We start from the raw sequence: 144179 nt of genomic DNA, 5'->3' as shown, positions 1-144179 counted from the left end.
CTGTCTCTACCCCGCTCATCTCCTTCGCACTCCGTGTCGTTTACTACCGCATTATTTTCTGAAGGCTTGGTCAAATCAATCTTAAATTCAAGGTATTTTAGATTTACTTCGTGAGCTCTTTGTTTACTTTGTTCGTTTTCGGCATCCTGTATCTTTCTTTTTTAGCTCTCTGCGCTTCGTGGTCAGCTTTTTTGCTTTCATTCTCGGATAAATTTTTCCACTTCTTCCCATGATTCTATTCCATTCACCATCAAGCGCAGCGCACTTTTGAATCCGTTCAACAAGGTGAGATTTTCGCTGACTTTCCCCAACCTTAATTCTCATTTCTTCAGGAAGTAATAACTCAGGCTCCTTCAATTTGCTGAAAACCATGGTTTGTTCGCAAAAGAACACAATCTGACTATACTGTGACACGAGGAAGCTTTCAGCAGGAGCCTGCACACACAGAAACTAACTTTCCATGTTATAAAACACTAGGTAAAACCTCGCAAATTCTCAAATAAAACCAAGGTTGGTTTCACCGCAGGAATCAGAAGACAGCGAAGGTAAGTATCGTAATGAAGAAAAACGGGAATAAATGTATTTCGATCTTAAGTTTAGGGTGATGACTCGATCAGGGTCTCGAGCAGTTCTGGTTAACACGAGGGCCAAGACGACCTTGAGTTACCTTCTGCGCAAGCCGAGGATATCGGCTGAAAGGAAAACAGGGGGCTTCGTTTCTGCCCCGCCCTTCCTGGTCTCTCGTGTCGAAGGAGTCATCTCAAGAAAGAGCTTTTGGCCAACCCGCGCCATGGCCAATCTGTGCTTGTTCGGCTCAGCTTTTGCTTCTCTTCTTTACTAGTGATGTCAATGGCCTCCTAACTTCGTATATCGCTTTGATGTCCTGGCCAGCTCAGGACATGGCCGGGGCCGTAGGGTGACGTTAGCTTCTACGTTATATTGGAAAGGCAGGCTTTACAAACCCCTTCTGGAAAATGCCAAGGAACATTATTGACATTTTCGGCAAACGACGAAGGCTGGAGAAGACGCAGAAACGACAGGGCCGCGCTTAGGATCGTTAGCTGGGTAGTCTCATTAGGGTGAGCCGTAACTTAGGTAAATATTATATAAATTCTGTAATGATGTAAGAAAAAAAAAAGAAAGAAGCATACCATAGTGGTGAATTCGACGAGTTAGTCTTCGGATAGACATAAATGACAGTGCGACGGCCGGTCCTTTCTCCGTAAGTTCATAATTCGCGCTGTGAAAATGAGGAGCGAATATCAGGTCCCCCATTAACCGCTCTTATTCTTTTGGTAGCATTTGGAAAAACCAAATAGATCTTTTTAAGATAATGGAATTGAGGGCACTGAAAACACGAAATACTTGTTTAGCTGAACCTCCCACATACTTCATGTGGATGTCCTCTGTGGCCAAACTGAATAGCTTCCTCTTATCTCGCAGAATACAGCCTTATTAGGCGTGTATCAAACTGACGAATGACAAGGCCAGAAGGGGACACACACGAGCGCTGACATTTACGTACATTTACTCCCTCAAGCACGCAAACGGCAAGCTACAAATTGAACACGTAAAAGCACAGAAATAAAGAGAGACAGCAATCGCATAAGAGCAGTCGTCAATCAATCACGGCGGCTTTTTTTTTTCTCCTATACGTAAACAACCAAAAATTGCTGCGCATTCCATGTCAATTTCAGGCACGCCATGATCAGACATGTGTCATCCAGGATATATTTTGCCACTAACCCAAATATTATTCTACTTATATTGTAAATTGAGAAGCTAAGCACGACTGCATTGTCAAAGCATGGCATGCACCCACACTCTCGGCAACGTTTGCCCAAGAAACGGAAATGGCCATTGTAATGTTGCGTTAGTAGCTATGTTTCCTGCGTAAACGATAAAATGCCTGCAATTCAAAGCACAAGAAACGTCCGACGCCTTCTTTCTACTTTGGTAACACACTTGCAAGCACCATGTAGGAGCTCCGTAATAGAAACCTCCAACTCGACGTCGGCTTTTTTTTCATATCCTTCTGATGTTATGGGAAATGGTGCGCAGGTTTCTTGCAGCTATCATTATTTTGCTGACCTGCCCATGCCCCTTCATGCCGTACTGCCACGATTCACAGGGTCCAGGAGCACTGTACCACCGAGGTGAGAAGAAGTGAAAAATAGCAAGCCCCGCGCATGCGTTCATCCTGGTCCAAAAGGCTGCTTTCCACCGCGCTGCCGAAAAAAAAAGTCAGTTTCGCCCGAAAGGCGAAGCATTGATTGTGAAATAAAATTGTTAGCCAGCTATACGAACTAACAATAGTAGTTTTATCGGCTCTGTAACCTGATGTACACATTTGCTTACTGAATAAATTAAGAACAACAGTTTACGCAACCACGAATACATCTCAGTCGGTGACCGCGGATGCACTCATTGTCAGGGCGATGGCATGATGAAGAGCTGCAGTAACAGCGAGCAAATTGCCCTTCATGCTGCCTGCAGCTTCAAGGAGCACTAGAATCGGGAGGCCATTGCGCACATTAAGTCGTCAAACTCACCGCGAATTTCATTCTTTCCTTCCCTCCTCTCTCTCCCTGTCATCTTTGTTTTCTCCTTTCCCATTCCCGCGGTATAGGGTAGCCAACCGGATGTCATTCTGGTTAACCTCCCTGCCTTCTACTTTTCTCTTTCCTTCCCTTCTTAAGCCGTCTACTCTCTGCACTATCTGGTGGCTAGTGTTCGAGCGCACCGCAATAGCAGAATACCTCCAAGGTAGCGCGCGCACAGCCGCGGTTCGAGTAGAAGGGGAGACGCACGCTGACGTGCAACCTCGTCGCCTGCAGTGCTCATATCGTTCTAATTGCAATAAGTATATCGTAGGGCCTTGGTAACGACGCAAATGACGGCACTTTTCCTTATTTCGGAGTGTGTGGAACGGAAACAAAGCACCAGCCTGTTGCTCTGAGACTCAAACGCCTACCAAATATGCCGCGGGGAGAATGCATCTTTAAATAAACAAAATTTATGAAGCCGTTAGCGGGAACTTCACGAGTCAACTCTGCAGGCACGACGCATTCAGAAAACACCGCTATAGTTTTCGAAATAACGAAAGAAAGTTACGGGTGGCAGTACTTCAAACAATTAAAACTAACCAACGACTCTAAAATTCGCAACAAATTGAGAACTTCACTTATAAGATTGTACGCTTGACTCCGAACACGTCTGCTGCGGGGCTATGCCTTCCGATATACACCTGTTAGTCTCCGTGTCAGGTGCGCGGCCTTACATTTCCCGGACCGATAAAAGTGTGGGTGCAGACTTCTCCGACTGCACGTTATTAAAGTTTCCCTAATAGAAATTTGGCAGTCAGTTTATGTATAGCAGCCAATACAAGCTTGATCTTATAAAATAAAACTCTTCACGACGTCTTATTTCTTATACAAACGCATATATATATATATATATATATATATATATATATATATATATATATATATATATATATATATATATATATATATATATATATTGGCATCTCGTAGTCTATCTAGAGTGTCATCGATTCATGGAAGTGGGTACACATCCCGCTTTGTGACGGCGTTCAGCTTTATATATATAGCTATATAAAGGTGCGCGGCGGGCTCCGAACCAACCCTGCGAACAGTTCCTGTTTTACGCCCCGCATTAGGTGGCGTAGTTTCTTGTCCTCGCTCATGTTCAGATCCGCTCGGCGGAATAGGCGGGACATGTCGTCTATATATATATAGCTATATATATATATATATATATATATATATATATATATATATATATATACGGTGGAGAACGTTTTTGGTATTTAATTAGAATGTTAAACAGCTTTCGTTCTTTCTCTATCTCTCTGTGAAAACACGTGCGGATAAAGCATGGCTGCTTACGGGACGCATGTGACGGTAATAAAAAACTGCGATTATTGTCGCATGGATTGTTGGTTATTGTGACATTTGAATACTCACGTAGACTCCGAAATACAAAATAAAAGAGAGCTAAGCCTGAAGAACGAGCTAATGGTCATTTTCAAAACTTCCCCTTGCTCGAAGAAAAGCAATCTTTATAAAAATGATTGTCATGTCATTATTCAACGTCAACCAACTGCATTGAAAGCCCATTAGGGAATTGTTGAAACAATATTGAGGAAGTTGTGTAAAGTGTTGATAATTGGCCCGTGACATTGTGTCGAAACATCATTGGGGCCTTTTAATTTGAATGTTCGATGGTGCATTGTTGAAATTATCGCGTATTTCAATGTTTAAAGCCCCTCGAAACATTGTTGAAGATGTGATGAGTCTTAAAATTGAGATTATTAATGTATTATCCAAATATTTTGTTTGTCAATATTGAAAGCGCTTTGGGGCATTGTTGCAGATGCGTTGAGTCACAACATTCAAAGTACTTTGAAGCATCGTTGCAGAGGTGTTGAGTGTCAATATTGAAAGCACATTGAAATATTGTTAGATCTGTGTTGAACGTCAACACTCAAATTATGTGAAAGCCCTTTATGCCCCCATGTACTTAGCAGTGCTTAAAACTGCACTTTTCTAAAAATACTGCCGATCTATGTTTGATGCCATGTTGATACGGTTGCTGTGAGAGCATGGGGTCAAACTTAAATACAGGCGCTTCTGTATTGCAGGCTTCAGTCTCCCTGGGCTCTAAAGTATGCTCCGAGATGCCGGTAATAAACTATATTGTAAACCGGCTAGCAGTACTGCTATGCCAGTTTTTCATCTGCCATAGTGATGGACTTCCACCAAATTAAGAGTGCTGTACTGATGCAGAAAAAACCGTTCTTTCTAGGAAAAGTATTTACTTATAACCAAACAACTACCTAAATGCACAACCATTTGTAGTTTGAGAACATCAGAAACTTCTTTAAAACTATTGTAAAGTGCAAACTTCCTTCAGCTGGACACGATACCAAAATTAAACACTGACAGATGTAGTCTGTGTGGTCCTCAAGTAAAAACATTATCCAAAATAAATAAATCGGAAAAATAAATACTTAAATATATAAATGCGCAAGCAGACTGACATGAGAGTAAATAAAAACACTCAAAAAAGGTATTTGCAATCTTTATTAAGCAGCCAGTGGTACTGTAACGATAGTACGATTCGCTTCAGCCCCGAGCAGTCACTGAGACACACATATGCAGGCTGGTTATCTTTAAGTTTTATGGAATCTTAAAGACTGGCTGTTGTAGCAAACATAATTGTGGCTACAGAGTGCCAGACATTACTTGCGTGAGAAATCAGCGCATATTCATCTAATTACCAAAAACTCACTTTCTAATTCATTTTTTACCAATTGTAGCCGTTATATTCACAAGGCTTATGCAATTAGAATGAATTTCCAGAATAACACCAGTGACGAGACACATGCCATTAAACTGGCTGTAAGAATGCATTGCTTTTCCACTTACTTTTTTTCAACAAAAGGCAGTGTTATGCATTGAAGCACAAAAGTAACAGAGATGCCCATGCACTTTGTCTCATATTTGTGCAAAAATATCAAAAATAGTGTCACCCTTGAAATAAACTTCAAGTGAATACGTCTTTCAAACTCATTGGCTACAATTTGTAAACTGCAATATATGCCGTAATGTTATAAGTGAATTAGTAAATTTATGAGAATAAGTTGAACGTGTTTCCATTTGTTGTGCTAGTATTGTCCAGTTCTGAATAATGCAGCTCACAAACTAGAATTATGCTACCTGGCACAGGCAACTTAAAACAAATTCTGCAAAACTCAAAAAGGATTACTCTGTACAATCCTTATTTGTTATTCATTGGCGCGTGCCAATTTCAGTAAACATAACATACTTTTGAAACAACGCTATCGCAATAAGTGATGCCATGGAAGCAGTTTATTATGCTGAATTGCTTTTTGCGCGATCCTGTTATGTTTTCTGCCATGATAACGTTCCTGCGAAGGTCATTTCATATCAAGCAAATTATTCATATTGACTACTTCCTATTTTTTTATGAAAAAGAAACTGCTATTAGTGACATGCTGGAAGTCTAAAAAAATTAATCCTCGTTTGAGTTTCATTTTAATCTTGTTCAATGCCAGAAAAAAATTACAAGAAAATCCGAAAAGAAACATAAAAGTTACATCACTGCCATGACCGGAGAGCTTTTGTTGCACTTTAAATTTAAGCCAGCTTATACTTATTACTTCTTAGTCGCGTATTTTGCGTAGTAAAATAAACCATTTTTGCAACGTTAAGTAAAATGCAGTTTTTACTGAGCAGAACTGCTCTGACAAGTGCACAGATGCTTGCAGGTGTGTCATTCCATGCCGAATCGACCGGCATTTTTTCGCCACCGCAGATATAGCTGAAAGCATTGCCAAATGTTGACTGGAGTGAAAACTCCTTCCCCACCTTTATTTAGTTTTGGCAAAAATTTTGTAGCATTTGATGACAGTTTATTTTTCCTGGTCAGCTGAGCTCGAGGACGTCAGTCAACGCTTTTCAAAGGCTCATTGTATGGATCGAGGCCTTCAAATGGTCCACTAAATATAGTACAAAAGGGACGGGAAAGCCCATTCATCCTTTGATACAGTGAGGTTGGCAACTCGTCCCTGTTGTTTTTTTAATCGAAACAACCAAAGAAAAATGCCACACAACTCATGTTCCTTCTGCTTAAAGGCTGCTGTCTGGCATCACATGGATCTCCTTTAAGAGAGGACCAACTTTAATTCATTGTGATCTGTTAAAATTGACAAAACCACTGTTTGGCATAACATAACCTGAAGAGCCGTTTTGATTGCGGGAATTTGGGGAACGTGTTGCTCCTCGAGCTGAGCAGTAAGTCCACTTTAACATGTCCTCTATGCCTAAAGATTTTAGCATGCTTCACTGTCAACTATTCATTGGAATGACAACCAAGGAGCACTGCTAATGCGCAAATGCAGTTCGTCTCATCTGGTGAAGCCGTCAAATCTTTTGGCAGTGAAGGCAGCTTTTAAATTTGAGAAGCATTTCCGTTTTGTGGCATTAGGCACTTAAGATCATATGAACAGTCACTCTAAATGGTAGACTATTGCAGCACACAAGTGCACACACAAGGTGCCTGAAATTTATTTGTTATGCCACTGGCAAGTTGGGAACTTGAAAAACAAAATGTGAAAGTAACAACGCAACAGGATAGGAAGCATAGTACTCTCCCATAACAGTTCTGACCCTGGCGGGGTCAAGAGCCTCTTTTGCCCCTAGGTGCCCCTCTCGTTTCCGAAGAGTAAATGGCCTATGCGCTCCTCCTCTTTGAACACACCTTGAAGCAATGCGCTTGCAAACTTTCATGGTCCATCATGGCAGGCCATGGTAAGCTGTGCTAGGATAACCTTCTCAATGCGCACTCCTCCAACCTATGTGATCCTGCATGTTTAAGTAAATGTTAGCAAAGCAGTTTTAAGCTTTTGTACCTCATTTACGCAACAGCCCAACTGCAAATAAACCACAACAGTGCTTGTTAAAGATCTAGAATGCTAAAGTTACTTGACTTCTTACTAGCTTGTAAGAAGTCACGTGTTTACATGCCACGTGTTTCAGAAAAATAAGAATTTATCCAGCACAACCAAGTAAATAAGTAAGCCAAAGTTTGCGAACCATCCAGAGGGTGTCTACCAAGTTGACAATTCCAAATTCCCTGAGTTTTCGCGGTTTTCCTTGAGTGCATTTGCAAAGTTCCCTGACTGATGCAGAACTATCTTTTATGTCAAGACGCGCTCAAACCATAACGCCTGATGATGCTGTCACTCTCTAGTAAGCATATAAAAAACATTCAAGAAGACGACGTAATTCAATTTGAATACTAAGGAGTAGTGTTTATGTTATTCAAAAAGAGAATGCAAGGGAGGGATTAGTAAAATGCACAGCAAATAAAATGTCTGAAAAAATTTGCACATCGAGTGGCACATTCTGAAATACGAATAAAAAGGGAGATGCATACAAAAGCAAATATTTTCGAATATCAGATATTTCTATCAACTGATAGCAAGCTCAGTGGTATGAGGCCCGAACTTTGTCACAACTGAGATTCTCTTCTGTTACTTGAGGAATCATTAACACGACTCAGTCACAGCTAATTTTCCCTGATAGAAGCACAAATTCCCTAAGTCTCCGGATAATTTCCAGACAATTCGTATTCCCTGAGAATTCCCGGTTTTCCCGTTTGGTAGACACCCTAAGAGGAGCACTAAATTAACCTAATTAAGGTCTGGGGTTATACGTGATAGAACAACCTGATTTTGAGGCATACCATAGTGGGGAACTCCTGTTTAAATTTGTTCACCTGGGGTTGCAGGGTACACGGGGAGTTTGATCCTGTGGCTGCCTGTCGGCGCTGTGCCAACACCGCTCAAGCAACCACGGCGTGAAAGCACTAAAAAATAGTAATTTCAGATGTATCTGTAAATGAACTTTCTACGATTCAAGAGATTCCCTCGTACTGAGACAAGAGGCTGAGTAAATTGTAGAAGGTGCAAGAGGAGATATTGGTGGCAATGCTGCCTTGAAGTTGCCGCACCAGCTTGCTCTGACATCATGCATTTTGATGGTGTCTGCTCAGGTGAAGCAATTCTTTTTACAAGTAAAGGTTTTCTTCACTGTATTGCAAAAAAGCCAAAACGCAAATTAAGAATCGTCAGGAACATTTACTGAAACAAAACGACTGAAATTTGTAGAAATACATGAAATCCACGATGTCACAATGAGGTGTCAGCATGAAGATTTTTGGGCGATACTCAGAAAATTGAACTTTAAACCTCATTTGCTCTAATAATCAACCAACTACGAAGAAATTAACAGTAGTTGATATTTAAAGCGATGCTTTTTTAATTGATTTAGGGTGTAATTGGTGTGCCCTTAACACAAAACAAGAAATGAACTTGGCTACGTCATAGGATAACATGCATCACTGTTTCTAGTTAAGGTAGGATTGTCCGCATAGCAGAGGGCATGCACTGGCTGCTGAAGTGCGCTCTGCCACCTCCCCTCAACCTCCCAATTTCCAACTGTTTTACGAGCAGTTATGAGATTCCTGCATCTTAAAGAGACAATGCCAAGAAGATTCATACCGCGCTGGCTGCAGTACGGGATTACCGGCACTGCTCACTGTCCAGCTCGGCGTCAATCTTTTTGGAATGTGGCCCTTGAAAAGCAGAAAGCCCGGATCACTGCTCGTTCTTCAACTAACTTTCTCAATGGTTGCTGCTGTTTTGTTTTGATGCCCCTAGCACTGCACTGCTGTATGACATAGGTCACAATACATTTGTTCTGGTAAAACTAGAAAGACTAGCACTCATGTAGACCACTAACGTGCACGCCAAGTTTCTGAACGGCCCTCTCATATCAGGCTTATACCCTGAAAAAGGCACATTCTATATTTAATATGTTCACAAGTGACACTGAAATTCACTCCCAATCCCGGTCCAGTTGCGCAGTCTTTCAACCGATTGCTTAAAGGCACCATGTCTGCTACTGAAAGCACTGTGCACCACTTGACCACTGGAGGAAATGCTTGCAGTTGCATCAGCTATGTTTTTGTTTTTCTGTTTCCTGCAATACATTTTCAGGGCATCACTGCATTTGATCATGGTGACGCTACCGAATGAATGGCCAAAGAATTCACCTCTCACATCCCGGCTGAGGTGTCTACCAGGTCATTTTGAATATTAAAAAAGAAGTCGGTATAAAAACGTGAAGCCATGCTCTACCAAAAACAACAATCAAAAAGAGCTACGTGGACCATTAGGACGGGTGGGCGGATATAAATGGACGCACATAAATGACTGATTGAAAACACTAAGGTGTGGCTGGTCTTGCAAATGGCGGTATGCGATGCTCAAATAACCTATCACTAATTCCTATCCTTATCTCAAAAATTAATTTGGTTCATCTACTTAGCTACTGTGGCCACATCGTAAAGGCAGTTCCTTCATATAAAACCACAGCGTTGCATTTTTTTTTACTCCCCGCCTACCTTATGCTACTGAAGTTTTACTTACTGCTCCACCGACAAAGCATTGTTCCAAACTTGTGGCAAAGCGTCATTTAGTTCACACGGATGCGCTGCTCTTTCAATCTGTTCTCATTATGGAGCTCGAATTCAAACCAGAAGGTCACTGAACTTGCACTGCGCGGAAGGCTGCGGCATGACTCGACCTTTTCGTTCCCTGAAGTTTGTCCTCTCCCCGTTGTTTTCCCAGGCTCTTCAAACAACGATGTACTAAGAGCAATGCCCTTTTCCCGTATATTTCAATTTCTTCGAGTTGCTTTACTTCTGTCCACTTTTCAGCAACACTTGGAGCGCACACATAGAACACAGTATAGGACACAACCATTTTATATATAAGCAGCAGTCAAGTTACTCGAAAGCATCGTTTCTGGAACCAAGGAGACACAATTTCGAAGATGGGAAGAGCCTACATCCTAATTGTTTTCCTGGCGTGTTGCATATCTGCATCCTTGTAAGTACACTTATCAAAACGTCCACATTGTTAGAATGTTGTTTCAGTCTTTCAGCAGTCATTGAACGTTATTTGTTTAGTTTTGCTATTAAATGCTTTAAAGGCAATAAGCCTGTCCTGCCGGTGAAAGTGACATCTAATAAGTTCCCTTTCCCATATACCCTGGCATTCTGTACCTTTAGGTTAACGCCATGCGACTCTACTATATCGCTGGTATTGGAACTACAATTCAATGCCGAGGTCAGGCAGCGGCTGCTTAGGTAGCACATTGGTCCCTACGATTACACATATCTACCCGCGATTGCGATTTGAGAAAATGTCGAAGGCGGGACGGAAATCGACAAAATAACAGATATGCCCAGTAACGCTCGGTCGCTATTTGGCAAAATTCTTTTTCGTAAAAGAGGTTCGCAATTAGTCATCACCGCAGCGACAATCGCAATATTGTACCCATAGCCGATTACAGAGGGATGCTTTCATGGTGTAAGCAATAACGAAAAACCAAACAACTTGTACAAATTGGGAACTTACATGTTTAGAAGAATGAATTTGCAAATGCATTATAGGAGCTAAAAGGTTCGCCATTCCAAATGCCAAATCTTCGCTGCATCAACCCTTAAAAAACACAACTGAAAATATTAAGCAACCCTGACGTACCGAAGTAAGACCACATTTCATGCCTTTACGCCACTACAAATTACCGTCTTTTTAGAACAAAGCATTAGAGTTGAAGTGTTTTATAAGGAGTGCTCCGCAAAGTAACCTCTTAAGCTTTCAACGTCTTTCATTTTCATGTGATTCTGAGTTCACGTACATCAATTTTGAAAATATGTCGGTGGTCTTTACTTGCATTTTGTAAGAATGATGTCTTGGGACCAGGAAATATGATCCAAAAGTTTAAAATGCGAAAGCATTACGTGGTCCATTACGTATACGTAGTCGGCGGCGTGACCGATCGATGGTACCAAAAGTGGCCGACAGTACAGAGTAAAAACACGTGTAGATTGTAGAAGAGATTGTAGAAGAGACGCTAGTGGGTTCAGCGCTACTGGCTCTAAACGCTAGTGGGTCGAGCGTTCCTGCTCAGCAACGGCTCGCGTGCTTGGAAGCTGTGACTGCCCTGCCCGTCGACGTTGCGCTGCTCCCGAGCTCTGCCAAATAAACACCTTTAGAATTGGTGGAGTGTGCGGGGTAACCTCAGACGATCACCCTGGAACTCCGGTCCCGTACCCTACCATCTACCATGCCCCAAGACGCCTCCCAGCAAACGCCTCCTCCTGCACCCACTGCGTGTGCCGGGGTGCCTCGTCATCGCTACCCTCCTATCTACACTGGAGCGGACGACACTGACGTGGACGAATGGCTCACGGCGTACGACAGGGTAGGCGACCATAACAAGTGGGATGAATCAGCCAAATTGAGCCATGTTCTGTTCTACCTCGCTGGAGTGGCCAGCCTGTGGTATAACAACCATCAAGTAGAGTTCCAGACATGGTCGGAATTTAAGACTTCCCTCGCCGATGTATTTGGTCGCCCTGCTGTTCGCAAGCTGCGTGCCGAGCAACGTTTGCGAGAACGAGCTCAACAGCCAGGCGAAACATTCCCCAGTTATATCGAAAATGTCCTGGATCTATGCAGGAAAGTCGATTCGACCATGGCGGAGTCTGATCGAATCCGAAACATACTGAAGGGCATAGAAGACGACGCCTTTAACATGTTGCTGGCCAAAAGTCCACGCTCTGTGGTTGAAATTGTCACACTGTGCCAGAGCTATGAAGAACTCCGCGGGAAGCGGTCACTGACCCGTCGATCTCTAACGCGTGACGAACACCTCGCTGGTTTGGCTGCCATTTCCACCCAGGCAGCGTTGCTCGCAGAAATGAAGGCGTTCGTCCGCGAGGAAGTTGCCCGGCAACTCTCTTTGATTGATTTTGCACAGCCGCAGTCGGTACACGCGCCTACGCCAAGTTTTGCGCCTCCGCTTCGCCGCGTCATAGCGCAAGAACTGCACGAGGTTTTGCCTGAGCACCACCAGCGTGTTCCTGCGGCTGCGCCTCACAGCTACGCCGAAGTCATGGCCAAGCGCCAACAGATCCCGACTGCTGTGCCACTCAGCTACGCGGAAGTCGTCACCCAGCCTCAACAACTCCCTCAACGGGGACCTCTCACGTACGCCGAAGTCCTCGCTATGCCCCGACAACAGCCTGCTATGCAGTCACTTCACCAGGCGCCACGTCCAACGCGTCCTTCCACATGGATGGGACCTGCCGCAACGACTGAGTGGCGTACAGCGGACAATCGACCGATATGTTTTGCGTTCGGCTATGTAGGCCACGTCGCACGCTACTGTAGTCGCGTGCAGTCACCTAGCGCTACACCTTATGGGCCAAGTTCTATGGTGGGTTCTCCGCGCCCTTATTACGACGACGAACCTCGGGCTGCGTCACCACCATTCCGCCGGTCCGCCAACATCCGCCGCTCAACTTCTCCACGCCGACGCTCCCCATCACCGATGCGGCCTCGTCCCGAAGCTCGGGATGAGGAAAACTAATAGTCGCAGTCCATGAGGCAAGGGCTGCGACGCCGTCGAAACGCGGAAGTCCTCTACGTAGCCCGACCAATGTGATAGACGTGTTAGTTGACGGTGTGCGCACATATGCCCTCGTGGATACCTGAGCCGCTGTATCAGTTATGGACGCAAAGCTTTGTCGCTTCCTTCGAAAGGCTACGACGCCCATTGCTGGATTCGCCCTCCGCACAGCAGGCGCACAGCGTATTCACCCGATTGCGGCGTGCACCGCTCGTGTTCTCATCGAGGACGTTGTATCGAGGACGTCATAAATGCTCCCGGAGGCGTCAAATTTCTCAGGGTAGATCCTGTCAACAAATTAAATAATTATCTATTGAAAATACAATATTTTAAACTTTTATGTTTGGGGTAGGAATCGAAGCCGCACATCCGGGGAGTGTGACAAGCACGCTTCTCCGACGCCACGGCGCCACTGCTCTCGCTGACTAAACGTGTTCCTAGAGCGTACGTCATCGCACACGTCACGTCGCAGCCATCTGGTTGGCTACGAGTGTGGCTTAGTGCATGCGTCAATGGCCACGTGATGGCGCCGCGCTAATGGAGAGCAGGTGGCGCCGTTACGTGCTCTTTTTTCGAGCGTATGAAATGGGCTCGCTGCCTCCCGCGCGTTACTTGCTCTTTGCACTTTATCGGTGCTATGTCAGCTGCGATGGAATCTCGACGCCACGTCAAGAGTGTGTAAAATGCTGACTCAGAAGGGTTTGGGTGCGAGCTAGTTGGTACGTATCATTCATATTTAAAACAGCGCCAAAAAACACGGACAAGGAGGACACAGGACGAGCGCACCGGTCTGTGGCCAATATATACGCATACACACACGCCGAATCAGCACAAAAGAATTTACTGCATGTCGAAAACATTAATTGAATACGCTTCACCAAAGGTGCCCTGACGCGTTCCCATTCCCAAACGTGAGAAGTCTCAGGTGTCTCTTCCGAATTTTTATCTTCTCATTCATACTCAAATATTCCTTCTATTTCAGGAAAGCGATGCAGGTGGTTGCTTTTCGTTTTTTCTTGTGCATTTCTCAACATAAAAGATAAAACACTTTAGCGTTTCAAATATTCCATCGATAAAATCTTAACTGGCCATAACCCGCTAAGCAGGAGCGAAGATTGCGTGAATTTTTTTACCTGCATGCCAGAAACTAACCTCAAGTACGCCATAACATAAGTTGGAGCTCACCAATATTATTAAAGAAATCCACATTACTGCGCTAAGAATCGGTGGCCCAGGTACAGGCTATCTTTGTAAAATCATTTCTCCATCAAGGCTCCTTAGAACATGACTCGCCGAAACCTCGAAAACAAAAAATAGACTAAAGAATTTCCGCCACTTCCGTTCTAACCACGAAATAAACGGATTTCAAGCCGTATTTCTACCTCTGCTTCACCACCACTTTGCATTTGTGGTGAAAAGAATAGAAGCCTGTCTGATAGGCTTACTTTTCAAGTTCACAAAATCAAAATATGGCACCGGAAAACATAAGGTTATTAATTTCCAATTTGAAACAGGCCCCAAAGCATGTGAAGGCCAACCAACTAAGGAACATTTTGTTTCTGCTCCCTTCTCGCACCAATTCGCCAACGCTAGAGAGCGTGTTCGATTGGTTCCACGTACAGAATAGGTACCTGGACCATGATTACATTACAGTGGTCTACTCTCACGATAACCTGGCCTGTCACCTGACTCGGCAGAATGAGCGGTCGGATGCAAGTAATTTGTAGCAAAGCAAGCTTGCTTGTAGTACAAGAAAATTATCCGGACCCCTTTCCTAGTCACTGGTGCTGGTTAAAGCCACGAGAGCATCTGTGCCTCGGCGAAGAAATGGTCAAGCATGTTCAGCCTGGGTCGATCATGAAGTCAGTACAATGTCACAGAGCTTCTACGTAGCATTAGCCACAGTGAGTAAAGAATGGGTATCTATGAGCCGATCCCGATTGCTGTGTAGTGTGAAAAAGCGGCTGAACTTGCTCGCGCTCGTGATACAAGAATGTGGGAAACTGGCCTGTGACGCGTGCGCATGCGTTTATTGCTGTTTAGGCTATTTCCATTACCGCCTTCGAATACCACGCTGGCCTGAGGTAATTTCATGCTTCGGGAAAAGCACCAGAGGTCAGCATGACTGCAAATTTTCGCCAGAAGACACGTGATATTAGTAGAAATGTCTGTAACTGGACTATAGTAACGCTAAAATATAACTAAACCGTCAAGCGCTATTCAAAAAACAAACATACCAAATTATGTAGGTGACGAATGAATTTTAAGATCATTCACCGCGGAGAAAAATACTGTCAAAAGACATGCGCACCCCAGAAATAATTCAAAGTCGCAAAAAAAGAAACAGAACGAGAAGAAGAAAGCTCTACCACATGAAAAAGAATACGAATTCCTTTTTTGGCTTACTACGCCTTATCACATATATTAGAAGAAATCAGGCACTTACGTGTGTTTTCGGCACTACCATGGTCCTAACGTCAGCCTTCCTTTAATAAGCCGGAGCTGTTAGCCTCTAGTTGCTCGGCAATTTTCGCGGCGACTCTTCACAGAGAGAAAGCACCTACGGTGATTAAAAAAAGAACACGTTCAGTGATTGAAGCGAGAAGTGCATATAAACTCTGGTATCACGCATAGAAAATACAGCACAGCATTCGTTTCTAAAGGAAGGCTCTTTCCCAGAAGAGTCAAAACTTGCAACTAGTGTTCTGATACCCAAACAGGGGAAGGCCATAGGGCTTGAAAATGTCCGACCCATTTCCCTGACATCGTGTTTGGGGATAGTCGCTGAGCGTGTCATCCTAAATAGGCTAACGCGTTATGTTGAGGGAAATGGGGTCTTCCCACACTCGATGATCCCGGCCTCTCGACTCAGGATGCTATGATCAGGAGTAAGTACCAGCTCCTTCACCGGCGGACAAGAGATACTAAGGCACTAATTGGACTGGATGTGGAAAAAGCTTTTGATAAAATCCGACATTATTTTATTCTACGGCTATCGGACTCGAATATGGGGCAGCAGCTTTTCCATTTTGTCAAGGCTTTCCTTATGGATAGAAGGAGATGTCTCAGGTTTGGGGAGATAAAGCCCGAAGTCTTTAAATTGGGTTGCTCTGGTACTCCGCACTGATGCGTACTCTCGCCTATGTTATTGAATCAGGCGATGTCGAAGTTGATTAATACACTGGACACTGTCCAGGATATTGGCTACTCTATCTACGTGGATGACGTTACTATATGGAGTGTCAGTGGTAGTGATGGAGAGCTTGAGGCTGCGCCGCCGAAGGTGGTAAGGCTTACAGAGGAGTATATTTGGCTCTCATGGGGCTCAAGTGCTCCACTAAAAAGTCGGAGTTATTGATCTTCAAATCTAAGAAGCTAGGTCGTAGGGTTGGGTACCGGATGTTCAGCCTTCCATTAGAATCCATACTAGGGAAGGGTCGCTGATACCCAAAGTTGAAGCTACCAGGGTCCTGGGTTTTCTGCTTGAAGCGAATGGATCGAACATCAGAACCATTCAGCATATCACCAAGAAGACGGAGGAGGCCATAAGACTTATAAGAAGGATCTCTAATAGGCATAGAGGTTTAGGAGAAGAAGGTGCGATGCACTTAGTTAACGCATTTATTATGTGTCATTTCGCGTACGTGGCAGCTATGCTAAATTAGAATAGGGGGGGGGAGAAAAATAAGAAGCATTAATCAGAAAAGCCGGCAAGGCTGCGCTTGGTCTGCATGTGACTACCTCAAGCGATATGTTCCAAAAGAACTCCTTCTTGGGCTCGTTGGTGCTTAGATTTCCTAGGTATACCTTGTGGCGCAATACATTTCTTGAAAAGAGACAGAAAAACACAGTGAAGCGCCAAACTACCAACTGTTTAATGACAGCCTGAAAAAACCTATACAAGAAAAGATAACTTCCGCTCATGCGCAGGGAGCCAAATTCTGACTGAACAACGTGGTCATGATAACATACTTTGGATAAAGCACATTTCTGCCGAATATAATAGGATAGATGTATCGCTGACACAATCAGACACTTTGTTTTTAATATAAATGTTTCCAACAACTCCCTTGCAGTTTGATTCCTACTTTTGCCAAGAATCAACACTTGTTCTAAGCATGGCGTACCACGACAAGCTTTAAAGCGCGCAGGAAGATGCGCCTTGTCACACTTACTGATACTATTAGCATGCTCCCTCAGTCTGTCATTAATACAACGTCCCATTTGTCCGACGTATGACTTGCCGGTATCTAGGGGTATCTCGTAGACCACCCCTTCAACACAGTCCCTGAAATATTTGGCGTGCTGCTTCTGGCACCGCCGCGGCCCCTGGCGTGTGATCCGGGGGCACAATTGAGCTAACTTGTTGGGAGCCGAAAAGACAACCGGAATGCCATATTTGGTACGTACCTTCTTGAGGTACCTACCAAATATGGTAGGTACCTCAAGACACTGTGCACATAAGGTACTGCTTCTGGTTTTACTTGTTCCCTTTCCTTCGACTGCGTTTTCCCACTCGCAGCGGTAGTTTTTAGCTTCTGCACGAAGGACTCGACCATGGCATTTAATACAGACTGAGGGTAGCCTGCTTTTAAAAGTCTCTGAAGTTGATTGAAAAAACTCGCCCGTAGCACATGCACACTTGACTTGCGCAGAGCCGATTCCAGGCAAAGTAAGGCGATTCCACGCTTTACAGTCTTAGAGTGCGCTGAGTCATATACTAACAATTTTTTTTACCTCGAGGGAGGTACGCACAGCAAACGTGATCCCACATAAGTGTTAGATTAAGGTCTAAAAACTGCAACGAACTGTCCTTCGGAAGCTCATTAGTAAAAGTAAGTCCTTTTGCGTTTGCTCTAAAAACGTCTAAAAACTGCTCAACCATTTCATGGCATGGAAGAGGCATTTATTGTCGATAGCCACTAAAAATCATCAACTTATCTAAAAACTTTAAGAACATTATGATGAGATTAAGTAAAAACGCATTGTAGTGCGTGGTCAAAGTAGGATAAAAAGATGTCACATAATATGGGTGCTACACGTGAACCAATGCAGATGCCCTCTTTCCGCAAAATTATGCCATGTTCAAAAGTTACAAAGGTGCGGTTGAGATAAGCTTCTAAGAGGGAAACGAAATTCGAAGCCGGAATCTCCATTTTAGACACAAAATTAGCTTTGCCTCTTTCATCAATACACTGTTTAACGGCTTTTAGAAGCTGAGGATGCGGAACCGAATAAAAAAGGTCATTTACATTAAGGGAGAACACATAGCCTATTCCTTGGCTGCCACGGAAATATTCAAAAATCTTCATCCGAGTTTCTAGGCAAGAAAAGGTCATTGAGTTGAAGAAGCTGCAGGGATTTTAGCAAAAAACTACTAACGTGATATTGCCACGTGTCCCGTTCACTAATAATCGTTCGAAACGGGACATCAACCTTATGGGTCTTGGCACTGAAGAAAGCTGTAAGAGAACCTTTAACTCTTTTTGATCTCTTTAGCTAACCTTTCACAGCCAATTTCTTCAAAGAACGAAGTCATGGTTTTCTTAAATTTCGATAAGCTGACTTTTACAGGCTTAAAATTCTTTTTGGTTGTCTCTGATGCTTTTTCGTTAAAGGCTTGCCTAGGAAGAGCTAACAAAAGCTCCTCCCTTATCGGACTTCATTAGACAGAGTTCATTGTCTTTGAAAAACGACACCACACGTTGCAACATTCGCACCGGCCGACCAGCTCCGGCCTTGGGGGCAGCTCTCTGTGGGTTGTCTACACCATCTAGCAGGCAACGCTCGCAAGCAACAAAATGTTGCATGCCACCTACCGCAGTTGCAGTTGTGGTCTTCGACAGCTTCGCCGGACATGCAATTTCGCAGAGCCGGTATTACTAGTTAGTTTTCTTTTTCAAACCTTAATTCACTGGGCACAATTTTGGACATGGTAGTGGCTATAGAGCAACGGGCATTTTGCACCTTCATAGATCTATTCTGACCCAATGTTATGAGTTGCTAGTGCAATGGGCAGCATGGCTATCTGTAAAAATCATGCATTCACATTAGGGCTTTGGGAACTCAATATACGGTCAGTGCCATTGATATGGGTTTAAAGTATAGTTGTTCCACGACGCACGATGGTCACAGAGCTTACATCATCGAAGCTTCTCAAATTTTCCATGATCTGTAGCTTATGCCAAACTGAGAGCGTTTGTGGTCAAATCTCTGCCTGGCGTTGTGCATGCATGCGTTCTAAATTAGGGTAGCGTGCCCATGAAGGTGTTAATGGTGCTGCCTGAATAATGAGAGTGTGATATAATGGCGTCCTCTTAAACATACAGGATGTGCCAACTATCGTACACCAACATTTAAATATATGCAAATCCACGTAGGTTGACAGAGCCAAGGTAATGTTTGTTTGCCCTCGCTTGGAAATGATCAGAGTATATTTAGCGTTCCACCTAATTACAGAATTATTGTTAATTAATAAACACCTTCTCAGCTATTATAATTAGACTAAAAGTGTCAATGACAAAAGTGTAAAGCAACATGAAAGAACTTCCGATACAGCTTTCTGTTGCTCAATACGTGATAGATAGGTGTTTTTCCGAGCATGAAAGAAGTCCACGAATACACGCCTAATTCCCGGCAACTGGTAGCGCGAAGGACTTTGCGTGTATTCGCTGGCTTCTTTTACGCTCAGAAAAACACTTATATGTAGCATGTATTGAGCAACACAAAGCTGCATCAACAGTTTTTCATGTTGCTCGAGAATTTTCCCACCCGCTGCAATGGCTTAACAGCGTTTGTGTTGGGCTCCGAAGCACAAGGCCGCGGCATCAAACCTCGGCCGCGGTGGTCGCATTTCTATGGGAGCGAAATGCAAGAACGCCTGTGTCCCCAGCGTTGCGGGCACGTTAAAGATCCCCCAGTGGATAAAATTATTCCAGAGTCCCCCACTTCGGCGTGCCTCATAATCAAATCGTGGTTTTCGTACCTACAACGCCGGAATTCTATTCAGTTCAATGCAACAATTTTGTCATTGACACTTTTCATCTAATTATAATATTTGAGAGGTTCATTATTTATTAAGACTAATGATGTAATTAGGTGGAATGCCAGAAATACTCTGATATCCCTATATTTAAATGTTCGTGTATTATAGTTGGAAAACCCTGTAGATATACAAAACGAAGTAACGGCTGTGTTTTAAATCACACTACGACAGTGAAAGCTGTGAGAATGTTCTTGCGTTAGCTTACATTCAGAGATTTTTGAAAAAAATTTCATAGCGCTCACGTTTCAGTTACTTTTACCGATGTTTTCTTTGTATTCTCTTAGCCCCTACCCTCTCTAATGTACTGTGTAGCTTGAGGGTAAAATAAATGAAATGAAATGCATTTTCCCTTTTTTGGACGTATGAGGCATTACCCATACACAAAAAAGTTATCAAAATTATGAAACTTTTTTTCGCATAAGTGCAAGCTGCTTGCACCAAGCAGAAAATAGGATGACCTAAGACAAACACGAACACAACTACCTGTTGTCGCGCAGTCCACTTCCCAGGAGCAGGACGTCCCAGACAGTGGGCCCAAATGCGAACTACCGAGATTCGCAACTAGCGTCGTCTATCACCATTCCCGCATGAAGTGACAAAAATTTGAAGTGGAACTTAACGGAAACTGTACAATATATCTGCAGCATTATATGCCGGCAGGCGCGGTGCGGAATGCGTTATCCGTGCTAATTATGTGTGGGGAACTTATGCTGATGTAGTATGTGTTAATTCTTTATGTATGAGGGAGGGGTGCGAATATAGAGCTGCACAAATTTACATTCAGTGTCATGCCGACCACCATACACTCCTACACTTTTCAAGTTCCCTTTCAGGGGGTCCCACTTAATTCTTAACTGAATACTGGTAAGCGCAATTCCAATACGCGACAGCAGATAGCACAGAAGCCCAATGCAAGCGCTAATTCGCAACTAAATTTTAGTCTGAAGACTTGGCCTACTTAAAGGAACACTAAAGGTTACTATGAAGTCAAGTTAAAGTGATAAAGCCATGCTCTAGAACGTCTAAAGCGTCAATATAATCGCCAACAAAGCTTTAGTAACCGAGAAATTGAGGTAAATGCATGACACGATTTGAGACTCCCCAGCGACATTCCGGTACTAGCCCGATGACGAAGGCACTCCTCACCATAATTTATGTCACTAGTACTCAACTACTCATATTAAAAAGATCATTGCATTAGGTTATAAGACGGAATCGAACTTCTGTTCGATTCTAAGCAAAAATAACATTTTGACGTTACCCTTCAGTAGTACGGGTGGTCGAAAGGTTTCGTTTTCGCTGGACTCTGCGCCGCGTGCGCTTAGGAGTTTCTGTTATTTCGTTACCGCGTCGTGTGCTCTGGTTCTGCTGGCTCGGGAAACTTGCATTTGAAATAAACAGCAAGAACCCCACATCCATGTGATGTCGTGGGATGCGCGAATGGTCCGCGAAACTTGGCCAAGGGCAGTTGCAGTGGCGAATCCAACATTACTTATCACTGTGTGCCAACGAGTGAACCTCTCCGTTCGAAGTGGTTAAGTGCCATACCTCCGGCACAGCGCGTTGGCAAAGAGCCGAAAAATCGCATAGTGTGCTCGCTGCACTTCAGAATTACGAGTTCAATGGCGGCTAACTAAAGTCGTGTGGAGAGCCTTTCATAGCAATGTTCTCCCGTATCACTGTTCCGTCGGTCTTGCTTGCATTCACCGAAGAGCAATAACAACTGCAGGTCGAAGACGGCGCGGTGAGCGCGGCATTTGGTTTTCACGAAGGAAAAGCTACAAATGTGCGAATATGTACAGCCATGACATACAGTTGCCGTCGCAGTAGTACGCAAAACGCCGGCAGCGCGAGCCCTCAGCAGCAGGTCACGTTTATAAGAACTAAAGCACTATTAGCCTGGCCGGCCCATACCATATGGTGCAAATCTACTTTCTGCCCGCAGAATTTACACTCGGCCGAAAAGGATTGTAGCTCAATAGCATGTAGCTTGATTGCGTTATTAAATGACATGGTTTGTAATCTTCGTAAATCACATTCTTCTTATTTATCTAATCCCTCAGTCGGGCCCGGGTATTTTCGTCGTGATAAACTAAAGTGCTGTAATACATCTGCATCACTTATTAATGGCACTGGGAAGTCCGAGTCTTCATGGAGGGAGGAAAGACCCCAGGGGAGAAAACCTCGAGCGGCAGTGTGTGCACACTCATTTCCCTCTACACCCTCGTGACCTGGCACCCAAATCAGCTGTTTCCGCGGAGCGAAGACACCAGATTTTTTGAGGATCCTGCAGGCTAACGGTGCAATGCGGCCCCGCGTGTAATTTCTGTATGCAGTTTGTCAGTCTGTAATGGTGTATTCGCAACTAGGATACGAAGCAGCCATGGCGATCGCCACCTCTTCCAATTTTGCAATTTGCCCGTGCCGAACAGAAAGTCCATTGACCGTCTGCCCTTGATGCACCACCGATATTGCGGAGACTCTTTCCACCGGACCTGCAGCATTGACGAAGAAGGCTTCCTCTAATTTAGAATAGATCTGGTCCATCTTTTTGGCTCTTGGCCTCCTGCTTGCTTGATGATATTCAGGGTGCATGTTTTTAGGAAGGGGCGGTGTCGCGAACTTGCCCCTCCACTCTTTCGGAATGTCCTGTCTTGTTGCCATATAGAAAGGACAGCTGATATTCAGGTCCTCCAGTACCTTGCGTCCCGTTTTCGTTCCTGCCAATCTGGCATATTGACTTAATAGGTGGGCCTCAATTATCTCATCTGTTGTATTGTGCGCCCCCAACTGCAACAAGGGCTCTGTAGATATTTCGACCGACAGTCCCAGTGCCTTCTTATATGCTGTTCTGAGCATGACATCGAAATGCTTTCAATCGCACCTCCTCATCCGAAGGTACGGAGCCACGTACACAATTCTGCTGAGTATAAAGGCTTTGACCAAACGAAGAGTGTCGTCCTCCATTATCCCTCTCGTCTTATTGGTGATACGTGTGATCATTCACATTACTTGTTCGTATGATGTACGGAGTTGAGTAATCATTGGTGCGTTGAAACCCTTGTTATTAACCAGTAGTTCCAGGATAGGCACTGTGTCCACTTCAGGGATCGCAACGTCGTACACCCTAATTTTCACCGCGGCTTCATCTTCTCGTCTGCGCATGATTAGATTTGTACCATATGGTATGCGCTTGCCAGGCTAATAGTGCTTTAGAATCTATGAAACAGCTGACGTGGGAAGGATGGGAGGCAGCCCTGCCCTGCTCAACCGTCAAGGACCAGCGAGCCCTCGTGGAAAGAGCTAGGGCGGTGGTCTTAGCCAACGGAATTCCGGAAAAAGAATCCGACCACCCTTCCCCTAATTCCCCTTCCCTTTTCCTTTAAATAAAACGGTTTCATCATCATCATCATCGTCAGTGCTAAAGTCGAGCCCAGCACCGCGAGCCAATGATGTCGTTGTCAGGGTTGTCCAATGCAACGAGCGCCAAAGTTGGCGTCATGAAATAAAGAACAAGCTTATCGTCGCGCGCTTTCCCTTCCGCTAGCCACCATATAATTCCGCTTTAGCGCTGCTGTCGGCTCTGTCGTGGCTCTGTTTCTGGCCGCGCGTTTGCGTTTTGCGCAGAAAAGCCGTAGCGCCATCTGCGGGCGCCGTTTTACTCACCGGCGCCGCAACGTTACTATGAGACCATGACGTCACCACTCCTCGATCGGAGGGCGGGCGATTTGGACTGCGCTAGAGGTACGCGGACGTTTCAGAACGCATTTTCTCTTAAAATAAGTCTTTTCTTCACATGAAACAAGCGTTTCGAGGTTTCTGGGGTGGTATTTCGACAGTCCACGTTGACTTAAAGGGAAGCTGAAACACTTTTCGAAAAAAATGAGTTCTCTGCGGCGTTCTACAGTTTTGAGTCCCCTGAACACGAATATCTGGTTCAAAAAGGGCGGAAACAAACGCAAGCGGCTGTTTTTTCAAGAAAACGCGCACCAGCGCCTCAGGGCATCGCGCGAACGCCGCTGTTGCCCATGATTTGTCGGGGCCGCTGCGACATCGTTGGCGGTAGTCGCCGGTCTTCGCCGCCGCATGTCTCCGTTTCAGAGCGTAGCACCATTTTTTTCTCTCTGGTAGCACGCGGTTCTGCTGTTCTCGCTTCATAGCTGAGTTGTAAGATGGAACGTTCTCGCTGTCTCCGACAGCTTGTATTTTCCCCGTACATGTTTGAACCCACAGCCGATACGGAAAACGATGGCAGCAACGGCGGCAACGACGATGTTGAGTGTGCCAACAGCGAGAGCGATGTGTGCACCTTCTCGCGCGCTGGAAATCTTAGCTGGTACGTATGTTTTTTTTTTTTTTTATGTAGCTGCACGTTGCAATGACGGGAGAAAAAATGCGCTAAAGTGTCACTGGGAACATGCTGCTGGAAGAGAGCCGAAGCACTAACTTCTCATTAGATTCTAAACACGGGTGCAATTCCGCGATGTCAAGCACCTTGCCGCTGCTTGTCTAAAGTTTCGTGTTTTTTTCAGCGTTGATACACGATCGCGAACACAAGTGCCGCATTTCAAAGCGCGCACATGCAGTGCTGTGAGGTACAGTCATGGAAGTTGCTTATCATACACATCCAGAGATGACCAGAGGTATTATATGTGCAATATTCATACTATGGTTCGACGACTTTGCGAGTGTGGCTCGATCAAGAATCGGTATGCGTGCTCCATGCTAGTGTTGACATAAAGATATTAGGCAGTTTTAGCACCACCGTGTGGTAAACACGACAACTGAACCGTACGTCGAATGTCACTAGGCAAGCCTACACTCCATTTGATACCTCAGGTGCAACGCTGTGGAAGCTACGCTCGAAGTCCGGTCACCAAAATTTATTACTGCGCGCGTTTCCGTCTATGCTTCGCAGCGTGCCAGCGGTGTTTGCTCGCGCGAGCATGCACGTGAAGCTGCCACGACGGGCTGCAATTAAAAAATACCGAAAAGGAAATTTTTTAAAGAACGTGTTAGCAGCCGTATAAGTATAAATCTACGGAACGAAGTTTTTACACGCCGAGTTCAACTGCTCTAATGCGAGCGTGAAAATATTACCGTAACGCCTCATGTCGTGCGATTTGAACACGAATGCTGAGCAGCTAAATCTGGGGGCACCGTGAGGTAGGACGAATAACAAATATCACTGAATACGCAAGCGTACCCCCGGCCAGTTATTTCACCGTATCAGAACAGCGCCGAACACACAGCTGTAGTACAGTGTTCCGTGACAAAGCGGAGAGGCAAAACAGGGTGAAAACGGCAAGCACTTTGCACGTAGGTGCATCTTCCCGGCTGTGCCTCCACCTCGCTTCGTCGTAGACCGTTTGTTCGACACTAAGGTGATCATCTGGTAAAAAATTGCCCGTGTGCACATTAAAACCCTTACCTCACGCTTTCTCCTCTTGGCGAAGGCCGCTTTTGGAGGTGGCGAGGTGTTTCTCTTGTAGGAGAATATAGACGGAACAACGCCGGGCTTCAGTCGCGCCGATTTAACTGGAATACCGATTGCCAGCATCGTTGTCAAGCTCCGATGATAGTCACTGTCGCGGAAATGGCCCGAGCACAGCACAGTTGATTTCGTCGGCACAAACTTATCTCTCATCACCGCACCTACCCACTGCGCTGCAAGCTTCGTTTCCTTCGGGAATTTGTGAAACACCCCATCGTCTCGCCCACCTGTGTTCGCGCAGCCGAATGCTGCACAGAACGAGGGTATGTTGGGCGCCCTTGGCTGTAGGCACTCACGCAACACGGAAGGAAAGAACAGTTTACGAAAATAGCAAAACAAACGTGAGCGGCGGCGGCGGCGGCGGCGGCAGATCTCTCGTAGCGCCGTTCAGTAAAGCGCAGGACGGAAAGAGGCATGCCAGCACATGTCAGCACGCCGGTCCGCAGCTCGGTTGGCTGGTTGGCTCGGTCTCCGCCCATGACGTCGCTCTCGCCGGTTCTCTCCTCTGGCAACAACCTCAACCGGCGCTCCTGGAAGCGATGGGGGCGTGTCCGCGCAGGTGATTTAGAAAGCGATTTCCGCCCCTTATATTAACAAAACGGAAAAAAAATTTCGGAACCGTAAATTATTAGGTCTGTTCTTCCCCATCCCAGCCATTCATGGAAATTGAAAACCGTTTCAGCTTCCCTTTAATATTAACCTCTAGTGTCCCTTTAAGTACACAGCAGACCAGGATTGTGCACGCGCACTGCAAATCAAGCCAAGTAATGCATCAAATCAAGATGCGAATAGATTGCAGCACCATTTCTAAAAACTGCTTTGCTTTTTTTTTGCTACGCTAAACAACCAACGTATCGATAATACAGGCACTTCTTTTTCTTTCCTACATGATATGCCTCCACTAACAAGTACCACTCATTACCAGTCCCGTCTTTGAGTGGCGCTTAGCAGTATTCAGTTTTTAAGCGTGAAACACCTAGCGCAGCAACAAATTTCCCCTTAATTCCCCTTAATTTGTTTGTGCGATGCCCTACGCGGCATAACCACCGCTTTAATAGACGGTTTTAGTTTAGCGTCAGCGCAACATTGGGCTTAAGGGAAATAGCGTTAATGTTCTACAAACGTACTTTGCAGAAATCGAGTTTTGGTATAGCGTGATTGCGCATATTACGTGATGGACGCTATTCCATACATAGTCGACTTAAGTGATTCTATTTGTTCGCCAAGCTTTGTGTTTGCGACAGAAACGTGTGAGAGGCAGCGCAGTAGACGCTGGCTGCGCCTTCTCTTTGTACTTTCCATGTCTGCCAAACCCCGCCGAAATCTGTACAAGCTGTGCGCCATAAAACTTGGATTGCGGCTAGTTCCTACACAGTATACTTATAGTCAACTAATTCAGCGCAAGCACCCAGAACTTATCTTGTGTCTTCTTATTTTGCCAGTGCTTGCCTCTGTCTCTTCTTTGCAGGTTGTCGAGGGTGTTTGCACTAAATTTGTTCACCACTACACCATAGCCTCAAAACTCTCTTCAATCTCAGAGGCAATATGCTGCCGCGCCTATCTCTTGACACCCCCCCCCCCCCAGTAGGTAGCGCTTTCATCTCGGAGGTTTCTCTCGTTAGGCTTTTACGCGTTGGAGACATGACGCGATCTCGAATGCTCCACAAGGTTATCCGTAATACTCTGTCGTCAAAGCAGCCTCAAGCGAAGCAAAGTCCATTTTGCACAATCATCTGCTACGAACAACGCGAATTATGCAAAAGCCGCGCCAAGTTTTCTTTGAAGCGAGCGTCCACGACCGTTAACATGTTTTACGTAAAATACGTAAACCACGCAAAGACGGTGACGTTAAATGTAAGAAATAGCGTGCGCACGCTAAACGCTGCGGGTCATTTAGCATTCTGCGCTTGCGCATTTCGATCCCAGTATTCGGCTAAGCCCGCTATTACGCTAAACACGCTAAACCAACACTGTCTAATGCCGTCTTGGGAAGCTGAGGCGGATGACAACCTGTGCTTGCGCAATTGATGCATCAGTGGCAGATCCTGTCGTTTTCAGTGCACTTCAGTCGCCGTCTGTTGACGCTGATCGCGTGGATACAAGAGCGTCCCATACTGCTTGCTATCCACCTCATTGTATAGGTTTAGATAGCTCCGGCCTACATGTAATGCCCCCTTTCTAAGTATGGCGTACGGAGAACGGCAAAAGATGGACAAGCTCACAGAATATATTGCGCGGGCGCACCTCTTTTTATCGGCGGGAAGATGTGTCGTAATTTCCACTGTACTCCTGATGGCAGCGTTCAACCTTTCGAGGAATGGACTTCAACTAGGAATTATCGCCCTGTATTGGGAAATATATTGGGTTTTGTAATGTAATGTATTGTATTGGGTTTTTCTGGATTCACATACAATTTTTTCACCCGCACTCAAATAATGCTGCACATTAATAATCGAGGTTACTGCCTGCACCGCAGCACGTGATCTGTGTCGCTGCAGCTGATGTCATCATTTATGAGCGAGAAAAAACCGGCAAATTTGGCCCATCTAAGCAAACTCAGCGCAAATTCAACCTGAGCAAGTGTGCCCCAGAAGGTAGTGCGGATTTGCGAGCTGTCACCTCGCACACGCGACAGCGGGCGCCTAAAATTCAGACTGAAGGGCAAATAAAGCTTAGCTGCCTCTCTGCCCCTTGGTTTACTTCATCAGATAAAATTGGCATTTGCTATTTCTGCGCCTCTATCACGTGATTACACTACGCCAATTGAAGCCGTAGATATCGTGAAGCCATCATCAGGCAACTTCCCAGGCTTCTTCATCACCATAGGTCATATCACCACCAGTACTACCGCCGAAAGATGCAAGGCCTAAGGCACAAAGTGGGCTTTGCCATTTCTCTCGACGCCAACCATCCAAGCGATCAGCGGCCCTGCTGCCAATATTGGTGGGAGCCAACCTATTCATATTGCACGGCGTGTGCTGACCCGCAAAGTAGTGCGCGTAAGAGCACCTCTGTGCTGTGTAATCAATTAAAATTCACAGCATGATACTTGCTTAATACATTTTAACGCGACAGCGTTAAGGAGCTCGTGTCGCACAAAAGCTGGTGTCGTCGGCGTCGGCGGCGTTGGCCGTGAGCGATAAATCCCAGAGGCACTTCATGAATAAAAAACAACTTGCAAGATGGGCTGGGTGGGAATCGAACCAGGGTCTCCGGAGTGGTAGACGGAGACGTTACCACTCAGCCGCGAGTTCGATGCTTCAAAGCGGTACAAATGCGCCTCTAGTGAACGCGGTGTTGCCTTAGAAACGAGCTGTTTCTAATGCTCAGGCGTGCGTCGCTTGCTCAGGCGCACATTTTTCCTATATCGATATCGCAAAAACAGACATGTCAACAGAAGGCATGTCAACAATTAATTTCACTACTTCAGCACTATATTTAATATATACAAATATCGGCAACATGTACACAACGTAGCGAAATAAGCACTTTATTATTTTTCATAATCAAACATTACATAAATATAATTACTTGTTCATTTGGTATTCTTTATGTTTCATATATTTTTATTTTTTTAATTAGGTCGTAGTTTCCTTTTTGCAAAAATTGTTGCATAATAAGATATAGAAAAATCAAGCATATTGACAACGCTATAACAAATCATTAAATATATCACCACTTAGTAAACTCCATCTGATAATGCATCTAAAGCGGACAAAATTGATTGTTTATGCGCCGCTCTGAAATCTGTCGAATCTGTGCGTATAACTGTTGCAAAACATTCGTAAATATTGTGACAATATGACGTTAAGCTTACATTCATGTAACAACTTTGTCCACTTTAGATGCTTAACAACGGAGTTTCCAGAACTGCATGATCTTCATTTGTTGCTGAGAGACGGATTTGTCAATTTCGTGCCTAGAGTGCTTTTCTTCTTGTTTCCATGGTGTCAGAACTTTGCAAGAAATTGTCAGCTTTCAAAAAGATTGTTGACAGCGTCCCTAGCATTTAGCGTTCGCTGTCAAATGCAGCAAATTTCATTCAAATCCGTTCGGCGGTTGCCTCAAAAATCAAATTTCTGTATTAGACGCATCTTATGCTGCCTATGGGAGGTCTCACCGAGCTACAGCTTTCTCTGCAATCAAAAGTATGCCAGTGACGCAACTGTGGTTCGAGCCCATTTTGGTGGGGCAGAATATTTACTACGCAGTGCGACGCACTAAGCACGGCGCCATTGCGCAATCTTCGCGCTTCGCAATTTGTGGAAAGCATTGTGTCCGGCACAGACAGTGATACTTGTGGAGTCTGTGCATATATTTCGGAAGTCACGAGCAACACAACAGGAATGAACAATTATGGGAAAAAACTGCGTTGAAAAAGGAGCTATGTTCTTCTCAAGATGGTAGTGATTTTCCAGGGAACAACAAAAATAGTGTGCGCGCTTTTATCTAGATATTGCGGCTGTCGCAATGAATGAGTTGGGCGCTTCCAAATGTGATAAAACCTGCAGATATCGTTTGTTTAGATATTATTTTGCAGTGGAGGATATACACTGATTGGAAGAATTGAAAGGAACTAGAGGAACTCTCGTTGATTTTTGAGTATGTGACATGTTGCTAGTTGAAAATGCACTGAATACTGTACTGGTGTCCGTCACCTCTTTCTTCACTTAATTTTCAATCAAATAATATAGTAATATTTGTCCTTTCATTCCAGGGCGCTCCCGCAGGGAATGGGCAATCTCTCAGCTAGATGGAATGACGAAAATCACTGGTGTCCAAGTGGAACAGTCAGTGATTTTTTTTTCCTCCGGCTGTCAAGCACGGCTGTTGCTCTTCTCCTACAGCTTCTTTTTTTACCAGTTGCTCACAGCTTCTTTTTACCCACTAGAGCATGCTATAAAACCACGCTGACGCAGTTGTAGAGAACGATGCAAAGATTTTGACGACATCGTGCACTGGTGGCAATTTCCATTAACACATAACAGACAGCAAAGTGATAGCACTGTGTCTGCAAGCTTACACGTCGCAAACGCTTTATTTTCAGCGGTAATATTTCTTGCATTTTTTTATTGTGTTATGTCCAGCAAAGTGGCACTGACGATTATCCTTAACACCAACATGGATCCAGTATTATTTATTAATTTTGTCTGCATCCATGCCACACATTTGCCTAACCAATTGTCACGTTTTTGGGATCGTTATATTATGTGGTTAATTATGCGCCACTAACTGATGCGCACCTGCATAAAACTATTTCCTACAGAAGCTTTTCCCCTCGAAAGAAGTGTGACTTTGTTACGCAGTTTATTTGTCAAATTATTATTTCTATATTTCACGCTTTGTCCTAATATTCCTAAAGCTGCGGCCAATATTATGTTAAATATTTGCACCACGACCCAATTAGAACTGCAACTTCAGCAGGCACTTCAGAGGCGCCTAAAAGAATTCGAGCAGTAGACATGTTGAGGTACTCCAGTATAGGATTGTGAGCTGCCGTTGCGCTTTCGAACTCGCAACCTCTAATCCAACATTTTTTAATCAAAAACACACACCCCTCTTTACTTTTCTTCGTCGCTTTTTTATGCAATAAATGTTACACACGTGACAAAAGCTTGTAGCGTCCTCGAATCATGGTCAGATAATTTTGAAATGAAGCACTAAATATCAAGAAAATACCAAAGCAGAATGAATCAGCGATCACACAAATATTTCGCATAAAGGTTGCGGAAAGAATGAGTAGAGGCGGTTATGAATCCAGGAAATTCACGTGGAAGCGACGAACTCTACCCACTGGGCCACATAGGAAACACGTTGCAGTCACGCAAACTAGTGACATATATATATATATATATATATATATATATATATATATATATATATATATATATATATATATATATATATATATATATACGTATAATTTCTCAGAAACCTTCCTGTTGTGCTATTACAGCTCTGACACTGTGCAAACCCAGCAAATATTTTGCTAATGCTGAAGTCGCTCGTAAATGGTCAGAACGGAAACTTAGATTTGCTTTGAGTCACGGCAGCGGAATTACTCAAAACCAACCTGAGACCTATCATTGACATCACGGCATTGCAGTGCTAGATCAGAGTGCGAACGTTTATGTCGCTATTAGAAATGTATATATACCCTTTGAAATAAAAGATAGCCTGGGACTCAAAATGACTTGCAGATAACATTGCTATTTCTTATAATTTTTACGTTACCTTTATATTTATAAACCTTTCAATCAACCTTCTCAAGTTCAATAAAAAACATACGTGTGGCATCATCGAAAAATTTCTTTTTTTTCTCGAAACTCTCCTTTACAAACAATGTACACAGTTGTTAGTATAGGAAGATCCTTCTCATGGGGTACTCAAGGGGCGCTCAGCACCCGCTCAACCCCAATACGAGTGGTAATCTTTTTTCTACAGTTTTGTGATGGTCTCACCCATACCTCTAATAGTGGACGGTATCAGCTTAATGGTGGCTAAAGAAGGTCAAATAAGGGTGTAAAGGCAAAAGAAGCGCTTTTAAAACGGGTTAAGGGTAACTTTTACTAGCCTCTAGAAAAAATATTGAACCTTTCGAGGTGTATCAGGTCACGAAGCAATAAAATTAATCTCTCTAGTTTGTGTTTTGTTTTTTGAAAACTATCAGCTTGTTTCCTTACTGTCAATATCGATATGTCAAGCTGATGCTTATGATGCCTGTTCATGACCTGAAAGTACAGGGCGGGCAGGTTTAAGGAGAGACAGGCAAGATGGATAACTACTGACGAATAACTACCATTGTTTGGATACACGATTAGCTCCGGAAGGTGCAGTTTCTTCATACAAAGCTTGCATAACAACATTTCGATGTCACCACTGTGGTGCTTGGCATTTGGTAAGATTATTTTCTCCTGCGGCAGCCATTGCAACACCACTCGCCGCGGCTGTCCCACACAAATCGCGCCACGCAGGCACTTGCTACATGTGTTTCATGTGATGCAGGCTTGACGCGGCCTTTTATAACTCAAACTCGTTTTATTCACGAGAAACTTGCTGCTTATGCAGCTTGAAAGTAATTTCAGTTAAATGTTTCCCAAGAACCATCAATTGCGCTCTCTTCCAAGAAGCCTATTTCGGGGGGGGAGGGGGGGGGGGGGGGGGGGGCTGGTGTCATGACCGTTCGCATAGAGTGGCTGCACCTGCAGACGCTGGTAGGCAAAAGTTGCCATGGTTTCGTAATGCCCACTAACATCTAATAAACAAGAAAAGCAATAATATAATAGCGTAACTTTTTTTTACCTTTGGCATACAACTCGCCTTTGTCTCTTACAGTGTCAGAGAGACAGCGACTGCGGCGACTTGTGTGGGTGTGCTACGGAGACCAACACAGGCAGAAAATTCTGCGTATATCTACCAAGCGGAAAATAATGTATTACAACAAAACAAGCCTGCCACATTTGTGAAGCCGATCCTGTGGAGTGCTGAAATTGCGCATGCTAATATAATAAGCCGCTATTGCTAAGGCTCGACACAACTCGTCTTCTGCCGAGCAACAGTCAAGAAAGTTTTAACGAAAATTGGGGCTTTTAATGTGGATAACTCCTACGTTCGGCTTAAATAAAATGTGTGCACATTCGTGGTGCTTCCTGTTTTATAGTGACATTCTGTGTATTGACCAATACACCTCTGTTGCGAAATCATTTCTACGAATATAACGGGTGTTTCTCCGAAGGCTTTAGGTAATATAGTAATATGATGCGTGGCATGAAGCCCAATTCCAATCCTCGAACTGTATTAGTCAAAGAGGCAGATAATATTTCAACCAGAAATTGAAATGGATAGCACAACAATGAACAAGCACGTACAAATTAATTACGAACTGGTTACATTGCTGCGCACACTGCAATATACAAATCGTAGCCTGGGAGGCAGCAAGGCGGATTCAATCGGAAGCTAGTCTCAGGATGACATCAATTCTATATGTTAATTCCTTAACAATGGGAAGAAATACATTGGTGGTCCAGTTACTATCGTGCTTTAATGCATAAAGCGTTGTTTTTTTTTTTTTTTTTAAGACGGGAGTGTTTAAGGGCATGGTCGATCAGCGGATGTGACATCGGGTGGAACGGGTAAAAGATGCTCTCCCATCACCGGGATGGTGCCGCCATCTAGTAGCGGTAAAGCCAAGTACTATACCATCACACTAATGAGCGGCGACTCTGAGCGCTTCAGTAGTAGCAGCGCAGCGGAGGCTCCAACGCGGTGTAGCCAAGGGTAGGCAGTGTAGGCCTTGTGCTGTGCATACGACGCAGTTTCCGCACATCGTTCGGCTTTCGCGCCCGATCAGCCTGTGACGACTTCCTTGAACATGCAAATGAAGATCCTATACGCCACCTACTTCATCGCATGCGGTGGCACGAACTATGAAAACTGCGGCTCTAAGCTTCGCAGACACGCAATCACGTAGACAGGCGAATCTCGCTTTGGTCCGACGAGAGACACGCCAGCGTGAAGGAGAACGCCTTCGCGCGTTCGCGTCGCACGCTGAGAACTGAGCCGCTCGCATTCCTGACGCTGAGTGCGTCGCAACAAAACTGGCTTGCCCTAGACACTACGGAGCTGTACCGAAATGCTCGTACCTTCACCGTAGTGACTCGTTAACAAAACGCCGCTCGCCAACAGGACGCCGCGCGCGAAGCGAACCTGCAACACAGTCGCTGACTCGATAATCGTTCGCCTTTCGCAGCAGCGGGCCGTGAGTTCACGAAGCAAACATGCAACGGCTTCTGTGAAGACATGTTTCACTTGCGTGTTCGTCATATGTAAGAGGCATGCGGTGCAGAAAGGAAGAAGAGGACGATGTGCACGTATCGGTCCGAACGGCACGAGCCCTCGATGCACGTGTTTTGTGCTGTAGTCGAGGGAGAAGTGGCGCCGAGCTAGGACTATTGAAGTGGCTCTGGGCCCGGAAGGCTGTAGCTTCAGCGTCGCTCTGGTGAGGGGAGCCATGGAGGTTCGGTCAAGTCGGTCACGCTGCCGGTCCAGGGTGTGGCCGTCGACTTCGGCGACGTTTCAGCGAGGCTCCTTGGACCTGCTGTGGCCTCTCAGGGCAGTGCAGGGCCCTGCAAGAAGGATCCACCTCCAGAGGCAGACCAGCATGTACGATAGCCCTCGGGGCATCTCGTCGCCACTCGAACAAGAAGCGGCGGAATCCGTAGTTAGGCCTTATTGGTGGTGCCAAGGTGCCCCGTCACCGAAGGAGTTGGGGACACCGGCGTCAGAGACGGACGAGTTGACTGGCCAACACCAAGGCAGCAACGTGTGCGGAGTCCGCGAGAACGCTGACTATGATGAAGATCCGACACGCTTCGAACTCGGAAGATACGTGCGACGACGAAAGATAGTCAGAACGGTCCATTTTAGTAGCGCCACAGTCATAGGCTAGAGCGGCCTAATTTTCGCGGAGCAAATGCCAAGGACTAAGTTACGTAATAAAAACGGGTCATTTATCGGAAGCTGCCTGAGACCTTACAGAAGGTAGGACCCGAGGCACTTCTGCCAAGATCCAACTTCCGAAACAATGACTCTGAAGGGGTGGCCCATCTTGTCAGTTTAAACATGGAAAAGGGCGGAAAGGCACAATTCCTTGGAGCGCTTAATCGCCTTCCATTCTCACTAATCGGGTGGATACGATAGTGACCCATACTGCTTGCTACCTCTCTTTTTGTATAGGTTGAGATAGCTACGGCTTACATGTAACGCCCCCTTCCTATGTTTGGCGTATTGAGAACGGTGAAAGGTGGACAGGCTCACAGAATGTCCACCGCCTGCGCACCTATTGTTATCGAGGACAATGGGTCGCAATGGTCACTGTACTCCGGATGGCAGCGGTCAACCGCTCACAGAATGAATTACACTAGGCATTATGGCCCTGTATTGGCAAAGCTGTTTTCTGGCTTCACATGGAATGTTTTGACCAACGCGCATGTAATGCTGCGCATTGAAAATCGAGAATAGTGTCTGCAGCGCAGCAGATGATCTGTGACGCTGCAGCTAGCATCATCATTAATGAGGGAAAAAACCTGGCACATTTGGTCCATCTAAGCTGTCTCAGCGCAAATTCAACCACCGGAATAGTGTGATGCTATGGTGCAGATTTCCGAGCTATCATCTCGCACACGCGACAGGGAATGCCTGAAATTGAGACTGAAGCGGAAATAAAGTTTGACCTGCCTCTCCGGGCGTTGTTTTACTTCATCAGCTAGAATCTGCATTTGCTATTTCTGTGCCTCTATCTACTGATTGCGTTACGGCAACGGAAGCCGTAGATATCATGAAGTCTTCATCAGGCAACTTCCCAAGCCTCTTCATCACCCCAGGTCCTATCACAACCTGTACTACCGCCACACAATGCAGGGCCTGAGGCAGAAAGTGGGCTGCGCCGTTTCACTCGACAACAACCATCCAAGCGATACGTCGCCCTGCCGCCAATACTCGTGGGAGCGAACCTATTTATATAACACCCGTAAAATAGTGCCTATAAGGGCACTCCTGCGCTGTGTAATCAATAAAAATTCCCAATATGATACTTGCCTGATACATTTTCCCTATATGGAAATCTCAAGACAGAGACATGTTAATAGAAGGGCACCCGATTGTATTAATTTCACTACCTCGAGGCTATAATTAATAGATACAAATGTTGGACACCCGCGCAGGCTAGCGAAACAAGCACTTCCTTATTATGGATGTTATGAGCGTCCTCTCTGGAACGGGATGGTGGGTTGCGCCACCAAGCTCTTGCTATTATACTGTCTAATGTCCTAGGTAAGTTAAACAATTAAAAAATTGAAAAAATAAACACTATGAACTCCCACACACAAATTTTCTTATCCCCTATTGCTAACTTGGCTTTCGTACGTCTCCATTTTTTGTCGTTTCCCTACTTTTCGTCCACCAATCTTCCTATCGCCTCTTACTAATGCCTATTGCGGATATGTTTACTTTTCCACTGCTCTCGCTGAACCCAAGGGATTCAAGGAGGCCAGTGGTGCCTAAATCGATCGCTGGGTAGACGTCTTCACATTCTAATAAAGCATACTCCATAGTTTCTCTAGCTTTACCGCAGCAAGCACATGCTTCTTGGTCCTTCTTGTATCTCGCTTTATGGGTGCGTCTTCTAAGGCATCCCGATCTCGCTTCGAAAAGTACTGAGCTTCCCTTTGAGTTATCATAAACTGTTCCTTTCCTCATTTCGTTGTTTCCTCTTACGTGTTTACTCATGGCAGGTTTCCTTTCCATTGCCGCCACCTATGAGATCACTTCAGCCTCTCTGACTTTCCACTTGACCGTCTTTGTTGCTGTGTTGCCCACCCTATAGGCCACATACTTGCTAGTAAGCTTCCTAGTTCTTTTCCTCCACTGTGAATCAATGTTTTTCCTGCACAGATACCTGAACCCTCTCCCACCCCATTTACTTTCTTCCATATTCCTCAGGCGTTTTTCATACACAATTTTACTGCGAGCTTCCCTCACTTCAAAACTAGTCCAGCCCATATCACCCTGCACAGCTTTATTCGTAGTCCTCCCGTGAGCGCCCAATGCGAGGCGACCCACTGACGTTTGGTTCCCATCGAGTCGTGATTGTACCCTTGATTTAAAGCAAACATCCGCATTTCCAAAAGTAAGTCCTGGAACCGTTACACCTTTCCACATACCTCGGAGGACCTCGTACCTACTGTATCCTCATAGCGCTCGGTTTTTCATTATTGCTGTATTTCTCTTCTCGTTTATTGTCATTGGTCGTTCCTGTGTTTTCGTGTATCTATTGCCCTCGTTTATCCATATACCAAGGTATTTATATTCTGTTGCCCGAGGTATTTCCTGGCCCTGTATTTCCACTGACTGTTCACTGTTTTCATTGAATGCCATAACACCTTATTTTCTAACACTATATTTCAAACCTAAATTGTTGCCTTCCTATCCACAGATACTAGCCAGACGTTGAAAATCACTTTGCTTGTTAGCTAGCAACACAATGTCATTCGCACATAATAAACCTGGGAGCTGCTGATGTACTACTGTACCCGCATTTTGTATGAGAGATTAAACCCGATATTACTTCCTTCCAGCGCCCTCTCCATCCTCACCATGTACATCATAAACAGCAGCGGAGATAAAGGGCACACCAGCCTCCGTTCCTTGCTGAAATGAACTTTCTCGTCGCTTCGCATCCCTTCCCATTCAACGCAAACGGTATTTTCTAGGTAAATCTCTCTCAAAATCTGTAGACAATCGTCACCTGAGCCTTTTCCTTTCAGAATATCCAGCAAAATGTTGCGGTCTACGTTGTCATAGGCTCCTGTAATGTCTGAAAAGGCCACGTATAACGGTCTGCTTTCTACTTTTTATATTTCAATACTCTCTTCACAGGCATGGTGCCGCCATCTAGTAGCGATGAAGCGACGTACTGTATCAGGGCACTAACGAGCGCCGACGGTGGGCGCTTCGCAGCGGAAGCTCCAAGTGACTCTAGAAGCTCCTAGAGTCACTGCAAAAAATTTCAGAGTACCGCATTCGTTTTCCCGCGCCGCCGACGCGTTCATTGGCGCAACCGTACCACGTGACTTTGGGGTGCCCTATACCTTCCAAGCGCCGGGTGGGCCGGTTGAGTTAAGCGCAGGCAGCGCAGGTGCCATACGTTTCTTTCTTTTTTTTTTTCGTTCCGATTGTCGCTCTCGCGTTTGACTGCAAGGAAATCATGCCTGGCTGCTGTGCCTTCGGATGCAGCAACCGAACCGAGTGTGGAAAGACTTTTTACTCGATTCCGACAGGGAAAACTGACCGAGAGCTTCGTTCTGCGTGGTTACACAGAATGGGCCGGGAGAACAAGCCTACAAAAAACACCCGCGTGTGCGAGGTATAAGTACACCTTACTTGTGCTTTTCGGCACTGTTTTAGAAGATATTTAAGCAAAATGCACGCGGTGTTAGTGATGCTACGAAAATAGGAGTTCATTGCAGGGATCGTTCGCGTCTTGCACGCTTGATGCGCGTACACGTGTACGCGTTTGTTGCTCAACACACGCGGTTATTCCGTGCTCGTTGCCCGCGAAGGCACACTTTTCGCGCGAGAATTCCGCGTCCTAACGTGCACCAGGTACTCGCATGATTTCTCCGCGCACATGAGCGCGCTCTCGCCTCGAGTCACTCGACCCATATGGCACTTGTTTTTCGCAGATCGTGACGATCGCAGCAAATAAAAACATGGTCAATACGAGGCCCATGATACTTCCTTTTTTTCCACTTGTCCTTTGCCCATTTATACATACGCATATCGAGCTTGAAACCAATGGCCAGGTGATATTCACAACACTCGCTTCAAATTTTGAGCTTGTAAGCCGAGCACATGCTATGAACTGGAGTCAGCATACATATTATGTTTTGTGTTGAAATGCTACGGTGCATACCCAAATAATGTTGTGCTTGATGCATAACAAGAAATACAAAACAACAGAACACACAGTAGCTTTAGTTTCACTCTGTCACTATGCATGTTACATAAACCGCTCTAAAAGCACAAGAATTTTATACATCGCTTATGCAATTTAGAAAAAAAAAAGTGCGTGTCACCAGCGGGCGTTCCTGCTTTTTTTTTTTTTTGCACAGGCAGCAAATCTTCGCGGTCTAAGAAAACAGTCATAAATAAGTTGAGAAGAGTAGCCGCTCATGAACGCACTAGACAGCCGCATTCATAAATCGCTATATAGCAAACTCTCGCTCATTATCAGTGTACTGAAGTACATAGACGTTGCTCTAATCACGCAAATGTCTCATATTGGCCTTCCACAAGATTTATTGCGCAAAATAGTCATCGAAGTTGGTTTTTACGCCTGCTGTACACAGATTGTCTTACCATCAAGGCCAAACGCCGGTGCGCACACGGCAGTCGCAAAGTTTCGTGCGTATACGGCGGACGAAGTCGCCCGGGAGAGTCGAGAACGCGCAGTAGCCGATTAGAAAGTAAATGTATCCGATTTAGCTTGGGAAAATATACAATGAATGTACGTGCCTGTGACACTGTCAGGTGTTTCGTCCTGCTTGGAAACATTCAATAGAAGCCGACGGCGGTCCACGATGTTCATGCCCAAAAGCACAAGCTTGCCTCATTGCGGCTCGAAGTGACGAAATCTTTCCTTCGTAGATCGCTCCGCGGAAGGAAAAAAAAAAACGCGTGCATAAGCTCCCCATAGCATAGCTAAGCTGCTGCCCACAATCGTAGCACAGTTCCAGCAGTAAACACGATCGGCGTGCAAAACAACCACTGGCTGCATTACTTCGCACAAAATAACTTTTATTTTCGTTCTTAGCAACCATCTCTCCGGGCACAAAGTATTTGTAGTTCAGTAAATACTCAACCCGATGTGTCACCGAATATCAAGCTCATCCAACACGGCAGCCTTCCCGCGACGCAGTCGGCTTGGAAGGTATATGGCGGTGGCCGCTCAATGTTGCCAGTCAAATTCCGATCTTTTTCCAGTGAATTTTTTCCAGTGACTCTAGAGGCTCCAACCTGGTGCAACCTAGTGAAGGCAGTGCAGGCCTTCTGCTGAGCTTACGACTTAGTTTCCGCATATAATGCTTTGTCTTTCGCGTCTGATGAGCCTGTGGTGTCTCATCGTCTTCGAAGTGGAGCTTCAACATGCATCAGCAGTGCAGCTTCAACAAGCATCAACAGTGCTTAACGCTGCCCACTCCTTCACATGAGATGGCACGAACTTGGAAAACTGCGGCTCTGAGCTGAGCAGAAAGGCAATGACGTAGACGGGCGAATCTCGCTTTGGTACGGCGAGAGACACGCCAGAGTGAAGCAGAACGCCTTCGCGCGTTCCCGGTGCATGCTGCGAACTGAGCCACTCGCATTCCTGAAGCACTGCGCGTCGCAACTAAACTGGCTGCCCTAGACACTACGGAGCCGCACCAAAATATTTGTACCTTCGCCGAAACGGCTCGTTAGCAGAACGTCCCTCGCCAAGAGAACTTGCAATGCGGTCGCCGACCCGCAAATCGTTCGCGATTTGCTGCAGTGGACCGGACCGTGGTTTCACGAAGCAAACATGCAAACAGATTCTGTGAAGACACGTTTCACTTTCGTGTTCTACCAATCGCTATGGAATAGGGATGAACCATATTTATTTAAGTACGTGGAACAGCGTCGCATTTTTATGGTAAACTTGAAGGCAGGCAACATATTGAATATGATGTCATCCATAAAATCATGTGCGGGAATATTCTCTGCAGGTTCACCGGTTACAATTTCCTAATTGTAAGATCTTCCTTAAAGTAATAATAAACCTAATTACTGAATATTTGTTAATATCTTCATTAAGCATTTGGATTCGTCACGCAAATATTGCCCAGCTGAAGGACGAGAATTGCGCGATATCTGCCGCAGATGTATAAATTCTGAAGCACGATCTTCGTCATAAGCCTACCCACTCACGCCCACAGAACCACTGCTTATTTGGCATGATACGTGCACCCATTTGATAAAGTTTATAAAGCCTTCTTCCATTTCTGACATTCGTTGAAGGCAGAAAAGCTAGCGAAGCACCAGCTCCGGCTTCAAGTTCAGCCGAGGACAAGAGCGTCCTAATGCTCGTGGTTCGCAATAAGACGTACCCAGGATTGTGATGCGTATTCATCATCTATGCTGATGACAGAGCTACAGAGTGCTTCGCTAATAAAAGAGGGTGTCCTTCTCGCTGTGATGCTGTGGTGCGGCAAGAAATAGTGATGTGAACTGAGTTGCGCTTCGTCAGGATCGTTTTCTGGATATCTTCGACTGAGCGCTCTAGAAGGTTTTCACGCCAGTTGGGCCGCCTCGCCAAGCCCACGTCCTAGGTATGGCTTTAATGCGTAACATGTTTTTGGCTCGAAAAATAGAAGAGCTACTTCACAACATGCTGCGATACTGACTTGACAATCTTTGGTGTGTGGTTGGGGAAACACTCAGGAGCCGATGTGTGGGAGGCCAGGGCTATGAAGCACGCCGTAATGGAGGGCTACGGATTCAAATATCCGATGATCCTGAGGATCTCTGACCAGCCCTTAAATCTCGACAAGCGGGCGTTTTTGTTTTTGGGCTCCATCAGGAAAAAAGCCGCTGTAACAGGCATTGAACTCACGTCCTTAGGCTCATTAACACAGCGTCTTATCCAATGAGTCACCACGGCGGGTGATTCGGTAAACACATCCACGCGCGTTGAAGGTAACGAAAAAAAACCGGGGCATCACTACCCCACACGCGACAGGAACAAGCAGACCGAAACAGACGCAGAGATAGTTCTCATTACAAGTGCTATCGCGTTTTAAAACCGAGGCTTTATCCAGCGAGAACACGCCGGTCGTGCACTTAAGCTTCTCGGTACCAAGCAGTAGGCTAAGGACCACCTCGGCGTCACTATGGCGGCAGCTCTTTCTTGTCCGCAGCGCACTCGCGCGGCCGGAGCACGAAAGGTACAAGCGCAGCTGAATGTCACACTAGCTGAACGGTCACTTTATGATCACTGAGTGTACGACAGCGATAAAGCCAAAGCTATGTTCCTTCTCGCTCTCTTTTATTACCGTAACCAATAAGTGTGCGCGATCGCCATTTATGGCAGCCCGCGATAGCGGAACGCAGCTGCTCCGCGGACGGCCGCTGCGGCCTGGGAACTTTGGCCAATACTGTACATAACGTCCATGGGTGGTGATGGATACGGCCAGTAAACCTAAGCGAGCGAAGTGAAGCGTTGTTCCCGACGACAAAACGTGCCGAAATGACAACAAATGCAAGCTGTTGACACAGAGGAAATGCAAACAGCGGGGTAACTAGGAATGACAGGGCTTTTCATGCACCGGGCGGGAAGCAGGGACTGGACGCGCCACTCTGGTGCAGTCAGGTGTGGTACAGGGGGAAATATTCGAGATCACGATACCGTACTGCCAAACAATACCACTAGGCGGACGGCACGTGCCCTCAGCGAAGGCAATGTCCTGTCAGATCACGGAAGGTGCAGGGACGTAGACGATCTGACAAGCATATCTTGAGCCTGAGTGCCATCGAGAACCTGGCAGTGTACGAATATGGTCTAGTGTCGAGGCTCACAGGAGACGAATTCTCGTCAGGATCAAATCCAGCCTGCTCTATTCCAACTGCTGCTCAAGAGACTTCGCCTTTAATTGTCCAAGAACGACCCTACAAGGAACGTGCCTTTATAGACGGAGTCGCGCCACTGCACAGTATATAGAGAAGTTGGACAGTGGCGTTAATTCCTTGAATGAGAGCTTGTCAGGTGAAAGGCAGGAGAAGTGGTGACGAAAGACGATGCAGGAAGATGGCTTTTAACAAAAATTGGCTTGGGTTGGTGAACGGACGTGACAGTGCAGTAACTGTGGACAAAGATGCTGAATGTTTTCTAGATGAAAAGACGAGATTAGGTCCGGTGCACCGTGGCCTCTCACGCAGCTCCTTGGTGGCGCTAGAGATCTCTCATCATGGTCTCCAGAGTGTGACGACGCCTTCGCAACCTTGCGCCGTCTTCTCACGACGCCAACCATTCTTCGCCATTTTGACCCACAAGCGCCAACCAAAATTCATACCGATGCAAGCGGTGTAGGCCTTGGCGCTGTGTTGGCACAGCGTCAACGTGGCCACCCAGAATACGCCGTCGCATACGCGAGTCGCATGTTAACCAAGTCGGAGACCAATTACATCGTTACAGAAAAGGAGTGTTTGGCCATTGTGTGGGCGCTTGGCAAGATTCTCCCATATTTATACGGCCGATCTTCTGACGTAGTGACTGACCACCACGCACTATGTTGGCTGTCGACGCACAAAGATCCATGCCCGCTGGGCATTGCGAATCCAAGAATACGATATCCGCGAGGTGTACCATTCCGGGCGAAAGCACTCCGATGCTGACGCGCTATCCCGATCACCGCTTCCCCCGAAGGCCAGTCACGACTCCACCTGCGAGTACACATTATCCTCTCTGGACGTTGACACTATCGCTGCTGCACATCGTAGTGATCCCTGGACTGCATCTCTGCTCGACCTTCGCTCGGATACGTCGAAAGTTCCAGCGTCACGTACGCTTCGGCGCCAAGTGCCTCAGTTTGCGATTCGCGACCAGCTACTATATCGACGCAACTATGCCCCAGAGGGATGCACCTGGTTACTCGTCATTCCGAGAATCTTGCGATCAGAGCTCTGCTCCTTGTTCCACGTCTACCCTCAGTGTGGCCATGCGGGAGTCTTCAAGACCTACGAAAGACTTCGACACCGCTATTACGGGCGGGGAATGTATAATTTCGTTCGAAAGTTCGTCCGCTCTTGTCATGAGTGCCAACGCCGGAAAGCGCCACCACACAACTCCGCCGGTAAACTCCAGCCTTTACAATGCCCATCCCCACCCCTTTGATCACGTGGGCATAGATCTCAACGGGCCACTTCCGTTGACTCCGGCCGGCAACAGGTGGATAATCGTTGCGGTAGACCACTTAACCCGTTATTCGGAGACTGCTGCTCTACCAAATGCTACAGCGCAGAAGGTCGCCAATTTCCTACTTCGCCGTTCTCTCCTTCGTCATGGAGGTCCACGCGAACTTTTAAGCGATAGAGGCCGCGCCTGCTTATCTGAAGTCATCGAACAACTGCTTGCTGAATGGGCTATTGTTCATCGTAAATGCACTGCTTATCACCGACAGACTAACGGTACCACGGAACACTTTAATCAAACTCTTGGTGACATGCTCGCCATGTATATCTCACCTGATGACTCTAATTGGGACCTTGTTCTTCCGTTTGTCACCTACGCCTGCAACACCGCGACCCAGGACACTACCGGATTCTCGCCCTTTTACCTTCTTTACGGCCGTCATCCTTCGCACACCATCGACACCATTCTGCTCTACCGGCCGGACCCATCCGAATGCCTGCCGATCTCGGAAGCCGCCAGACAAGCAGAGGAATGTCGCCAGCTTGCCCGCCGATTCACCTCGGACGACCAGAACCGCCAAAAAGCCATTCACGATGCCCAGAACTCGACTCCCACTTTTCTCCCGGGTGCTCTCGTCTGGTTCTTAGTGTCACACCGCACGCCTGGGCTCGCTTCAAAACTCCTTCCGAAGTACGACGATCCATACCGCGTTCTCGAGAGAACACCACCCGTTAATTACCTGGTTGAGCCGCTAACGCCGCCGTTCGACATGCGACGTCGTAACCGCGAAGTCGTCACGTTCAGCGTCTCAAGCCGTATCACGATTCTACCGCCTTTCCAGAAAACTAAGTCTCCGGGATGGCTCCTTTATTTCCGCGGGGCAATTGTAAGGAAGATGGCGAACGTGTGCGCAGTCAGCAGCATCGGCAGCATCAAGGGCGCAGCGGAGGCTCAAGCTCGGGGTCTGTGCTCGGTGCATCGTAGAACCGGCGTCGCTACGAACCCCAATAAATCGCCTTTATAATATATATATATATATATATATATAAACGACAGAAGTCTTTTTTTGTATTTCATTAAAAGCTTAAACAGCTTTCGTTCTCTGTCTATCTCACTGAAAACAAATTGTGGCAAAAGCGTGGCTGCTTACGGGAAACCTGTGCTCCTAATAAAAAACTTTGAGTTTATTGTCAGCTTATTCTGACAGTTGAAGACGCAGAAATACAGATCGAAAGCAAACTAAGCCTGAAGAACGAGGTAATGGTCATCTTCACAACTTTCTCTTGCTGCGAGAAAAGCAATGTCCAAGATCCTCGTCTTACCTCATATACAGGTGGCCGCTTCTACACAATGTGCACAGTGACATTTTGTATGAAGAAGTTATGAACATTCCAATTCAATTGAAGAAAATCGAAGACGCACGTCAAAGTTCATTGCCATGTCAATTGAAGAAAATCGAAGAGGTACGTCAAAGTTCATTGCCATGACCTAGGGTTTCTGCACTTGACGAAGAGGTGAGTTCTCGCGGGAAAGGTACACATGAAAGCGGAAGGAACATGAAGGTCATGCAGTTAAACTCGGTTGTTTACGCAGTGGAACCACGGCTGCTTCAAGTTAATGGATATTTTAAGCGCGCTGTCGATCGTGCAGAAGCGTATTAAAGACTGAATTGTAGAACATAATAAAATCGTTGAAAACTGAACGTGTGACACTTTTGAGCCTCTCGTAAGTAAAATAGCTTCTCATGTTTACCGACGACCATTCAATTACAAAAACAAACGACATTTTGCTAACTGTACATTCCAAGACCGTACGCGTGAACCCTGAGCTTTAACCAAACCGTGCTGCGCCAATCAATCTACCTCTGCAGAAGTCCTTACATTTACATATACGATGAAATATAAATATTTCCGTGTTCGTCTTTCGCCGAACCAGGAAGGAAGATATTATCTCGTATTGTTTATTGCAAAATATGATATTCTCAAGCATTTATTTACACTTGTCATATTATGGTGTGTTAATATTGGCAAAATAAGTCGCATTTTTTTACAGTTACAAAAAAATAAAAATAAATCATTGCCCAGGCAGCACAGGAGTCTCGCACCGAACATAGCTCAAATCTGGTTTCAAGTGGTGCCAGCCCTCGCCCAACGCTGGTATTTGAGCAAAGAGCAATTCAATTCGACGCGGGCCCAGAGTTGGAGTCAACATTGGACAAAAATTGCGCCAGCCCGCTAACAATGTATCAGTAAATATGGACAGGCGCAGGGTGCTAGCGCTAACATAATCACTGCCAACTATGGGTGAGTGCCCACTGTATGACGAGCGCTGAAATACGCTGGCAATAGAGCACGCACCCCTTATAACCGCGAACCTTCTCCTAGTGACATTTTCGATAGCAATTGTCCCCATAGTGTCTACATAAATGAGTCGCTCAAAATGCGTGATAAAAATATATTAAACGAAAAGTGAGAGTTCTACATTGATGAAAATAACAGGAGAATAATACTGAATGACATTTCATAACAGCTTATTTGCAAATAAATACGGTCCATACGAGCACATTGTAATAAGCTATTTGGGGTACGCTGAGTTATTTCCAAAATATTTATTTACAAGAACGCCGCTAGGACCCTGAGGACAGCAGTCACCCTTTACAAGGGCTCCTGCTTTATTCGAATATAAATGTGAAAAAGGCCATTAAACCCAACACCAAAAACCTCATCAAAACCAGCAAGTAAAACGGTCCACGAGGACATGAAGGGGCATCGAGGCATCAGGACATCTGTGAGTGAATTTTTACCGTTCTCTGTCAAGGAAACTACCTTGATACCACAGACGCATCGCTAGGCCTAACGACGAAAAGACTCTATGCCACCGTGGCAAGAAGGGGAGGACACCAACACCTCTGCTTTTTTGGAGGTTTTGGTCCTCCTTAGCTCAGCCGAATCTCCGGCATGTGTGATGGCCGAGTCCCTCGAAGGCGCAGTTGCGTCTGTCCAGACACCACAGCAAGATAAGAAAAACTGCAACTATGAAACATTTCTTGTTGACCATTCGCAAGTTAGTCAACAAGAAACATAAATGTATGCCGCTAATGACGGCAGAACAATGAATATCCGCAGACGTGGCAACAGTGGAAAGAAAGGGCAAGAAGGGAAAGCCGACTAGAAAAGTAAGAAGCCCTAAGACCATAATACAATCCTCCGAGCAAACTGGCTCAGCAAGGGTTACAACGGCATATCACAGGAATCCCACCTACCCGCCCCTCCCTATCGAAGATGCCAACATCATATACCAAACGCAAGCCAGCCTACAGCGGCCCAAGTGGATTCAACTTGCAATCACATACGCTATTAGAAAAGCTGGCGCCCTTAACCAACGTGACTTTTTTGATAACGTGCGCGGTTAAGTCCAAGGGCCGTATTCTGAAAGCATCACTTTCAGCGATGCTATCGTTTCGCGATCGTCAAGTTCAATTAATCAATCGATTGTTTACCCGTGACGTCAGCATACACTGCGAACAGGCATTCTCGAACGCTTCATAACACATGATAGAGCTCACCGTGAGAGTGCAGAGCGGCTTGGGAGTGTTGTTTTCGAATGTAATGGCCACAGCAAGGGTTCTGAGCACTGACTACGGTTGACCACGACCGCTTTAGGTAAAATGAATTGAAAAATTGAGTCTGAAAGGGGCATTTTATTGGTGAAATTGTGCTACAACTCACGTTGTTACGAAACACATTTATGATAAGAAAGTGACCCACTGTTTATGCGTCTGTGTGTCAGCCATTCTGCATCGCTAGAGCGGCGTCGTCTGACTTATCTCTACTACGCGTCACCGCCAGCCGGTCACCACCAACTCCACCAGCAACGCGTTATTCATGGTACCTAGGCAGTGGTCGCTACTCAAATCTACCAATGTGTTCCGTCACGTCGCCTTTTCAGTATTATTGGTAAAGGTTAGGTCTGCGCTTGTGTCGCTGTTTAGCGCCATGCTTACTCTTGTTGGAGTGCCGGGGTTTCTGGCGAGTGTGAGGCCTAATTCTTGCGAGTCGTTCCATAAGACCCATCCTTTTGGTCTGCTATAGAGGTATCCTCACGTGGTGTGTGGAGCATTTAAGTCTCCTGCTATAACTACCAGATTTTCTCCAGCTAGTTTGAGTGTTTCCTGGAATAGGTTCTTGAATTTGTGTTTATGTAGCCTGGGGTTTCTATAAATGTTGAGAATACAGGAGCTGCGTCCTGTCTTCTTTTGCTGCATGAATCCCATAGAATATTGTCGATGTGCGCTATGCCTGTGTTGTGTTGCGCGCACGGTATGTTTCCTTTTACCAACGTTGTTAATGCTCTGGTCTCCCCTTCGGCATAACTACAATATCTGTATCTTGTAAGCTTTCCGATCCCACGTGTCACCTGCAGAATTATGCCGTCTAGTGTATCCTTGTTTTTGAAATACTGCTCCAAAAGTGACTTTTTCCTTTCATAACTTCTGCAGTTCTATTGCCGTGTCCGAATCTTTTTTTAGCGCGCTTCATTTCGGGTGTGACCATGGGAAACAGACGGGAGGTTGGAGGCAGGCTGATCCTCTATAATTATGTAGTTGAGGAATGGATAAGAATCGTGGCGCTTCCGATGAACCAGAGGGGAGTTCATTAACTGGTGACTGGTTTGCCTCTCGGATCTCTAATCTACTCATAATTGCCTTAGCCATTTGGGTCATCATGTCGTCCGGATTTTCATTTGCCTTTTGTATCTCTACTAGGCCGGCTCTTTTGGATATGGGCTAATGCTTTATCTACCGCCCTGTTATCTTGTTTATCACCTCTGGCTTGGAAGTTGCGTTTTTAAGTAATGAAATTAAGGAATTCCATTCCTTAACCACTACCTTGGTGACTTGCCAAAATCACTTCCGTCATTTGTACAAGATACGCCCCACCTGCTAAGAATTATAGAGGACATTAATACTAAAGGCACACTACCCCACAACACAATTCTCGCAATACTAGACGTCACGGCGCTGTACACCAACATTCCCATCCCTGATGGCTTATCTTCGATAAAACTAACGCTGTCTAAACACAATGCACAACACTCTACTGAAGTCTACTTGTCTATCCTTCAATTAGTTCTAACACATAACTACTTCGAATTTGAGGAGAGCTACTACCTACAGATACATGGTACAATCATGGGTACGCCTTTCGCACCAACCTACCCGAACATATTTATGGGGATTCTAGAAACAGATTTCCTATCGCGCTGCACTCCCAAGCCCCACACATACCGACGATACATAGACGACATACTCATAATCTGAGGACATGGTGATGACAGTCTAGATAAATATGTAGCATTTCTAAACTCTGTTCACCCAACAATAAAATTCACATCAGAATCCTCTACTGAGCGCATAAACTTTCTGGACACAACAATGTACATCGACAATGGTGAACTAAAGACAACGCTGTATAGGAAACCTTTCGACAAACAACAGTACCTACAATATACCAGCCACCTTCCCAGACGTTGCAAACACGGCACCTTTAAAGGCCAAGCCACACGACTACGACGCATTCGCGTTCAAAACCAAGACTACATAGATAGACTCGATCACCTTAAAGAAACCCTATCAAACGGCCTACATCGCTGCAACCAAACTTGATCGAGCCGAGGTCCTCAAGCCCCGCCCCAGGATCACAAGAACAACAACGCCTCTTCTTACTACTAAATTCTCAAACGCACTCGCAAACGTGAATAACATTCTTAGTAAATACTACCCAATTCTCACCAGCAACCAGAAACTTAAGAAGATTTTTCCCGACCCTCCCAGAGTAGCCTACAGACGCAACACTAATTTTAAAGATGTTCTGGGACGAAGACGAAGTGATTCTCGTAGAGACCACTATTCGTTCGCGCTGCAGTATTTTCGGCTTTTTCCCGTGTTTTACTGGGAGACGCCGCTCTGATTGCCACGGCAATGGAAGTGGAGTCGGCAGAATGCCGACGCGACGGGACTGCTTCGGCAGGTACCGGCCCGAGGAAGACAAATTGCCCACCGAGTCAAGCTGACAACGAGGACACTGTGTTGTACTGCTGCTCAAGCGATGACGCCTCAGATGACGAAGGCTTCGAAAGAGTGGTACACCGGAAGGCCAAGAGAAGAAACATCAGCGGACGGTCTTTGTCAAGTAAGTCTACCGTCATTCCACACCGAAGGCCATCGGCGCACACAATCGTTTTTGTGCCGGACACACCTGCCGACAACCTCAACCCCCTTAATCGACAAGCGATTTCCGTTTCTCTGGAGGCTCTTCTCCCAGGAGAAATCAAAGATATCAGAATTAACACTCGAAAGAACGTCCTGGCTATTGACGTCCACAACCGAAGCGCAATCAATGCTTTGATGGCAGTAAAGCTCCTGGGCAATATCAATGTCCACTACCTCATTCCGCAAGACAACGAAACCACGGCTGGTGTTGTTTATGACATTGACACATCCATTAACGACAGCGACCTGCCAATTTTAATCAAACCTGCGACAGATGGTGTTGCCTTACTGAAAGCTCGGCGCCTTGCCAAGTCGACCTGAGTAAGGCTCGTGTTTAAAGGTGACTGCCTTCCATCACATGTAAAAGTCGGCCACTTTCGTCATGTGGTACAACCTTTCGTACCCAAACCACTACAGTGCAGAAGGTGTCAAAGAATTGGACATGTGAGTGCTGTCTGCCGAAATACAACGATATGCCCACGATGTTCCGAACAACACGACACTGACACTTGCCGTGCAACAGAGCTCAAGTGCCCAAATTGTCAAAGATCGCACGCTGCATCCTCAAAAGGCTGTACACGCCTAAAGAAAGAGCAGAAAATCTTGAGAAAAATGGCCAGAGATGGATTGTCACACAGGGATGCTTCTGAAGCGATAAGCCGATGTCGTTCCCGGAAACGAAAGTCTATGAAATCCTCTTCCGGTTCAAGGGAAATGTCCCGTCCGGCAACACCACCTCCTGTTCCATCTGTCTCCAGTAAGAGCACGAATGTCAACGAAAGAAGTCGCCATGCTTCATCAAGTGAGGCGTGGCCGGCACTGCCGAGGACATGCCACGCGCCAGAGCCACAGAAAATGACTCGCCATTTAAAGTCAAATGTCACTACAGTTGCCCAAATGCAAGATAACGACTCACAAGTGATTGCCATGCTCAAATCGCTCACGAATGTCATGCGTCTACTACTGACGAATATGGACGCTCCGGCTGCTCGTAGCGCACTGCAAGTATTGGACACGCTGAATCCAATACTTGAAAGCATCGCATAGCACCATGACCCGCCCCTCGCTGCCCTTCCACAAGGAAGTCAAGAAAGCATCTTTACTGCAGTGGAATGCCCGTGGTCTCAAATCAAGAATTTCAGATTTTAGACATTTTGTCTTCGAAAACTGTTTTCCCATCCTCGTAATTTGCGAACCGAACGTGCAGAATGTTATACACATTTCTGGCTATGAGGCATTCGTGTCCCCTACCTGTGGTGATGTAAGCAAGGTAATTGTATATATTAGATGTGATCTGATTTGCGTGTTGCACCCAGTTCCGCCTCACGACGACAACCAGTACGTTTGTTTAATCGTGGAAACAAATAAGCTCACGTTCACACTCGTCGCTGTGTACATTGCCCCTTCAAGTGGCTTCGACTCTAAACGACTGCACGACGTGCTATCAGCGACACCCGGCCCTACGATTCTCACAGGAGATTTTAATGCTCGCCATCCACTTTGGGGGAGCTTGAAGATGGACTCCAGGGGAAGGCGAATAGCATCCTTTGCTACACAGCACAACCTTTACTGCCTCAACGATGGTAGTCCGACATATTTACGCGGGCCTACGTACAGCAGCTACCTGGACTTGACCCTGGTTTCTCGGCGTCTTGAAAGAAACGTGCAATGGTTTACAGACATCGAATCACGTGGAAGCGACCATATTCCGACGTACCTGAAGATCAAGGGACTATCGAAATGCTCCTCCATGACGCTCCGGCGAATTGACTGGTCGGCGCTTCGATCGCACATGGAGTGAGTATGTCAGCAAGGGAACTATTCAAGTCTGGAACACGAAATTCAAAAAGCCATGCAAGAGGCTATGCGTAGTTTCCAGCCTTTCCCGAAATATGAAGAATTTCAAGCAGAACTGCAGCGACTACGAGCAATTCGCCGGCGGGCTGAAAGAAGATACAGGAGAACTAAATCCATCCGTGATCTCCGAGAGGCAAGGCTAATGCAAAAGAAGATTCAACGTCGGATCGATGCACTACAATCTCAAAGATGGAAACGTTTATGTGAGTCGTTGGATCCACGTTAGCGATTATCTCAGATATGGAGAACCGTGCGTGGGCTTCGCGTATCACCACAACAGCGTGTTCCTTTCAAATCCCTCGCTTTGCACCAAGGTCGCAGTGAAATTGACATTGCTGAAGAATTTTGCTCAAGACTTTCCAGCTTGCAGTTCCAACGCGAAATTACACCATGTGCTGCTCCTGGGCCACGGGATTCCCGCATGGATGTAATTTTTTCGCTGGAGGAGCTTGAAGCGGCACTGGCGACTTGCAGGCGCTCTTCGTCACCTGCCCCGGACGGGGTTACCTATGCGGCGCTCGCCAATCTTGGGCAGAAAGCACGACTCATGCTACTAAACCATTACAACGAGTATTGGCGCAACGGTTTGGTTCCACGTGAATGGAAATGCAGCCGCTTGGTTCCACTTCTCAAGCCTGGTAAATCACCGTTAAACTTGTCATCGTACCGCCCCATCGCTCTGGCCAGCTCCATAGGGAAAATAATGGAACGAATGACTTGGACGCGCCTAGAATGGTACTTGGAAAATTACAACGTGTACCCAGGTGCTATGTCTGGCTTCCGGCGTGGGCGCTCATCCATAGATAATGTCATCTATTTGGTTGCGTTTGTTCAGCATCAAAAACGCCGGAAACGACTCACTGCTGCATTATTCCTAGACATAAAAGGCGCCTATGATAATGTAGCACATTATGCCATTACAAATGCTCTGACTGAAGCCGGAATTGGTGGCCGCACTTTTCAGTGGCTGTGCAGTTATTTGACTGACAGGCATTTCTTCGTGATGACCGAGGATGGCGCCACGACTCAACACCAAACGTGCCGTGGAGTACCCCAAGGCGGAGTGTTGAGCCCGACGCTATTCAACATAGTGCTCGTTGGCCTAGTCCGATGCTTGCCCAACACAGTTCAGGTATCAATATATGCCGATGATATCTGCATTTGGGCGTCTGCCGTAACACGACTGCAGGTACGAGCACGGCTACAAAAGGCAGCTACGCTAACATCTCTGTACTTGCGAAAACAGAACTTAGAGCTGTCTTCAGAGAAATGCTGCCTTGTTACATTCACTCGGATGGAAATGAAGCGTTACAGTGTAAAGGTCAATGGGCATGCAGCAGCAAACGCACGGAAACAACGCTTTTTAGAGGTAATTATTGACCGCGACCTATCAGGAAGCCCGCATGTTTCATGCCTGAAGAAGAGATTATTGACAATAATACATCACCTCAAATTTCTTGGCGGAAAGTCATGGGGCACTTCGGTGCGGTCAATGCTGCAGCTTTATAACGCCTTGGTCCTCGGTTTCGCAAGATACAGCCTCCCTGTGCTTGGGAACATCTGCAAAACAAACCTGTGTGTACTCCAGGGACTACGAGCTCAAGCCCCAAGGACGTGTCTCGGTCTTCCGAGGTGTGCGTCTACAGCGGCAACGATTGTTATAGCTCGAGATCATCCAATATCAACGTACTTGGCAACCGACGCTCTCAGGGCGCATATTCGGCACGTTGCCCGATTACCGTCTCACCATCTTGCCGCTCTACCCGCAGAAAGGCCACACACAACTTTCAGTCGTATAATTGATGCCAATCGTACCTCATTGCCATCGAACTACATGCCTGCAGCAAGACCATCCTCACCTTTATGGTGCCTGCACAGACCTGACATTCGCCTCACCATCCCAGGAATCATGAAGAAAGCCGACATGTCGTCGTCTTCCCTTAAGCAGGCCACATTAGAACTATTACATGAGGTGCACAGTGGCCGCATACACGTTTACATCGATGGTTCAGTCACATCTGAAAGCGCAGCTGCCGCTGTGGTGATACCGAGGATCTGTCAAGATACAGCTAAGGACGTCACATGTATCATCAACGACCGCTGCTGAACTGGTAGCCCTGCGTGCGGCGCTTCATTTCATTAAGGAGGAACCATCCCACGCATGGTCAATCTTCTGTGATTACGAGGCAGCCCTACAGAGTGTACTCACAGCACTGCGCCATGGATCACATGAGCAGCTTGTCGCAGAGATCAGAGAAGGCCACCATCGACTAGTTGACGAAGGACACGATATAATATATCAGTGGTTGCCTAGTCACTGTGGCATACATGGCAATGATCGAGCAGACGCAGCTGCCCGATCTGCCCATGACGGCGTCAACTGCGTTGCCATTCCTCTTTCGAGAGCCGACGCGGCGAAAAAACTTTCTGCACTTGCGCGTGACCTGACATTAGTCCAATGGAATTCTTCCGATTTCACAAGTGCACGCCTCCATACCCTGGACCCTAATTTACAGCTCCATATTCCACCCGAGCTTCCACGACGTGACTGCACCCTTCTTGTCCGTCTATGGCTTGGAGTAGCATTTTCAAATGCCTACTCTTTCCTTATCGGAATGGCCAACAGCCCACTGTGTGACTTCTGCGGGTGCAACGAAACGATGGAGCATCTTCTTTGTCAGTGCTCTCGTTTTAACCCACAAAGAACTGTCCTCTCAGCCACCTTAGACTAACTGGACAAGCGCCCAATGACAGAAAACAAGATACTTGGTACCTGGCCTACGCGAACATCAGCGCGACCCGCTGTGAAGGCGCTGCTGCGATATTTGAAAGACGCGGGACTTTCTGACAAATTGTGACAGTACACTGTGTGGCATAGGACTGTACGGTGACACTGTGTAAGAGTAGGAATGCCTTTGTGGGCAGCGTGACAGTGCCCACAGAAATAGTTCGTGTGTACGTGCGTGTGTGTGCTTTGGTTTTTTTTCCTTTCTTTTTTATCCTTCTTTCTTTCTCACCTATTGCATCCCCTTTCCCCTCCCCCAGTACAGGATAGCCAACCGGAGATAATCTCTGGTTAACCTCCCTGTCTTTCCTTTGCCTTACTCTCTCTCTCTCTTAACGATGTTCTTGTGCACGCCAAACTACAGACAAACAGGAAGTTGGGAACCAATCCCTGTGGCCGCCCCAGGTGCTCTACATGCAAACATATTCAATCTACTACTACAGTAAAAAGCACAGCGTCGAATTACGCACACAAGGTAACTTCGGCTTTCACCTGCACATCAAGCAAGCTAGTCTACTGTCTAGAATGCGCCGCTTGTAGCAAACAATACATAGGTGAGACTGGACAACAAATCAATACAAGACTCAACGGACACCACGCGGACACAAAACACAATTTACCCAAAGCAGTAGCCAGCCACCTTAATGAACATGGTCATATATTTGACAAAGCAAGGCTCTATATACTACAAACTAATTTCCGTTCCCCTCGCGAAAGGAAGTATACGGAATCATATCTAATACACAAGTTTAATGGCCTACACCCAACAGGAATTAATTTGGCACGCGGCAACTTAGAATCTTTAAAAGCGGTAACTTAAATCTGAAATTCTCATATCATCAACCAAGACATAAAACACATTAGGCCACCAGCTAACCTTAATTCTTAACCTCACCTACTCTTCCATTTCGAAAAATTTTTTCCTGCCTACTATTCAATTTAATGTACTCTTTTAGGTTTTTACGTCTATATCAACTGTACGACCCCCTTCTGCCATGTACACTTGCCTCCGCCCGCTTCTACGCGCGTCACCCTCCTGTTTGTTATTCAGGCTTCGGTCCCCCCTCCCCTTCTCTTTTCCCTTCCTTTTTTTGTTCTATTTTTTGAAACCCCCTCATCAAAACATTCCGAAGTCAATATGCCCTTTTCGGCGCCTCAACCCAGAGTATCGCCATTTCTGGATGCCGCCGTAACGACACCTACGTTGAGCGACTGTGATAATGCCCCTTAAAAGACCATGCCGCTGCCTTTCAGTCACCCCATACACTGCACCGCAGACTCCTCGTCGCCATCTTAACTATTTCAATATTACACGAGGTATTGCTGCTATGCTACTGAAGTCTCTCTTTCAACTCATGTGTTTTTTTTCTGTGTGTGTGCGTGTGGCTTTTTTTTTTGTCTTTTGTGTTACTCGCGCACTGACCGCCTGACTGCCCCTTCTAATGCCACAAAAACATGCCGCCAACGACTCCCACTGAATGCTTCGTAACCTCTCGCATCCCCAACACGCTCCCTAGCCCCCGTTTGTTTTTCGCTTTCTTGTTCTTTTTCACTACCCCCTTTTTTTCTGTCTTGGTGCCGGCCTGGCTTCCCCCCCCTTTTCTTTCCTTTTTTCCTTTTTTTCTGCTCTTGTTTCTTTTCTCTTCTCCCCGCGTGCCCACTTTCACGCTCTTGTCCCCTCGTCTTGGGAACGAAGCTCACGGACGTCGGACGACAGCGCTTGTTTCCTCTGGTAGTCTCTCTCTTTATAACCTGCCGCCATAGACAACACCCGCGCGTGACGTCACTGCACTAACCCTTTAAAACTAAAACGCCGAGGATGACGAGGCCGCCTTTCATGAAGATAGGTCCTCCTATCGAAACGTTGGCCAGCCTTTCTGAGGCACCTTATCCCTGTTTACGAACTTTATACCACACGTGTAGAAAAGAATTCCGATGATAGTGTAATGAAGGGCCTACCCACGGCGGAAGTGACGCAGGCGGTAAGCACTCCCCATACGTGGGCGGATCCCGAAAGTAGTACTGTACCAGGCCGACTCGCGGCGAAAGTGAAGCAGGCGTTAAACACTCCCCATACGTGAGCCAATCCCAAAGATACTGCAACGTCGGGCTGGCCCGCGGTATAGGTAAAGCAAACGTTAAGCACTACCCATACGTGGGCCGATCTTGAATATTGTGAAAGGCCGGGCCAACCCACGGCGGAGGGCCGTTAGCCATTAAGGGATCAACATACCACAGCTTAGTTGGTCATGCATCCTTCTTCACAGAGGAGTAAAAGGGCACAGAATTCTTTTTTGGCATCTCGAATGTTGCGAAGGGTAAGATTGTTGCGGCCAGATGTGTCTTCGAGTTCGTTGGCGCGAGAGCTTTGGATTCCGTTTTCTTCTTTTAGGGCCCGGACATTGTTCTAAATACTAGGCAGATTTATGCCCAGTGCCTCAAAATACAGTTGTTCTTCCAGACTGTCTTCAGTTTGTTCAATACTGTGAATTTTGTTTCCATACTTTTTGCCTATTCTTGACAGCTTCAACATAGGTGGCTTGTTTGGCTAAAGCTTTCGAGGTCTGAATTAAGCGGCTGTGCATAACCTTAATAAAGGGAGACATCATCTTCAATTGTTCTGCAGGGTCCTCAGTTGATGTTTCAATATCCCAAAGTAAATCCTCCCTTGCCAGAATCCCTAAGAAGATCAACAATAAGGCACAGAACGAAGTCAAGCATTCACAATAAATGCACACAGGGCCCTTCGGCACGGGTACAACATAAGAAGCGGTCTTTACTTTTTGTAGCGTACAAGAAAATTTTAGTACATACCTGCACAGGACAAAAAAAGGCGTTAAGGGCCATGCGAACGTGCTGCTAGAGTGCCCACCCAAGCTGAAGTTCACAAGGAAGGTGGTTAAATCTGCCTTGATGGACAATGCAGCCTTCCATGCTGTTGGCGCATGGCAAAGAATCCTTGTTGATGACACCACGGCAGGAAAATGCGGGTCGACAGCGGTAAACACAAATCTTGCATCAGGAAAATGCGAGCAAACACATCCCAAGTCGGTGTATGTGTCCGTCGGTAACGCAAACAGGAGTACGATCGCAGCCGACACCGGACAGAAGTAGAAGTTGCGGGCCATGTCGAAAGTGCTGCTAGAGCACGTACTCAAGGGCTCAACCCCACTCAACATTGTTTGCGAGTTTCTGCATGCCGATTGTGACTCGGTGAAGATGATGGCACCTTCCTTGCACGATGACATAGCTAAGGAGATTGCAGACTCTTCTGCATGTCTATGGCATGTGTTGTAATATTAGAGCAGGTGTTTTCCTTAAAAGTTGAGTCCAAGACACTGATGGAGTGGGCTCGTCTTGCCAGTAATGTTGCTGGTATTTGGGGTCTGGGTTTACGACATGCACCTTGGTTAGGGTCCGGACTCTTGCTAGGTGCCAGTCTTTGAGATAAGTATACATTGCATTTTTTGCGGTCTGGGGCCACAGTGGTGTATCCGAGACAGTCTTCCGGGATTCTGTGCTTGGTGTCTTTTGGTTCTAAGCCTTCTCTATATTCCATCTTCTCGAGGGTTGTACAACCTGTTTCGGTCAGCCTTAGGCGTTCCAAATGGTCGACACTGTGTGCCTCGGCAAGCTCCTCCGAAGTGTTGTGAAGACTCATGTGGAGGACACATTGTGCCGAGGGGTATTTGAATATACAGGTAGCGATTCTCACAGCTTGGCGGATCTGAACATTTCTTCATTCTGCCTTTTTTGAGATCCAAATATGTTGTCCCGTATATTATGCCGCTTATGACGAAGGTCTGGATAATGAAGGAGGCAATATCTTGCTATGTCATGCCGTGTCTTCTGCTGGCCACAGGGCGTACCAGTTGCGCCACTTGGATCACGGTAGCCTAAGTTTCGGCGGTGTTGCAGGCCCTCGGCCGTCTTTCGGGATGTATATGACAAACATGCTGAAGGGGTGAACTCGAGGGACCGGTACATTGTCAAAACAGATTTCCGGATTCGGAATTTCATCTCTTGGGGGTCTTTCTCATGTCCCGCTCTTAAGTACCCGGAGTACACATTTCGTTAGCGCGCTGACGAAACCGCACTTTGTTAGGGTAGTGTTGGAGTAGTCTACGGCTTCCTGGAGGGCGTCTTGTTGCGGTCCTGGGGAGTCGCTTCGAATCCAATTTGATATATTGTGGACATAGAAGGCGCGTCGTACGCCCTAGATTTCATCGAGAGCCTTCCAGACTTATCGCGTACCGATATTAAACCGATAGAACTGAACCTTTGAAAGTGCCTATTTCGCTATTGAAAAAATTTGGCCGTCTTGAGATTTACCGGGTCGATGGCGGCCATACAGCCCTCCAAGAATATTTGGAAGTCATAAATTCAGCCCCGCAATTAGTGTCTCAGTTTGCGGGGAACAGCGGCGCGTTGGACATTGTCAAATGACTCCTTGTCATTCATTCCCGGTTGGCGCTCTTCATGTGTCGGCCAACATGGCGTATGAGGTCCTATTTAGGCTGTAGGAGGATATGTTGAGTGAACAGCTGTTGTCGCAAGCCGTGGAGCATATTTCCGATCTGCCCTTGATCTTACAACAGGCTTGTGAGGTTATGAAAGACTATGCGCTGGGAGGACTTCCCTCCATATGAAGTGAGGTATATAGGGTGCACGTTCCCAAGTCCTCGAGATTTGCTGCGCTTGAGAGTAATAATATCTCACTGTGTTTCCACGATTCTGGTGTATACCTTGTCTCTTACCTGGGAAAACCGGGGGAAGGCGGGATGTCGAAATTCAAGACGATGAGCAAAACGAGAACAAGATCTCTTGTTCTCTTTTTGAAGAAGGCTTCCGCTTTCACCTTGTTCTTTGTTTCACCATTTTTCTCACTCTCTCTTAGCTGTTTATATGCCTAAGAATGCACGTCGTCATCTGTTGGACAAGCTAGCATATAATTTTGTTTATTCGGCCCTTTCCCGGATTGGTGTTCCGGGTGAGCTTTACCAGGTCCACCTGTTGTTCTACCTCCGCGAAAGGCCGGTCTAGAGCCTCGTTTGGGATTCGCTTGGTGTGAGAGGTTAGCTTGGTTTAGATTTGACGAACTTCTGTTCATGAATTTCTTCTTTATATTGTTCAGTATTTCTTGTTTCATCCATTGTAGGCAAGAATTATTTATGCAGGTTATTACGTAAATTTAATTTCGACTCTGTTTTTAAAGACAGGTTTGAGAACGATCCATGTCTTACGTATGCCGATAGTACCTTGGAGGCGAAGTCAGAGTGGCCTGGAATTTTACCTTCCCGGGCGTTTTGTGCCGTCTACGGCCTCTTTGGGTTTGTTACTTGCGTCGCAAAATTATTCAATGATATTTTGGACGTCGTAAGCGGTTTTATTTCGTTACTATCGCTGCGCGCCTTCTTCTCTACGTTTTGTGGTCGCATCTGCTTGGTTTCCACATACTAAGCTTTCTTGCGGGTCATATGTTGTATAAAGAGAAGAGGTTCGGGGTAAACCCACGTAGAGTAGTTTTGTTGATCATGCATTCGGAAACTTTGGATAGAAGTGAGCGTTTCGTATATAGAAACTGGATCATATGTTACGTGACCTTCTGCATCACCTTATTTTCGGGCACACAGTCCTTTTAAGATTCCTTCGTAGATAAGTTCCTCCGCGCGTTCTTCTATCAGGATGTTATGGGTTAGCCGCTTCGGCTTTTAATCTTGAGCCATTTATAATAGCCTTTTGTTCCTTGTATTTGTTCAGTATTTTGTCGACGAGTGTTTGTTTTGTTGTAGTTTTGCTTACATCTATTGCGGGATTTTGTACTCGACGTTGCCCACAGCCATCCACCAACCACAATATCTACTTAAATAACCCTCTTCTGTGTGGGATAACGTGGGCGAGAGCGAGGCCGCGAGCGTGACCTTGAGGTGGGTGTGCATCATCTGGAAGGGCTTCTAGTGCTTCTGCTAGAAGGTGTACTTGGTGGGGAAAGGATTATTATGCTCGGTGGTGTGATTGAGATGCCAGGAAAGTAACTGTCGCGGTCCGAGCGCCCCCGGCGTTCTTGTGCGTGATGATTGGCCACGCATTGCTTCATCATTTGCAGAGAGCGAGTGGACTTGAGTTTTTTTTTTCTTTGCAGACTCGGCGAGCGGTTTCATGCTGTTGTGGACGTAGCTTCCCTTTTCGTTGGTAGGTACAATCCGGGAGCTGGTTTTCTTCCCCATAGAGAGCACACAAGCTTGGCTGTGCGTCGGGATAGACGTCTTGTCGGTGCCTGACGTTACCGCATGACCTGCGGTATTGGAATAACTTCTTGGAAGAGCGGCACGTGAAGTCATTGCTTTGAAAGATTACATTGAAGGACACATGGGGTCCATCAAAATAGATGAGGATTGCGGAAGACCGTCCAAGCGCGAGCACCTCAAGGACGGCATATTTTGCTAGTGCGCGGGGGCCTGCCAAGATTTCGACACTGGCAGAGTTGAGCGGGGTGTTGTACATAATGCCTTTGCTAATACCTTCACGCGTTTTAATCTTGGTCTTGACCTTGTATTTAGTTCCGCCTAATTCAACTTATATGATCTTGTTGACTGCTTCAAACGCCATGGTTTTGTTGACTTTAGCGGCAGTGATTACGTTCTGGCAAACTTTGACTTAAATGCGCGTGTTGCCATAGAAGTCACTCTGCTTGAGGCCGCTAACTTTTCTAATAGCGTATTTCAGTTCAACTTGCAGCCGCTTGGAGCGTTGTAGCCTGGCTTGCATCCGGTATATGATCTTCGCGTCTTTAATAGGGAGGGACGCGTAGGTGGGCTTCCTCTGATGCACCACTGTCCCGAGTCAGTTTGCTGCGAAGATTGATTTGCGATCTCAGGGCTTCCAGCTTTTGCAGTTGGCATTTCCTTCCTGCCCTTCCTTTCCACTGTTGCCACTGCTGTGACGGTTCAATCTATCTGGCGTTATTATGTTTCTTGTTGCCTTTGCTGCAGATGTTACGTAGGGAAACTTTAATAGTTACAATTTTCTTTATCTTGCAGTGGCGTCTGGACCGATGCAACTGCGCCTTCGAGGGACCCGGCCATCAGACATGCCGGAGGTTCTTCTCAGCTAAGGAGGGCCAAAACCTCCAAAAAGAAAGCAGAGGTGATGGTGTCCTCCCCTCCTTGCCACGGTGGCACAGAATTTTTTCGTCGTTAGGCCTGGCGAGGCGTCTGTGCTACCAAGGTAATTTCCTTGACAGAGAAGGGTTAAAATTCACTCACACATGACCTGATGTCTGGTTGCCCCTTCATGTCCTCGTGGACCGTTTTACTTGCAGGTTTTGATGAGGTAGTTGGTGTCGGGGTTAATGGGCTTTTTCGCATTCATGTTCGATTAAAGCAGGAGCCCATGTGAAGGGTGAGTGCTGTCCTCAGTGCCCTAGCAGCGTTCATGTAAATAAATATTTTGCAAATAACTCAGCGTACCCCTAATAGCTTATTACAAGGTGTTCATTTGGACCGTACTTATTTGCAAATAAGCTGTTATGTAATGTTATACAGTATTATTCTCTTGTTACTTTCATCAATGTGGAACTCTCACTTTTCGATTAGTATATTGCTGTCACTCATTTTGACGCCTAATTGATGTAGACACTCTGGGGCCAACTGCTATCGAAAATGTCCCTAGCAGAAGGCTCGCGGTTATTAGGTGTGCGTGCTCTATTGCCAGCGTATTTCAGCACTCGTCATACAGCGGGCACTGACCCATAGTTGGCACTGATTATGTCAGCGGCAGCGCCCTGCGCCTGTCCATTTTTACTGATACATTGTTAGCGGGCTGGCGCAATTTTTGTCCATTGTTGGCTCCAACTCTGTGCCCGCGTCGGATTTGGTTTCACTTTGCTTAAATACCAGCGTTGGGCGAGGGTTGGCACGATTTTAAACCAGATTTGAGCTTTGTTTGAAGCGACGCTCCTATGCTTTCTGGGTAATCGGTGTTTTTTTTATTTTTGTGTAACTGTAAATAAATGCGATTCATTTCGCCAATATGAACGCACCATAAAATGACAAGTGCAAATAAATGCTTGTGAATACCATATTTTACAGTATACAGTACGCGTTAGTAACTTCCTTCCTGATATGACGAAATATCAACACGGAAATGTTTTATCTTTTATCGTGAATGTTAATTTGCCGACTCCTTTCCGAGCGTACAAATGTTAGCAGCTGAACTACCATGATTGATGCAGTACGGCTTGGTTAAAGCTCGGGTTCACCCGCACGGTCTTCGAATATACGGTTAGCAAAATGTCGATTCTCTTTATACTTTAACCATCGCCGGCAAACTGGAGAAGTTGCTTCAGTTACAAGATGCTTAAAATGTCATACTTTCTCTTTTGAATGAATTATTTAGGTGTTATAATTTGATTATTAATACGCTTCTGCAGGCTCGAGAGCGCGCTTAGAATATTCGTTAGTTAGAAACGCCTGTAGTTCCACTGCGTAAACAACCGAGTTTAACTGCACGACCTTCATGCTCCTTCCGCTTCCGTGGGTACCTTGTTTACGAGAACTCACCTCTTCGTTAAGTGCAGAAATCCTAGGTTAGAGCAACGGACTTTGACGTGCGCTCATGATTGATTTTTTAAGGGTATTCGTACGTTCTTCTTGCTACGCCTCACTACTCACACTGTGTACAACCTGCTACCTGTATATAAGGACAGAGAGGAATCTTGGACATTGCTCATCTCGAGGCAAGAGGACGTTTTGACGATGGCTATCAGCTCGTTCTTCATACTTTGCTTCCTTTCATTTTGTATCTCCGCATCTATGTGAGTATTCAACACTTGCAAGCCACAATCCAAGCGACAATAATCTGCATATGGATATTGCATATATGCATAATTCACATATGTGCATATTCACAAAAATGCATTTGTATGTGTACTAACAAGGAGCCAAGTGTTGTATTTTAAAACATCATCACATTTTTATTTGCTGCTATAATAACCTAACTGCCAAATTTCTATCGATTACGGCAACTTCAATACAGTGGAGTCAGAGAGGTCTGCATCCAAACTATTATCGATGGTCCAGGAAATGTGAGGCCGCGCCCCTGATATGGAGACTGAGAGGTGTATTTTCGGGGCTTAGATGCACTCCAGGAGTGTTCGTAGTCAACCGCACAATATTATACGTGAAGTTGTTAATTTGTTGTGAATCTTAGATTTGTTGATTAGTTTATTGTTTAAGGTAGTGTCACCCGCAATTTTATTTGATCAATTTGGAAATCTATAGCAGTGTTTTCTGAACGCCTTGCACCTTCAGAGTCGACTTATGAAGTTCCTGCTAACGGCTTCCTCAATAATATTTTTTATTTGAATATGTATTCTCTACGCGGCGTATGTGCGGGGAGTATTAGCCGCGGAGAAACAAGCCAGTGCTTCGTTTCAGTTCCACACATCCGAAATACGGAAAAGCGCCGCCATTTGTGACGTTTTATCAATGCCCTAAAGTACTCTCATTGCTAACAGCAACGATATGAGCACTCCAGGCGAATTTTAGCCGTCGCTGTTGCTGTGAGGTTCCAAGGGATATATCATCGCGGCCACAGGCAGGCTGCTCTTGGTGCAAAGGTAAGCATGTGGGAGTGTCCCGAGAAGGATAAGTGGTAGATCTGGCGTGCGCAAAGCGGGAAAGCAGAGAGGGTCCGTGCCGTCTACTCGAGAACGGGGAGATGTGCGCCTGCTACCATAGTGAGAGAGGGAAGGGGGAGAGACGTGCCGGTTCGCGCACTTCTCCTGTTCTACTCGGACGGCGGCTCCACGCACCCTACCTTAGAAGTAACCTTGGGTTGCTGCGGGTTCGAATGCTAGCCCACTAGAAGAAAGCTGGTGACTTCCTGTGCGCTATTGTCCGCCGATCCTAGTTCGCGTTGAAGCGAGAGGCAGCACGAAGGGCCATTCGATCGCTGCTGCTGCTGCTCTACATCGTGCCAGTGCCCTGGCAAGGAGTGTTTCCGCGATCATTGTCTGAGATGCCTTCGTGCTTGCGTACAATTATCCATCTAAATTTAATTAGCAAGCGAATGTTTACAAGTTATGCATTTTATACAAACTACTGTCTTTAATTCATATAGCTGCGTAATATTTTTTATCACAATCAATGCTCCACCTTTCTGATGAAAGTGTGACTCTTTTTCGTACGCACGGTGGTAGTCAGCCCACTGGACCAGGGTAAACGTATGCTTGGGGCTGGCTATTTCTTTTAGTTCTACTGACCTCTGTGGCGCATAGTTCCGGGATGCGGTGCATGGTGGCAGTACGGCATGAAGCGGCATGTGCTCGACGGCAGAAGAATAATAGCTGCGCAAAACATGAAGACCATTTACTATAACCTCAAAGAGATATGCAAAAAAGTGTGCGACGAGGTGGTGCTCTTTGCTGTTTAGCCACTACATATAGTGCTTGCAAGCGTGTAAAAAAAAGTAGAAAAAAATGTTGCCTCTCCCGTAATTGATAGTAGATGTAAGCACGGAGTGGCTACTGGCAAAGCAGATTGGTTGGAGATGATACTAGCCACAATCTTGATACCAGCCAACACATGCCATCGCACCACGCCATAATGTGCACTAGTCCATATGGACGCAATAGTGTCCTTTCACAGACAAAACTTCATTGCAAGTATCATCTCGGTCAAACAGCCATTTGCTGCGCGCCGAACGCTACCGACGCTGCCGGCGTGCCGCACCCGCCGCGCACTTCACCGACAGCTGGCGTTGAAAAAAGTACAGGAAACTCTGTCTCAGCGCCAAAAGATCACAGCCATGTATATAGTGCCCTGTATCTGCCTTTTGAACGTCGCCTATTGTAAATGAGAAATAAAACTTCAGCGTAATAGAAGTCACAGCTCGAGTGATATTGTGAACGAACATTTGGAAGAACACGGAAGCAATATTTTTGTAACTTGTTTCAGAAGTAACTAGCGTATGTAATGCGGTCTCGTGTGGTTACCCGTATGTTCTCGTTTGAGTGTCTGGATAACGGCCCTGGCTTCTGGTTCAACGTCACTGCCAGGTCGGAGACAACATGAGCTAAAAGCATTTCATGCATGAAAATTACCGTCCCTAACAGTCTATGAAGATGGCCGAACAGCGAAGTTGTGTTAGTTAGACTGAGTATTACGTCATGCAAGTCCAACTTCGTAAGCAGTCTATATTGTAAATCTTTTTTTTTCACGATTATTTCGCTTAATTTTCTCTTTTGCGTGCTTTGCGTGGTGCGAATGCTTTAGGAGTGCTTTTTTTGGGGGGGGTTCTCTCAGAGTTTTTTTTTGCGCGTGAGGTTTGTGTCTGTGTTTTCTCGTGCTTTCTTTCGCATGCATGTTGCCCCGCCCCGTCGTCTTCCCATAGTTGTAGCTGGCATGGAATGTGGGGAACTACTAATACAACGCTGCGTATCTCGGGCGCAAGGCCCACCACTCTGGATGCGGGCGCTTCAATCGTTTTCACGATTGCTTACGTTAGTTGTAGATTGACTTATTTGAGTTTCTTAATGAGGTTACACATACGTTAGGCTGCTACGGAGTGCAACACATCAATGACAGTGCACCCGCAGTCTGCTGTTGTCGCTCGCATTCGATGTTTAAAGTTTGCGCGGTGGCGTGGTTAGCAGCATCCGCCCGGCATCTCCGCTTGCGATTCTTCAAAATAAATTGCGTCAAAATAACCCTGTCCGTCCCGTAAGACAGTGAATGACTTTACCATCTTAAGCAATGGCTCATACCCTCATTAGCGCGGCCTCCCCATTACGGCGAGAAAAGAAAAGTGAAATTCTACGCTGGAATGGCGAGCCGCGCAGGAGCCAGCTGCGAAGAAAGACGACGACGACATCGAACGTGGGAGAACAGCCGCACGATTGCGTTCCCGCGCAATCACCGAAAGGCGCCAACGAGCCAGCTGTGAAAAATACGATATCGCTCGAACCATTGCTGGTGATGATAGTTTTAGCGAACTGCGATAATGACAGCACAGGCTACGCATAAACAGCTTCCAAAGGGCGTCGGACGTTTCTTCTACTGTGCATCGCAGGCGTCATATGGTATAGATATTTTCTGTCAACGCTGTGACCGCAGTGCATTCATCACCCCAGAAAACTTCCGGTCATGCATTTTTGATTGTCAAGTTACCCAACGAAAAGGAAGTATTTTTGTCGCATAGTATATTGTAGGTACATATTCATCTCTTCAGATATAAAGAACGTGCACAATGCGTCCAGCTCATGTATGCGCTTTTTGTCGTTGTTGAAACAGAACTGCTTGTTGGCCTAGTTGGTGCTTGCTAAAAGACACTTTTTTTTGCCGCAATTGAACACTCACAAAAGGAAGACACATGCCGCCCGTGTTGTCTTTATGTGTCTTCCTTTTGTGAGTGTTCAATTGCGGCAAAAAACATGTCTTTTTGTCGTTGTTGTACTAACAAAAAAAGTCACTTGTCAAACTATCCATGTCTACAGCAGAACTGGGGACAGCTGGAGCATTCTATAAATTTATAGGATATTGTAACTTGTTTTCTTCCGGAGGGCTTAATCGGAAGTATTCTGGGAAGTCTGTTTGTAGGCGTAAATAGGCTCCATATGCAGAAAAATTGGCAGGACGATTAAGCTTCGCCTTTAAAACTGGAACGCGATAGTGTTCTAAGATCCCTGACAGCATCTAACGTTTCCCGGAAACTGCAGCTTATATAACCGTAATGTTTACCTGGAAGCTCTGTCGCCGAACGCTATGCGCGAAGGTTAACTTTCTGGTAAAACGGCATGCGATGAATGGATGCTATGAGCGTCCCCTCTTGAAAAGGGTGCTGGGTTGCGCCACCGAGCCCTTGTTACTATATTTCCTAATGTCCTACCTATGTCAAAAAGACAGAATAAAAGGGAAAAGAAACACGAATTTCGATAACCAAACGTTCTGAACCCCTATGGGAACTTTGTTCTTGTCCGCCTCAATTGTTTGTCGTGTTTCTGCTATTCTTCCTGCAACCGTTAAATCACCTCTTGCTTATCTCTATTGCGGATATGTTTACTTTTCCCCTGCTCTTGCTGAACTCAAGGGCTTCAAGGAGGCCAGAGGTGCTTAAATCGATCGCTGTGCAGAAACCATCACCTTCTAATGAAACATGATCCATTGTTTCCCTAGATTTACCACAGCTAAGCACATGCTTCTTCTTCCTTCTCATATCTCGCTTTATAAGTGCGTGTTCTGAAGCATCCTGATCTCGCTTGGACAAGTAAAGAGCTTGCCTTTGGGTAATAATCAATTCCTTTATTCCTGGTTTTTTTTCCTATTAAGTAGTTCCTCACAGCATGTTTCTTTTCCATTGCCGCCACCCATGAGATTATCTCAGCCTCTCTGATTCTCCGCTTGACGTTCGTTGTTGCCATCTTCCTCATCATACAGGTCGTATACTTGCTGGTAAACTTCGTAGTTCTTTTCTGCCACTGTGAATTAATGTTTTTCCTGTACAAATACTTGAACACTCTCCCTGCCCATTTGCTTTCTTCCATATTCCTCAGTTGTTCTTCATAATCAATTTAATATGAACTTCCCTCACTTCAAAACTTGTCCAGCCTTCATCACCCTGCACAACTTCACTTGTATGTAGCCTTTCTGTGAGCGCCCAATGCGAGGTGCCCCACTGAGCTTTGGTTGCCACCGAATCATGATTGTACCCCTGATTTCAAGCAAACAACCGCATTTCCACATGTGAGTCCTGGAACCATCACACCTATCCAAACACCCCGAAGCACTTCGTATCTACTGTATCCCCATAGCGCTGTGTGTTTCATTATGGCCACATTTCTCTTCCGCTGTACGGTTATGGTTTTTTCCTGTGCTTCCATAACTCTATTACCTTCGTTTATCCATATGCTAGGTTATTTATATTCTTTCACGCGAGCTACTTCCTGACCCTGTATTGGCACTTTCTGTTCAGTGTTTTGACTGTATATCATAACTGAATTTTTAACGCTAAATTTAAGACTACATTCCCGCCTTGCTGTCCACAGATATCAGCAAGACATTGCATATCACTTTGGCTGTTAGCTAGCAACACAACGTCGTCTGCATAAAACCAACCTGGATGTTGCTACTCTACTAATGTACCGGTCTGTTTATATAAGAGATTAAACCCGATATTACTTCTCTCTCGCGCCCTTTTCATCCTCACCATGTACATCATAAACAGCAGTGGGGATAACAGGCACCTCTGCCTCAGCCCCTTGTTAATATCAACTTTCTGCTGGCTCCTCATCCCTTCCCAATCAACGCACACAGTATTTTCTAGGTAAATCTCTCTCAAAAGCTGTATGCAATTGTCGCCTAAGCCTTCCCCTTCTAGAATGTCCCACAAAATGTTGTGGTCTACGTAGTCATACGCTCCTGTAATGTCTAAAAATGCCACATATAACAGTCCTCTTCCTACTCTGGATATTTCAATACACTTAATAAGGATAAATAAGTTATTATCCTGACGCCTACCTATTCTGAAGCCATACTGAAGTTCTCCCAAAATGCCATTTTTCTCTGCCCATGCTTGCAGCTTTAATTTGATTGCCTGCGTTGCTAACCTGTCTATTACCGATGTAATTGCCACCGGTCTATATGAGCGAATTCTATCTCTCTCCGCCTTACCATTATAAATTAAATTCATTATACTTTGTCCCCAACTGTCTAGTGTTCGTCTATCTTTTAAAGTTTTTTCTACTCTTTTCAACAAAGCTTCCTTACTTTTTGGTCGTAGTTCATTAATAAACCTAACGGAAAGCTCGTCCAACCCTGTAGCTGTGCGCTTAGAAATTTTCTCCTCGGCTTTCCTCCAGTTGAAATTTGTCAGCACCAGCTCGTTTTCCGTCTGGTTCTTTTTCATGCTCTTTATTCCTGAAATACAAACATATCATTCCCTTGGAAAGATTCGGCTGTTAGTTTTCGGATTTATTTAATGTCCGCGTCCCCTTTCAATTTAATTCCCTCTAGGATATGTTGTTGTATTGTGCCAGACCAGCTGCCTAATAAGTTTATGAGGTTACAAAATATCCTAAGCAGGTCCTTCTATTTCTCACGTACTTTTGACAACCAACGTTCACTTTCACCTTTTATCTTTGATTGCACCAGCATTGGAACCATAGACTTCTCCCGGTATATTTCCTATTTACTGGCCACTTCATCCAGCTTTCCGGTTTCTTTTTTTTTCCCGTTCCAACGACTATGTTGCTTCTCTTTCCGTATTTCGGTCATTATTACACTTAGAAGTTTATTATATGTCCCCTCTTTGCTTGGTCATTTGTCCAACTTCTTCCTCGACTCTTGTTACTGTATTTGCTATTTGTTCAGCACTCAAATTATTAGTGGTCATTTTGCAGTCTTTTCCCTCTTTCCCAACTACATATCCCATTTCTAAAATTGTGCGTTTATGGTCACTCCATAACCTGATATACCCTTCCTCGTCAATGACCATTTATTTCAGCTTATCATGAATTCCTTCTTTCATCAGACAGTAATGAATGGTCAATTGCCGCTTTCCCACTTCCCACGTGGTCTGCCCGTCACACTTAGGCCCTGTATTCACGATAAAGAGATTATGTTGCTCACAAAGATCTAGCGTTGACTCCCCGTTGTTGTCGATATAGCCATCTAGATCCTGTATGTGGCCATCCTTGTCACCTAATAGGATAATTTGGGCATCATTCCCGAATCTCTTAATTTAGTATGTAGGCATTTCACTAACTCTTCATTCTTCTCTCGGCAATTATTAGGCGCCATCTGGAGGTGTTGCAAGAAAACGGGAGCCCGGCCGTATGAATGGTAGAAATGCTGGAAAAGGGGTTTCTGTTTCAGTTTCCACATTACAGAATTATGTTCTCTTGTACTCTGAAATTACGATCCTATGCTATCCTGTCTGCAGATTGTTATTAGATTGTATCTTATGATTTTTTCTGACACATGGCAATTTGAGGAAATTATTGGTTGACTAGCGCCTCTGCGCCTTTAGGGTGGCCTGCGTGGTTGTGGGTCGGAAAGACTTCTCGCGAAGCGATGTACTGACGCCGACATCTGAATTTTTTGCGACAGGGGGCTCCTAATCCTATCGCGTTAAAACATAGCTTCTTGTTTTCCGTGCCCTGTTGCGTAAATGAAAGGTTCCTAGAGTACTGGTACAACATTACTACGGCCATTTCCGGTATATAGGGCATACATTGCCGAGAGCGTGGGTGCGCGCAACGATTTGACAATTTTGCTTTTGCCATCCAATGCAGCAAATTTTACTGAAATATGTTGAGCGGTCGCCTCATAAAACAAATCTCTGTATTAGACGCATTTTATTATGGCAGTTCTCACCCAGCTACAGTTTCCTCTCCAAGCAAAAGCATGCCACTGATGCCACACAGAATCCAGCACATTCTGTTGGGGCACAATGCGCACTGCGCAGTGAGACGCACTAAGCACTGCCCCATCGCGCAACGTTCGCGCTTAGAAATTTGGGGAAAGCACTGTGCCCGACCCAGACTCTGATAGCTGTGGCGTCTGTGCATATATTTCGAAGGTCACGGGCAACACAACAGGAGTGAACAATGATGGCAATAACTGCATTTAAAAAGGCGCTATATTCTTCTCCATATGGTGGGGATTTTCGAGGCCACAAGAACAATATCTGTGCTTTAATCCAAATATTGCGGCGGTCGCAATAGATGAGTTGCGCGCTTACAAACTTAATAAAATCAGCAAATATCTTTTGTTTCGAATGTTTCGTAGTGACAGAGGATATTGCCGGATCAAAAAAAACTGCCTGGAACGAAAGAAACTATCATTGGCTTTTGAGTATTTGATGCGGTGCTAGTAGTAACTGCATTGAATATATTATTCATGCTCGTCACCTTTTTCTTCACTTAGTTTTCAATGAAATAAAATTGTAATTCTTTGTCCTTTCATTCCAGGACACTCCCACAGGGAATAGGCAATTTATCAGTCTCAGCGAGATGGAATGACTATAATCACTGGTGTCCAACAGAAACAGTCAGTGATGTTCTTTCCTTCTGCTGCTCAGCACGGCGCTCGCTTTTATCGTACATTTTTTTTTCTATTTCTCGCACCTTTTTTCTTAATTTGCTAGGACACGCTGTAAAACCAGGCTAACGCAGTAGTATAAAACAATGTATAATTTTTGACAACATGGTGCACTGGTAACATCTTCTAATAACACATCGACAGCAAAGTTATAGATAGCAGATTGCTGCCAGCTTCCAGGTCGCACACACTTTATTTGCAGCGTTAATCGTTTCTCGAAATCCATGTGTCCTATGTTTTGTCCTGCAAACTGGCACTGACGATTATCCTTAACAACAACGTGGATTCATTGTTATTTCATTATTTGTCCGTGCGTGCATGTCACGCGTTTGCGAAGCCAAAGATCGTGTTTAAGGATCGTTATATCATGCAGTTGATTAGGCGCCACAAAAGAGAACCATCTGATGCGCACCTGCACAAAAATGTTTTCTAGAGAAGCTTTTCTTCTCGAAACAAGTGTTACTCAGTTACGCGGTATTATTGCCAAAACTAATAATTTTCTACATGTCACAGTTCCTCCTTCACACTGAAATGCATCATGTAACCGCGCAAACAACAAGGGACAAAAAGGAAACACACAAGACAGGCGCGGATGGTCAACGCCCCTTGATTACCCTACAGGAAAGGATCTTCCTATACCATTAATGGTATATTGTGTGTCAAGGGGAGTTTCGAGCGTAATAAACATTTCAATCATTGCTTAAATGAAGCAGTAACACCGCAAGAAAATAACAAAACATAATGAATGAACAACAAACATAAGTTCATTTGCAAATAGGTTGCAGAAAGAGCGAGCAGAGGCGGATATGAATCCAGGAAGTTCACGTAGAAGTGAAAAATTCTACCCACTGATCCACATAGGAGACAAGTTGGAGTTCTGCGCATATAGATATTTATACATATAATTTCTCCAGAAACCTTCGTGTTGTTCTATTACAACTCTTACAGTGTCCAAGCCCAGTGAATATTTTGCTAATGCTGAAGTTGCTCATAAATGGTCGAAAAGGAAACGTAGATTTGCTTTGAGCGACCGCAGCCGAATGACTGGATACCATCCTGAGACCTATCATTGTCATTTATGATTTATTACTCCATTGCAGTGTTATATCAGCGTGGGAAAGGTAATGTCGTTGGGAAATAATACACATATATAAACCATGAACTGAAGGAATACGCTGAGACGGACGATGATTCACAGATAAAATTTCTATTTATTATATTTTGTAGAATATTCTTACGTTAGTAAACTTTTTGATCAACTTGCTTCAGTTCATTAAAAAACATACATTTCATTGTGTTTTGCATCACAAGGAAAATGTTTATTACGCTTGGAACTCCCCTTGACACACAATATGCCATTGATGGTATAGGAAGATCCTGCCTGTAGGGTAATCAAGGGGCGCTGAACACTAGCTCTCCACCATTACGAGTGGCAATTGTTTTTTTTTTACTTTTTGTGACGGTTTCGCCCACACCCATACTATTATATCGTATCCGTTTAAAGGTTTAAGGCAGCGTGCAAAGACAAAAGAAACCATTTTAACAACGCTTAAGAATAATTTTACTACCCTCTAGAAAAATCTTGCAGCCTTCGGTATGGATTATGTTACCAAACAGTAATATCCATCTATCAAGTCGACGTTTTCCTTTTTGAAAACTCTCTGCATGCTTTATTTCCATCAAGACTTATATTTCATGCCTATGATGCCGTTGCTGACCTTATTGCACAGGGCGTGCAGCGTTAAAAAGGGACGAGCAAGTTAATGGTCTAATATTGTTTGGATACACGATAAGCTGCAAGCGGTGCAATTTTTTCCTACAAACTTGCATAACTAAACGTCCATATCATCAATGTGGGACTATGCTTAAGGTGAGATTATTTTATTGTGCGGCAGCCGCTGCAACATCACTCGTCGACGCTGTCCCGGACAGGTTGTGCCGGGCAGTCAATTGCCACATTCGGGACACGAACGAAGCACGCAAAGGATGCGCGTCATACGATAGACACTTCGCGAGCCCTTATATAACTTATTTTTATCTACGCACAACTGGCAGCTTATGCAGCTTAAAAATAATTTCACTTACAGGAATACCAACAGCCGCAAATTGCGCTCTATTCCGAGATGACTGTTTCAGTGGCGGCCGGCGCCGCGATCTTTCATTTTTCAATTTTGCATGTCGAGTCGCGGCGGCTGCAGCCGCTGGCAGCTATAAATAGCCATGATTTCATAATACGCAGCCATATATATCAAACAAGTAGAAGGTGTATCTAAACAATAACACAACGTTCCTTTTTTATCTTTGGCCTACAACTCGCATTTGTCTCTTACAGTGTAATAATGACGGCGAGTGCGGCGGCATGTGTGTGTGTGCTACGGAGAACAACGGCAGAAGATTCTGTGTATTTCCTCCTAGCGGAATATAATGTATTACAACCCAACAAGCCTGCCACACTTGTCTAGCCAATCCTATGGAATGCTGAAATTGCGCATGCTAGTATAATACACCGTTATTGCAAAGACTCGGCAAAGCCAGTCTTTTACCGAGAAACGCTCAAGAAAGTTTTAACGAAAATTTGGGCTTTTAGTGCGAATAGCTCCTACATTCGACCTAAATAAAATGTGTTCACATTCCGGGTACTTGCTCTCTTATAGTGAGATTCTGTGTATTGACCACAATAAACAGAATCCGTTATATTCGTAGAATCATTTCTACGAATATAGCGGATGTTTCTCCGAAGGCTTTAAGTAATATATAAAAATCGCACGTGGCATCATAGCACAGGTTGCTGAAGATGAATCGCGCGAAGTGCGACGACGTTGGGTAAACAAACCCCGCTGGCTTGCCCAAGAACATTGTGATGAGGTTGCGACGGCGGGTGATTTCTTGCATGACAGAGCGGCAGAATACACTTGACATGTGGTATCTAGCATCCACATTGTAATAATAAATGAACTACATGTTACTAATGAACAGTCAGCACGGTTTGCTCGTGGGGTTTTGGATGTACGACTCATCTTTCCCAAGTGCCATCACGAATTATCGTATCAACTTAATTTGGCTCGGAAAACGGTCAGTATTTTTTTCCGTACAGGATTTTGCACTGTTTCCCGTCTCTTGCTTCTTGACAAATTTCGGTTGATAAATATAGATTTTAGCGCTTTTAGATGGACTGGGGATTACTTGTCGCAGAGCTTGCAGCGTGTTGTGCTCATTGGTGCTACTTCATATTACCTGGAGTTGATGTTAGGAGTACCCCAAGAGTCTTCTCAAGCACCTCTTTTATTTGTTGTTTACATATCTAGCATTACCACAGACATTAGTTCTAAGACATATCTGTCTGCAGATGACAGCCATATATGTAGAATGACAAATAGTGGACGTGATGTCAATAAACTCCAGGCAGCTCTAGATCGTATTCTTACATGTTGTTCCAAAATGCAATGGAATACGAATAAGATATATGTTTTACTGAAAAGAAGAAAATAATTGTTACTTCTTCCTATATACACACTAAGATGTTAGGCAAGGAATTCATGAATAAATATTTAGGTGAGCTGTTGTCGAGTGATTGTTCTTTGAATGCTGATGCAATCTCTGTGGCTGCATATGCTGATGCAATACCAAATTTTATTCTAATAAAAGAATTTAAAACCTGCAAATTATAACCATAAAGACAATGCGTAGCCAACATGTAATAGACATATTTGGGAATATGCTAGTACACTGTGCGACCCGTCTCAAGTATATCTAATCAATAAGGTTGAAGTTCAGTACAAAGAGCCAGATTCGTCTTGGGTAGGTATGGAAGGAAGTACAGTGTTACTGAGAAGAAAGAAGTGTATTTAAGATATACTTCCGTGTTCTTGAAAAAAGATTATTTTAAGGTTGTTGCAACACATATTCAATAATATAATTTAAACATATAGCGAGAACTACCTAATTATTATCACCATCAGCCTCTTTCTTTGTCCATTTTAGAACAAAGACCTCTCATAGTGATTTTCATTTACACTGGTCTTTCTAGCTGATTATAACTTGGGCCTGCAAATTTCCTAATTTTGTCACCCCACCTGACATCGTCTACCGTAAGAACAAGACGAAATGATGCAAAGAAAACACTACAACATACTAGAACATTTCAAGAACAGGAGGGAATATCCGACGTCAGACATCTAGCTTAACAGAGAAGAAGCCGTCATACTGCGCCGACTTCAGATGGGCAATTAACTCCACGGCACTCTACCACATGCAATGTACCTTTCAACATTTACAAGAGACTGCCAATTTTGCAATACGCCGAACACCCTTTACCACATGCTCTGGGAATGCAAAAAGAACCCGTGGTGAACGCCTATCCAAGAATCAACAGAAGACCAGTGGGAGGCACGGCTGACAAACCCAAAACCTGAGGACCAACTTCGGCAGGTGAACAGGGCCAGATTATCAGTACAGGGCCACGGTCACCTGGAATAGCGTGGCCGCCCACCTTGGGGCATCAACAGCTTGGTCTCCAAAGTAAAGATGATTCACTTACTCATCAGTACACCTAATTTCCTGCTATCCTTGACTGTGCTTCCCTTTCCACAGCACCCACTCTGTTATTTAGGACCATGCAATTACATTTCCAAGTACTGATCACGTGTGCAAAATTAGGGAATACCAGGTGAGAACGAATCTGTATAAATTGAAGAAAAACTATAGCTCAGTGGAATTGACCGTCAATTATGCAACTTTGCAGTATGAGTGGGGGCGAACATTCTTCAACTTGAAACACCCCTGCTGAAAAACCTGTGGGCAAAGCGTTGAAATGTATGAATACAAAATAAAAAATAAAGAGAGAACTTGTCAATATAAAACGCAATTTATATCCTTCTATCTTCACGACTCTGCCTATGTGTATCTCCGGGTAGACGCCACTCAACGTTCTCCTCAGCCGCCGTGCACCGGACCTAATCTCAGCTTCTCAGCTAGAAAACATTCACCCTCTTTGCCGACAGTTACGGCACTGTCACGTCCGTTCACCACCCCAAGCCGGTTTTCGTTGAAAGCCACCTTCTACATAGTATTTCGCCACCACTTCTCCTGCCTTTCATCTCACAAGCTCACCTTCAAGGACTTCACGCCACCGTTTTTCTCTTTGCACTGTACAGTGGCACAACTCCGTCTATAAAGGCAGGTTCTTTGTGGTGACTTTCTTAGACAATGAAATACGAAGTCTCTCGAGCAGCAGTGGGAATATAGCAGGCTGGATTTGACCCTGACGAGAATTTGTCTCCTGTGAGCCTCGTCTCTAGACCCTATCCGCACACTGCCAGGTTCTCGATGGCACTCAGGCTCAAGATATGCTTGTCAGATCGTCTACGTCCCTGCGCCTTCCGTGATCTGACAGGACATTGCCTTCGCTGAGGGCAGGTGCCGTCCGCCTACCGGTATTGTTTTGGCAGTGCGGTATCGTAATCTCGAATATTTCCACCTGTTCCACGCCTGACTGCACAAGAGTGCCACGTCCAGTCCCTGCTTCCCGCCCGGTGCATTAAAAGCCCTGTCATTTCCAGTTACCCCGCTGTTTGCATTTCCTCGGTGCCAACAGCTTGCATGTGCTGTCATTTTCGCACGTTTTGTCGTCGGGAACGACGCATCACTTCACTCAATTGGGTTTACTGGCCGTATCCATACCCACACAAGGAAGTTATGTACAGTATTGGCCAAGAGTTCCCAGGCCGCAGCGACAGTGCCCGAAGCAGCTGCGTTCCGCTATCGCGGGTTGCCATCAATGGCGGTGGCACACACTCATTGCTTGCGGGAATAAAAGAGAGCGAGAAGGAACATCCCTTTGGCTTTATCGCTGTCGTACACTCAGTGATCATAAAGTGGCAGTTCAGCTAGTGTTATATTCAGCTGCAATTGTGCCTTTCGTGCTCCCGCCGCGCGAGTGCGCTGCGGACAAGAAATGACTGCCGATATACTAACGCCGGGCTGGTCCTTAGCGTGCTGCTTGGTACCGGGCAGCTTAAGTGCACCCCCGAGGTGTTCTCGCTGGTTAATGTATCGGTTTTAAAAGACGATAGCAATTGTAATGGGAACTCAACGCGCGTGGATGTGTTTACCGAATCACCCGCCGTGGTGACTCATTGGATAAGACGCTGTCATGCTAAGCCTAAGGACGTGAGTTCAATGCCTGTTGCGGCGGCTGTTTTTCTGATGGAGACGAAAAACGAAAACGCCCGCGTGTCGAGATTTACGCGCGCGTCAGAGATCCTCGGGATCGTCGGACATTTGAATCCGTAGCCCTCCACTACGGCATGATTCAAATCCCTGGCCGCCCACACATCGGTCCCTGAACGTTTCCCCAACGACAGACCAGAGATTGTGATGTCAATATCGCAGCATGTTTGGAAGTAGCTCTCCGATTTTTCGAGCTAAAAACATGTTATGTATTAAAGCCAAACCTAGGACGTGGGCTCGGCGAGGCGACCCAACTGGCGTGAAAAAGTTCTGGGGCGCTCAGTCGGGAGCAGGGAGACACCGAGAAAACCATCCTCGCGAAGCGCGACATCCCCAGGATCACCGCTCTCTACTGCGCGGAGCGCCCTCAATGAGTGCAAGATTTGCAAAGGGGCATGCGGTTCACATCACTACTTCTTGCCGCTCCACAATATGACAGCGAGAAGGACACCCTCTTTTATTAGCAAAGCACTCTGTAGCTCCGACATGAGCATAGGTTATTAATATGCATCACAATCCTGGGTACCTCTTATTGCGAACCACGAGCATTAGGACGCGCTCTCGTCCTCGGCTGAGCTCGAAGTCGGAGCCGCCGCTTCGCTAGCTTTTTTGCCTGCAACAAATGTGAGAAATGGGAGAACGCTTCATAAACTGTATCAAATGGGTCGTCGTATCATGCCGAATAAGCAGTGGTTCTGTGGGGGTGAGTCGGGTAAGCTTATGACGAAGATCGTGTGTCAGAATTTATACATCTGCAGCAGATATCGTGCAATTCTCGTCCTTGAGCTGGGCACTACGTGGATGAGGAATCGAAATACCTAATCGGCATATTAACAAATATTCACTAATTAGGTTTATCATTACTTTCAGGAACATATTAGAATTAGGTAACTGTAACCGGTGAACCGGGATAGAATATTCCCGTGACATGATTTTATGGATGACATCGTTTTCAAAATGTGCCTGCCTTCAAGTTTGCCATAAAATGCAATGCTGTTCCATGTACTTAAAAAAAGTGGTTCATCCCTCTTTCATAGGAATCGGTAGAATACGGAAGTGAAACGTGTCTTCACAGAAGCTGTTGCATGTTTGCTTCGTGAAACCACGATCCGCTGCAACGAAAGGCGAACGATTTGCGTGTCGGCGACAGCGCTGCAGCTTTGCTTGGCGCGCGACTTCCTGTTGGCGAGCGGCGTTCTGCTAACGAGTCACTTCGGCGAATGTACAAAGATTTTGGTGCGGCTCCGTAGTGTGTAGGACAGCCAGTTTAGTTGCGACGCGCAGGGCTTCAGGAATGCGAGTGGCTCAATTCGCAGCATGCACCGGGAACGCGCGAAGGCGTTCTGCTTCACGCTAGGGTTCTGTTTCAAGCTGGGTTGTCTCTCGCCATACCAAAGAGAGATTCGCCCGTTCACGTCATTGCTTTCTGCGCAGCTTAGAGCTGCAATTTTCAGTGTTCGTTGCATCTCACGTGAAGAAGTGGGCAGCGTATAAGCACTGTTGATGCTTGTTGAAACTGCACTGTTGATGCATGTTGGAGCTGCACTGCTGGTGCATGTTGAAGCTCCACTTCGTAGGCGACGAGGCGTCGCAGGCTAAGCGAACGCGAAAGACAAAGCATATGCGGAAACAACGTGGCAACCTCAGCAGAAGGCCTGCACTGCCTGCACTAGGTTGCATCACATTGGAGCCTGCGCTGCGAAGCCCTCACCATCGGCGCTCGTTAGTGCCATGACGCAGTACTTCGCTTCACCGCTACTAGATGGAGGCACCATGCCTGTGAGCATGCCTATTTCACGTGTTCGCGCCGACGTCACATCTGTTACAGGAAGTTGATGTTTGACATCGGCATAAAACACTTTCGTCCTAAATGAAACGACAACAGGGTTTTACACATTTTAGCGCGATAGGAACTGTACAAACAATGAATTTCGTCGCAGCGTTAAGGCATTAGCATCTGGAATTGATATCTTAGAACAGGTTACAACTGAATCCGCCTTGCTTTCTCCCTGGCTACAATTTGTAAATTGCAGTGTGCGCAGTAAGGTAACTAGTTCGTAATTTAATTAGCAGATGATTGTTCATTGTTACATTATTCATTTCGATTTGCCGTTTAAATAATATCTGCCTCTTTGACTAATACAATTGAAGCATTGGAATTGTGCTTCCTGCCACGCGTGATTTTTATATATTACTTAAAGCCTTCGGAAAAACACGCCGTTATATTTGTAGAAACGATTTCACAACAAAGGTGGTGTGGTCAATACGCAGAATCTCACTATATAAGAGCAAGTACCCGGAATGTGCACACATTTTATTTAGGTCGAACGTAGGAGCTATTTGCATGAAAAGCCAGAATTTTCTTTAAAACTTTCTTGACCGTTTCACGGCACAAAACTGGTCGTGTCGAGTCTTTGCAATAACGGTGTGTTATAGGAGCATGCGTAATTTCAGCATTCGATAGGATCGGCTTCGCAAATGTGGCAGGCTTGTTTTGTTGTAATACATTATTTTCCGCTGGGAGGATATACGCAGAATCTTCTGCCATTGTTGGTCTCCGTAACACACACACATATGAGGCCGCAGTCTCTGTCATTCCGGCACTGTAAGAGACAAATGCGAGTTGTAGGCCAAAGGTAAAAAAGGAATGTTAAGTTATTGCTTAGATACATCTTCTAATTATTTTATATCTATGATTGCGTTTTACGAAATCATGACTATTTATTTCCGCCAGCGGCTGCAGCCACCGCGACTCGACATGTAAAATTGAAAAACGGAAGATCGTAGCACCGGCAGTTGCCGAAATAGGCATCTCGGAACAGAGCGCAATTTGTGGCTCTTGCTATACCTGCCACTGAAATCATTTTTTAAACTGCATAAGCTCTCAGTTGTTCGTCGATAAAACTAATTTGAGTTGCATAAGGCCGCGTTAAGCGTGTAACGTATGAAGCGCGTCCTTTGCGCGCTGCGTTCGTGTCCCGAATGTGGCAAGTGACTGACTGCCCGGCACAATCTGTCAGGGACAGCCGCAACTAGTGGTGTTCCAACGGCTGCCGCACGAAAAGTATTCTTACCAAGAGCAAAACACGACCGTAGTGACATGGACATGCTGTTATGCAAGCGTTGTATGAAGAATTTGCAACTTTTGAAGCTCATCTTGTCTCCAAACAATTATAGTCATTCATTTTGCCCGCCTCTCTTTAACGCTGCCCGCCCGGTACTTTCAGGTGAGGAACGGCATCATAAGCATTAGCATGACATATCGCTTTTGACAGACACAAAGCAATCCGAGAGTTTTCAAAAAAGAAAACGCAGACTAGACAGATGGATGTTATTGTTTGGGGACAGTGTGCACTTCGAAGGGGTCAAGACTTTTTCTAGATGCTAGCAAAATTACCCTCAACGGATTTTAAAAGCGCTTCCTCTGCCATTACACCTTCCTTCAAACTTGTTTAGCCACCATTGAGCTGATACTGTCCACTATTAGGGGTACGGGTGAGACCATCAAAAAAATGTAAAGAAAGATTACCACTCGTAATGGTCGTGAGCGGGTGTTCAGCGCCCCTTGAGTACCCTATAACAAGGATCTTCCTATACCGTCAACGATATATTGCTTGTCAAAGAGAGTTCCGGGCGAAATAAAAATTTTCTCTGTTATGCGAGGTGTATGTTTCTAATGAACAAGAGCAGGTTGATTGAACGGTTTATCAATATGAAGGTAACGTAAAAATTACAATGAATAGCAATTCTATCTGTAAATTATTTTGCGTCTCAGCATATATTCTTTTTTCAAGGGGTATATATATATATATATATATATATATATATATATATATATATATATATATATATATATATATATATATATATATATATATATATATATATATATATTTCTGACATCGACATTAACGTTCACACTGTGATATAGCATACAAATGGAGTATTAAATCAAAAATGGCAATGATACGTTTCAGGTTCCGCTGCCGTCACTCAAAGCAAATTTACGTTTCCTTTCTGACCATTTATGAGCAACTTGAGTATAAGCAAAATATTTGCTCGGTTTGAACAGTGTAGACGTTGCAATAGAACATCACGAACGTTTCTCGAGAAATTATACGTGTGAATATAAATAGTTTGCGGAACTCCAACATGTCTCCTATACGTGGCCCAGTGCGCAGAGTTTCTTGCTTCCACGTGAACTTCCTGTATTCAAATCCGCCTCTGTGCGTTCTTTCCGCAACCTATTTGCGGAATATTTATACGGTCTTTGATTCATACCGCTTTGTTATTTTCTTGATGTTTATTGCTTCATTTCAGAATTAATTGATCCTGGTTCGAGGATGCTTGTATCACGTGTAAGATTTATTGCATAAACAAAGCGATAAACACACCTAAAGAAAATGGGGTGTTTTATACATTTAAAAAGAAATGTTGGATTAGCAGTTGCTAGTTTGAAAGCGCAACGGTAGCTCATAATCTTATACTGTAGTAACTTGGTACGCGTACTTTTCTAATTATTTTACGCGCCTCCGAAGCGCCTGCTAAAATTGTAGTGGTAACTGAGTCGCGGTGCATATTTCTTGCGCAAAATTTACCGCAGCTTTATGAATATTAGGTCGAAGTGTCACATATAGAAAATTAATACTTTGACAATTAAACTGCGTAGCAAAGTGACAGTTCTTTCGAGGAGAAACGCTTCTGTAGGAAATATTTTCATACAGGTGCGCATCATGTGGTGGCGCATGATGAACCACATAATATAACGATCGCGAAAACACGATATTTGGTTTGGAATATGTGTGGTATGGACGCAGGCAAAATTAATAAATAATAGTGGACCCATGTTCGTGTTAAGAATAATCGTCAGTGCCAGTTTGCATGACATAATACATAAAATATATGAAATGAAAGAAACGATGAACGCTGAAAATAAAGCATTTGCAACCTGTACGCTTGCTGTCACAGTGCTATCACTTTTCTGTTTGTCATGTGTTAATAGAAATTGCCACCAGTGCACCATGTCCTCAAAGTTATTACACCGTCCTCTACTACTGCGTCAGCGTGGTTTTATAGCGTGTCCTTGCGAGTAAAAACAAGCTGTGAGAGACGGGAAAAATGCTGTAGGATAAGAGCAAGCGCCGTGCTGGACAGCATGTGAAAAAAAACACTGACTGTTCCTCTTCGACACCAGTTACTATCATCATGGAATCTCGCTGAGATATTGACAATTCTCTGTGGGAGTGCCCTGGAATGAAAGGACAAAAATTCATATAATTTTTGTTTGAAAGTTAAGAGAAGAAAGAATGAATAAAATATTCAGTGCATTTACAACTAGCGGATACGTCACACACTCAAAAGTCAACGACAGTTCTTCTAGTTCCTTCGAGTTCTTCCAAACAGTGAATATCCTCCACTACAAAAAAATAAAACTCCTAACAAAAGTTATCTGCTGGTTTTATTAAGTTTGTAACCGCTCAACTCACACGTTGCGACAGCTGCAATATCTAGACAAAAGCACGCATACCGTTTTTTGTTCTAGCCTCGAAAATCACAACCATCTCAAGAAGAACATAGCGCCTTTTTCAATGCAGTTAATGTCATCATTGTTCACTTCCGCTGCGTTGCTTGCGACTTCCGAAATATGTGCGCAGACGGCACAACTATCACAGTCTGTGCTGGCAAGAATGCTTTCCCGAAATTGCGAAGCGCGAAGGGTGCGCGAAGGGGCAGTGCTTATTGCGTCTCACTGCGTAGTACACATTCTGCCCCACCAAAGTATGCTCGAATCACAGTTGCGTCAGTGCCATACTTTTCATTGGAGAGAAAGCTGTAGCTCGGCGAGAACTCCCATATGCATAATAAAATATGTCTAATAACAGATTTGATTGATGAAGCAACCCCTGAACGCATTTGAATGACATTTCCTGCATTTGAGAGCGAAAGCTAAATTGTAGGAACGCTTACAAAAGAGCAATGTTCTTGAAAGCTGACAATTTTTTGAAACGTTCTGATTACATTGAAAGAAGAAGAAGAAAAGCACTCTATGCACGAAATTGACAAATCCATCTGTCAGCAACAAATAAAGATGCGGCAGTTCTGCAAACTCCATCTGTTGAACCTTTAAAGTGCACAAAGTTATTATAAGAATATACGGCTTACGCGAATTCGTTAGAATGTTTACAAATGTTTTGCCAGAGTCATACACACGTATTCGATAGATTTCAGAGTGGTGCATAAACAATCAATTTTGTACGCTTCAAATGCATTATCAGATGGCGTTTACTGAATGGTGATATCTTTCTGTGATTTGTTATAGCGTTGTCAACATACTTGATTTTTGTATCTTATATTATGCAACACTTTTTGTAAGGAAAGACTACGGTCTAACTAATAACAATAAAAAATATGTACAACAATTGCGCATACCAAATTAATAAGTAATTATAATTATGTTTCAATTAATATTGAAAAATAATAAGGAAGTGCTTATTTCGTTAGCCTGCGCGGGTGTCCAACATTTGTATCTTTTAAATATAGCCTCTAGGTAGTGAAATTAATACAATCGGGTGCTCTTCTATTAACATGTCTCTGTTTTGAGATTTCCATATAGGGAAAATGTATCAGGCAAGTATCATATTGTAAATTTTTATTGATTACACAGCGCAGGAGTGCTCTTATAGGCACTATATTACGGGTGTTATATAGATAGGTTGCCTCCCACGAGTATTCGCTGCAGGGCGACGTATCGCTTGGATGGTTATTGTCGAGTGAAACGGCGCAGCCCACTTTATGCCTTTGGCACTGCATCGTGTGGCGGTAGCACAGGTTGTGATAGGACTTGCGGCGATGAAGAGGCTTGGAAAGTTGCCTGATGATGACTTCATGATATCTATGACTTCCGTTGCCGTAATGGAATCAGTAGATACATACACAGAAATGGCAAATGCAGATTTTAGCTGATGAAATAAGACAACGCCTGGAGAGGCAGGTCAAACTTTATTTGCGCTTCAGTCTCAATTTCATGCACCCGCTATCGCGTGTGCGAGATGGTAGCTTGGAAATCTGCACCATAGCGTCACACTTGCGGTGGTTGAATTTGCGCTCACTTTGCTTAGATGGACCAATAGTGCCGCTTTTTTTCTTGCTCATAAATTATGACATCAGGTGAAGCGACAAAGATCACCTGCTGTGGTTCAGGCAGTAATGTCCATTTTTAATGCGCAGCATTCTATGAGTGTTGATCAAGAAATTCCATGTGAAGCCGGTAGACCGCGTTCCCAATACAGGGCGACAATGCCCAGTTTAAGTCCATTCCGCGAGTGGTTGACCACTGCCATCGGGTGTACGGTGACCATTGCGACCAATTGTCCCCGATAACAGTAGGTGCGCAGACGCAACACATTCTGTGAGCCTGTCCACGTTTGCCGTACTCCATACGCCATACTTAGAAAGGGGGCATTACATGTAGGCCGGAGCTATCTAAACCTATGCAAAAAGATGGATAGCAAGCAGTATGGGTCACTCTCGTATCCACCCGATCACTGACAACGGAACGCTACTAAAAAGGACTGAAAACGAGAGGATGCGCCACTGGTATATCAATTGCGCAAGCACCTGCTGTCATCCCCCTGAGCTTCTTAAGACGGCACTAAACAGTTTTAGTTTAGCGTGTTTGGTGTAATAGCGGGCTTAGCCGAATACCGGGATCGAAATGCGCATGCGGAGCACGCTGAATGACCCGTAATGTTTAGCGTGCGCACGCCATTTCTCACCTTTAAGGGTACGATCTTCGTGTGGTTTACGTAGTTTACGTAAAACATGTTAGCGGTTCCCGACGCTCGCTTCAACCAAAACTTGGCACTGATTTTATGCAATTCACATTGTTCGTCGAAAATAATTACGCAATATGGCTTTCGGTTCGTCTCAGACAGCTTTGACGACAGAGTATTCCGGATAACCTTGTGGAGCATTCGTGATCGCGCCACGTTTCCATGGCGTAAAAGCCTAGCAAGAGAAGATGGATGGATGGATGTATGGATGGATGGATGATATGAGCGCCCTCTTCGGAAAAGCGGAGTGGGTTGCGCCACCAAGCTCTTGCTATTGTGCTGCCTAATGTTCTACCTAGGCTCAAAAGAAAAAAAAAACACTATGAACTCTCACAACCAAATTTTTTGACCCCCTATGGCGATCATTGCTTTTGTACGTCTCCCTTTTTTGTGGTTTCCCTACTGTTCATCCACCATTCTTCCAATCGTCTCTTACTAATCTCTATTGCGGATATGTTTACGTTCTCCCTACTTTCGCTGAACCCAAGCGCTTCAAGGAGTCCAGTGGCGGCTAAATAGACCGCTAGGCAGACGTCTTCACATTCCAATAAAACATGCTCCATAGTTTCCGTAGCTTTACCGCAGCAAGCACATGCTTCTTCCTTCTTATATCTCGCTTTATAGGTGCGTGTTCTAAGGCATCGCGATCTCATTTTGAAAAGTAATGAGCTTCCTTTAGAGTTAGCATGAGTTGTTTCTTTTCTGATTTCGCTTTTCATCCTAAGCAGTTATTCATGGCAGGTTTCATTTCCATTGTCGCCGCCCATGAGTTTATTTCAGCCTCTCTGAGCTTCTGCTTGAGGATCGTTTTGCTGTGTCGCCCACCTTACAGGCCGCATACATGCTGGTAAGCTTGGTAGTTCTTTTCCTCCACTGTGAATAAAGTTTTTTCCTGTACAGATACCTCAACACTCTCCCAGCCCATTTACTTTGTTCCATATTCCAAACTGGACGTGGAGGAGCCCGAATAGCGAGACTAGAAATGAAATAGACTTTATACTCTGCGCTAACCCTGCATCATACATGATGTGGACGTGCTCGGCAACGTGCGCTGCAGTGACCATAGGATGGTAAGAACTAGAATTAGCCTAGACCTCAGGAAGGAACGGGAGAAACTGGTACATAAGAAGCCGATCCATGAGTTAGCGGTAAGATGGAAAATAGAGGAATTCGGGATCAAGCTACAGAACAGGTATTCGGCTTTAACTCAGGAAGAGGACCTTAGTGCTGAAGATATAAAGGACAATCTTATGGGCATCATTAAGGATTGTGCGATAGAAGTCGGGGGTAACTCCATTAGACAGGATGCCAGTAAGCTATCGAAGCAGACAAAATATCTGATCAAGAAACACCAATGTATGAAAGCCTCTAACCCTACAGCTAGAATATAACTGGCACAACTTTAAAAGTTAATCAAAAAGCGTAAGACAGCTTACATAAGCAAGTATAATATGGATAGAATTGAACTTGCTCTCAGAAACGGACGAAGCCTAAAAGCAGTCAAGAAGCAACTGGGAATAGGAAAGAAGTCCATGTATGCGTTAAGAGACAAAGCCGGCAATATCATTACTAATATGGATGAGATAGTTCAAGTGGCTGAAGACTTCTATAGTGGCACCCTCGACGATAATGAAAGAGAGAATAGCCTAGAGGAATTTGAAAGCCCACAAGTAACGCTGGAAGAAGTAAAGAAAGCCTTGGGAGCTACGCAAAGTATGAAGGCAGCTGGGGAGGATTAGGTAACAGCAGATTTGTTGTAAGATGTTGGGCAGGTTGTTCTAGAAAAACTGGCCACCCTGTATACGCAATGCCTCATGACCTCGAGCGTACCGGAATATTGGAAGGACGCCAACATAATCCTAATCCATAAGAAATGAAACGCCAAAGAATTCAAAAATATAGACCGATCATCTTACTGTCCGTGCCTACAAAATATTTACGAAGGTAATCGCAAATAGAATCAGGAACACCTTACACTTGTGTCAACCAAAGGACCAGGCAGGATTCCGTAAAGGCTACTCAACAATAGACCGTATTCACACTATCAATCAGGTGATAGAGAAATGTACGGAATATAACCAACCCTCATATATAGCGTTCATTGATTACGACAAAGCGTTTGATTCTGTCGAAACCTCAGCAATCATGGAGGCATTACGGAATCAGGGTGTAGACGAGCCGTATGTAAATATACCGAAAGATATCTATAGCCGCTCCACAGCCACCGTAGTCCTCCGTAAAGAAAGCAACAAACTATCAATAAAGAAAGGCGTCAGACCGGGAGATACGATCTCTTCAATGCTATTCACAGCGTGATTACAGGGGGTATTCAGAGACCTGGATTGCGAAGAATTGGGGATAAGAGTTAATGGACAATAACTTAGTAACTTGCGATTCGCTGATGATATTGCCTTGCTTAGTTACTCAGGGGACCAATTGCAATGCATGCTCACAGACCTGGAGAGGCAAAGGAGAATGGTGGGTCTAAAAAATGTATCTGCAGAAAATTAAAGTAATGTTTAATAGTCTCTGAAGAGAACAGTAGTTTACGATAGGTAGCGATGCACTGGAAGTGGTAAGGGAATACATCTACTTAGGACAGGTAGTGACCGCGGATCCGGATCATGAGACTGAAATAATCAGAAGAATGTGCTGGAGTGCGCTTCGCAGGCATTCTGAGATCATGAACAGCAGCTTGGCATTATCCTTCAAGAGAAAAGTGTATAACAGCTGTGTCTTACCAGTACTCACGTGCGGGGCAGAAACCTGGAGGCTTACGAAAACGGTTCTACTTAAATTGAGGACGACGCAACGAGCTATGGAAAGAATAATGATGGGTGTAACGTTAAGGGATAAGAAAAGAGCAGATTGGGTGAGGGAACAAACGCGAGTTAATGACGTCTTAGTTGAAATCAAAAAAGAAAGTTGGCATGGACCGGACATGAAATGAGGAGGGAAGATAACTGATGGTCATTAAGGGTTACAAACTGGATTCCAAGGGAAGGGAAGCGTAGCAGGGGTGGCCGAAAGTTATGTGGGCGGATGAGATTAAGAAGTTTGCAGGGACAACATGGCCACAATTAGTACATGTCCGGGCTAGTTGGAGAAGTATGGGAGAGGCCTTTGCCCTGCAGTGGGCGTAACCAGGCTGCTGCTGCTGCTGTTGATGATGACGATGATGATATTCCTCAGTCGTTCTTCATAATCGATTTTACTGTGAGCTTCCCTCACTTCAAAACTAGTCCAGCCGATATCACCCTGCACAGCTTCATTTGCAGTCTTCCCGTGAGTGCGCAATGTGGGGCGTACCACTGACTTTTGGTTACTATCAAGTCCTGATTGTACCCCCAATTTCAAGCAAACGGCATTTCCAAAAGTATGTCCTGGAACCATTACACCTTTCCACACACCCCGGAGTACCTTATACCTATTGTATACCCATAGCTCTCTGTGATCCATTATGGCTGCATTTATCTTCCCCTTTACTGTTATGGTTTCTTCCTGCGCTTTCATATATCTATTGCCTTCGTTCATACGCATACCAAGGTATTCATATTCTTTTGCCCGAGGTATTTCCTGTCCCTGTATTGTCACTGTCCCGTGCTCTCATTGAATAACATAACACCTGACTTTTAACGCTAAATTTCAAACCTAACTTATCGCCTTCCTGTCCACAGATATAAGCCAGACGTTGCAAATCAATTTGCTTGTTATCTAGTAACACAATGCCGTCCGCATAAAATAAACCTGGAAACTTCTGGTCTACTACTGTACCCTCGTGTGTGTATGAGAGATTAAACCCGATATTACTTCCTTCTAGCGCCCTCTCCATCCTCACCATGTACATCATAAACAGCAGTGGGGATAAAGGGCACCCCTGCATCATTCCTTTGTTGATATCAACTTTCTCCTCAATCCTCATTCCTTCCCATTCAACGCAGACGGTATTTTCTAGGTAAATCTCACTCAAAAGCTGCAGAGAATCCTCCTCTCAGCCTTCAACTTCCAGAATATTCCGCAAAATGTTGCAGTCTACGTTGTCATACGCTCCTGTAATGTCTAAGAAGGCCACATATTGACAGGCGAACTCGTTTGTCTTTCAGGGGTTGGCGCTTTTACCGTTCACGAAATGTTATCGCTCAGCGCAAGACGCGTCTACATGTATCGGAAGTTTCTAGAATGTTATCGATGCCTCTATCCGCTGTCGGTTGTCGCCGAACCTTGATTGCATGTATGCGCGACGCGAATGGCGTAAAACTTTGTAAAAGGCATGCGGGTCCCAGCGATTACTGTGGAACATTCGACAACTGATCTACAAAAGCCGACGAGCTTGACGCGCTGGTCAGATTTTCCACGATCACCGACTGTGTTCGCCGCTGTTGACCGCTCTTTGGGGGTAGCCTGTTTGTGAGGGCACAAGTTCGCCCAATAAAACGCTAGTTTCGTCTTTCCCAATTTGGCTGCTTTCTTCACCGTTACTACCACGTAACATCTGGTGGAGACATCACCAACTTTAACAAGAACCAGTGCGGTAGCCGCAAGCGTCAAGGACTGCCCCCGGAGCGCGGACTTTTACCTGAGACGGGCAGGAAGATTGTGAGCAAGTCCACCCCAATGGCGGCCCCAGCGTCCACCAGCGTGCTGCAGCAGCCCAGGAAGCCTCAGACGTTCCGTGGTTCAACGTTCGAGGACCCGGAAACCTGGCTTGAGACGTATGAGAGAGTCGCTACATTTAACAGCTGGAACAGCGACGAGAAACTGCGACATGTCTTCTTCGCATTGGACGACGCTGCCAGGACGTGGTTTGACAACCGAGAAGCCGCCTTGACGACCTGGGATTTGTTGCGAAGCCGCTTCCTGCAGACATTCGCAAGCGTCGTACACCGAGAACGATCGCAACCGCGACGTTCACGGAGCAAATGAGCGGTCTATTCCGCCACGACGACCCTGAAATGCCCGAGGAGAAGGAAGTCCACCTACTCATGCGTGGTCTTAGGAACTTTTTGCAAGAACGGTACGATGCCCACCGAAGACCGTCGACGAGTTTCTTCGCGAGGTCACCAGCATCGAGTAGACACTTGAGATAGGAAACCGGCAATTCGACCGCCGCACGAACTCTACAAGCTACGCCGGAGTTGATCACTGGCTCCAGACGATCTGCGCGAGACTATCAGAGCGGTCCTGCGGGAGGAGCTACAGAAGTTCTACCCAGGGACGCAGTCCCAAGTGGATTCAATCGCTGAAATCGTCAAAGAAGAGGTTCAACGATCGCTTGATGTCCCTGAGGTGCAACCACGATCACCGCAACCTCAACCGGAAGTGATGCCTACGCCGCCGTCGCCCGCCGTCATGGTCCCCCTCCGCGACAACGCCAGGGCTCTGCAACGCTGCAATTCCGTCGTCTACGGCCACGGCGACGAGCACGCCCACCCGTCACTCAGCGCAGCTACGCGAGGAAGACGGACATTTGGCGAGCCCCTAACCACCGCCCGCTCTGCTATCACTGCGTCGAAGCCGGCCATGTGTACCGCCGATGCCCATACCGCGACCTGGGATTGCGAGGGTTCGCCGCCAACGCACCGCGCCCTCTGGAAGGTGAAGGCCCTCGTGACATCGCTGATTACCACGCCGCTACTCAGTGGAGCCCTCGACGACGGTCCCGTTCGCCGTCACCAGGCCGCTACTTGTCGCCACAGCGCCGTCCATACGCTCGCCCAGCACGGGGCCGCTCTGCGAGCCCATATCCGGAAAACTAAAAGCAGCAACCCATGGTGGTGCGGTTGCTGTTCGTCAAACTGACGAAGATCCTCCGTCACTGAAGAATACGCTGAAAATCCTGATTAGGCGACATCTCAACGAGACGCCGCCATACCGACGTAGTCTGGAAGGAAAGAATACGCCGGCGAAAGACGATCTGACGACGCCACGTACCAGCCACAGGTCAACGCGACGCAGCCATGGTCCGACGGCAGGGCATAATTGTAACGCAAAATAAAGAACCCCCGACCTCGACGTGCTTCTCGACGGCCACGCAGACACCACCTTAGTAGACACAGGAGCCGATTACTCCGTCATGAGTGGACCCATCTTCGCCCAGTTGAAGAAAGTTACGACTGCGTGGGAAGGCCGCAAATACGGACCGCTGGAGGATACTTCATAACGCCGGCTGGAATGTGCACAGCAAGAATTACCATTCTTGAGCGGACTTACACTGCCACCTTCGTTATCCACGTTATCCGGTAGGGTTCTGTCCTTTTTCTTCACCAAGACTGCAGGAGATGCCCACGGGTTTTTTGACGGCTGGATGATCTCGTCGCGCAACAATTCGTCGACTTGGTGCGTTATAGTTTCACGTTCTCGCGTAGAAACTCGATAAAGGCTCTGGCGGAGTGGTCGAGCACACATTCCGGTTATTATGCGATGCTTTACGACTGGTGTTTGTCGAATCCTTGATGACGTCGAAAAGCTCTCTTTGTATCGTCGAAGTAGACTTCTGAGCTGTTGTTGCTTAATCATCGGGAGACTTGGAGTTATGTCGAAGTCTGGTTCGGGAACTACGGTCGTCGGGGTAGATGCGGCAGAATCCGAGAGGACAAACGCATTGCTGGTTTCCAGTATTTCCTCGACGTATGCGATCGTCGTGCCCTTGTTGATGTGCTTGAACTCCTGGCTGCAGTTTGTCAGCAACACTGTCGTCTTTCCTCCGTGCAGTCAGGCGATCCCTCTTGCGATGCAAATTTCCCAATCAAGCAGTAGACTTTGGTCGCCTTTGATGACGCCTTCTACGTCAGCGGGTGTTTTGGTGCCAACCGAAATAACAATGCTGGAGCGGGGCGGGATGCTCACTTGATCTTCGAGCACATCAAGGCGTGGTGACTATGAGGGCTCTCCGGCGGTATCGCTTGATCTTCCGACAGAGTTATTGACTTCCACTTCACGTCGATGATTGCGCCGTGTTCGTTCGGGAAGTCCATACCGAGAGCGACGTCTCGTGAACACATTGGATCGGCTCTGCAACGCTAAATACTTCTCGTAGATGGCCCTGAAGTCTTTCTATTGGCTAATAGAAGTCGACGAAAGAGATCGCGAAAAGAACGCCTTCATCACTCCAGGCGGCCTCTACGAGTTCAAGGTTAAGCCATTTGGACTGTGCTGGGAGCCTGCAACGTTCCAGTGCGTGATGGACACGATTTTAGCAGGATTGAAGTGGCAGACCTCTCTCGTTTACTTGGAAGACGTCGTTGTCTTCGCCGAAAATTTCGACGATCACTTTAGGCGGCCCGCAGCAGTACTAGAGTCCATGAGGTCATCAGGGCTTACTCTGAAGCTAGAAAATTGCCGCTTCGCATACGATGAGCTTCTGTTTATAGGCTACGTCATCAGCAAATCTCGAGTCCCCCCGACCCGCAGAAGACAGCTGCTATCGCAAACTTCCCGCGGCCCATCGACAAGAAGGCAGTGCGTAGATTTCTTGGCATGCGTGCCTAATACAGGCGCTTTGTCAAGGACTTTTCACGCATCGCGGAGCCGCTAACATATCTAACGAAATGTGATGTCGAGTTCAAGTGGGGAACGCCGCATGCCGATGCATTTCAAGAACTCAAACGACGCATGCAGTCGGCGCCGGTACTTGCACATTTCGAAGAGAACGCCGATACCAAAATCCACACTGACACCTCGGTGCCGTCCTAGTCCTGAGGAAAGACGGATTTGAACGGTTGATATATTATGCTACCCGATCGCTGTCAAAATTGGAAGACAATTATTCTACGACTGAAAACGAATGCCTCACCATCATTTGGGCTACAAGCGAAATTCCGCCCTTACCGTGATGGTCCGTGATGGTCGCTGACCACTTTGTATGGGAGGCCATACAAAGTGGTCAGCGACCATCACGCGTTGTGCTGCTAGCTAACTTAAGGGACCCTTCAGGACGGCTGGCACGGTGGAGTCTCAGACTACAAGAATACGACATCACTGTAACCTACAAGTTTGGATGAAAACACACTTATGCGTTTGCCTATCACGTGCCCCCATTGACCTACCACCGCAAGATGACGACGATGACGAGGGCTTCCTTGAAATAATAAGAGCGGAAGACTTCGCTGAACAGCAACGAGCAGACCCGGAGCTAAAAGGCCTCGTCGAGTATTTGGAAGGGCACACCGATGTTTTGCCTAGGGCATTTAAGCGTGTATTGTCTTCGCTCACGCTTCAAAGCAACCTACTCGTGAATATGAACTTCTCACCAGTCCGCGCCAACTACCTTCTTGTTCTTCCGTTGGCGCTGCGTCCAGAAGTACTACGTGCCCTACATGACGATCCGACCGCTGGGCACCTCGGTTTTTCCCGGACGCTATAGAGGATACAAGAAAAGTATTACTGGCCGCACGTAACCGCCGATGTCGACCGTTACGTCAAGACATGCCGAGACTGTCAGCGACGCAAGACACCGCCAACAAGGCCAGCGGGATTACAACAGCTAATCAAGCCTCCTTACCGACCTTCTCATCAGATGGGATGTACTAGTTGGGACCGTTTCCGACATCAACTTCCGGAAATAAGTGAATTGTCGTGCCGACGGACTATCTCACCCGCTTCGCTTAAACTACAGCTCTACCGAAAGGCAGCGGATCCGAAGTGACGAAATTTTCGCCGAGAACATCCTACTGCGACAGGATCCTCCAGAAGTCATCATTACCGACAGAGGAACGGCTTTTATAGCAGAGCTCACTGAAGCCGTTCTGCCATACAGCCAGACAAACCACAGGAGGACAACTGCCTACCACACGCAGACGAATAGTCTCACGGAGTGCCTGAACAAGACCCTCGCCGACATGCTAGCAGTGCACGTCGACGTCGATCACAAGACGTGGGAAGCCGTCCTGCCGTACGTAACCTTCGTTTACAGCACGGCGGTGCAAGAACAACACAGATCACGCCACTCAAGCTGGTTTACGGCAGGAACCCGACGGCGACTCTCGACGCCATGCTGCAGCACGTGACCGACAAAGAGAATCTTCCCGTCACTACCTATCTCCAGCGCGCCGAAGAAGCCCGAAAGCTCGCCCGCCTACGGATCAAGAAACAGCAGCGTACCGACAGCCGATACCACAACCTCCGACGACCCTACGTCGAGTACCAGCCTGGGGACCGCGTTTGGGTTTGGATCCCGATACGCCGACGAGCAATCAGTGAGAAACTATTGCGACGCTATTTCGCACCCTACAAGATCAAGTTTCTGTAATGTTATCGATGGTTCTATCCCGTGTCTCTTGCCACCGAACCTTGTGTAATCTGATCGCATGTATGCGCGACACGAATGGCGTTGAACGTTGTGGAACACTTGCGTAGAACACTTGTGTAGAACACTTTTGATATTTCAATACACTGAGTAAGAACAAATACGTTATGATCCAAACGCCTTTCCTATTCTGAAGTCATTCTGAAGTTCTCGCAAAATGCCATTGTTATCTGCCCATGCTTGCAGCTTTAATTTGATTGCCTGCATTGCTAGCCTGTACATTACCTATGTAATGGCCAAATGTCTATTGGAGTGAATTCTATCTCTTTCCCCTTACCTTCATAAATTACGCTCATTCTACTTTATCGCCAACTGTCTGGTATTCGTATATTTTTAAAGCTTTCTCCACTGCTTTCGCCGGAGCTTCCTCACTTTTTGTCCTAGTTCATTATACAGCCTAACGGGAACGTCGTCTAGCCCTGTGGCTGTGCACTTAAGAATTTGTCAGAACCAGCTTCTTTTCCACCTGGGTCTCTTTCATGGTCTTTTTTCTGCAAGTACATCCTCGTCACTGCCTTGGAAAGATTCAGCTGTTATTTCTCGGATGTAATGTATTGCCTCTTCCCCTTCCAGTTTGTTCCATCTTCGTCTAGGATATGTTTTTGTATGGTTGTTGACCTTCTTCCTAATAATTTTATGTGGTTCCAAAATATGCTACGTGCGGCCTTCTTTTTCAGACGTATTTCTGAAAACCAACGTTCACTTTCACCTTCTATCTTTGCTTGCACCAGAATTTGAACCAGGGATTTTTACTCACGGTATATTTCCCATTTATACCCCTGTCACACTGCGTTTCCGCATACATGCAGCTCGCATGTATGCCGAAAAAGGTTTTATGATTTTGATTACCTTCTTTTTTGTATTTGTGTAATACCTCAAAGGTCCCAAAAGGGGAAATTGCGTCAGCGGTTCAAACAATTTTTTTTTAAAATCTGTTAATATAAGCTAACGCAAGAACATTCTCGCTACTTTCATTGTCTTAGACTTATTTCAAATACGGTCATAACTTCATTTTGTAGATCTACAGAGTGTCCCAACTATAATGTACCAACATTTAAAAATATGGAAATGCCACGTAGCTGAACAGAGCCAAGGCAATGTCGTTTGCCGACGCTCGGAGATACTCAGAGTATTTTTTGCATTGCGCCTAATTACATTATTAGTCTTAGTAAGTAATGAACCTATCAAATATTATAATTAGGTGAAAAGTGTCAATTAGGAAATTGCCGAATTTAACTGAATTGAATTCCGGCGTTTTAGGTGCGAAAACCACGATTTGATTATGAGGCAGGCCGTAATGGGGAACGCCGGATTAATTTTAGCCACCGGGGGATCTCTAATGTGCCCCTTACACAGGGGACACGGGCTTTCTTGCATTTCGCTCCCATCGAAATGCGACCACCGCAGCCGGGTTTTGATCCCGCGGCCTCATGCTTCGCAGCGCAACACCATAGCTGCTAAACCATCACGGCGACGAGAAGATTGTGGAACAATATGACAAACTCCCGATGCAGCTTTCTGTTGCTCAATACATGCTAGATAGGTGTTTTTCCGAGCGTGAAAGAAGCCCGCGAATACACGCAAAGTGCCTCGCGCTACCGGTTGCGCGGGGAATTTTGCATGCATTCGTGGGCTTCTTTCATACTCGCAAAAACACCTATCTAGCATGTATTGAGCAACAGAAAGCTGCATCGGGAGTTTTTCATATTGTTCCACAATGCGAGCGTGGTGCGCGTGCATAGTTACGCTTTGTTTCTTAGCGCTTGAACGTTCACAGATGTGATTCTCTTGTGCGTTCAGTGCGGCTTCTTGAAGTACGGTCGTTCGCACTTAAGTGAAATCTGGTCGACTACTTTTGGCGTCGCATAGAAAAAGGACGACTGGCTTTGCCACCTTTCGAAAGAATCGGCGCGTTATTGACTCTCCCTGATGCGGTCACGTGCTGCTGCTGCTTGCCGGGCGCCTTCAGCATGCTTTCGGCTAACTTTGTCTGTGTGTGTGCGTGCGTGCGCTCAGCTCAGCTCGCGTTGTGTGTGTGTGTGTGTGTGTGTGTGTGTGTGTGTGTGTGTGTGTGTGTGTGTGTGTGTGTGTGTGTGTGTGTGTGTGTGTGTGTGTGTGTGTGTGTGTGTGTGTGTGTGTGTGTGTGTGTGTGTGTGTGTGTGTGTGTGTGTGTGTGTGCGCGCGTGTAATGCCGATTTGTATGGGCCGGCGTGCTTGCGTGTGTCTCGTGCGTACGTGTTTTGTGAGCGTGTTGGTGTGTGCGTGCGTGTGCGCGCATGTTTTGTGTGGGTCGCTGTGTGTGCGTGCACGTGTTAGCGTGTCTGCCTGCATGTATGTGTGCTTGTTTGTGTTTATCAATGTGCGCGTGCATGCTCTTGTGTATGCGCTTTGAGAGTACGTATATTTGTGTGTTTGTGCTAGTGCGTTTTGTGTGCGTTCGTATGTATTGCACAAGGTCGGTAGAGTTTTACTCGCAATAAAACTTCCAATTTGGTGCAGCGAGTGTTCCCGTCTGAAAGCCGAGTTTGGTTTCAAGCCACGCTGGACAACTGCTGTATGAGGCGCCGTTCCTCGGGAGGACCACTCGGAAGGCGTCAGGTATACGCTTCCTCCTTTTCCCCTCCTCTGCCCTGATGAATCCATATCCTTGATTGTTATTGTGAAAGGAACGATACATCCAGAGCATAAATAATAAATCTGGTAGTGTGTTTCGCCAGTATACTAATTCTGATCTTAAAAACGTGAATTTCCAATTAGCCTACATTTTCGTTGATGTAGACATTCGCTGAAATTGTGAATAGTAGGTTATTCGAGATGTTCTACGCATATAGCAGTTGGCTTCAGGAGCTTTCATTAATTTTGAAAATTTGTGTTGTGCTTAAGAGGTATCATACAAGCTTTAGGTCTCTATGGGTAGTTTCTTCGCCCTTCTAGAGCTGTCGCCTATAGCCCTATTGAAATTTGCACCTACAGTTTGGAGCATTGTGGAAACAAGAAGGCTTGCCCTGGCTCTAGAGAAAGTGTTTAATCTGGAAGTGTAGGTTCAGGAGTTTGGGGTTGGTCAAACAAATGCTTTTTTATGCCGTAGAAGTAGAAGTGTCAAAGGATAAAAAGAAGTGCAGTGTGTCAAGCGTGGGAAGCTGCTCATGTGGTAGAGGCTTATGTGTGCGTGTGTGTGCGCGTGTGTGTGTGTGTTTGTGTGTGTGTGTTTGTGTGCCTGTGTGTGTGTGCGTGTGCGTGCGTGTGCGTGCGTGCGTGTGTGTGTGTGTGTGTGTGTGTGTGTGTGCGTGTGTGTGTGTGTGTGTGTGTGTGTGTGTGTGTGTGTGTGTGTGTGTGTGTGTGTGTGTGTGTGTGTGTGTGTGTGTGTGTGTGTGTGTGTGTGTGTGTGTGTGTGTGTGTGTGTGTGTGCGGGCGCGCGTGTGTGTGTGAATTCGCTCCTCAAAAGTGAGTATGTTTGCAAAGTAAGCTACTTCGTTGCTGGTGCTTTTTGCCAGGAATCGGGAAGAAAACACAATAATCAATTTCACTTGAAATAATCAACTATGCAAAGCATGCTGGCACAGTAGTGTCAGCTGAATATGAGCATATAAACATGCAGCTGTGTGACAATCTTAATGCATGACTGCAGCATATGGAAGGAGGCTTGCTTCTTTTTCAGTAAGCAGCACAAAGTCCATATTTTCGCTTTTGTCGTCCAAACCAAACGAGGCTCATTGCCAGTGATCTTGTCTTTTGTTCGAATAGTATTTGTTTACCTTGAACTTAAAGCATCGTTTCTCGCAGTTCATGCAGGTGATAGCAGCAGTTTACCAATGCCAGCCTTGGTGCCCTCCATCATGAGCGAACCACTTGCGTTCGCCTTCGCACAGATGGTTGATGTCTTGGACACAGTTGTGAAGATAATATTGTAAGCAGATATAGGTTGCAGTGCAATATAATAAGTCAAGTTATAATTTAAAACTCTGGGGTTCCTTGGCGGCCTCAGCTTGATATCATGCGCAGTTTTGTGTGGTTTTCAATATTGCCGGTGGTACAGTGCATAGTACAGGTATGACTGCTCATCCAAAGTACACACTTGCATTTTTTGATGGCCTTTCATAATGAGGATTTTCTTTTCTGATGAGGAATGAGGATGCACGAATATTTGCGGAATGGGGCATGGCAGCATCATATTCTTCGTTGTGCATTCAGTGCTAATTTCGGATAACCTTCCTGCTACCAATTTATTTACAGGACAGGAATATTTGTTTACTGTCTGCAATGAGCTTGTTATTTCCTTATTCCATTACACTCTTCTACCATTAATTTATTCCCATATAAATCTCAAAACCTTCAAATTTGAGCTGTTTTTATTTTGAATAAAGTATCATAATCAAAATGCGCCAGATTGCAATCTAGAGTGCAAGGGACTTGAAAAAGTCACAAGAAACCAGGACCTCTCGTGGGCGTTGAGAAACGTTTCAGCGGGCAATGTGCCTGTTTCTTGTGCTGAAATAGCTGCTCATGAAAAGTTCAGGCATATTTGATTTCACACAGTTTTGCAGCAAATAGCAGGCCTATCATTGTCTCTAAGCACAACCTTTCCTCATTTGCATCATGAAAATCTGTCTCGTGCTTAATTTGGGACAAGTCTTGAAAAATTAATGTTTCATAATTTTGAAACTACACGAAGTATTGGTTGGGGCTAGACAGCATTCAGACAACTTTACCATGTTGAACCTAGCCATTACTAGACGAGAAAAAAAAACATGCGCAGGAGCACTCATTCAATCAAATTCAATGCTTGTGGTTATTTTCCACACGGCAAAATGTACTTTTAAGCGAGAGAGGGCGGGTAGCCAATACACCACCATTGCGACTCATGCGGGTAGTGGCAACACAGGATGAGAAATGGTTGTGGCTCTGCGGTTCATTGAATATGTGAACACTTATATATATCCCCTCAGTGAAGGGTAGCTGTGCAATATGTTTTGGGCGTTAAAGAGGGTTGTTTTAGGAGACAAGAAGTTTCGGGCTATAGTTGAGAGGCTACAGAAAGATGGACCATGTAAATAGTCGCAGACCAACATAAACTGCATAGGAGGGACGTCACAGTTTAGAGCATACAGTAGAAATTGGGAGCATGAGGAAGGATCATAAGTTTTAAGAAAGGAATACTGCTTGTCAGCGTATTGCCAAGCTAACCCATTGAAAGAAGGGGGCGTGCTCTAAAGAAAATAGTTGACAACACATTCTAAATTTTCCAGGGAAGTATGCCAAATTGCCAATTCTTATTAAATTAGTAAATAAGAAATACACAATAAATTTTAGGATACAGAAAGGGCCCAATAAACTGCATTGGAGATCTTTGGGCTGGTTGCGTGTATTGCATGGCAAGCGAGAATGCCAGTGGGGGTTTCCTCATTTTCATTTTGTGTGTACTCTCTGTAAAACAGTACTCTTTCTCTCCTAGTGTAATAATGTTGGGTAAACACAATTATTTTTTCATGTCTTGTGCATCTCAGTCCTAATGCGCCATATCCCATAAGGTTGTGAGCTTCAGTGCTTATAAAGTGTAATGAACAGATATATTGCCCATTTCATAATGACAGTTTTATACTAACGTCACATACACGCTCCTGGACAAATGTCTGCTGTTAAGAGATGTCGTTGGTAGTGTATAAATTGAATTCACTATTATTTTCTATTGTGAAAAGGCTATTGTAAATTTATTTGCTTTTGCTGTTGTATGTGTCATGTTGTATTCACAGTAACATAGTGGTTTAGTGTTCATGGTAACATGTAATTCCTAAATTTGCAAAATATCAATTTCTCCTACCTTTCACTTGTCTTGCCCGTTTACCTAAGTTGTGCAATGTGCCCGGTACCATAGTTAAGATTGTTGCCTTGTGAAATTTTCCGCAGTGTACACGGGTAATTGCACAGACTGAGCTCTCATTATTCGCTTCTTATTTTGCTAATGCAGGATGCAATATTTCAGCATAGCCATGTGCTGCACTTATTGGTCAAGATGCTCACAGAATGGAGTCCCTGAACCTCCTGGTTAAACGTGAACAGTATTTTTTCTTTTTGAAAGCTAAACTGCACTTGCTGCATAAATTGCATTTTTGCAGCTAAAATGTGTACCGTATCTTTTCTCATTTTCAATCAATCAATATACACTGTTCAGTAAATTTATACTGTTTGATACAACCATTTCTTGCTGGCAAATGTTAACAGTGCGGTATTTAACTTGAGCTCATGCATAAGTGCCTGCGTCTGGTGTTTTTAGTAACCAGAGTATGGCTGATTTAATAAACCACATGGGCTCATTTGCATGCTCATATGCTACAGCTAGCCCTAATCTTGCATTACCGCATCTAAGTGCAAATAATTTAGAAATTTACAATGTATATTAAAACACTGTCTACCTTTTGTGCTCAGCGAAATAGTTTAATCAACAGTAGTTTGTTTTTATCCGGCCTCCATTAATACTGCACTTCGGACAGAAACAGTAGTAAATGTGGCATGTTCAGTATTTCGTTTTACAGTAAGAAAAGAACACATTTTCAAGTCACATATTGTATAACAGGCCAGTGTCTTCAGGTTAGAAAACAAAAATTGAAAGAAACCGGCATTGCAATTAGAAAATCTGCTACACAGCACTTTTAGCCAAGAGAGCTATCGTTTCACAAAAGAAAGAAAACTATTTGGGCACTAAAAAATTCTACATATTATTTGTGCTCAAGTAATCTTGTTGGAAAGTGAAAATGAGCAGTAATGCTCTTGGCTTAAACCTTACTGAAAGCACGTCTATGCTTTGAAGATATTGTTTCAATCTCAAAAATGTTGGCCAGTTATGCCTTACATCGACTTTCCAAACTTTTCATAATGCTTTGCCATGAGATTGGTGTACAAAGTAACAGGTGTGTTTCTTGTGTGCTTGCTCAGCATTTCATTTACTTCCCTAATTGACCTCTGCAATATCCTTTTTTTTTTCATGGCATCAAAACTTGAATTTTCGTCCATTGGAGCTTAATAGTGAAAATTTATGATTTCATATGGCCCAAAACACTGTGAAGTCAACTCAGGCTCTTTCAATGCTGCTACACATAGCTTCTTCTATAATAAAAACAGATTTGATCAATACATATATTTTTAATTAAGTTTGTGCGAAATATACATGTTCTTGTACTTACCAATGTGTTTGGTGATTGTGCATGTTTAGATATCATATGATTTCTGTACATCTTGTACTCTGTATTGTAGCATGCAATAAGTACATTTATATTTTTAATGAAAATGCAGCATGTCTTACTAGTGTGTTGCATGTTATACGGACCTGGAAATCGTGGTAACAGTTGGTGTTGATATATATGCTCAAAAGTGTCAAATTTGCAAGGCTGTATTTGTGCAGCGAAGACAGGTTTTGCAATATACACCATGAATTACTAAATGTAATGTGATCCACCCGTATAGGTATTGTGTATGCCCATCGAAGCTTCAAGGCCGGCTGTTGGACGGTGCGTTTGGTAGCTCAACTTGAATCTTCTGGCACACACGAGAGTTACGCGTGGATCGCTGTACATAGTAGTAATTGAAAGCGTGTAATGCCTAACCTGCCTTCCATGCACCCCAGAAATAAAAGTGTGTACACCCTTCCAAGACTCACACAGATGGGTCTCAATGTGGACTAGCACCGTTACACCCTAAATTCATTTTGCTTATGCACCCTTCCTCTAGGGTGCGATAAGTGCACCCCAACTGTAGGGTGTAGGCAACAGCAACCTTTAGGGTGTCCGTCTGGCAACAAACTGATTTAAACCCTTAAGGGTGTTAAAATGTTTAGTGCGTATGAAGTAAGTCGGTGTGTAGGTAGCCAAGGATTCTTTCTACATTTGTATTTCATTGTGCCTTTCGCAGACCCAGTTGCCCTCGACAGAGATTCTATGTGAAGGCGGCGCGCGTTTTGTCGTGGGTTGGTGCACGACAGAAAACGTTCACTGACACCTTGACGGTGTTCCAGGGAGCTGACATTGAGCCTGTATGCGACATTATAACCGTACCTGGAACCGTGTGCAGCGCAATCACCTATCATCCCGTTGAACGCGCGTGTGCGGATGGCCTTATGTAGGCCAGCCTTAGGCCATATGAAATAATTCTTATGTAGATTTTTTAGTGCAGCTCTCAGGCACCCGTTCCTGCATTTCGCATGGCGTCGGCGTCCCTTGGCGTCCTCGGCCTAACCGAACGAACAAGCGCAGCGGGGAATGAAATACGGCAGTAACGAAAAGAGCACGAAAGGAAAGTGAAGGAGGAGGGCATGATGAAAGCGTGAGACAAAAAGTGTATTACTGCGAAAGGCGGGCTCTGCAGCGATGATGGCTACGAGATGGCACCAGAGTAGAGTGCATCGTCTGTTCACCGATAACGTCACTGGTACCATATATGAAAATAAAGCGCTGCATGAGCGGAGTTCTGTCTGCAGCGGCTGCTGTGAAGCGCGCCCACGCGTCGCCCAACCGCTGCCTCTCGCGATCTCCCGATTAGTGAGGCAGTCGCGCCACACTTCGCTCCGTTTGCAACGCACCGCACGAGACAGATTGTCCGCGCCAGCCAATATATCGCGAAATGAAAACATGTATAGAGCTGCACTCTAATTTCCTATTAGAGAGTATCGTAATAGCCGGTGACTTTTCCCTTCCCTAATTAGTATCCAAATAAAGACATTTGGTCGCTTTGTAGTATGGCGGTTGTGTTTATGTTGCTACAGTCGGGGTTAGCCTGGCAGATGAGCCTGCAATTGCTGACGGACCTTTTTTTTCTATGCCAAATATGTCACCATGTGTTAATCAGTCCTGTATCTCATATAAATGTGAGAAAAACTGGTGACGCTTCCACTGTCATTCTCTTAACGGTGGTGCGACGAACGCAGGAGCGCTATTGCCCTTGTCGGCGCTGTATCAGACGCCAGGAAAAAGAAGCTGCCGGAAACGAGTGCGCAGAAATTGGTCGCTAGACTGTAACCTCAGCTACAGACGCCTGATGTGCAATCGCGCTATCAGTTGACGACGCTTCTTTTTCCTTGCCTTTTAATCCGTGCTCTATTTCCCTCTCGCTCTCATACGACGCCGTAAGATAAGTATGCTGCCCCTTCGGTGGCAACCTAATCTTAGCGTATGCATACAAAACGCGTATGAACAGCGCAGCTTAATGAATTCTGCCCTCTTTTTTACCGGAAAGTTCATCTCTCAAAGCCGCAACGAGCCCATGTATCTGCAGTAATGCGAGAATAAACACACATAACAACTATTGTTTATTGAAAGATCCTGCTGCCACACATTGTTGTGAACAATTCGTAGGCTTGGCAGATATATCACCCACCACTTGTCAGCGGAACGTCATGCGCCCAGTGGCATATTTCAATCAATCATTTCTTTATTTTCAACAGCTGTTGCGTGTCCCTCAAGAAAAAAGCGTTTCCAAGTCACTTGAAAGTGCTTGAAGGCACACGTGCATGGCAGCGCTTTTACAAGCCAGATTTGCACAAATGTGCAAACAAAATCAAATAAACGATCATACTTAACAAAATGAATGAATAATGAGAAGCATCGAAGGCAATTATTCAGTAAATACTTACGTTCAGAGAATGTTCAGCACATTCAGCCACCGTCAGATGTTAAACACGAACGCGATGTAAGGCAAATAAATATAAACACATTAAATAAAGCTGGCAGTTATCATTTTAAAGGTAATATGACAACATAACATAACGACATTAACCAAGAGTCCCAAATACTTCCGGACTTGTCTTTTGCTTTATTTTAGCGAAGCCATGGTCTCTATGTTCACATTTGTTCAGCAAAGATGACAATGTATACTTTAGATATTGTAGAAAACAGTCCGTACGCCAACAAAGAACAAACCTGTCGGCACTGCGGGTTGTGAGCCACTGTGTTGAATGCGTATGTCACATAATACTTTATAAAGCATTTTCAGTTGTTCATGAGCAAACAAATAAAAATAAAGTAAACTAGAATAAAGGATATGCTAGTACTAATTATTTTATAACGTGAAAAGAATGCTTAAGAGGAGCTGGTGCGCAGTGTATTCCGCAGTGTATTGAAGTGTTTTTTGCCCTACACCTTAGTCCGTGTTTTGCCCAAACATTTGCTCACTCAATCTTAGAAAAGAAAAAAAACGGACACAGGCATTCAGCACCCAGCTATTTGCAAATGCTTTCATATATTTAGAACTGTAGTTTACGCAACTGTCTTACGGACTTGAAGCTTTCGCACAAAGTATAGTTCGGGCTGCTTTGTGTGCCTTTTTGCTCGGAAAGAAGCACTTCATTAACAGTCGGTAGAAACAGGCAAGCCAAGTCAGCGAACATTAGCAATGCCGTCCAGTCATTAAGGGTAGTCTGCATCGCCTTTGAGCACGACTTTAGAAGAAAGAAACTCTAGACAAAGCTGCACTCTAAGATAAGTTTACACCCTTTGAGTCGTATCTTGCCACACATCGATAAACGTCATCTGTCTTGCCTGCATTTCCTTTCTTTAACGCTGCGAGGCCGGTACTTCCCGGTAACAAACGGCATGCGCGTTATCAGCATGACATAGCATTGCGGACAGGAAAGTAGCGGGCGCGACGTTTTCACCTATGTCGCAGAAAAATGGAATGAGTCATGCGAAAGAAACTCCGGCGTGTAAAGTAATTGAAATGGCATCGATTGCTTCGCGTAAGGCTGAAACCAATGTCTCGAAACAATAATTATCATTCTTAACATATAGGCAGCAACATTCATGACTATACCGCGTGATCATTTTTACGTTTTACAGAATTTTTAAAAATCGGCTGCTGCAGGTAACAAATGTCGTGTCCTTGAGCTGGATTGTTCGAAGAGGCGGACAGTAGTAGTACGAGAAATAGCAACACATGTGCAGGTAATTAACACAAAATCAGTAATTACCTTCCTAATTCATAACTTTACGGCACCTATTGTAAATTACGAATTGTAGCTGGTGAGCTTGCAAGACCGATCCACTTGAATTTCCACGAGCCCTCCAGTTTCGACATAATATTTACCAAAGTGTGGGACGAAATACATAGGCCTTCCAGTTACTTTTGTGCTTCGATGCATACTATGGCGTTTACTTTAAAAAGTAAGTCGAACAAGAGTGCATTTCTACGGCGAATGGCGTCCAAACTGGCGTCATTCTGGAAATTCATTCTAAGCGGACACGCCTTACAATCTTATCAGGTACAATTCGTAAATTGCAATATATGCTGTAATGTTATTAATTCAGAAGATAATTAGCATTTTTTAATTAGAGGAGGATCTCTTTCGATTTCTCATGCGAGTTGTGTCCGCCTATCTGTATAGCCTTACTCAAGGCCTAAAATTATGTTATAAGGAACAGGCGATTTTTTTTAATTCCGTATAACTTAGAAGGTATCACCACTTATTTGCGTCGATGTTCAGCTGTCATCAACGTGAGCTCAGAAAATGCTGCGTACTACTGGAACCAGCTAAAATCATTTGTCAGTAAGGATAAACCTGAATTGAAATTTTTCAAAATTCTAAGAAAACTGTAGTAATATTTGTAGTACCTATTTGACTCTTCGAAGGTGGCTACAGGAGATCAAAGAGAGCAAATAAGGTAGTTATCGTCAACGCCGCCATCAAGTCGTCGTCTATACCACTGCTACCTTAGTAGTTATCATTACAGAACGCTCTTTGGGGATAAGAAATGCGGTGGTATATCGATGAAAGGAGTGATTAGGTGCGCTTCTTACTGGCTTGGAAATCTGGCCTAATAGCGACGGTCTCTTGAGCGCACGGTCGCCGTAGCCGCATGTCGAAACGTGGGCTTGCCTTGGCACACGGTTGTGGCTGTGTTCGGTATATGCATACTAAATTAAATTATGGGGTTTTACGTGCCAAAACCACTTTCCGATGATGAGGCACGCCGTAGTGGAGGACTCCAGAAATTTTGACCACGTGGGGTTCTTTAACGTGCACCTAAATCTAAGTACACGGGTGTTTTCGCGTTTCGCCCCCATCGAAATGCGGCCGCCGTGACCGGGATTCGATCCCGCGACCTCGTGCTCAGCAGCCTAACACCACAGGTATATGCATACTAGTAGTTAAATAAGCCTACTAGTGTTTTTATTTGTGTTGCAGTGGTGGTTTTTATGTCCGTCAACAAGATTTGTGCTTTCGACTGGGAAAGCTTGATTTTCTTTATTATTGCACACACAATCTTGTAAAGAATTACGCAGATCCAACGCGCATCTCGGAAACGATGTATAGCGAAACTTTTGTGAAGCTGTTAATCCAATGCTTTAAATTTTCTCATTTCATTCCTGCGCTATTCGCCTAAACAAAACTACCGCGCTAGCATGTGCTCCCGTGCACCCGTGCTACGTATGCTGTGAAACGTAGCGACCACCTCAATGAAATAGTTGGCGTTGGCATGATAGAAGTATGCGCGCGATTATGACCAAACGGTTAATTACTGGTCTGCTGCGCTAGCGAAAACAGTTGCGTCCCACCATTGACAACGTAACATTTTTTTATGAGAAATTCAGTGAGACAGCAGCAGCAGCAGCCACGGTCCGGAAAGTCTGCGAGAGTTCACAACAAAAGGCTCGCGTTACTATTGAGCTCGCAAGACTTCCACGCTAATGATCTCTGGTTCCAGAGCGACAGTTCTAAGCAGGGCGACAGTCGTCGCGCAAGGGCGTTGCAGCTGCGTTTGGCAGCCGTGTAAATGGCTTCTCAATACAGCGGCTCTGGCGCCTGCCCAATGTGCCGGTATTCCTCAGGTACGCCTTTTACGTTCGTACAATTTCAGCTCATGAAGCGGTGGACCGCGTTCTCCGGTAGGCTCTTCCGCGCGTGTGCAACCTTGTCGGATTCGTAAATGCCATCATACCTTATAAAAAGCAATGCTCTGAACATAGGACAGGTACGGTTCCGAAGAATCGGGAACTGGGTGGCTAGCGTTTCCTTTGCCGCGTCACTTTAACCGATGGCCTTTCCAAACATTTTGCGCATTTTAACGCGATAGCGTTAAGGAGACCGTGTCGCAGAAAATCTGGCGTCGGTGTGGGACGTGGTTTCGGGAAAACGTTTTCCAACCACCCATACCCAGGTCCTCTATGTGACGCAAAGAATTTACTGAACTAATTGAATTTCTCAAGCTATAATACGTGGCAAAACCGTGAACTGTGACTACAAACAACCTACAAACATGATAGCTCTCCCACTGTAATTTTACTATACGAGAAAACGTAATTCCGTTACGCGAAAACTCAAAGGAACCCCTTTTGCAGCCTTTCTACTATTCACAAACCAGCCAAGGCGTCCGCCATTTGCGCATGCCGGCGCACGGGTGTCTCGGGGGCCACGGAGCGGCACGTCTGGTTTCTTGCAATAGTTTCAGCTGGCGCTCGCCTCCGCCGCATCGCAACCCATGCAAGAGGCCGCGTTTCTACCAGAAAGCCCGCTTTCGTGCATAGTGTTCGTGGTCAGCCTTTCCCGGTAAACATTACGATTGCATACGCTCCTCTTGCCGGGAAGCGTGAGCGGCAGTGATGGATTTTGGATGCTATCGCGTTCCACTTTTAAAGGCGAAGATTAAGCGTCCTCAAATTTTTATTTTTCTTGCAGGCATTCCAGCCTTCCAGTGCTCCCTCCTGGCTCTTAAACGATACCTTTGCACTTCCCTTGTTCCCGAGCATGACGGTCCGATTGTAGTCGTTGTGCTGACTCAGCTCTTCTTAGCAGTCCAGCAAATTTTGAATGTGAATGTCACTTGTACCACATAATGTAAAGGATGGCGAGCACGTCAAAGGGCGATCGTTGACGTTTCCGGTGCCGTTGATTGTGCGCTCTTCGATTCGTCCTTCATCGCGAAAATACCAAAGTGACGACAGCTGCGCGGATCCTATGTAAGCTGTCCGAAGCAGCGTATCTCCACCAAATGGGCACGGGGATTATGTGCAGGTAAACGAAAAGCAACAGTGTATTTACTCAATGTATACAGTGGCATCAAGTAGTAAAGTAGACCGTCAGCTTCTCCACCTCCTCTTCTTCTTCTTCCCGCTCAAGGAATCGCGGTAGCGGTATTGCGCAAGCGCCGTGCGACATCATGAAATGGAAGAAATTGTTAGCCTAATCGCAAATTAACGTTGGTGAATGAAGACTAAAATCAGTGATATTGAGCTCAAGAGAGTCACATGTTTTCAGTTCTCCGAACAATGAGACCTAGATGCAGTACTGTGCCTATTAAAGAACGCACTTCGCTATCCCTCAAGCTGCGCATATGACAGTTTGTACAAGGCGTTAGTCATCAGCATTTCGCGCAAATCTTTTACAATGAAGGAAACAAAGAAATTTCTCTGATTCAACTTGCACTTAATTAGCGCTCCATGCTGACGGCGAAAAGTGGTAACTAAGTAGTTTTGGCTTCGGAGTTCGGAGAGGCAAGTAGAACTGCCTTCTATCACCAACAGCGCAAGTTAACTAGCTAACTCAGCAAAAACAGGAGTGTTTGCTTAAAGATACTAAGAAAGAAGGTTAAAATGAATTAAAATAATGCTGGCGCATTCCGGGCCAAAACCACTATCTGGTTATGAGACACTCCGTAGTGAGGCATTCTGGAATATGTTTCACTAACTAGGGACATTTAACGCGCACACAATGCACGGCACATGTTTATCTTTTTTTCTACTTTGTTGCAGTTCGCCCCCATTGTCACAGAGGTTAATATCATGGAACGGTTTCAAAGAACTAATACGTATATTTATAAACCAATAGTGCATAAGTAGTCCCAGACTGAAAAAAAAATATCTTTTTCGCAACAAATATCCTAAGTAATTAAAACACCGTCTACTTACATGGAATATGAGATAACAGCAGCCACAAGGAAAAACAATGCAAAACAATAGACTTTCATGTCCAGGTATTTTCGAGCCAGCGCTATTTACCGAACTGTGAGCGTCAGCCCGCGCTTATGTACAAGCACTAATGCCACAGACCACTTGCAAAACACCTCTAAATATCACAATAACGCAAGCGAAATTAAATATCAGACTGTCCGTGGAAAAGAAATGCCTTGAAGAAATATTGTTCCTGCAGAAAGTGCGCATGCTCACCTTTACGGAATTCATGTTCAAGCCCGCTTTCCTTGGCAGTTCAGAACGTATACGACACATTTTATATTCAATCAAAGGCTACTTCCCGACCTCCCACGTGAGTACGTGTCAACGAAGAAATTATTTTCTCTGGTTTCCGCACCACTGTGATTGGTGAACTGTACTGCATTGATAAATGTTAATATCTGGCAACTGTGGGAAGCATAAATGCTTAAGTATGCTGTGAATTCTGCGAAATTTTGTCATATCTAAAATGAAAAAATGACAAACTCCGCAGTTTAGCCGCTTTGAAGTCTTTAACTGCCGCTATTAACATAAATGTGATTTGTTATTCATAAAGGCAGGCAAGAACGTTAATGAGATGTTATACGAGAATTTGTGCGTATCTAAAATGTGTGTGCGCATTACCTCTAAAGCAACCCTCGTTTGTGCTCTTGTCCGTCGACGCTGCGGTCTGAATGCCTTGTAGTGTGGAAGCTTTTTTCTCGACTACAAATAATCGAAACTCTAGAGACCTTTTACATATTGCCAGCAACCATGAAAACATGCAAAGCAACGTTAGATTTGCGCCACCGTTGTGAAGAATAAAGGTGCATGCGAACGCAGCACGCGTGTGCATAGCCCTGCTACAGGTCTATTCGAGTTCGTTCGGGTGTTCCGGCATGCAGCTAGCGCGTTTCCCGCATAACCTTGTCTCGCGGCCAATAGCTTTTATGGGAAATCCGCAATCGAAGCCAGTATTCAAAGAAGTGGAGGACAATTAACGTGACTCGTGAGCGCGAGCAGGGGTTCGAGGCTCGGCGGGACGTTATTGGGCGCGGCAGGCCAGTACTGGGGCCCGCTGGCGTGGACTGAGGGACCGCGCCGTTCCCACGCTTCGTAGCCAGGAATAAAATAGGTGAATTATCTCTGACATGTTCCCGCACCTGCACTACGCAAATAAAGTGACGACGTGAAGTGTCCAAAAGATTCCATGGCAGAAGCCCCAACTTCTGTGCCGGGCCTTGTTTTCTAATCATGAGACAGTGATACTCACTCCCTGTTATCTACTGCAGAAGTATCTCTAGGCCACAGAAGCCTGGTTAAACGAGATTTGACTTTCAGTTAACGTGCGAAAAGGCTTGATATTGGCTTTCTTCCTAGTAATACGTTAACATATTGTTATCCTATCGTCTCGAGACTATAGCTCAAGTGGAGTCGGCGGTGTACTTAGGTGTAGTCTATGACGCTTCCCTTAGTTGGCTGGGCCATATTGACCCTATATTTAAAAAGGAGTGAGATCTGTTGGAATGCTACGCAAGCTACCCAACAGTCGGTCGGGGATGCGGCGAGACCCACTACTAATGATATGTAAATTGCATGTGCGGTCCATTTTAGAATAGGGATGTGTACCGGATGTGTTCTGGAGCACCAGCTTATAAATTACGCCTCCTCATTCTGACTGAGCGGGAAGCCCTGCGATTGTGCTGCGGATTACCGAAGTTTGTGGCTAATAGCGTGTTACAACAAGAAGTCAGGTTGCCCCTAATATTGTGCAGATTTCCGTTGCTGACGGTGCAAACATTCTTAAATATTTACGAATTCCCATTTGGAAGACTGGGAAACATACTCATTTCCGAGGCTGCATTACTTTTCGAAGTATACTGGCCCCGGTTTGATAAACCACAGGTGCTTTTTGTACAAACTTTCATTAACCCCTTAAATGTACGTATTTGGGAGGTGCCACCTATTTGTCATGTGCGAGAGAGTACAAATCATCTATGATGACATCTACGCATACAATGCAAACTTTCTCTCTCATAATATATGAGATGCATTATTACAAGATCATTTATTCAGTTTAGGTGTAAATACGTTCTTTGTAACACACTCCTCACAGGGTGGAGAAAAATCTGGAATTGGCGTTTTCGCTCCTGCTCTAGACTGGTCATTCTCAATCAGGATACCGGACTACTTATCCATATTTCTGGCTGAATTTCTAGCCGTAGTGTTATCCTTACGTAAACTAAAGTCATCGATATCGGCGGTAGTCGTAATAACGGATTCTTTGCCTTTACGTACATCGCTCACAACAAATAGTGGTAGTAGCCTTTTGCGTACGCTTCATCTTTTAGCGCCGCCCCACATATATTTAATTAGATTACATTGGGTGCCTGGTCATAGGGGATTATACAAGAACGAAATGGCTGACAGTCTCGCGAGAGCGGCCGTCAATGTCTCTATACTATCATTACTTCCGGCATCAGCTTACCTAACTACTTAGATCCAGAAGATATGCAATTGCTCTAGACTTTTGAACCTAGTGACAGCAAATTTTTCAGAATATCAACACCTCCTATTCCCTTGAACCAAAAATTGCTTTCACACCCGAAAACTGAAGTAATTTTTACCAGGTTACGTTGTCGAACACCATTATAAAACTTTAATCGTGAAAGGGCTGGTCTGGCACCTTCCCCTCTGTGGCCAATCTGTGCAGTAGATGAGACCATAAACCATATCTTCTTAATCCAGCGGTGTTTTTCTTACTTCAGGAAAAACATTTCATGATCAACGTTCATGCAACTTCGTTTGATTTCTTTTTTTCATTTTAAATATCCTTTCTGTGGGAGCCTCCCCTCTTGGAAACTAACAGATGGATGTCTGCTCAGCCGTGGAGGAATTCATAGTTCCTTCAAGACAATTTTCTCAAGGTCATCATACATTATTTTTATCCCATTCCGCATAAAACTTTTGTGACTTTTTGTAATACAAACGTCTTCCTAATGCCATCCAAATCTTGGCCAATCCCCTACTGTGTGTACGCGCCATCGAAGAAGGATATCTTATCCTATCCTATCCTGTCCAGAGCAAACTGAATTACTGGTCGCCTTGTATCGCTGAGGGATTTGTTGTCCACACCATATGAATTGCCAGACAGGGGAGTCGGTGCTCCTGTCTGTCATAATTCGTGCTCACGCTTTTACTTCAGTAGATAATTTGAACAGAGCCGCTCTTAGTAGAACAGCCTTGCAAATCTTGTTATAAGACAACTGAGAATGCTGGCGTCAGTGATGCCCCTCCTGTGTTAGCATCACAAACGGCAATCACGGAGTAGATGATCGGAATTACTCTTTTGAGGGCATGGGTCGGGGCGTGATTAGGAACGCATTTAATAAAAGAGAGTGGCCCTTTCGACGAAAATGCGAAGCACTGATAGTGGTAGCAAGGTATTAAACAACTACAGGAAGCAATGTTAATAGTTTTATTGGCCGTACAAATTGCAGTGAACATTCGCCTACTAAATGAATTACTAAGCATGCTGTCCCCGGCCCTGTACGGGTAAACATGAACAGGTGTCACGCGATGACGACGAAAACTGAATATATTTGACGAGTAAACTACCACGAACGCCAAACGCAGCAGAAGAGTCAAAGAATTATGTATGACCGATTCCAGAACGTCCCTCCGCTCAGCATTCCACTTCATCTCACGAAAGTTGAGGGAAGCGCTCCCCTTCGACGGCTGTGGTCACTGCGTTTTCGTAACATTCTGTGGCAATTCTTAGTAACAGGGCGCGTGAATACCTCGCCTTCCGAGTGGGGGCGCTGGCAACCAAGCAGCCGACTCGAGAAGCGCAGTTGCCTCAATCGAAAGGCGGGGCTTGACTTGAGTCGCTGGTGCGCAGGGAAAATCTTCTATATAGCCGAGGGTTGTTTCAGCACACCGAGGTTAGTGGTGCCCTTACGCGCACTTCAACAAAGTGCCAGCCGGAATGCAAACTTCACTGAGATCCGCAGGCCCGAAAAATTGCCACAATTGCTTCTTAAAAGTGAAAGAATTTTAATTTGTCTTCGGTATGCTTCTGCTGGTCCGCAAGCGTTTTTCGTGTGATGAGATTTTTTAAAATAAACACTTTTCTTTATTTCGCGTTTTCTGCAATGCACATATCTGAACATTTTCATTTCGTAGAGAATGAAAAATCAGTTCTGCGGAAGCCCGCAAGGTGGAGGAAGGTGCATGAAAGGCACAAATTGGGGGCATCCACCCCAATTGTTGCGCGAAGCTACAACGAAAACCCATACAAGTTTGTCAGAAAAAAAGAGAATGCTATACTAATGCTTCGTGTAGAATACTTCATCAGAATGCCTTGGGCAACACTTTATTGGAATGCCGAGTAAATGAGGGCAGCCTTATTGTAATAGAAGAAATGAGGTGAAAATGCTTGACGTCTACGGTTCACCCTCATATTTATATTTGTTGTCGACATGCGAGTGTACGTATCGAGCCCCCATTGTTGCATAGAAAATACCTGAGTGCTGAGCTATGGTGCTGCTGGAACGCTTCTGGAAAATATATGCGGCCATTTCATGCTAGAAACTACCTCGCACAGAAATAATTTACGGCGGTCAACATTTGAATAGCCCCATAATAGATACCATATGATCACAATGCCGTAACCTTGTTGACGCTCCCATTTTTTCGCACCTTGACTTTTCAAACCAAAGCCTTCGTTTGCAAAGTTTATAGAACTAATCACTATATTTATTTCGTCCCTATGCTAACCTTATGCGTGGTTCCAAGCCAGACAGCGAAACCTTATAGCGGATTGTAATGAAGTAGACTAACACCAGGAACGGAAGATAATACACACCATCACTAACAGTAGCAGCATCGTGATCATTTTACGAAAGACGACGCTGAAGTTATGGGTCACAGCGCTCAGCGACGTAACCGTACTAGCCGCCTCAACCAGAAAGTAAACCTGACTTTAGTTACTATTGTCCCAAGGTTAAAACGCGTGATATAATATTATGGAGTGCTGTTTTGTACAATGTTAGCGCTAGAATTCTGAATTCGTTTTCCAGATTAGCTATGCTGCTGTGGACTTTACTGCCTCAAAGGAAATTAAGTTCGGCCGACCACTTGGGTCATCGAGAGGGTGTGCTTCTGGCCGCCAAATGTAAAAGTGGTAAAGGCTGGGAAAATGGCAAAGAAGCAGCATCCACTGTAGTCATGGTGGAAGTAGTTCAAATTGCTGCCGAAGAGTTAATTTGACAAGTGCATTTCACTCACCTTACCTGTTAAGCCAGGTGCGTTTATATAGGTCATATTTTGCACTCCTTTATTTATTTATTTATGAACATGTCATGGAAAAGCTAAATGACGGTCGGTTCCCTACAGACCTGACCAGTTAAACTGGACTTACCCCACAGAAGTGTAGCAGACGCCCACCAGCGCCCTGGAGCAACTTTCAGAGTGAAGAAGAGGTGGATGAAAGTATCACAAGACAGCAAGGACTGTTATCAACTCGAAATTAATTTTCATCTGGTATTGTTAAATGCATTTGCCATTACTTTTGAAGACGCAGCTGTGGTTTATGTTGCTTTGTGGACGTAGCCATTTAGCCTTGCCAGCACTCCGTTGGTCCTTGAGGCCAGTTTTTTCTCAATGCACTAACATTACAATCGGCCACCTCATTTCTTTCATCTGCATTAAATATGTGTGTGCCAGCCATGAACAAATGTTTGTTTGAAGAAGAGCAGGTCGCTAGCTGCATTCGGAACTATTCTGTTCTAAGTGATGCTCATGTCCCATTATCAATAGTACATGTGAATTTAGAATGCACATTTCCAAACAGTAAAATTCACAGTAAGTGCGAGTGGGTATGTTGGTAATAATCCATTGTGAAGGTCGCAGCGCACATTTGAAACACACAAGAAGGGTGAATTAGGACGAAGCGCTTCGTGATTCTCGTTATTCCTCCCGTTTTTCAAGACTGCGCTGCAAACATCTTTGGATCACGGTAACATAGATACAAACATGCAACGCGGTCTGATAATTTCGCTTTTAATGTCTGGCTAGCACATCATTTCAACAAGTGTGAACAAGGTGTTTGCCTTCCATATCCATCGAAATCATACTACTGGCAATGTGTTTACAGGCTCTGCCCATTTGGCTTTTACTAACACGCTTGAAATGGGTGTCACGGAGTAAAGCGGGAAAATAATTTTAAAAGACATGGTATTAAAGCGGACTTCTTCAAAGGAAATTCATTTAGTAAACGTAAACTGCGGGAATAAAGCTTTCAAGGTCAGTAAACATGGTGGAACATTCTTAAGTTTCTTTTATATAGGAGTATACTTATCTACACGGCAAGTCCATAAGTGTGATTTATGCCATCAGTGTGTATAGGGACCGAGGTTAGTTGCACTGCACCAATGTGTTGTCTGCAGGGAAAGCTACAGGGGTGGGGGTCCTACACTTGTGGTATTGCGTAAAGAAGGCATAGCTTGACATCACTTTTTATTTCTTGAAACAGGTACTACGGTAGATCAGCGTTCACATGCCATGATTTTGCGTTTGGCAACACGCTGAAGAGAAATGCAAGAAAATATTAAATTTATCTCTCAGCGGGGTATTTTTTTCATTGTTCTATTTTGCTCTCGTAGAAAATCTCACTTTTCGCCTTTTCTCTTGTCTAAAATAACGAGGATGCGAATGCGAGATATGTTTATGTACGCTCCAGTGCGCCGTTTGCCTCGTTTCGTTTCCCTGCACTGCCGCAGAAAGTCATCAGAGAGTATAGGAACCACCACTGGAATCACCAACGAGGGCATTTGATTCTGGTGCTGTACAAATGACAAGCACCGCCGACAGCATTTCGCGACTTAGACTAGCAGGTAACCATGACACGTTCGATGAACGATTGCATATCATACATATATATATATATATATATATATATATATATATATATATAGGGTACGAGTTTCCCGGTTATATATCCGTAATAAATATGAGTTGTCCGAGGAGAAATGCAGATGAACGTACTAGTGGCAAGTCAGCCATTACTTTTTGTACCTGTTTTAAGGATTGTAATGCTTTACTGATTGGCTGAGTAAATGAATGATTAGCATCACCTGTGGAAAACATCGTCATGGGACTGAACTGTTTTTCATCTTAATTCGAGAGGAATTTCCTATCAGAGTTCAAAAACTATGGTTCACTAAAGGGCACCTTAAATGCCTGAATTGCCTTTTGGCAGACGACCAGCTGAAATGCAGCAGATGCAAAAAATGTTTTCAGTGAATAAGAAACTAAAATACCGACGAAATAGCAAGGCTATTAACATTGAAAGATGGTAGTATAAAGAAGTACAAACTGTAGCAAGTCAATTTTCAGAAGCAGAACGTTTCTCTTTTCATTTTGATTCTGGTGCTGTGCGAATGACATGACCGTTGGCAGCGTTTCGCGACTTAGACTAGCAGATAACCTTCACATGTTCCATGAACAACTGCATATATAGGGAAACGTGTTTACATTTATTGTCGCGTTGTACGACTTTTACAGCTATATATCTGTAATAAACATGCGTTGTGTGAGGAGAAATGTAGGTGAAAGTACGAGTTGCATGTCAGCCACTACTTCTTTTCCGCGGTTTTCTTAAGAGCTGTAATGTTTCAAAAAACGAAGCGCCAACAGACACGGCACACTACGAAATTACAAAGCTATGAACAAAGTAGAACCACAATGTGATCTACTGTAATGCTTTACTGATTGGCTCAGTAAATAAATGTATAACGTCGCCTGCGGAAAACATCGTCATGGGACTGAACATTTTTCATCTAAATTCTTGAATATTTTTGATCTGATTTCGAAAAAATTATGGTTGATTAAAGAGCACCTCAAAAGCCTGCAACGCTAGTCGGGCAGACGACCAGCTGAAGTGCAGCCGATGTAAAAAATGCTTTCAGTGATTATGTAAAAAAAATAGACGAAATATTAGGACCATTAACAATGTAAGAGCGTAGCATAAATAAGTGCAAACTGTAGCAAGTCAATTTCCTGAAGTTTGAACGTTCCTCTTTTTATTTTATTTGAACGACGAGACGTGGTTTTGTTACCAGAAACGTAAATGAAAAGAAACCTTATTACCCCTGCAAAAAAGCGTTATTGCCACAAATTTATTTATTGTAGTCTCCTGCAATAAGAAGTGCGGCTAAATCTTTCACGCATTTAACTCGCCCTTGCAGAAAACAATGCAAGCGAGACAGCAAGTTTAAGCACCTAAATATTTCTGACTCCTTTCCGCTGACTAGGAAAGAAACATCACACGGGAAGCCACATGAAAACTGCGTACATTATCCATCTCACCAGTTAGCAAAGAAGCCCTTGTTTGACATTTCGAAATTTCTTTTTATTTTACATTCATGAAAGTACAGCGAGCGAGAAGACGTGGTTCTGAGGTCATTGGTTCTCCTGTAAAATCCAAGCTGCCAAGCTGCAATTTCAAATCCGTCGGGAGTTTTGTGGTGACGTATGTGCATATTAGACGTTCGTGTTCACGCACGAAGCATATGTTAAATAGAAGCGGTGCATGCTTAGATATTTATTTTACAGCTTTCGAAATACGGATAAACTGTCAATGAGTTATGCTATTCAACTTGCCTGCGTGTTCATGTTGGAAAGTGCCTAGATGTCTTGTTTCAATGAACACAGGCAGAGTGCGTTTAAGACGCTTTGCTGTAAAGGCCATTGCCGGATATCACCGCCAAACTTGAAGCTACTCTAAGGTCGAAACTGCATAGCCTTTGCGACGCGATCGTGCTAATGCCACGTTCTTGTGAATGCTTCGGTACGTTATTTTTGTTAGTTCTTTTCACAGAGAAATATCTTTTGTTTTCCGCCTACAAAATCTGGATTGCTGACGCACACGCTCTTCCTGAGAAATGTGTTTGAGAAATAAGAATGCAAGGGGTGAGAACAAACTTCCGCAAAACAAGCTTCATACACATGGCAAAAATTATGAAGGGAGGAATCTCACGGGTCAAGTTAAGCAGCTTTTTATGAACGTATCACGAGGTATTCTAGGCATTTCAATGTGCGGGGATGGCAGACTTTCACGCGTCCCCTGGTATTGTTTTTCATTGCATGGCTGTCGCATATCCTGTAATCAAGCTGAGGCACGTGGGTCTATCGGTTTAGATGCGAATGAGTGCGAAAGATGGCGCGAATATTGTGCGAAAAACGCCAGCTAACGTTGGGGTTACTAGGGCGCAAATGGGAGTAGCCTCTTCCTCACTTTCTTGGGGTCGGCAGAGGCGGGATCAGACACGCCTTTTAAAGTACAGAAGTCGCAACAGTTTTCAAGAGATTTCAACTATAGTAGCCGCGTCTTCCACCAAGCGACTACTTAATAACTGCCATATTCCGGTTAAAAAAATAATAGTTAAAATTGAAAGAACGCCGACAATGTCTCCTCATTAACTCGCCTGGTTTTTAAGCTCAAAACAGAACACAAACAGTTGTTAGAAAAGATAGCGTAAATAGGCATTTACAGAAAGTTCGCAGGTGATTAAGCCTGCAGTTGAAGTCCACGATACACAATCTTTTCCTGAGAGAGTAGGGGGTGGGAGTCGGGTGCAGTCACTGCGCACCGCACCTTTCGCGTTAGTTTCCGCGGGAGGAGAGTAGAAGGAACATCCTACTATAATTTTTAATGCGAAGGTTCCCTTGTGAACCCCCCTGCGCCTCTCTTGCTGCCGGTTGCTGCCAGTTGCATTGTGCCGCCTGTCGCGAGTTCTCACCGGCTAACTCACAATCAGCAGCGAGACAGTGGCGTCGTCAAGGAGCAATGCCGCAAAGTACTTCATCCGCATCAGTGGAAGGTAGGCGGTAAGCTGGTCTGCGTATGCGGATCATTGGCGACTGGTGGAAAGGGCGAGGGTTCAGCGAAGAGACGGGAGCGTGGGCACCGAAGCAGATGGCCGCATGTTGAGCATGCGTTGCGCCATCTGGCAATTATGTAGACGGTCGCATCTGCTCTTCCAAGGGGATTTCCTGGAGATCGCGTTTCAGAACTACGATCCGAATAAACTGCGATAATCAACATGCGGAGGCATGTTTGTGCGGTATGAGGAACGTGTTGCTTTGCTGCACAGACCCTGCAACTAAAGATACTACCATGGCTACTACGTGTGAGAAAACTAGGACACAATGTGGCAGGGTCTGCATAGCTGCGTTAAAATTAGTTCTTACAAGCAAAGCTGTTTAAATGCGGGTCTTAATATACACCCGCTTCTGTGCACTAGTCCTTACGATTAGAACACGAAGGCGCCTAGACGTATTTCGTCACCTGGTCTTGCAATTGGGATGCAAAGGGAAAGCATAAGTTAACGTGAGTAATCTTCTTCAGAAGACGAATAAAAGCTAAACAAATCAGTACTTTAACCTTTAATAATCAAGGACGCCGAAACATCCCACGGAATGTTTATATAAATTATATCGCAATAAAACGCGCTGAGCGCTTCAGCGCGCTGGATTTCACGTGAGAAAAGCCTAAGGATGTTCTATTCCCGTTGCTGGGCCATGCACCCGTGTTCTACTGGTTAGAGCATCCGCTTGCTGTGCTAGTGCTAGTGGTCGTGTGTTCAATACCTACAGTCGGACAATTTGCAGATATATATATATATATATTGCAGAAGCACAAGAAAGGGCACAGATTCTCAGGCTCTCGGGCACCAGGGCGGGCAGACGACTCCTAACTGAGATGGGCGTCCCCCCGGCCACTGTCGAAGATGCCTACCAGGGCCTTCCGAAAGAGCAGAAAGATAACATCATCATATCGCCCGCCCCGCGCAATATGCATCCCCAGCGCAACGCGGAAAGAAGGAAGGCCAGAGCGGTAGCGCTCCTACGCCGCGCAGCCGAACTCCCTGGCGGCAGCTGCTTCGTTGACGCGGCCCAGTGTGCAAACAGCAACAATTTCACGGTAGTTTCAATCAACCACAGAGGTTCGACCGTTAACGCCGCTTCGGTACGAAGCACGTCGTCGCATGCGGCCGAGCAAGTGGCCATTGCCTTGGCCCTCCTGGACGACGGACATGCCAATATCTTTAGCGACTCCAGGGCAGCCATCCGCGCCTTCAGCGTTGGCGCCGTGTGTAAGGAAGCCTGTCGCATCCTCGAAGGCAAAAGCATCGCCACCCACACTCTCACGTGGTTCCCCGCTCACAAGGGATCCATCATGGGAGGCCCCACAAACCTCAACGAGCTGGCCCACTCCAAGGCGCGAGGTCTCGCTTTCCGCGACCATGGAGAACTCCAACGCCGGCCCGCAGTGGTGGAGAATAGAGATCAACCGACCACATACAACGAAATTGCGCAGCACTTTTATCTCGGCAGGAGAGACTTTCCCCTTCCCCACAAGAAGTTAAATAGAGCGCAGGCATTGACCCTCAGATTATTGCAAACAGGTTCATATCCCAACCCGGCTTTATTCCACAAAATTTATCCCGACACCTATGCCACTAGTTCTTGCAGGCACTGCAATGACATCGCTAGCCTAAACCATATGCTCTGGCGTTGCCCCTCGTTACGAGGCACGGAACAAATCAATGTGGACAAGTGGCTCTCCGCTATCAAGAGCCCCGATGCCGGGGCGCAACTATGGGCTGTCCAGAGGGCCCACGATGCGGCGGTCGGGCAAGGCCTGACTGTCCCAACGTGGGAGCGGCCCGCAGCGCGCTGAGTCGCGTACCTCAGGACCTTATTAAAGTTTTGCATCCATCCATCCATCGGAACATCACCTGCATTCGTACCTATCAGCCTACATTTTGGGCTGCGCCATCTCCGGGATCGGCCCGTGTTAAGAGGCTAGAAATATACGCGCTAGGTTAGAGTGGCGGTAATTCACTAAAAAATACTTTGTCTTTAAAAACGTCTGTAGAGCCCGCGCGCTATCAGAACCATTGTCAGCAAAGCTTTGTTTGCTCTTCTTGCTTTTCGACGATAATTGGCGGTGATTTCGACGGTGACTGTCTAAATTCTACAACTCTTAGGACAACGCGATAGTGGTGAGTTGATGCTGAATGTTATCTTGCGTGCGCCCCCTGTATTTGTCAATAAAGTACACTGAACACACATTGAGACGTGTTTGATGGAGACGCTGCTGTACACCGTTGCCTGCGAGAAGGTTAGTACCATCGTTGCCTGACACGATGCATGCCACTGTGGAAGAAGTGTTAAGCCATAATTAAACTACGGAGCTCTATGTAGCCAACGCAACAGCCTTAATATGATAAAGGCGGTTATCACGGAATCATCATTTATTTTGACCAGCTCGAATAACTTAACATTCTCCTAAATCTAAGTACCGCGAGCCTTCTTGCATTTCGCCCCTGTTGATAGCTGGATGACGCGGTAGGGATGGAACCCGTGAGCCCGAGCAACGTCACGGCCACGTAGCTAACGCGGCTGGTACAAAACTTGATCTGATCGGCAGCAGCTTACGTAGTGTCGTCTAGACGCGGCGGGGCTTTAATGCTGCTAAGCTTCTGCACACCCTGGAACAGTCGTCCGCTTTACGAGTTTGAGCGGTGTTCATCTTTAAGAAATAAGAGAAACGTTTCTTCAATCTAAATTTATACGGTATGGCCGTAAGTGCTTTCTTGGCAAGCAAACGAGAAGAAATGGTGTTAGCCGAGGGGCCCTATTTTTATTAATCACATCACAAGAAACCAACAACCAACAACGCCCAGGACAACATAGCGAAAATTACTTGTACGTACTAGGTCACTTGAAGAAACTATTTTGAAAAATCGGAATGAAAGTGGATGAAAAAACAGCTTGCCGCAGGTGGGAAACGATCCCACGTCTTCGCATTACGTGTGCGATGCTCTACCGATTCAGCTACCGCGGCGCTGTTTCCCCACCAACTTACTAAGGTATTTATGTGTCCTAGTAGAACCCTGGGAGTGTTAGCCAGTGCCACCACTCACAGACCTTGGCGGCGGACGTGGAACATCCTTTTTGCCACAGGCGTCACGAGAACGTGATCTTTTTGGGTGAAGGCAACTGGTCAATAAACCCACATATGCTACCTGGAGGCATCAATGTAGCCAGATTCGAGACCCTCGTCATGTAATAAACCAGAAGAAATTGGGTCAACCAAGGGGCCCAATTTTTTATTAATCAGATCATAAGTAGCCAACAAACACTGACACCGAGGGCAACATAGAGGAAGTTACTTGTACTTATTAAATTAATTGAAGAAATTTTAAATAAATCGAAAGGAAAGGGGACGAAAAAACAACTTGCAGCAAGTCGGGAACGATCCTACGTCTTCGCATTACGCGGGCGATGTTCTATCATTGTGATTTTACCATACCCAAGAAAGTGACAGGGAAATAACGACGCGGTAGCTCAACTCAAGTTCCTGTTAAAGTACAACCTTTATGGATAGCTTTGGGGTGCACGTTCTGCACTTGTGGTATCTCTCCAAGTAGTCAGGCGTAGCCTGACAGCGATTTTGATTTCTTAATGCAGGTGCTACGTTAGATCAGCATTCTCGTGCGATGGTTTTGAAATGCAAGAAAACAAGGGAAATTTATCTCTCAGCGTGGTATTTTCTTTCATTGCCTTTTTTTTTCTGTTGTCCAAGAAAATCTCAATTTCCACCTTTCCCTTGCCTAAACTAACGAGGACGCGCATGTGCCATATATTTTACGTACGTTGTTGAGCGTGCTATGCCTTGTTTTAGTCCCCTTCCCTGCCGCATAAAGTCATCAGCGAATGTAGGAACCAGCAACGAAACCACCAATGAGGGCATTTCATTCTGGTGCTATGCGAATGACATGCACCGTCGACAGCGTTTCGCGACTTAGGCTAGCAGGTAAGCTTCACATGTTCCATAAACCACTGCATGCATAGGGAAGCGTGTTTACGTTACCCATGAGGCTGCAAGCTGACCAGACAGCTCTATGTCATATTGAGCGCCTGCACCGTGCATCGAACGCTCATTCGCTCCTTGATCATCTCATTCACCACCCGTTATCTCGCATGGGAAAAATGGCGGCATTATTTATGACTATCACTGACATTTCTGAACATGCTGCTTCAATTACGCCTCCGCCTCCAAAAGATGTCATGAAACATACATTCCCCATTTACCTCACAATCCCTGACATGCGCAAAAAGTCTGATACGCCTGTTTCGGCAATATTCCAATTGGCTCAGTCTCACATGTTCGAAATGTTTCCAGATTATGTTCAAGTATTCACAGATGCATCTGTACACAGCGACTGTCAAGGCGCCTCTGCATCTTTTTTCTACCCTTCGACTCAAGTACGGCGTATCTTTCAAGGAAGGAAGGAAATCAACTTTATTCAGGTCCAGCAGGCCACGAGAGCTTTGGGCTCTCATGGAGTGGGCGTCTCCCACGACGGAACCGGGAGGTTGAGTTTCCTGGCGGCGTCGTGGACCTGCTGGACGGCCCAGAGTTGGGGAGCGAGTTCTTCGCTTCGGATTGCTTCTTCAAACTTGCGCTTGTCCTGTTCGTAGTTTACGTGAGCTTGCGAGCACGGCCCGAGTAAATGATATACGTTAAGGGATGTGTTGCAATTGGTGCAATGAGACTTGTCGTAGAGCTCAGGCATGTAATGGTGTAATCTGTTTTGAGTGGGGTATGTGTCTGTTTGTAGCATTCTGAGTGTAACCCCTTGAGCTCGAGTGAGCGTGCGGTGTGGCGTGCTATACTGTCTGCGTTGTAGATAGTAGTGTTTAGTGATTTCATTGTATGTAGTGGGCGCGTCCTTATTCTCCGAGTGGTTGGGTGAAGCCGCGCGGTCTGTAAGCGCGCGCGCAGCCTCGTGTGCCGCCTCGTTAAGGTTGGGGACGTCGCCGATCTTTGGTCCTAAGTGCGCCGGGATCCAGTATATGAAGTGGTTCTTAATCTCTTTCTTTGAAACAATTCGGAGAGCCTGTGCGCAGACCGTGCCCTTTTGGAAAGCTCTGATAGCGGCTATGGAGTCGCTGTAGATATGGGAAAGATTGTCGTCGGTGAGCGCAACAGCGATCGCAACCTGTTCGGCCTGTTCAGGCTTCCTTGCAATTACCGTGGCTGCATATCTTGTGGATCCACGGCCGTCCACAACCGCCACTGCGAAAGCTTTGTTTCCCGTGTATGCCGCCGCGTCGACAAAAGCTGAGCGTTCACGGTTCGCCAAGGCTTGGTTAAGAAGGAATTGTCCTCTCGCTTGTCGTCTGCCCCTGTTGTTTTCGGGGTGTACGTTTCTGGGTATAGGGCGGACCATGATCTTGGCACGGATGTCCCGTGGGAGGTCCGCAAAGTCTTTTTCTATGTTTCCTTGTGCAAAGCCTAGCTTCTCTAGGATCGTGCGCCCCGGAGGCGTCGTCGAAAGCCTAGCAAGCTGGGCGCGCTGCTGGGCTTCGGCAATTTCTTCCAGGGTGTTGTGCATGCCCAGGTGGCCCAGCTTCTCGTTGCTGGTGCTGGTTGGAATGCCGAGGGCTTGCTTGGTGGCCTTTCTGATTTGGGCATTCAGTCTGTCTTTTTCAGATCGTGTCCAATTGAGCATTGCCGCAACGTATGCGAAGTGACAGGTGACGAACGCGTGTATGAGTTTGATGAGATTATGTTCCTTGAGGCCCCTGTGTCTATTGGCAATTCTCCTGATGAGCCCAATAGCGTTGTTGGTTTTCGTGATGAGCTTCTGAACCGTAGAGGCATTGACGTCTTTAGTCTCTACGATCATACCCAGGACTCTGATTTTGTCGACGCACGGTATGGCGTGTCCCGAAGTGGTTCGTACGGTAATTTCTTGATTATAATCGAAGTCTGACGAGTATGGCCTGCGGACCTTCTGCGTGGGTCTGCGTACGAGCAGCTCCGACTTGGTAGGCGAGCATCTGAGTCCTGTGGGAATTAGAAATTCTTCTATGGCGTTCACTGCTTCTTGCAAGATGTCCTGCACCAGGCCCGGGGTTCCTTTGGACACCCACATGGTGATGTCATCTGCGTATATGGTATGCTCGAGCCCGTGGGTCTGCCCTAGTTTCTCAGCAAGTCCCGCCATAGCAAATACTTCATCCAACTACGTCAACAACTGCTGAGCTAGCAGCGATTAATGTTGCACTGAAATACGTGCAAGAGGAGTTAACTACATCGAAGACTGTCATCTTTACGGACTCCCGCGCTGCTCTCAGCAGGTTATAATGCAGTGAGATTGATTGTTCACTTGTACGCAGCATTGCTGACTCTGCGAGCAAAATTTCATCACGTGGGGTGTCTCTCGTTGCTCAATGGATACTTTCCCACGTAGGAATCGCGGGAAATGAAGAGGCTGATCGGCTCGCTTCAACTTGCGCTCATCACAACTGTGACTGGTGAGAAATTTTGTGCAAGCTTGATGACGCTCGTCTACTGATTCGTCGCCACCTGCACAAGCAGCATCCAGGCCAGCGCGTCGAAAATGGAACGTTCCCGCCCCGTGTTCGCGGTCGAAGCTTGGCTCGACGCACTAGAGCACAATTACTCAAGCTGAGGGTGGTCTGTGTGAATGTGCACGAACGTTTGTGCAGACAAGGACGTGTGGTGAGTCCATCGTGTACGTCTTGTGGCCGTTGGGAGACATTTCAGCATCTTATATTTGAGTGTCCCGCTCTCAGTGCGCAGAGCATGTCGCTAGTGAGAGACTATCATCTCCTTGGCCTACGGTGTATGGCATTCGACGAATGTTTGTACCCCAGTGGTTGTGCGTATAAACGTGATCATGCTCATCGCGCTCCACTTACTTTTTTAGAGTTAAGTAACTTAGGTTCACGTTTGTAGCGTCGAAACTATTTGATTCAACATTCTATGTAGCGTGACGACCAATGACCGGCCCTACTTTGTGTCATCTGCACTGTGTGTTCTACTTTATTCTTTAGATTTGTCCTGTTGCTCTTCCTTTCCTCTTTCCTCCCGTCCTTAATATCTTGCATTTCTGTGTTACTGCCACCTCCCTTCTGAAGAGTAGGCAGGCGTTGTGCCCTTTCCGGTGGCAGTTGACAGCCTGCCCCTAGCTTTCCCTTTCCTGTTAATTGTATATATGTGTTCAAAACAAATAATAATATTGATTGCCTGAGTAAATAAATGTATAACATCGCCTGCAGAAAACATCGTCATGGGACTGAACTGTTTTTCATCTTAATTCGAGAGGAATTTCCTATCAGAGTTCAAAAACTATGGTTCACTAAAGGGCACCTTAAATGCCTGAATTGCCTTTTGGCAGACGACCAGCTGAAATGCAGCAGATGCAAAAAATGTTTTCAGTGAATAAGAAACTACAATACCGACGAAATAGCAAGGCTATTAACATTGAAAGATGGTAGTATAAAGAAGTACAAACTGTAGCAAGTCAATTTTCAAAAGCAGAACGTTTCTCTTTTCATTTTGATTCTGGTGCTGTGCGAATGACATGACCGTTGGCAGCGTTTCGCGACTTAGACTAGCAGATAACCTTCACATGTTCCATGAACAACTGCATATATAGGGAAACGTGTTTACATTTATTGTCGCGTTGTACGACTTTTACAGCTATATATCTGTAATAAACATGCGTTGTGTGAGGAGAAATGTAGGTGAAAGTACGAGTTGCATGTCAGCCACTACTTCTTTTCCGCGGTTTTCTTAAGAGCTGTAATGTTTCAAAAAACGAAGCGCCAACAGACACGGCACACTACGAAATTACAAAGCTATGAACAAAGTAGAACCACAATGTGATCTACTGTAATGCTTTACTGATTGGCTCAGTAAATAAATGTATAACGTCGCCTGCGGAAAACATCGTCATGGGACTGAACATTTTTCATCTAAATTCTTGAATATTTTTGATCTGATTTCGAAAAATTATGGTTGATTAAAGAGCACCTCAAAAGCCTGCAACGCTAGTCGGGCAGACGACCAGCTGAAGTGCAGCCGATGTAAAAAATGCTTTCAGTGATTAAGTAAAAAAAATAGACGAAATATTAGGACCATTAACAATGTAAGAGCGTAGCATAAATAAGTGCAAACTGTAGCAAGTCAATTTCCTGAAGTTTGAACGTTCCTCTTTTTATTTTATTTGAACGACGAGACGTGGTTTTGTTACCAGAAACGTAAATGAAAAGAAACCTTATTACCCCTGCAAAAAAGCGTTATTGCCACAAATTTATTTATTGTAGTCTCCTGCAATAAGAAGTGCGGCTAAATCTTTCACGCATTTAACTCGCCCTTGCAGAAAACAATGCAAGCGAGACAGCAAGTTTAAGCACCTAAATATTTCTGACTCCTTTCCGCTGACTAGGAAAGAAACATCACACGGGAAGCCACATGAAAACTGCGTACATTATCCATCTCACCAGTTAGCAAAGAAGCCCTTGTTTGACATTTCGAAATTTCTTTTTATTTTACATTCATGAAAGTACAGCGAGCGAGAAGACGTGGTTCTGAGGTCATTGGTTCTCCTGTAAAATCCAAGCTGCCAAGCTGCAATTTCAAATCCGTCGGGAGTTTTGTGGTGACGTATGTGCATATTAGACGTTCGTGTTCACGCACGAAGCATATGTTAAATAGAAGCGGTGCATGCTTAGATATTTATTTTACAGCTTTCGAAATACGGATAAACTGTCAATGAGTTATGCTATTCAACTTGCCTGCGTGTTCATGTTGGAAAGTGCCTAGATGTCTTGTTTCAATGAACACAGGCAGAGTGCGTTTAAGACGCTTTGCTGTAAAGGCCATTGCCGGATATCACCGCCAAACTTGAAGCTACTCTAAGGTCGAAACTGCATAGCCTTTGCGACGCGATCGTGCTAATGCCACGTTCTTGTGAATGCTTCGGTACGTTATTTTTGTTAGTTCTTTTCACAGAGAAATATCTTTTGTTTTCCGCCTACAAAATCTGGATTGCTGACGCACACGCTCTTCCTGAGAAATGTGTTTGAGAAATAAGAATGCAAGGGGTGAGAACAAACTTCCGCAAAACAAGCTTCATACACATGGCAAAAATTATGAAGGGAGGAATCTCACGGGTCAAGTTAAGCAGCTTTTTATGGACGTATCACGAGGTATTCTAGGCATTTCAATGTGCGGGGATGGCAGACTTTCACGCGTCTCCTGGTATTGTTTTTCATTGCATGGCTGTCGCATATCCTGTAATCAAGCTGAGGCACGTGGGTCTATCGGTTTAGATGCGAATGAGTGCGAAAGATGGCGCGAATATTGTGCGGAAAACGCCAGCTAACGTTGGGGTTACTAGGGCGCAAATGGGAGTAGCCTCTTCCTCACTTCCTTGGGGTCGGCAGAGGCGGGATCAGACACGCCTTTTAAAGTACAGAAGTCGCAACAGTTTTCAAGAGATTTCAACTATAGTAGCCGCGTCTTCCACCAAGCGACTACTTAATAACTGCCATATTCCGGTTAAAAAAATAATAGTTAAAATTGAAAGAACGCCGACAATGTCTCCTCATTAACTCGCCTGGTTTTTAAGCTCAAAACAGAACACAAACAGTTGTTAGAAAAGATAGCGTAAATAGGCATTTACAGAAAGTTCGCAGGTGATTAAGCCTGCAGTTGAAGTCCACGATACACAATCTTTTCCTGAGAGAGTAGGGGGTGGGAGTCGGGTGCAGTCACTGCGCACCGCACCTTTCGCGTTAGTTTCCGCGGGAGGAGAGTAGAAGGAACATCCTACTATAATTTTTAATGCGAAGGTTCCCTTGTGAACCCCCCTGCGCCTCTCTTGCTGCCGGTTGCTGCCAGTTGCATTGTGCCGCCTGTCGCGAGTTCTCACCGGCTAACTCACAATCAGCAGCGAGACAGTGGCGTCGTCAAGGAGCAATGCCGCAAAGTACTTCATCCGCATCAGTGGAAGGTAGGCGGTAAGCTGGTCTGCGTATGCGGATCATTGGCGACTGGTGGAAAGGGCGAGGGTTCAGCGAAGAGACGGGAGCGTGGGCACCGAAGCAGATGGCCGCATGTTGAGCATGCGTTGCGCCATCTGGCAATTATGTAGACGGTCGCATCTGCTCTTCCAAGGGGATTTCCTGGAGATCGCGTTTCAGAACTACGATCCGAATAAACTGCGATAATCAACATGCGGAGGCATGTTTGTGCGGTATGAGGAACGTGTTGCTTTGCTGCACAGACCCTGCAACTAAAGATACTACCATGGCTACTACGTGTGAGAAAACTAGGACACAATGTGGCAGGGTATGCATAGCTGCGTTAAAATTAGTTCTTACAAGCAAAGCTGTTTAAATGCGGGTCTTAATATACACCCGCTTCTGTGCACTAGTCCTTACGATTAGAACACGAAGGCGCCTAGACGTATTTCGTCACCTGGTCTTGCAATTGGGATGCAAAGGGAAAGCATAAGTTAACGTGAGTAATCTTCTTCAGAAGACGAATAAAAGCTAAACAAATCAGTACTTTAACCTTTAATAATCAAGGACGCCGAAACATCCCACGGAATGTTTATATAAATTATATCGCAATAAAACGCGCTGAGCGCTTCAGCGCGCTGGATTTCACGTGAGAAAAGCCTAAGGATGTTCTATTCCCGTTGCTGGGCCATGCACCCGTGTTCTACTGGTTAGAGCATCCGCTTGCTGTGCTAGTGCTAGTGGTCGTGTGTTCAATACCTACAGTCGGACAATTTGCAGATATATATATATTTTTTTTTTTCGGAACATCACCTGCATTCGTACCTATCAGCCTACATTTTGGGCTGCGCCATCTCCGGGATCGGCCCGTGTTAAGAGGCTAGAAATATACGCGCTAGGTTAGAGTGGCGGTAATTCACTAAAAAATACTTTGTCTTTAAAAACGTCTGTAGAGCCCGCGCGCTATCAGAACCATTGTCAGCAAAGCTTTGTTTGCTCTTCTTGCTTTTCGACGATAATTGGCGGTGATTTCGACGGTGACTGTCTAAATTCTACAACTCTTAGGACAACGCGATAGTGGTGAGTTGATGCTGAATGTTATCTTGCGTGCGCCCCCTGTATTTGTCAATAAAGTACACTGAACACACATTGAGACGTGTTTGATGGAGACGCTGCTGTACACCGTTGCCTGCGAGAAGGTTAGTACCATCGTTGCCTGACACGATGCATGCCACTGTGGAAGAAGTGTTAAGCCATAATTAAACTACGGAGCTCTATGTAGCCAACGCAACAGCCTTAATATGATAAAGGCGGTTATCACGGAATCATCATTTATTTTGACCAGCTCGAATAACTTAACATTCTCCTAAATCTAAGTACCGCGAGCCTTCTTGCATTTCGCCCCTGTTGATAGCTGGATGACGCGGTAGGGATGGAACCCGTGAGCCCGAGCAACGTCACGGCCACGTAGCTAACGCGGCTGGTACAAAACTTGATCTGATCGGCAGCAGCTTACGTAGTGTCGTCTAGACGCGGCGGGGCTTTAATGCTGCTAAGCTTCTGCACACCCTGGAACAGTCGTCCGCTTTACGAGTTTGAGCGGTGTTCATCTTTAAGAAATAAGAGAAACGTTTCTTCAATCTAAATTTATACGGTATGGCCGTAAGTGCTTTCTTGTCAAGCAAACGAGAAGAAATGGTGTTAGCCGAGGGGCCCTATTTTTATTAATCACATCACAAGAAACCAACAACCAACAACGCCCAGGACAACATAGCGAAAATTACTTGTACGTACTAGGTCACTTGAAGAAACTATTTTGAAAAATCGGAATGAAAGTGGATGAAAAAACAGCTTGCCGCAGGTGGGAAACGATCCCACGTCTTCGCATTACGTGTGCGATGCTCTACCGATTCAGCTACCGCGGCGCTGTTTCCCCACCAACTTACTAAGGTATTTATGTGCCCTAGTAGAACCCTGGGAGTGTTAGCCAGTGCCACCACTCACAGACCTTGGCGGCGGACGTGGAACATCCTTTTTGCCACAGGCGTCACGAGAACGTGATCTTTTTGGGTGAAGGCAACTGGTCAATAAACCCACATATGCTACCTGGAGGCATCAATGTAGCCAGATTCGAGACCCTCGTCATGTAATAAACCAGAAGAAATTGGGTCAACCAAGGGGCCCAATTTTTTATTAATCAGATCATAAGTAGCCAACAAACACTGACACCGAGGGCAACATAGAGGAAGTTACTTGTACTTATTAAATTAATTGAAGAAATTTTAAATAAATCGAAAGGAAAGGGGACGAAAAAACAACTTGCAGCAAGTCGGGAACGATCCTACGTCTTCGCATTACGCGGGCGATGTTCTATCATTGTGATTTTACCATACCCAAGAAAGTGACAGGGAAATAACGACGCGGTAGCTCAACTCAAGTTCCTGTTAAAGTACAACCTTTATGGATAGCTTTGGGGTGCACGTTCTGCACTTGTGGTATCTCTCCAAGTAGTCAGGCGTAGCCTGACAGCGATTTTGATTTCTTAATGCAGGTGCTACGTTAGATCAGCATTCTCGTGCGATGGTTTTGAAATGCAAGAAAACAAGGGAAATTTATCTCTCAGCGTGGTATTTTCTTTCATTGCCTTTTTTTTTCTGTTGTCCAAGAAAATCTCAATTTCCACCTTTCCCTTGCCTAAACTAACGAGGACGCGCATGTGCCATATATTTTACGTACGTTGTTGAGCGTGCTATGCCTTGTTTTAGTCCCCTTCCCTGCCGCATAAAGTCATCAGCGAATGTAGGAACCAGCAACGGAACCACCAATGAGGGCATTTCATTCTGGTGCTATGCGAATGACATGCACCGTCGACAGCGTTTCGCGACTTAGGCTAGCAGGTAAGCTTCACATGTTCCATAAACCACTGCATGCATAGGGAAGCGTGTTTACGTTACCCATGAGGCTGCAAGCTGACCAGACAGCTCTATGTCATATTGAGCGCCTGCACCGTGCATCGAACGCTCATTCGCTCCTTGATCATCTCATTCACCACCCGTTATCTCGCATGGGAAAAATGGCGGCATTATTTATGACTATCACTGACATTTCTGAACATGCTGCTTCAATTACGCCTCCGCCTCCAAAAGATGTCATGAAACATACATTCCCCATTTACCTCACAATCCCTGACATGCGCAAAAAGTCTGATACGCCTGTTTCGGCAATATTCCAATTGGCTCAGTCTCACATGTTCGAAATGTTTCCAGATTATGTTCAAGTATTCACAGATGCATCTGTACACAGCGACTGTCAAGGCGCCTCTGCATCTTTTTTCTACCCTTCGACTCAAGTACGGCGTATCTTTCAAGGAAGGAAGGAAATCAACTTTATTCAGGTCCTGCAGGCCACGAGAGCTTTGGGCTCTCATGGAGTGGGCGTCTCCCACGACGGAACCGGGAGGTTGAGTTTCCTGGCGGCGTCGTGGACCTGCTGGACGGCCCAGAGTTGGGGAGCGAGTTCTTCGCTTCGGATTGCTTCTTCAAACTTGCGCTTGTCCTGTTCGTAGTTTACGTGAGCTTGCGAGCACGGCCCGAGTAAATGATATACGTTAAGGGATGTGTTGCAATTGGTGCAATGAGACTTGTCGTAGAGCTCAGGCATGTAATGGTGTAATCTGTTTTGAGTGGGGTATGTGTCTGTTTGTAGCATTCTGAGTGTAACCCCTTGAGCTCGAGTGAGCGTGCGGTGTGGCGTGCTATACTGTCTGCGTTGTAGATAGTAGTGTTTAGTGATTTCATTGTATGTAGTGGGCGCGTCCTTATTCTCCGAGTGGTTGGGTGAAGCCGCGCGGTCTGTAAGCGCGCGCGCAGCCTCGTGTGCCGCCTCGTTAAGGTTGGGGACGTCGCCGATCTTTGGTCCTAAGTGCGCCGGGAACCAGTATATGAAGTGGTTCTTAATCTCTTTCTTTGAAACAATTCGGAGAGCCTGTGCGCAGACCGTGCCCTTTTGGAAAGCTCTGATAGCGGCTATGGAGTCGCTGTAGATATGGGAAAGATTGTCGTCGGTGAGCGCAACAGCGATCGCAACCTGTTCGGCCTGTTCAGGCTTCCTTGCAATTACCGTGGCTGCATATCTTGTGGATCCACGGCCGTCCACAACCGCCACTGCGAAAGCTTTGTTTCCCGTGTATGCCGCCGCGTCGACAAAAGCTGAGCGTTCACGGTTCGCCAAGGCTTGGTTAAGAAGGAATTGTCCTCTCGCTTGTCGCCTGCCCCTGTTGTTTTCGGGGTGTACGTTTCTGGGTATAGGGCGGACCATGATCTTGGCACGGATGTCCCGTGGGAGGTCCGCAAAGTCTTTTTCTATGTTTCCTTGTGCAAAGCCTAGCTTCTCTAGGATCGTGCGCCCCGGAGGCGTCGTCAAAAGCCTAGCAAGCTGGGCGCGCTGCTGGGCTTCGGCAATTTCTTCCAGGGTGTTGTGCATGCCCAGGTGGCCCAGCTTCTCGTTGCTGGTGCTGGTTGGAATGCCGAGGGCTTGCTTGGTGACCTTTCTGATTTGGGCATTCAGTCTGTCTTTTTCAGATCGTGTCCAATTGAGCATTGCCGCAACGTATGCGAAGTGACAGGTGACGAACGCGTGTATGAGTTTGATGAGATTATGTTCCTTGAGGCCCCTGTGTCTATTGGCAATTCTCCTGATGAGTCCAATAGCGTTGTTGGTTTTCGTGATGAGCTTCTGAACCGTAGAGGCATTGACGTCTTTAGTCTCTACGATCATACCCAGGACTCTGATTTTGTCGACGCACGGTATGGCGTGTCCCGAAGTGGTTCGTACGGTAATTTCTTGATTATAATCGAAGTCTGACGAGTATGGCCTGCGGCCCTTCTGCGTGGGTCTGCGTACGAGCAGCTCCGACTTGGTAGGCGAGCATCTGAGTCCTGTGGGAATTAGAAATTCTTCTATGGCGTTCACTGCTTCTTGCAAGATGTCCTGCACCATGCCCGGGGTTCCTTTGGACACCCACATGGTGATGTCATCTGCGTATATGGTATGCTCGAGCCCGTGGGTCTGCCCTAGTTTCTCAGCAAGTCCCGCCATAGCAAATACTTCATCCAACTACGTCAACAACTGCTGAGCTAGCAGCGATTAATGTTGCACTGAAATACGTGCAAGAGGAGTTAACTACATCGAAGACTGTCATCTTTACGGACTCCCGCGCTGCTCTCAGCAGGTTATAATGCAGTGAGATTGATTGTTCACTTGTACGCAGCATTGCTGACTCTGCGAGCAAAATTTCATCACGTGGGGTGTCTCTCGTTGCTCAATGGATACTTTCCCACGTAGGAATCGCGGGAAATGAAGAGGCTGATCGGCTCGCTTCAACTTGCGCTCATCACAACTGTGACTGGTGAGAAATTTTGTGCAAGCTTGATGACGCTCGTCTACTGATTCGTCGCCACCTGCACAAGCAGCATCCAGGCCAGCGCGTCGAAAATGGAACGTTCCCGCCCCGTGTTCGCGGTCGAAGCTTGCCTCGACGCACTAGAGCACAATTACTCAAGCTGAGGGTGGTCTGTGTGAATGTGCACGAACGTTTGTGCAGACAAGGACGTGTGGTGAGTCCATCGTGTACGTCTTGTGGCCGTTGGGAGACATTTCAGCATCTTATATTTGAGTGTCCCGCTCTCAGTGCGCAGAGCATGTCGCTAGTGAGAGACTATCATCTCCTTGGCCTACGGTGTATGGCATTCGACGAATGTTTGTACCCCAGTGGTTGTGCGTATAAACGTGATCATGCTCATCGCGCTCCACTTACTTTTTTAGAGTTAAGTAACTTAGGTTCACGTTTGTAGCGTCGAAACTATTTGATTCAACATTCTATGTAGCGTGACGACCAATGACCGGCCCTACTTTGTGTCATCTGCACTGTGTGTTCTACTTTATTCTTTAGATTTGTCCTGTTGCTCTTCCATTCCTCTTTCCTCCCGTCCTTAATATCTTGCATTTCTGTGTTACTGCCACCTCCCTTCTGAAGAGTAGGCAGGCGTTGTGCCCTTTCCGGTGGCAGTTGACAGCCTGCCCCTAGCTTTCCCTTTCCTGTTAATTGTATATATGTGTTCAAAACAAATAATAATACTGATTGCCTGAGTAAATAAATGTATAACATCGCCTGCGGAAAACATCGTCATGGGACTGAACTGTTTTTCATCTTAATTCGAGAGGAATTTCCTATCAGAGTTCAAAAACTATGGTTCACTAAAGGGCACCTTAAATGCCTGAATTGCCTTTTGGCAGACGACCAGCTGAAATGCAGCAGATGCAAAAAATGTTTTCAGTGAATAAGAAACTAAAATACCGACGAAATAGCAAGGCTATTAACATTGAAAGATGGTAGTATAAAGAAGTACAAACTGTAGCAAGTCAATTTTCAAAAGCAGAACGTTTCTCTTTTCATTTTGATTCTGGTGCTGTGCGAATGACATGACCGTTGGCAGCGTTTCGCGACTTAGACTAGCAGATAACCTTCACATGTTCCATGAACAACTGCATATATAGGGAAACGTGTTTACATTTATTGTCGCGTTGTACGACTTTTACAGCTATATATCTGTAATAAACATGCGTTGTGTGAGGAGAAATGTAGGTGAAAGTACGAGTTGCATGTCAGCCACTACTTCTTTTCCGCGGTTTTCTTAAGAGCTGTAATGTTTCAAAAAACGAAGCGCCAACAGACACGGCACACTACGAAATTACAAAGCTATGAACAAAGTAGAACCACAATGTGATCTACTGTAATGCTTTACTGATTGGCTCAGTAAATAAATGTATAACGTCGCCTGCGGAAAACATCGTCATGGGACTGAACATTTTTCATCTAAATTCTTGAATATTTTTGATCTGATTTCGAAAAATTATGGTTGATTAAAGAGCACCTCAAAAGCCTGCAACGCTAGTCGGGCAGACGACCAGCTGAAGTGCAGCCGATGTAAAAAATGCTTTCAGTGATTAAGTAAAAAAAATAGACGAAATATTAGGACCATTAACAATGTAAGAGCGTAGCATAAATAAGTGCAAACTGTAGCAAGTCAATTTCCTGAAGTTTGAACGTTCCTCCTTTTATTTTATTTGAACGACGAGACGTGGTTTTGTTACCAGAAACGTAAATGAAAAGAAACCTTATTACCCCTGCAAAAAAGCGTTATTGCCACAAATTTATTTATTGTAGTCTCCTGCAATAAGAAGTGCGGCTAAATCTTTCACGCATTTAACTCGCCCTTGCAGAAAACAATGCAAGCGAGACAGCAAGTTTAAGCACCTAAATATTTCTGACTCCTTTCCGCTGACTAGGAAAGAAACATCACACGGGAAGCCACATGAAAACTGCGTACATTATCCATCTCACCAGTTAGCAAAGAAGCCCTTGTTTGACATTTCGAAATTTCTTTTTATTTTACATTCATGAAAGTACAGCGAGCGAGAAGACGTGGTTCTGAGGTCATTGGTTCTCCTGTAAAATCCAAGCTGCCAAGCTGCAATTTCAAATCCGTCGGGAGTTTTGTGGTGACGTATGTGCATATTAGACGTTCGTGTTCACGCACGAAGCATATGTTAAATAGAAGCGGTGCATGCTTAGATATTTATTTTACAGCTTTCGAAATACGGATAAACTGTCAATGAGTTATGCTATTCAACTTGCCTGCGTGTTCATGTTGGAAAGTGCCTAGATGTCTTGTTTCAATGAACACAGGCAGAGTGCGTTTAAGACGCTTTGCTGTAAAGGCCATTGCCGGATATCACCGCCAAACTTGAAGCTACTCTAAGGTCGAAACTGCATAGCCTTTGCGACGCGATCGTGCTAATGCCACGTTCTTGTGAATGCTTCGGTACGTTATTTTTGTTAGTTCTTTTCACAGAGAAATATCTTTTGTTTTCCGCCTACAAAATCTGGATTGCTGACGCACACGCTCTTCCTGAGAAATGTGTTTGAGAAATAAGAATGCAAGGGGTGAGAACAAACTTCCGCAAAACAAGCTTCATACACATGGCAAAAATTATGAAGGGAGGAATCTCACGGGTCAAGTTAAGCAGCTTTTTATGAACGTATCACGAGGTATTCTAGGCATTTCAATGTGCGGGGATGGCAGACTTTCACGCGTCCCCTGGTATTGTTTTTCATTGCATGGCTGTCGCATATCCTGTAATCAAGCTGAGGCACGTGGGTCTATCGGTTTAGATGCGAATGAGTGCGAAAGATGGCGCGAATATTGTGCGGAAAACGCCAGCTAACGTTGGGGTTACTAGGGCGCAAATGGGAGTAGCCTCTTCCTCACTTCCTTGGGGTCGGCAGAGGCGGGATCAGACACGCCTTTTAAAGTACAGAAGTCGCAACAGTTTTCAAGAGATTTCAACTATAGTAGCCGCGTCTTCCACCAAGCGACTACTTAATAACTGCCATATTCCGGTTAAAAAAATAATAGTAAAAATTGAAAGAACGCCGACAATGTCTCCTCATTAACTCGCCTGGTTTTTAAGCTCAAAACAGAACACAAACAGTTGTTAGAAAAGATAGCGTAAATAGGCATTTACAGAAAGTTCGCAGGTGATTAAGCCTGCAGTTGAAGTCCACGATACACAATCTTTTCCTGAGAGAGTAGGGGGTGGGAGTCGGGTGCAGTCACTGCGCACCGCACCTTTCGCGTTAGTTTCCGCGGGAGGAGAGTAGAAGGAACATCCTACTATAATTTTTAATGCGAAGGTTCCCTTGTGAACCCCCCTGCGCCTCTCTTGCTGCCGGTTGCTGCCAGTTGCATTGTGCCGCCTGTCGCGAGTTCTCACCGGCTAACTCACAATCAGCAGCGAGACAGTGGCGTCGTCAAGGAGCAATGCCGCAAAGTACTTCATCCGCATCAGTGGAAGGTAGGCGGTAAGCTGGTCTGCGTATGCGGATCATTGGCGACTGGTGGAAAGGGCGAGGGTTCAGCGAAGAGACGGGAGCGTGGGCACCGAAGCAGATGGCCGCATGTTGAGCATGCGTTGCGCCATCTGGCAATTATGTAGACGGTCTCATCTGCTCTTCCAAGGGGATTTCCTGGAGATCGCGTTTCAGAACTACGATCCGAATAAACTGCGATAATCAACATGCGGAGGCATGTTTGTGCGGTATGAGGAACGTGTTGCTTTGCTGCACAGACCCTGCAACTAAAGATACTACCATGGCTACTACGTGTGAGAAAACTAGGACACAATGTGGCAGGGTCTGCATAGCTGCGTTAAAATTAGTTCTTACAAGCAAAGCTGTTTAAATGCGGGTCTTAATATACACCCGCTTCTGTGCACTAGTCCTTACGATTAGAACACGAAGGCGCCTAGACGTATTTCGTCACCTGGTCTTGCAATTGGGATGCAAAGGGAAAGCATAAGTTAACGTGAGTAATCTTCTTCAGAAGACGAATAAAAGCTAAACAAATCAGTACTTTAACCTTTAATAATCAAGGACGCCGAAACATCCCACGGAATGTTTATATAAATTATATCGCAATAAAACGCGCTGAGCGCTTCAGCGCGCTGGATTTCACGTGAGAAAAGCCTAAGGATGTTCTATTCCCGTTGCTGGGCCATGCACCCGTGTTCTACTGGTTAGAGCATCCGCTTGCTGTGCTAGTGCTAGTGGTCGTGTGTTCAATACCTACAGTCGGACAATTTGCAGATATATATATATTTTTTTTTTCGGAACATCACCTGCATTCGTACCTATCAGCCTACATTTTGGGCTGCGCCATCTCCGGGATCGGCCCGTGTTAAGAGGCTAGAAATATACGCGCTAGGTTAGAGTGGCGGCAATTCACTAAAAAATACTTTGTCTTTAAAAACGTCTGTAGAGCCCGCGCGCTATCAGAACCATTGTCAGCAAAGCTTTGTTTGCTCTTCTTGCTTTTCGACGATAATTGGCGGTGATTTCGACGGTGACTGTCTAAATTCTACAACTCTTAGGACAACGCGATAGTGGTGAGTTGATGCTGAATGTTATCTTGCGTGCGCCCCCTGTATTTGTCAATAAAGTACACTGAACACACATTGAGACGTGTTTGATGGAGACGCTGCTGTACACCGTTGCCTGCGAGAAGGTTAGTACCATCGTTGCCTGACACGATGCATGCCACTGTGGAAGAAGTGTTAAGCCATAATTAAACTACGGAGCTCTATGTAGCCAACGCAACAGCCTTAATATGATAAAGGCGGTTATCACGGAATCATCATTTATTTTGACCAGCTCGAATAACTTAACATTCTCCTAAATCTAAGTACCGCGAGCCTTCTTGCATTTCGCCCCTGTTGATAGCTGGATGACGCGGTAGGGATGGAACCCGTGAGCCCGAGCAACGTCACGGCCACGTAGCTAACGCGGCTGGTACAAAACTTGATCTGATCGGCAGCAGCTTACGTAGTGTCGTCTAGACGCGGCGGGGCTTTAATGCTGCTAAGCTTCTGCACACCCTGGAACAGTCGTCCGCTTTACGAGTTTGAGCGGTGTTCATCTTTAAGAAATAAGAGAAACGTTTCTTCAATCTAAATTTATACGGTATGGCCGTAAGTGCTTTCTTGTCAAGCAAACGAGAAGAAATGGTGTTAGCCGAGGGGCCCTATTTTTATTAATCACATCACAAGAAACCAACAACCAACAACGCCCAGGACAACATAGCGAAAATTACTTGTACGTACTAGGTCACTTGAAGAAACTATTTTGAAAAATCGGAATGAAAGTGGATGAAAAAACAGCTTGCCGCAGGTGGGAAACGATCCCACGTCTTCGCATTACGTGTGCGATGCTCTACCGATTCAGCTACCGCGGCGCTGTTTCCCCACCAACTTACTAAGGTATTTATGTGCCCTAGTAGAACCCTGGGAGTGTTAGCCAGTGCCACCACTCACAGACCTTGGCGGCGGACGTGGAACATCCTTTTTGCCACAGGCGTCACGAGAACGTGATCTTTTTGGGTGAAGGCAACTGGTCAATAAACCCACATATGCTACCTGGAGGCATCAATGTAGCCAGATTCGAGACCCTCGTCATGTAATAAACCAGAAGAAATTGGGTCAACCAAGGGGCCCAATTTTTTATTAATCAGATCATAAGTAGCCAACAAACACTGACACCGAGGGCAACATAGAGGAAGTTACTTGTACTTATTAAATTAATTGAAGAAATTTTAAATAAATCGAAAGGAAAGGGGACGAAAAAACAACTTGCAGCAAGTCGGGAACGATCCTACGTCTTCGCATTACGCGGGCGATGTTCTATCATTGTGATTTTACCATACCCAAGAAAGTGACAGGGAAATAACGACGCGGTAGCTCAACTCAAGTTCCTGTTAAAGTACAACCTTTATGGATAGCTTTGGGGTGCACGTTCTGCACTTGTGGTATCTCTCCAAGTAGTCAGGCGTAGCCTGACAGCGATTTTGATTTCTTAATGCAGGTGCTACGTTAGATCAGCATTCTCGTGCGATGGTTTTGAAATGCAAGAAAACAAGGGAAATTTATCTCTCAGCGTGGTATTTTCTTTCATTGCCTTTTTTTTTCTGTTGTCCAAGAAAATCTCAATTTCCACCTTTCCCTTGCCTAAACTAACGAGGACGCGCATGTGCCATATATTTTACGTACGTTGTTGAGCGTGCTATGCCTTGTTTTAGTCCCCTTCCCTGCCGCATAAAGTCATCAGCGAATGTAGGAACCAGCAACGGAACCACCAATGAGGGCATTTCATTCTGGTGCTATGCGAATGACATGCACCGTCGACAGCGTTTCGCGACTTAGGCTAGCAGGTAAGCTTCACATGTTCCATAAACCACTGCATGCATAGGGAAGCGTGTTTACGTTACCCATGAGGCTGCAAGCTGACCAGACAGCTCTATGTCATATTGAGCGCCTGCACCGTGCATCGAACGCTCATTCGCTCCTTGATCATCTCATTCACCACCCGTTATCTCGCATGGGAAAAATGGCGGCATTATTTATGACTATCACTGACATTTCTGAACATGCTGCTTCAATTACGCCTCCGCCTCCAAAAGATGTCATGAAACATACATTCCCCATTTACCTCACAATCCCTGACATGCGCAAAAAGTCTGATACGCCTGTTTCGGCAATATTCCAATTGGCTCAGTCTCACATGTTCGAAATGTTTCCAGATTATGTTCAAGTATTCACAGATGCATCTGTACACAGCGACTGTCAAGGCGCCTCTGCATCTTTTTTCTACCCTTCGACTCAAGTACGGCGTATCTTTCAAGGAAGGAAGGAAATCAACTTTATTCAGGTCCTGCAGGCCACGAGAGCTTTGGGCTCTCATGGAGTGGGCGTCTCCCACGACGGAACCGGGAGGTTGAGTTTCCTGGCGGCGTCGTGGACCTGCTGGACGGCCCAGAGTTGGGGAGCGAGTTCTTCGCTTCGGATTGCTTCTTCAAACTTGCGCTTGTCCTGTTCGTAGTTTACGTGAGCTTGCGAGCACGGCCCGAGTAAATGATATACGTTAAGGGATGTGTTGCAATTGGTGCAATGAGACTTGTCGTAGAGCTCAGGCATGTAATGGTGTAATCTGTTTTGAGTGGGGTATGTGTCTGTTTGTAGCATTCTGAGTGTAACCCCTTGAGCTCGAGTGAGCGTGCGGTGTGGCGTGCTATACTGTCTGCGTTGTAGATAGTAGTGTTTAGTGATTTCATTGTATGTAGTGGGCGCGTCCTTATTCTCCGAGTGGTTGGGTGAAGCCGCGCGGTCTGTAAGCGCGCGCGCAGCCTCGTGTGCCGCCTCGTTAAGGTTGGGGACGTCGCCGATCTTTGGTCCTAAGTGCGCCGGGAACCAGTATATGAAGTGGTTCTTAATGTCTTTCTTTGAAACAATTCGGAGAGCCTGTGCGCAGACCGTGCCCTTTTGGAAAGCTCTGATAGCGGCTATGGAGTCGCTGTAGATATGGGAAAGATTGTCGTCGGTGAGCGCAACAGCGATCGCAACCTGTTCGGCCTGTTCAGGCTTCCTTGCAATTACCGTGGCTGCATATCTTGTGGATCCACGGCCGTCCACAACCGCCACTGCGAAAGCTTTGTTTCCCGTGTATGCCGCCGTGTCGACAAAAGCTGAGCGTTCACGGTTCGCCAAGGCTTGGTTAAGAAGGAATTGTCCTCTCGCTTGTCGTCTGCCCCTGTTGTTTTCGGGGTGTACGTTTCTGGGTATAGGGCGGACCATGATCTTGGCACGGATGTCCCGTGGGAGGTCCGCAAAGTCTTTTTCTATGTTTCCTTGTGCAAAGCCTAGCTTCTCTAGGATCGTGCGCCCCGGAGGCGTCGTCGAAAGCCTAGCAAGCTGGGCGCGCTGCTGGGCTTCGGCAATTTCTTCCAGGGTGTTGTGCATGCCCAGGTGGCCCAGCTTCTCGTTGCTGGTGCTGGTTGGAATGCCGAGGGCTTGCTTGGTGACCTTTCTGATTTGGGCATTCAGTCTGTCTTTTTCAGATCGTGTCCAATTGAGCATTGCCGCAACGTATGCGAAGTGACAGGTGACGAACGCGTGTATGAGTTTGATGAGATTATGTTCCTTGAGGCCCCTGTGTCTATTGGCAATTCTCCTGATGAGCCCAATAGCGTTGTTGGTTTTCGTGATGAGCTTCTGAACCGTAGAGGCATTGACGTCTTTAGTCTCTACGATCATACCCAGGACTCTGATTTTGTCGACGCACGGTATGGCGTGTCCCGAAGTGGTTCGTACGGTAATTTCTTGATTATAATCGAAGTCTGACGAGTATGGCCTGCGGCCCTTCTGCGTGGGTCTGCGTACGAGCAGCTCCGACTTGGTAGGCGAGCATCTGAGTC

General features: G+C 45.5%; 3 long non-coding RNA genes and 3 other non-coding genes across 6 annotated transcripts; 2 read left to right on the top strand and 4 right to left on the bottom strand.

Moving 5' to 3' along the window:
- The first annotated feature begins 10343 nt into the window (after positions 1-10343).
- On the top strand, positions 10344-33263 carry LOC142574103 (uncharacterized). Its single transcript, XR_012826419.1, has 3 exons — positions 10344-10504; positions 30351-30423; positions 32969-33263. It is a non-coding gene; the product is annotated as an uncharacterized LOC142574103 (long non-coding RNA).
- Positions 33264-63703: 30440 nt separating this feature from the next.
- On the top strand, positions 63704-74760 carry LOC142574102 (uncharacterized). Its single transcript, XR_012826418.1, has 3 exons — positions 63704-63845; positions 72000-72078; positions 74462-74760. It is a non-coding gene; the product is annotated as an uncharacterized LOC142574102 (long non-coding RNA).
- A 5890-nt stretch (positions 74761-80650) lies between these two features.
- Positions 80651-110497, bottom strand: LOC142574101 (uncharacterized). The gene is made up of 3 exons (XR_012826417.1): positions 110380-110497; positions 83533-83605; positions 80651-80960 (listed from the first exon to the last, which is right to left on the bottom strand). It is a non-coding gene; the product is annotated as an uncharacterized LOC142574101 (long non-coding RNA).
- A 12747-nt stretch (positions 110498-123244) lies between these two features.
- On the bottom strand, positions 123245-123316 carry TRNAT-CGU (transfer RNA threonine (anticodon CGU)). Its single transcript has one exon. It is a non-coding gene; the product is annotated as a tRNA-Thr (tRNA).
- Positions 123317-132170: 8854 nt separating this feature from the next.
- On the bottom strand, positions 132171-132242 carry TRNAT-CGU (transfer RNA threonine (anticodon CGU)). Its single transcript has one exon. It is a non-coding gene; the product is annotated as a tRNA-Thr (tRNA).
- Positions 132243-141095: 8853 nt separating this feature from the next.
- TRNAT-CGU (transfer RNA threonine (anticodon CGU)) lies at positions 141096-141167 on the bottom strand. Its single transcript has one exon. It is a non-coding gene; the product is annotated as a tRNA-Thr (tRNA).
- Between the last annotated feature and the right edge of the window lie 3012 nt (positions 141168-144179).

This window comes from Dermacentor variabilis, chromosome 3 (assembly GCF_050947875.1).
Source record: "Dermacentor variabilis isolate Ectoservices chromosome 3, ASM5094787v1, whole genome shotgun sequence".
In the NCBI taxonomy this organism is placed as follows: domain Eukaryota; kingdom Metazoa; phylum Arthropoda; class Arachnida; order Ixodida; family Ixodidae; genus Dermacentor; species Dermacentor variabilis.
Note: the sequence above shows the minus strand (reverse complement) of the source record. Positions and strands in the feature narration are given on the sequence as shown.